Below are 121896 nucleotides of genomic sequence, written 5' to 3' on the forward strand. Positions count from 1 at the left end.
TCAGAGAATCAGGCCAGAAAGTTCTCATTCCATTCTTCTCAGCTCTTGGGAGCTGCTGGGCTTTAGTAAAGATGAAAGCCTTGACTGCTGAGCACCAAGGCCTTCTTCCTGTGCCAGCAGGTTTGGCAGAAAGGCTCAGCTCCTGTTCCTTTTGGTGAACCTGCTGAGGGTTGGATAAATCCATCTGGCTGCTTTCCACAGCCACTGGAGCCTGCAGGATGGAGCTGAGAAAAGCAGGGTCCTGGGTTTTGGGAGAGGGTAAAGGGGCAGGAGGAAACCCGATGGTGGCTGGTGGGGTTGTGTACAAATCCCCTCCAGTCCCTGCATGCAGCACCCCCTGTATGATGACATTCCCAGCACCCCTGAAGCTGTTTGGTTCCTCACCAGTTTGGTTCCTCACCTGCCTGTCCTGGGTTTTTAGGGCTAAATAGGGCTGAGAGTGGGTCAGGATCACTGTCCTTCTCCCAGGCTGTGGTGTCACCTCTCTGTGACAGTGCCTGCTGTTGGGCAGCTCACCTGGCACAGGTCTTGGGTCACCCAGTCTGCAGCAAACATTCATCCCCTGAGGGAAAGGAGAAGCTGGGGGAGCTGCTGGAGCTGGATGGGGTCAAGGTGCCCACGGGAACACCACGTGTTTCTCACCTGGCTGAGGTCTCTCTCAGGTTTCTGTGGTTAAGATGACCCCCAAGGTATTAAAAGTCTTTCTCCCAGCCCCACGACCAAAGAAGTCGTCGAGATTCCTGGGCTGTGCCTCTCAAGGCTGTTTATTTTCTCTTATCTGTTACATTCTTTCTCTGACCTGCTGAGATCTGTCCAGCAGGTTGGGCTGTGGCACACTGACCACCCTTGGGATGGTGTTAGCTTTTTATACTAAAAAATACATGTACTTTATTTACAATAATTTTCCAATACCTATTGCCTGTGTTAGACAGTCTGTCTCTACTCTAAACCAATCCAGAAGTGTCACCATCACAGCAGAAGATGGAGGGCAAGAAGAAGAAGGAGGACAGGACATACCTAGATTCCTCCTCCATCTTGCCTCTTAAACCCCCATTCTAAATCCCCAAAATTCTACTTTTTCACCCTGTGACAAATTCACTAACATTCTACTCAAACCCTTGTGGCTTGTAACTCCTCACACAAAGTTGGGAATTGTTTCCATGAGGTTAAAATCAAAGGCACAGGTGTTTGTGACTCCGTGCCAAGGGCTCTGAGCCCCCTGCCAGGTCTGGAGTCTCCAGGGCAGCCAGAGGAATGTCCTGGGTTCCAGCAATGTCTCAAGTTAGGTCTGCATGGAAGGGTCAGGCTGGAGAAGGTGGCTGCAAGTGAAGCATTTGCTGCAAGACAAACCCACAGAAAGGTGAAAGTCTGGCGTTTTCATGTGTGTTTTTAATAGGAAAAATTATTTTATAAATGCTGTTAGGTTTCTTTCTTTCTAATCTCTGCCTGATCCCCTGGTTAATACCTGCTGTACCCTCAGGCCTGAGAACCAGGGATCTGTGTAAAATTCATCTGTGGGGGTTTTAGTGCATCTTTTTCCTTCACAAGCAAATGCTTCTAGAATAAGAGGGGAAGATTTTTGTCAGAAAGACCTAAAGAACCCATTTAATGACAGAATTACAGAATCATTTTGGTTAGAAAAGAGTCACAGCTGAGAGGGACCAGGTGCTGTGTAGGAGTAGGGCACGTACAGGTCCTGCCTTGCCTCTGCATCACAGGGCTGGAGCTCTGTGACTCAACTTTCCTTCTGATTTTCCTCTCAATGTTGGAGCCCTGGTCTCAGTGGAATCCTCTGTAGCAGATCTCAGTCACCCTGAGCAGGTTCAGATGAGTAACCAGCCCTGACCTGCTGGATAGGTCTTGGAATAACAACCAGAAGGATCAGGCAAATGCTCAGGGTGATGATGATGATGCTTGGAAAACAATTGGACTGCTGCATCCCAAAGAGGAGCACAAGGGAGGAAGGTCTGGATGGCTTTTGTGGTTGTGATGCTCCAAGCCGTGCCATGGTCTGGCAGTGGCAGCGTTTGGTTTTGATGTGTCAGTGGTGGAAGTCTTGGAAAAGCAGGGTTTGAAAGGCTCAGGCCGTGCAGGGCTCGGTCACACCACGAGATGGTGCAGCCGGGCAGCGCTGCCCTTTAAAGCGCCCTGGAGGAAATGTAAATTACTTTATTATCTCAGGGAGCATCACCACAGCTGTGGGTGTCTGAGTGCCAGGATTGTGCTCCACAGGTCCATGGATAACGCCTCCCTTCAGGTTAAAAAAATCCCTTTTGGTACTTCACAAGCAATTTCTTCATTGCCCAGTTATTCCTGAGTTTCCTTTGAGAAAGGAACTGGTGGCTCCACACCTGAACACAGGTTAAGTATTCATGATAATTCTAGTCACTGATTATTTTTTCTTCCACGAAAATGCAGAAATATGTGATCAGAGCAGGAAAATTTTAAGAGGGAAATCAGTGTTTCTCGAACTGTTGATTTCTAAATTATGTCCTTACACCTCCCCTATTGTGCTAAACCATTTTTTCCTCCAAAATCTTCGCTGCTCACCTTTTTTTTTCTCAACAACATCATTTTAAATTGAGCTTTGGCTGAAGTTCACGAGGAGAACTGTTGACAAATGTTGACTCTCCAGGAGGGGGAGGGAATAAAGAAGAAACAGAAGTGGTGCCAGGCTGGCAGGTGGTGCCAGGCTGGCAGGTGTGTGACAAGGCACCTTGCCTGTGCCAGTTCCGCTCCCTGCCCGCGTCCAGGAGGGGACAGGGGCACAGGGACAGGGAACAGCCTGCACCAAAGGGGTTGGGCCTTTCCAGGGAATGGAAATGGAATCCTTTTTAGTGACTGCAGCATCTGCTTTTTGGGGTTTTTTTGGGAGAAGGGTGGGTTTTCCAGGCCATTAGCCACCCCTTTCAACAAATCTCCTTGGCTTTCTGCTCTCCTGGCAGGCTCCTTGCCACCTGGAAGCACCTGAGGAAAAACCAGAGGAGTTGGGTCCCTGCTGCCTGGGGATGAGAAGGCTCAGGGAGCTCCTCATCACAGCAGCCCAGGGCTGAAAGGTGCCACAAAGAGGATGGAGGCTCTCTCCTCCCCTCTCTCTTCCCAGAGAGCCATGGAGAGAACAAGGAATGGCTACAAGTTGCCCAAAAAGGTTTTATTTTGACACAAGACATCTTTTATTTTGACACAAGTCATGGAAAATCACAAAAAATGTTTCCATGAATCATGGAAAAAACTTCCCCAGGGATGTGGTAGAGTCCCCAAGGCTGGAGGGTTTCCAGGTGGGACTGGACAATGATGGAAAGCTCACCCAGGCTCCCTTTCCATTCCATGAGAGGCTGGAGCAGGTGATCAGGATCTCTTTCAGCCTGGGATCTTCTTTGATTCTGTGACTCCCATTTATCACCCGGCCCCTCCTGGCAGGCTGTGCCCAGCAATGGGATGACCATGGTGAAGCAGGGGGGCTCTGCAGCCCCAGCAGCTGAGGAGGAGCCACCCAACCTTGGCTGTTTCCTTCTGGCTTGGATGGGGGTAGGATGGTGGGGATGGATGGACATGAGAGATCTCTGCAGCCAGGGCTTGGAATTTGGAGTTTATTGCAAAGGGCCTGGGTGCAGGGCCCTGCTGGGAGCTGCCAGGCACAGCTCAGAGCAGCCCCAGAGAAGAGAGGGGGAGAGAGGATGAGAGAGAGAGAGAGGATGAGAGGGTAAGAGGGTAAAAGGATAAGAGAGTGAGGCTCCCATTACAATACCATAAATCTTCTTCTGTGCTGAATATCCTAATTCTCACTAACCAATCTAGTACAATATACAAATCCTACAGCATTTACATACATCCTATAAGAATCATTACATTACCATACTGTGTTACATTTTAAACCCTAAAAACCCCTCTTTGGGCCCCTTCTGCCAAGCTGGCAGGGTCTGCTCTGACCCTTGGGCCTGTCTGCAAGCAGAGGGTGTTGTTTCATCAAAAGGGGATTACCTTCAGCTGGCCACACCATTGTTTTTCAGTTTTTCAGTAACTGAGGGATCTCAAAGCTTGCTTTTATTTCAGTCTTGCTTCTAGTTTCTATATTCTCAAAATCTTTTGCCAGACAATCATATTTATAAGGCATATTTCCTGTTTCATCTTCCCCAACAGATGGCTCCTCCTCTTTTGCCTCAATTCATGAGGACAAGACTGCCCTAGAAGTTAAATCCCATCTAGGATCCCTGCCTGGGCCCAGTTCCTGGCTTTTCCAGGAGACACCTTTTGTCCAGCCACACAGGACCTAGGGCTGTTGGAGCTAAGGGGAGGGGATTGCAAGCAACTCCTGCATCTCTGTTAGCAAAACAAATACATTCTTGGCTGCAAAAATCAGATTATCTTTAAATCCATGTTCCCCATGGGATGCAGGATGAAGGGGTGTAACTCAGTGAATGTAATCCAGTCAATATGGAAAATTTAAATTAAAAGGAGAAAAATTCCTTGACAAGCATTTCTTAACCTTTGCAGTGTGCCAGGGAAAAGGTCCGGACCCAGTTAATGACTTGGTGTTAAATCTGGGTCTCTCCAAGATCCAGTTCTCCTCAAATTATTTCAGTTCCTTGGATGCTGTTGGGGCACAGGCACTTCTCACCTTCACTTGAATGAAAGGGAAGGAAATTATCTATACCTCATTGTCTTGGTTTGGAAAGACAGGAATCTGCTAAGGAAGGCAGGAGCCTCCCCTGAAATGGAGAATATAAACCCTCCCCACCCCTCCAAATTGCTAAATTTTAAATTAAGGGGCTCTCAGGCAAAAATATGGGAGCAGGAAATAACAGTTCTTTAATAGGGAAAAGAAAAAAAATAAAGGATAAAATAACCAATGCAGTACACTAGAACAACACTGACAGAGTCAGAACCCAGCCTGACACCATGTGGGTCAGGGTGTTGGTGGCAGTCCCATTGGAATTGTGGCTCAGCCCTCCTGCAGTGTCAGGGGTGGTTCTGCTGGAGCAGGGATCCTGTACAGAAGGATGGATTCTTCCTCTGAAGATCCAGTGGAAGGAGAGGCAGCTGCTGTTCCTCTGGGGAATCCAGTGGAGAAGCCGTGCTGGTGTCTCAGAACCTCTGGATTATATCTGGGTAGGAATGCTTGGCTCCTCCCTCTGGGCTCACATCTCCCAATGGGATGCTGTAGTTCTTATCAGCCATGCAGTGACATTCAATAGCTGTTATCAGCAGATGTCCCCTCCCGAGGGAGGAGTGATTGTGGTCACTCAAAGAGAGAGATAAGGCAACCTGCCCACTTGACAAAGGTAATCTGCCATACAGATGGTAATGGAAAACATCTTGCACTGCAATCTGGAACACTCATTGTCCAAGGGGTAAAACCATTCCACAAATAACATATTTTCTTTTCTGTTCTGTAAAGGTTGTGGCCTCATCTCATTTAATTCCACATCACTCTTGTTCTCCTGAAAATCTCTGAGTGCTGGGGGATAAATGTTTTTTATCTGCCTGCAATGAGTCAGCTACAAGGCAGCAAAGGGAGCCAGATTTTCTAAATTTCAACTTTAGAGAAAAAATCAAGTTCTTCTTTTAACTTTTTCATAACCAGGTTGTCAGCTGTGACACTTTGTTGTGATGTTTTTTAAAATAATGAATTTGATGTGCTTGCTGACAGGCTGGATCACACAGGCTCTGGGTTTGTGTGCTGTTACCCATTTTTAGGGATCTCACTACCAAAATAGGTTTCAGCTCCATCCTGGAGACAGCCAGAAATGCTGAAGCTGAGCCACTAATTAGTCATAATGGTGGGTTCTTTTCCCTGATATCATCTTGAGCTTTAGAGCAGGCACCTCCTGAGAACTGGTGTGTCATTATCAGTGAAGTAGAAATGGGATCATGAAGAACCTGGGCAAATGAAGAGGGCAGCAGGTCATCCTGCAGCAAGTGGAGCCCATCCTGGGCTGCATCACCAGGATTGGCTCCAGCAGGGGAAGGGAGATGATTCCCCCTCTGCTCTGCCCTGGTGAGACCCCTCCTGCAGGGCTGGAAGCAGCTCTGGGCTCCCAACACCACAAAAATGTGTTGGAGAGACTGATGGAGGGACTCCAGAGGAGGCCATGGAGATGTTCCAAGGGATGGAGCCAGGCTGGGAGGGCTGGGGGTGCTCACCTGGAGAGGAGAAGGCTCCAGTGAGAGCTCAGAGCCCCTTCCAGTGCCTTAAAGGGGCTCCAGGAGAGCTGGAGAAGACAAGGGATGGAGGGACAGGACACAGGGAATGGCTTTAAACTGAAAGAGGGAAGATTTGGATTAGATATTAGGAATAAATTGTTCCCTGTGAGGGTGGTGAGACCCTGGCACAGGTGCCCAAAGAAGCTGTGGCTGCCTCTGGATCCCTGGCAGTGCCCAAGGCCAGGTTTGGATGGGGCTTGGAGCACCCTGGGATGGTGGGAGGTGTCCCTGCCCTTGCAGGAGGTGGCAATGGATGGGCTTGAACCCAAACCCTTCTGTGAGGCTGTGACTGAAGAGGTGCCCTGTCACAGGTGAAGGACTGTCCCCACCAAACAAAATCCCCTCCTGTGACAGACCCTGCATGTTCCTGATCCTTTCACAACCACACTTTTACCAACCTCATCGTGTGGCTCACACTGATCCTTTCTCACCAATGCACAACTCAGATATTTAAAAACCTGAGGGATGTAACAAATCTTCATATCCAGATGAAATATGGAAGTCATATTTTGAGAGGGGCATATTAATTCTTAAGGGATAAATCTTAGTTTCCTACCAAGACAATTTTAGGTTGTATTTTACTGAGTTTAGGAATTGACAGAGAGGCAACCAACCCAAACCATTCTGGAATTCTAAGAGATCCCCCCTGCCATGGCCCTGCTGAGAATGACAGCAATTAGAGATGAGTCAAAGTGCTCTGAGCTGCCTCTTTAAAGGCCAACATTTTATCAAAACAAACCTCAAACGTTGTTGATTACTACAAACTTTCTGCTCCCCTCTTCTATTCTTAGACAGCTCTGGAACAATACAAAAAAAAGTCATTTTTCCAACAGCATTTTCAAGGTTCATAAAGATTCTGTGATTATTATTTTATTTCCTTTTTTTTTTCTTTAAACAAGCAGCAACTGCAGCTTTACTGCTTTATCAACCAACAGCCTTGAGGCTGTTATAAAAAAGCTGCACTGCTGTAATGAAAGAAACACAGAGATGGGAAAGCTAAGGCTGCTGCTGTAGCAGTGAGCTGTATGTGGCCTCTGAACATTCAATTTTAGCTTGCAGGTAGCCTAAACCACTATTCAAGGGAGGGAAGGGGAGAGAGAGGCTGAATTCTAAATGGTCCCAGTCCAGCTCTGTAAATTGTGTGAAATCACAGCCCTGTTTTGCTAAATGCTCAGAGCTTATCCTGATGCTCTATTTAAAATTGAACAGTGCAAGGTGGGAGGGGAGGATGACTGTGCCAGGCAGGAGGGAGGATGGGGAGCAGAAGCTGTCAGGGGCTGGAGCTGCCCTCAGATCTCCAGCAGCAGCTTCAGAGCATCAAACCTGAGCTGGGAAACATGCAGGAGTGGGGAAAATAAAAAAAAGAAAAAACAAAACCAGGTGCCTATTTCAAAGAATTCCCAGAATGACCAGGTTGGAGGAGACCTTCAAGATCATCGAGTCCAACCCAGCCCCAACCCCTCAACTAAACCCTGGCACCCAGTGCCACATCCAGGCCTTGTTAAACACACCCAGGGATGGGGACTGCACCACCTCCCCGGGCAGCCATTCCAGAACTTTATCACTCTTTCTGTAAAAAACTTTTCCCTGCTATCCAACCTGTATTTCCCTTGGTGCAGCTCGAGGCTGTGTGCTCTGGCTGTGTCAGTGCTGCTGCAGACAGAGCCCAGCCCCAGCTGAGCACAGGCACCTTTCAGGAGCTGCACAGAGTGATGGGGGCAGCCCTGAGTCTCCTTTTCTCCAGGCTGAGCACCCCCAGCTCCCTCAGGGGCTCCTCACAGGGTTTGTGTTCCCAGCCCCTCTCCAGCCTCGCTGTCCCCTCTGGATGTGCTCAGTGTCCCCAGGTCCTTCCCAAGCTGAGGGGCCAGAGCTGGGCACAGCACTCGAGGTGTGACCCCAGCAGTGCCCAGGGCAGGGGCAGAGTGAGCTCCCTGGGAAAAACAGTGCTGGGAGAATCCTCTCTGATCTCAGGTCAGACCAAGGTGGGAATGGCCAAAAAGTCATTCACAGAATCAGGGAATGGTTTGGGCTGGAAGGGACCTTAAATCCCATCCAGTCCCATGAGTAGGGACACATCCCACGAGGCAGGTGAGGTCAGTGTTTCCCTTGTGTCCTAGAGTGCAAGGCAATGTGTGATCTATTCCCACTTGTCAGAGCTGGGGCAGTTATCTCTGCCCATGGGGCAGTTTTTTCTTTCTCTCTCCCACAGCCAACCCTCCCTGCAGGAGATCTCTGCTGTCCATGGCCACTGAGTGTCCCTGCAGGGCTGATCCAATCCCAGCATCCCATGGGGAGATGCTCCGCCCAGGGGAGGAGCCAAGCATTCCTACCTGGATTTAATCTGGAGATTCTGGAACACCAGCACGGCTTCTCCACTGGATTCCCCAGAGGAACAGCAGCTGCCTCTTCTTCCACTGGATCTTCAGAGGAAGAATCCATCCTTCTGTACAGGATCCCTGCTCCAGCAGAACCACCCCTGACACTGCAGGAGGGCTGAGCCACAATTCCAATGGGACTGCCACCAACACCCTGACCCACAGGGTGTCAGGTTGGGTTCTGGCTCTGTCAGTGTTGTTTTGATTTACTGCATTGTTTATTTTATTTTTTTATTTTCTTCCCTAATAATGAACTGTTATTCATGCTCCCATATCTTTGCCTGAGAGGCCCTTAATTTCAAAATTATAACAATTCAGAGGGAGGGGGTTTTCATTTTCCAGTTCAGGGGAGGCTCCTGCCTTCCTTGGCAGACACCTGGCTTTCCAAACCAGCACACTTGCTGTTACCTGCTCCAGCTGATGTCTGTCTCCACCAGAGGTTTGTAACACAGCTTTGCTCATCCTTCAGCTCCCCCAGCCTGACCAGAAGTGCTGCTTACACAAAATCTGGGGGGAAAATTGCTTTAGCCATGCCCAAAGCCCCCTGGAAAGAGCTAAACCCTCCTGTCTCAAGCTGAGCTGGGTGGGCTTGGAGGGGTTTTCCAAGCACCATTTCTTGCAGTAGCTTCCCCAGGGAGAGCCCTTTCTGTGAGGATTTGGTGAGTGCCTTGTGTGACCTGAGCTGTGGAGCAGGAGGGAGATGAAAGCAAGGCCCTGCTGCTTTTTAGGGAAGCTCCCTGCAAAATCACCTCCTCTGTCAGTGGATCTGTGGGTACAGCCACACCTGAGTGATGCTCGCCCAGCCAAACCAGGAGGTTTGAATCCAGTCTCTGAATCCATGGAGGAACAACCTGCAGCTGAAAATGCAGGAGGAGCAGAAGAGAGTTGTCCCTGGGTGTGACAGTGTTCACAGGGGTTTTTGGATGAGGGAAGAGATGAGGATCTGACTCCATGTTTCAGAAGGCTGATTTATTATTTTATTATATATATTACATAAAACTGTACTAAAGAAATAAAAGAAAGGATTTCATCAGAAGGCTGGCTAAGAATAGAATAAGAAAGAATGATAACAAAGGTTTGTGGCTCGGCTCTCTGTGGCACTTGCTGCCATGATCTAGTGAACAGTTAGAACATCGACTGGACTTGATGATCTTATAGGTCTCTTCCAGTCTTGAACTTCTGTGATTCTGTGATTCTGTGATTCTGTGATTCTGTGACTGTGACTGGCCATTAATTAGAAACAACCACATGAGACCAATCACAGATGCACCTGTTGCATTCCACAGCAGCAGATAATCAATGTTTACATTTTGTTCCTGAGGCCTCTCAGCTTCTCAGGAGGAAAAATCCTAAGGAAAGGATTTTCCATAAAAGATGTCTGTGACACCTGGGAATGTCTGAAATCCGAGATGGGAGCAGGGAGATCTCGAGTGATAAATCCAAGCAGATCAAATACATGAATAGAGAGCAGGGGGATAAAAGGAGGGGATAATGAAGTGGGAGTTGGTCTCTTCTCCTGTGTAACAAGGCACAGGACAAGAGGAAATGTCCCCAAGTTGTGCCAGGGGAGGTTTAGTTTGGATCTTAATGAAAATTTCCTCACCACAAGGGTGGTCAGGCACTGGAACAGCCTGTCCAGGGCAGTGGTGGAGTCACTACCCCTGGAAGTGTCCAAAAAATGTGTAGATGTGGCACTTGGGGACAGGATTTAGCGGTGGGCTTGGCAGTGCTGGGTTAAAGATTGGACTCATGGATCACAGATTAAATTTTCCAAATGTAAAGACTGAATGATCCTGTGCAATGAATGACAAGGTCTGGCTGGATCACCTGTGCTGTGCTTCAGAAGGAAAAACAACCACGAATTTAGACAACAAAGCATTGCCCAAAAAATCCCCATCTCATTCAAGGAATGGCAGTTTTCAAAAGGGGAGTTACATAAAAATGGGAAATAAATGCTGCTGCTCTGCTGGGTGCCAGAGAGGCTTCCACAGAGCTGTGGTCAGTGCCAGTGGGCCCTTGGGCAGAAATCAGAGATAAAGTGGGCTGGGAGTGCCACAGAACAGAGTGTGGAAAGCACAGGGGGAGAAAAATCATCACAGAGAGAGGCTCTGCTCTCCTCTCCTCTCCTCTGGTGTCCCTGCCCATGGCAGGGGGTCGGAACTGGACAATCTTTAAGGTCCCTTCCAACCCAAACCACCCCAGGACTCTAGAAGAGGCAGAAAGTTGTTACCAGGATAAATGCCTGGCTTTCAGCAGGACGTCTGATTTGTGTCACATCAAAAAGGAGGATTAATTCTCAACACAAAAATGAGATTTCAGCAATGTGTAAGGACAAGCATGCAGCTCCATCCTTCCTGCAAGGGCATGTGCTGCAGCTGGAGTGGGTGATTTCTGTAGATCCTTTCCAACTGAAAACTTTTTCCCTTCCCTTCCCTTCCCTTCCCTTCCCTTCCCTTCCCTTCCCTTCCCTTCCCTTCCCTTCCCTTCCCTTCCCTTCCCTTCCCTTCCCTTCCCTTCCCTTCCCTTCCCTTCCCTTCCCTTCCACCTCTTCCCCGCCTCTTTTCACTCCTCTCTCCTCTATAAATGCCAAAACAAGGTACCTGCAGCACCTGTGAGCTTCTTTTAGTGAGGATATTGAGAACCAAACTCAACCACTGGGCTCCAGCATCACACAGCTCTGCAGACTCCAAACAGAGCTGGGCAGGAGCTGTGTGTCCTCTTCAGCTTCCTCCACATTTCCCATTTCACACTCCCCTGATGAGGAGCAGCACACCCCCTGTCACTGTCACCGTGCTGCATGTGAGGTTTCTGTCCCCCCTGCATCCCTGGGGCCACAGGAACATCTGCAGCTGGAATCTCCTGGCACAAATGCAGCTGGACTCATCCTCAACAGCAAATCCTGTGGGAGCTGCCAGCAGCCAGGAGGGAGTTACCTGCTGCTGCTCTGCTGCCAGGGAGTGTGAGGTGCAAAGCAGCCCAGGGAGAAGGGCTGGAGACTTTGGGAAGTGGGATCCAGCTGGGAAGGCTGATCTGGGAGAGGAGAAAGGGGATGGAAGGAAATAACTTGGAGCCTGCATCATTGGAGATTTGCAGTGGTTTGGAGTTTGGCTGGAGTAGCTGAGAGCTGGGGTGTGGGCTTTATGTAATAATCGCCATTTTCTGGGTGAAGTGCAAAAATGTTCCTGAGAAACCTCTGGGTTTTCACTTGTTCAGACCACACATTTCCTGTGTGTAAAGTGTGATCCTTCAGAAACATCAGGTCCTTTTCTCCTCAGGCAGGGTATCCAAGCAGCAATCCCCGTGTTCCCTGCAGTTGCCCAATCCCTGTGTCCTTGCAGTTCCCCAATCCCTGTGTCTCTGCAGGTCTTCAATCCCTTTGTCCCCTGATTTCACCAATCCCTATCTCCCCTGAAGTTCCCCAATCCCTGTGTTCCCTCAATTTCCCAATCCTTTTGTTCCCCAACCCCTGTGTCCCTGCAGTTCCCTAATCCCTGTCTCTACAGTTCCTCAATCTGTGTGTCCATGCAGTTCCCCAGTCCCAGCAGTTCCACAATCCCTTTGTCCCTGCAGTTCCCCAATCCCTGAAATTCCCCAATCCCTGTGTCCCTGCAGTTCCCCAATCCCTGAAATTCCCCAATCCCTGTGTTCCCTGCAGTTCCCCAATTCCTGTGTTCCCCAATCCCTGTGTCCCTGCAGTTCCCCAATTCCTGTGTTCCCCAATCCCGGTGTCCCTGCAGTTCCCTAATCCCTGTGTTCCCTGCAGTTCCCCAATCCCTTTGTTCCCAAATCCCTGTGTCCCTTTGTCCCCCAATCCCTGTGTTCCCCAATCTCTTTGTTCCCCAGTCCTTGGGTTCCCTACAGTTCCCCAATCCCTGTGTTCCCTTCAGTTCCCCAATCCCCTTGATTCCTGAAGTTCCCCAATCCCTGTATTCCCCAATTCCTTTGTTCCCCAAACCCTGCGTCCCTGCAGTTCCCTAATCCCTGTGTCTCTGCAATTCCTCAATCCCTTTGTCCCTGCAGTTCCTCAATCTGTGTCCCCGCAGTTCCCCAATCCCTGAGTTCCCCAATCCCTTTGTTCCCCAATCCCTGTGTCCCTGCAGTTCCCCAATCCCTGTGTTCCCTGCAGTTCCCCACGCCCTGTGTTCGCAAATCCCTTTGTCCCTGTGTTCCCCAATCCCTGTGTCCCTGCAGTTCCCCAATCCCCGCAGTTCCTCAATCCCCGTGTCCCTGCATTTCCTGAGAGAGCAGAGGCTGCAGCTGCTGGCACTGCAGGGCTGTGCACACACATTCCCTGCTCAGTGCTCGGTGCTCTCCCTCCCCTCCCTGAGCTGCCCGCAGCTCCCAAACCAGTCCGGCCTGTTCCAGCCCCTCCCTGGCCCGCAGTGCCCCAGAGCCGAGCTCCTTCCTTGTGGGGCTGCAGAATGATTCACCCCCAGCACGGGAATGCAGCCCTGGAGGCAGCCCTGGGGCCTCTCCCCAAATCCTCCTCTGGAGCTGCTGGGTCTCTGTGCACGAGGAATGTGGAGAGAAAGTCTGGAGAAATCCTGCCCAGGAAATCTCTCGGCAAAGAGAACTCGAGTCCCAGTCTTGTTCTGATCTTCAGCCTCACCCAGATCCTTGCTGAGGACAGAAAACCTCCCAAACCCAAACAGATCTGCCTCAAGGGCCAGCACTGCTGCTCAGGTGTGAATACCCTGCCCTTCCCTCCTCCCCTGTGTGAAAAATGCGTATTTTATGATTGGCTTTTTGCAAATATTAAAATTAATATTATATGTGTTGTGTTAGAAAGTAATGCTGTATTAATTCTCTTAAGTACTGTGTTAAATATAGTTTTAAGTTATAAAAAATATTAAAATAGAAATGACGCTATGTAGGATACTTTTTTTAAAGAAAGGACTCACAGCGAGATAGCAGCCACAGGACACCTGAATCTTTCACAGAAAGAGAATTTATTGCCCCCTTATCAGAAGAAATTAACTTCTTCCCACCTCAAAGGCGCTGTTGGATTCAGAGGAAGGAGTTGACAATGACCAGACAGAATCCTGTGTTTGAATGGAATTTATGCATCATGTATGAGATGTATGAATATGCAACAGGTTATTGTTTTTAAGGGTTAATCCTCTGTTAACATGGGTCCTTTTTCAGGCTTGTGCTGCCCAGAAAAAGGTACCCAGACATCTGTAACTCTTTGTATTTGTTGTCTCATATTGTCCTAATTCCAATTGTCCAAATTATTATTACTCTGATTGTATTACTATTTTTATAAGCATTTTATTACTATTAAACTTTTACAATTTTAAAAACAAGTGATTGGCATTTTTCTCACCAATCCTTGCTGGCACCCAAGGCTGTGCTGGCCTTTTATCTCCACATGCAGCACAGCAGGTGTGGCCCCCAGGGGACAGGGGAGACAGAGCTGGGGGTTCAGCTCTGGTCTGGACTCTGGAGGTCATTTCTGACAAGGCAGCTGAAGTATATAGACTGTGACATTGCCCAAGGAATGGCTGCTTGAGTTCTTCACTCATTGAAAAGCTGTAATAATAAAATCAGACTTGCACTTCATCTTGGGGGGTATGGTTTGGTGGTAAACGTGGCAGTGCTGGCTTAATGGTTGGACTGGATGACCTTGGAAGTCTTTTCCAGTCTTAATTGTTCTATCTTCCATTTTTTAGAAGTCATTTCCAGCCTTAACTGTTCTATCTTCCATTTTTGAAAAGTTCTGTGGTCCCAGCCCTCCCAGTTTGTGCTCCTTGGGCTGATCTACAAGAAGGAGGTGGAGACGGTGATGCAGAAGTGCACAGGGAGGTGTTTACAGCACCTGGTGGGGTTCCTGCTGCTCATCCATCAGCTGGTGCAGGCTGTGGTGGGGATCATCCCCCCTCTGGTGCTGGCAGCAGGGGTGGCAGAGCTCCTCCCTGCATCCTGATGTGACCAACACCTGACACGGGGGGTAATGGGCCAAGGAACGACATCAGGCACTGACTGCACCCCTGGGGACTGCACAAAGCAGGGAGGGGTGACAGGAGGGTGGCATTTTCCCAGCCTTTAGGGGTGGGTGGTGGATTTTTGTTGCTCCTTCCTGGTTGGCACAGGCAGGGCTGCATTCCTGCAGACAATGGCTCCACCCGGGCAGCCCCAGCCCTGGCCACCCTCTGTCCCCTGGCACAACCTCAGCTCTGCCTGCAGGTTCTGGGCTCAGGAGCTTGCAGGGTTTGTCCTCTGTTGGGGAAGATGAAACAGGAAAGCCTTATAAATATGATTGCCTGGCAAAAGATTTTGAGAATATAGAAACTATAAGCGAGATTGAAATGAAAGCAAGCTTTGAGATACCTCAGTTACTGAACAACTGGAAAACAATGGTGTGGCCAGCTGAAGGTAATCCCCTTTTGATGGAACAACACCCTCTGCTTGCAGACAGGCCCAAGAGTCAGAGCAGACCCTACAGCTTGGCAGAAGGGGCCCAAAGGGGAGTTTTTAGGGTTTAAAATGTAACACAGTATGGTAATGTAATGATTCTTATAGGATGTATGGAAATGCTATAGGATTTGTATCTTGTACTAGATTGGTTAGTGAGAATTAGAATATTCAGCACAGAAGAAGATTTATGGTATTGTAACGGGAACCTCACCCTCTTATCCTCTTTTACTCCCTCTCTTATCCTCTCTTTTACTCTCTTATCCTCTTTACCACACTCATGCCTTCACTCTCTTACTTTGGGACCTGTTCCAAGCTGTGGCTGGCAGCTCCCAGCAGGGCCCTGCACCCAGGCCCTTTGCAATAAACCACAATTCCAAGCCCTGGCTGCAGAGATCTCTCATCTCCATCCATCCCGACCATCCTACCCCCATCACTCCCACAGTCCTCACACTCCTGCCCCTCCTCAGAGCTGGATTCATGAGCTCTGCTAGCAGATGTGAACACGGGCAGTGATGAACTCAACTCAGCTGCCAAACTACCTGTCCCGGAGAAATCTCTGCTCTGTTTTGGGGAACAAACTCAAAAGTCCCTAAGAAAAATCCAGATTCTCTCCCAGGGCACAATTCCCACCTGACACAGGAAAAGGACATCCCCTATGCTCTCCACAGTGCTGTGCTCCTCACAATTTCCTGGGAGAGGCTGGTGGGCCCTGGTAAAGGCAGGGGTCAGGATTTCCCCCCATCCCATACCCAAGCACACAGTGACTTTCTGTACCCACACGTGCAGCCTGGCCACTGAAATGAGACAGGTTAAAAATTAAGTTTGCCAGGGAGGGTGAGGTTATTTTGTGGGCACTCAGGTATGGCCTCCAACAGGAGCAACCAGGTTTCCCACAGTTGTGAAAACTTCTGGTCTGCCTGAGGAAAAAGGGAAATAAGAAAAAAGGAAATTAACAGTGAGGGTGAGAGCTCCAGCTGCCTACACCAGTGAAGCCAATATGTTCCACAGCTACCTCAGCATCCAGTGATCCTGACCCATGGTAAAACCATTGGGATTAAAACCCACTTGGATTATCAGTGCTAAAGGAGCAGCCTTGTACTCTGCAGGGGAGAAAACCAGGCTACCTCTCCTGCAGGGAAACTGAGCCAACTTTCTGCTTCCTGCATGGACATCCCAGGTAATCCTGTCCAAAGGCCATAAATAACCTCTGTTTGCCTCAGCTCCCATGTCAGAACAAGGTATTAATCCCTCATCTTGCTTGCTCGTGGTGTGATTCCCATGAAAGGACAGTTCCTAGGATCCTGGACCTCAGGGGTTGTCCCTGCCCCAGCACAATGATTTCCTCCTGCCCAGGATGCCATGGGATGACCTTTGCCAGGCTCCCACACCCATTAACCAGCGCTGGGGCTGAGCCTCCCCTGCCTGTGAAATCCTTTCTGCTGGATCCAGCTGGAAATGCAGAGGCTCTGCTTCATGACCCTGACCAAAGTGTGCTGGATTTGCTGGGTTTCATAAGGTTTTCATTAGGGCTGTGAGAGATCCCCTGAGGTTTTGTGTAACTCCTAAACCATCCATACAGCGATTTGCAAAACTGTTCTCTTTGCAGGAGTGTTGGTTTTTCCTGATCCTCTCTGCTTTTTTGTCTTCCTCTCCCACTGTCTCCCTCTTCAAGGTGCACACATTGCTCAGAGGGAAACATCTAATCCACACTGGGGCTGAAAGGGTGGTCAGGCATTGGCACCCAGGGAAATGGTGCAGTCACCATCCCTAGAAATGTCCAAAAACCACCTGGATGTGGCACTTGGGGACAGGGTTTACTGCAGGACCTGGCAGTGCTGGACTCAGGGATCTGAGAGGGCTTTTCCAGCCTCATTGATTCTGTGGCTGAGGGACAGGGCAGTGACAGGATGATCAGGAGGAGGCTGGGTACCATTACCAAGTTCCCAGGCTCGTGTTTGGGTGATCTGGGGGTCACAGACATATTTCTGAAAAATCCTTTGCTAAGATTTTTTTCTCCTAAGAAGCTGAGAGGCCTCAGAAATGAAATGTAAATAATTATCTGCTGCTGTAGAATGCAACAGGTTCACCTTTAATTAATCTCATGTAGTTGTTTTTATTTAATGACCAATCACAGTCCAGCTGTCTCAGACTCTCTGCTCTGTCACAAGATTTTATTATCACTCCTTTCTATTCCTTGCTAGCCTCCTGATGAAATCCTTTCTTCTATTCTTTTAGCATAGTGTTAGTCTATAATTTTCCTTCAATATAATATATATAATAAAATAATTAATCAGCCTTCTGAAACATGGAGTCAAGATTCTCATCTCTTCCCTCGTCCTGGGATCCCTGCAAGCAACACTACAATCTGGGTTTGGTTTTTTGCTTTTATTACCCAGTTCCTGCCAGTGGTCCTGGCTGGAAAACCTCTGTGTGCATCCTGTGCTGCCTCCTTGCTGTCATCCCTGTCAGGGATGAGAATATCAAGCAATAATCCCTGCTGCCTTCTTGGGACAGGAAAACATCTCAGTGCAAAGCTCCCACAATGCCTTACCTGGGATTAAGTCCTGAATCAGGATTTAAGGTCTCTAGAAGATTGCAATTTAATATCAAGAATCAGCAGGTGATAGCCCAAATGGCTCAGCCAGCTGTGGCTTGAGTACAACTGAGGAAAACCCTCTGGACCAGGATCAGGAAGAGCCCAGCTTTGTTTTCCTGCACGTTGTTCCCCATGGTTACTCTATGAAGCTGCCATCAAACTCATCCTCTTACACTCCATCCCTTTCCCTAAAGGATCAGCTCCTGCTGAATCTTCACTGCCACCATCACTTCCCTAAAGCTTCTTGGCATTCTGGAAAAGCTGGCTCATTTTCTGCAGCAGCAAAACCAAGTTTTTCCCAGCACAAACCTCCTCCATCTTTGCAGACAGTGAGATAACCCAAAGAACAAATTGTGCCCATCAGCATTAGGAGCAGGGTTTGACAGCAACAAGGGGTGATGGGTCTTGGGGATTTGGGTGCTTCTGGAAGTTTCCTCAGATAAAACAGCGGGGTGAACACATTCAGATCTGGCCTGGGGCCCATTTGCTGCATTCCTCCTGGGGCTGGAAGGCAGCCAGGGTGTTGGGATCTTTAGCTTGTCAGAGTGACCCCAAGATGTGTTAGAAAGTCTCTTTTCCCAGCCCAGCAGTCGAAGAAGGAGTCAGAACTCTTCAGTTCTTGGTCTCAAGGTTGTTAATTGTTCCTTATCTATAAAAAATTTTCTCCTGCCCTGCCGAGGTCCGTCCAGCAGGACAGTTCCAGGACAGTCAGGGACTGCCCACAGAGCTCCAGAATAACTTAGGATCATTTAGGTTGGAAAAAGATCCAAAAATCAAGTCCAGCTGTAAACCCAGCTGTCACTGACATCTTTTATGGAAAATCCTTTCCTTAGGATTTTTTCCTCCTGAGAAGCTGAGAGACCTCAGAAACAAAATTATTATCTGCTGCTGTGGAATGCAACAGGTGCATCCTGTGATTGGCCCATGTTGGTTGTTTCTAATTAATGGCCAATCACAGTCAGCTGGCTCGGACAGAGAGCCGAGACACAAACCTTTGTTATCATTCTTTCCTATTCTATTCATAGCCAGCCTTCTGATGACATCCTTTCTTCGATTCTTTTAGTATAGTTTTAATGTAATATATATCATAAAATAATAAATCAGCCTTCTGAAACATGGAGTCAGATCCTGATCTCTTCCCTTATCCAAGAACCCCTGTGAACACGGTCACACCCAGCACTGCCAAGGCCACCACTAAACCCTGTCCCCAGGTGCCACATCTCAATCTTTTAAATCCCTTCAAGGATTGTGACTCCACCACTTCCCTGCTCAGCCTGTTCCAATGCCTGATAACCCTTGTGGGGAAGAAATTTTTCTCCTAATATCCAACTGAACCTCCTTTGGCACAACTTGGGGCCACTTCCTCTTTGCTTTTGTTAGCTGGGAGAGGAGACCAACCCCAGCTCCTGTCAGGGAGCTGCAGGGAGTGATAAGGTGTCATCTGAGAGATGATCTGGCAGTCACCACACAAGCATTTGTATTGCCTTCTCAATTTTTCCCCCACACCCAGGGGCACAGGAGGTGAAGGAGCAGAAGGTTATAACCCAATCCTACTCTTTCAGATCAGCTATTACACCTGTAAGAGGCACTGTGCAGATTTTCATGTGGACATTATGGCTTTTTAGGGCAGAGAGGAGTTTGAGTGAGGCTACATGAGGGAATTGGAGGGAAATGTCTCTTGGTTGAGTGGTAGGTCGAGGAAAGCTCTCCTGAAAGCTTCTCAGAAATTCATGCAGTGCTTTTGCTGTTACAGGTCAGGGTGTTTAACCTCTACTGATGGTGTTTTGAGCAGCTTGTGAGGTTTTTTTAACTCCTTCCTTTGCTTTCCCAAGGCAGGAGGCCCCTGCTGTGTTATCTCATCTGCAGGGCTTGGCCCTTCCCTCTTCCTCCCAGAGCTCCAACCCAGCAGCAGGCTGGAAATACCTTTGGGAGGTGTCACTTTGCAAACACATCCTTGGCAGAGCCTGTTCCCCCATGCACAAGGTCATCCTTGTGCACAGGAAGGTGGGATGGCCCGGGCTGAGGCAGATGTTGGCCCATTCTGCTGCCAGACCCTGAGCTTGCAGCTCTGCTCTCTTCCTCCCTCTGATTTACCCCAGCATGGACCTGGGACAATGCTCTCAGTGTCTTGGGCTTGCACTGGGACACTGCCAACAGCCTCATCTGCCACCTGCAAGCACAGAAAAACCCCAAACCACAAGGTCTGTGAGCTCTGGGAATAGCAGGGCCAGGATTAGGGCCAGGACACGAGAGCAGCAGGTTGAGCACAGCTGGACAGGGACATCTCAGATCATGTTTCAGTTCTGAAAGTCAGGCTAGGCTGTTTTCCACCACTACTGAGTTAAACTGCTTGGAAATAATGTTTTCTGCTCTATAACCCCATGGCATGACCAGAATTAGCAGGAAGCAAAAGTGCCTACAGCTCAGCCCTAAATGAGCCCACGTTTTATGATGAAGATCTTTATTTTTTGCCTTGGCATTGACTGTTCTAAACTGCTTTGCACATATTTCTGCAGAGCTGGGCTCCTTAAAATCTCACCAGGATAATTTAGTGCTTTTTCACTGTGGCACTAATGGAGAGGAGGAGAGGGCAGGCAGCTCAGGCATCACCTGTGTGGGAGCCTGAAGTGCATTAGCAAAGCTCTGGGTATAGCAATGAAAATTCCATCCCAGAGCTCAAATTTGTGTAGCCACAGCCATGAAAGTGCCTTGATTTACATCAGCACCAAAAATTCACCCAAATACACAACTGTTAATGAAATCCTTGGTTCTGAATGAGTCCATGAGGCAAAAAGGGAATGGGAAAACACCAGAATTGGTGCTGATCCTCCAAGATTCCAGGTGATTTCACCCCACCTTCCAACACCTCCCACCAGATCTGCTGGTGTGTGACTCTCACTACTGGGCCAGCACTGGGTGGACTCCAAAGATGAAAGCAGAGCCTGCTTCAGGTCGCCATCCTCTGTTCTCCCAAATGTAATTTCGGAAAACTTGCTGCTGTGCTTCCCTCTGCAAAACCTGCAGCCAGAGCTCACAGGGACAGAGCAAGGGACACAATACAGCCATTCCATCAGATCTGCTGGTGTGTGATCTCACTGCTGGGACAGCTCTGGGCTCAGGGTGGGCTCCAAAGATAAAAGCAGACCCTGCTTCAGGTTCCCATCCTCTGTGGACTGGAGGAAACACAAAACCTTGTTCCTCTGTCCCCTGCAACAGACAAACACTCTCAGCATGGTGAAATGAAAAGAATGACATGAAAACAATGAAAAATGAAAGGTGAAGGCTATTGCAGGTTTATGAGCTATAGCCTGCAGACATAAAGGGAGAAATCACTTGTGAAGAATTGGTTTTGCATCTTAAACTGTGAAACTGAGACCTCTGCATTGATCCTCTCAGAAATGGGCACACCCAGGCTGAACAAGCAGGTCCAGCCACACCTTGGTTTGCAGCTCTCTGTGGTCAGTGGCACACCAGGCTGCAGGCAGTGTCACTGGTATTTTGGGCACTCCTCCCACTACAGCTCCCTGAGGTCTGACAGTGGCCAGTGGATGGGACCTGTGTGGGAACTGTGGTTTAAAGCTCTTTGGCCATCTGGTTTAGCTGATTCATATTTATTTTCAGATTGTGGGGGCTAATCTAGAAAATTAAGGAAGTGACAAGGGAAAAATGTATCTGAAGGGAAGGCCTTGGACAGCTGCCAGTCCTGAGAGGTTGTGTGTAGTTTCCATCCTCAGAGATGTGCAGGACACAGCTGGACACAGACCTGAGTGCCCCAAAATTCTTCATGCTCAGAGATGTGCAGAGCACAGCTTGACACAGCCCTGGCTCCCCCAAAATTCTCCATGCTCAGAGGTGTGCAGAACACATCTGGACACAGCCCTGGGTGCCCCAAAATTCTCCATGCTCAGAGGTGTGCAGAGCACAGCTGGACACAGCCCTGGGTGTCCCAAAGGTCTCCATCCTCAGATATTTCCTGGACACAGCCCTGGGTGCCCCCAAAGCAGAGCTGGTGGCTGATGACAAGGTACCACATGGTTCCTTCTCCAGACAGGGATGTTCCTCCATCAGCAGCACCCAGCACACAGCAGGCAGGAGCAGCTGGGAATGCCAGGAGATGGTTTTTCCTCAGCTCATCCCCAGCCAGTGGCTATGATATTACAGCCGTCCTTCACAGGTAATTTTTTTCTCAGCAATGAGCTGTAAGTGTCCACACACAGAGCTTTGTGCTGCTGAAGGTGGCTCAGCAGACCCTGCTGGGGCTGCCTGGTTGATCATTACTGCTCTCCTGGGAGGGCAGCCCAGTTAAACACTCCAGTGCTCTGTTACACCCCTAAACCTGGGGGCAATCCTCACCCAGCTCGGCCTTGCAGGGAGAGAAGAGCAGAGATCTTCCCCGAGCACTTTTCCCCTTGGAACAGCTTTGCCAAAATTCGGGACTTCAGAATTCAGAATTTTGGGGACAGTCAGAACCAGAGAGTGGAGCTGGAACTCTTTGTCCCCAAGGGTTAACACTGAGCAGCACCACACCTTGCTTTGTCCTGCAGAGACTGAGAAAAGAGGAAAAAAATCCCTCCTGTGCCCTCCTAACCTGGACAAAACAGGTTTTTAATGAAAGCAGCACTTAATCACCATTCAGGGAATTCAGAGCAGGGGATATTGGATGCGAACAGAGTTGGTTGAAACTCTCCCGCACCGGCTCCCTCTTTGTCCCTCTGTGAGCCTGGGAATGGGTGTGATCTCCGGGTAGGAGTGTCTCTGCGGTTAAGTAGAGGATTGAATTTCCGAACAGTGCTGTTCCCCGGCTGACAAGGTAGCAGAACAGTGAACAAAAGTGCCCTGAAGCTCGGCGGGGAGAAGGAGGCGCTGGGCTCGGTGCAGAGGGGACACCTGCGAGGACAGCGCGCACTTTGCAGCAAGGTAAGCGAGCTCCTGCACCCTTGCTGGTTTTAATGAGGCCAGAACTGTTTGATGACTTTATCTGGGATGGTAACAAACAAAAAATTAATATGCTTCATACTTAAAAAAATAAAAAATAAAGATCCTGCCCTGTTACAAAGCAGGATGTGTCTGCTGGAAGGAGCCCACCCTGATTTACATCGTTTGGGGATGGAACAAGCAGCTCTGAGCTTGCCAAGAACCTGTCCGGGTTCCCTGTCAGCTCTGAGGACACAACTTTTCCTTCAGCCTCTGCACAGCCTGGCTTTGATTTCATGCATAACCTTTGTCTGGGCCTGGATTGTTTTGTGTTTTGCTGCCGTGGGGATTTCCAAAAGCTCTGCTGCCTTTGGGGTGCAGTTATGGGTCCAGGCAGCCAGGGAAAGTCTTTGGAAGTTCTCATGGATGGGTTTTATTGTCATCTCATCGACAGATTGCTAATGGCCAGGCTGCTGTGCTCTGCAAATAGAATGTTTTCTCATCCTGCTCGTTCCAGATGCGAGCTGCACTCAGATAAAATTGAGTTGTAATGCAGTTGAGCTGCAGGCTCACTTGCCAGTATTTTTCTTAGGCGTGCCTATTAGGAACATAAATATTTAACACAAAGGAGAGCTGATATGAATTAGCATCTGTGGGAGGTTCACGCTTATTCAAGACTGCCCTAACGCAGATGTAAACAAGTGTTAGAGCAGCTGAAGCAAACTAGCCCCGCCAGAGCAGCGCTTGGATGGTGAATCATCCAGGTGCTTTTTATACAGTGAGCGAAATGTGCTGATTAGAGCCTGCAAAGTGCAGATTAGACAATCAGAGGGCACTGGCTTCCCTCTTCCGCGGGGTTTTACCGTTCCCCCGCGATGCCAGGTGGAAGGCAATGCAAGGACAGGCAAATCAGAAAAAACCGAATTGCCTCACCTTCCTCCTGGCACAGCCAGGTGAGCCTCCCCTCCTCCTCCTCCTCCTCCCTGCGCAAACAGGATGCCTTTATCCTCCTCCAGCAGACACAGAGGTCTCATGATGTTTTTTTCCCAGGCACGACTTTGAGGCAGCACTTGCCAAAGTCTCCCAGCTGGGAGCAAAGGTTTTGTGCCATGGCTGTGAGCAGTGCCACCCTGATCTCCTGCCTCCTCCTGTATCTTCTGCTTAGGTTGAGTCAATAAATCCCTGCTCTTGCGTGGCCAGGGATGCTGAAGATGTTCACAGTGTCTTCCTGGCCTTTTCCACAGAGCTGTGCAAGTTTTTCTGCACTTTGAGCATGGAAGTTGTTGTCTCTTCTGTTATGGAGCGCCCATCCTGTGGTGATCCATCTCCAGCTGAGGAGGAGGCTGGCTTGGAGCTTGGACACCTGCCCCATGCTTGGGGCTCTGCTCTGTGTTGGGCACATCCTGCTGGACCAAAAGCCCTCCCTCAGTTTCCACAGAGTTAAATGTGTGGTGACCCACTTGGAAGCAGAGCCCTGAAATGCTCAGAGCAGTGAAGAGAGCTCAGGGCACAGCCAAAACCTTGGTGCTGCCCCAGCTGCGTTTTTGTCACCCCTGGGGAGCCCTTGTGCCACCACTGACCCTCCTCAGAGTCCCTCCTTCAGGACATTTTTGTGTCAGCCTTGTGAGGCTCTCACTGGGCTGACGTAAGGCACAGGTTGGGCTTTCCCAATGTGAAATGTCCATCTGCCAAGGAAGGACCCCAGGGTAGCCACACCACACCCAAAATATCTCTTTGTTTATTCACATACATTCTTCAGCCTCTGTTGTCCCCTCAGAGGAGCAGATCCTTCAGTCACAAAGGGAAACACTCTCCCACAGCTCAGTAAAACCTCTCCTCCCATGAGCTCTCTCGCCATACAATACAACCCTGCAAATGGGCCTAATTATGGTTTATCCTCGATGATTTTACATTTCTACTGTATTTCCACCCATTCTGGGTGTGAAAGTGTTGCAGAAAGGGGTGATATTATAATTTAAGGGGAGAATATCATTTAAAGCCTTGGCATCTTTCACCCTGAAAAGTCCAGGCACATCAGGTGATGTGCATCCAATTCAGTTGCCTTGATTTCCAAGGATCTCTGCTTGTAACAGAAACCCTCTCATTTGTTATCTGCCTTTATCTGAGCCTCTTCAGGCTTATCTGAGGCAGAGCTGGGTACAGTGACAGTGAAACTTGTTATTACCTTATATCCACGTCAGGGATGTGACACTGACCTTAAATTGCATGGTTGGGCTCCATCCTGGGCAGCTCCTGTGGAAGGAGCTATTCACATCACTTGACCTCTTCTGCCTAAAAATGTCCTGTTGCCATGCCCTGGGATGAAAGGAGAGGTTTGTGCCTGGCCCTTTATTTAAAACTGTTTTTTAAAAACAGCTGCACAGGGTAGGAAACAGGCAGGGCTGGAAATTGTGTTCTTTTTTGGGTTAGAGAGGTTGTCTGGGTACCCATCTTTCCTTTGGGAGTGTGCAGAGCCTGAATTACTGCCCTTTGTTGCTATCCCACCCATCCCAGGCTGTCAGATGCCTGGTTCCCTTCCTGCTGCTCACACAAAACTCCCCATGTCAGCTCCAGGTGAGAAAAGTTGTCCAGGATGAGTGACTCTGTGACCTTAAAGCTCAGAAAAGGCAACTCGCAGCCTGGCCCAACACCCATCCCAGTGGAATTTTGGCCTGGGTTAGTTGGTCCCCTTCTGTTCTGACACAGGTCAGCTGTCTTTAGTTAGAGCTGTGTTAGCCAGCACTCATAAGGGATGAGCTCCCCTTTGCTGCTTGAGAAACAAAACTTCCCCCTGAATAAACCTTTTCCACCTCACTGGGCCAGAGATGGAAGGGCAGAGTCACCCACAGAGCACCTGCTGAGGTCCAGGGCTTTTCATTTGCAATCCAAAATGGAAACCTGCTTGGGCTTTTGTTTTTGTTTTTTGTTTTTTAATGGAAGTCCTGGGTTTCTCTTCCCAAGCTTGATGTCATGCTTGCAGATCTGAACTGGGACAAAACAGAAACCTGCTTCCACTTTCCACTGGGAAGCCAATGCTCTGGAACCAGTTCTCCAGCTGGTCTGAGTGGAGGCAGAGCATCTCCCCTGCTCCATCACCACCAAAAAAGGTCCTAAGGGCTTATTCAAGTGCACTCATTAAACTGTGCACCAGGGAAAAGCTGCTTTTGATCTTCCACATATACACACGTGTGAATTCTTACAATAAATATAAAACTGTTACATGCAGCAGCAAAAATCCTTACTCTCAGGCTTGTTTTTTGAGAAGGATGGGCCTGGTGGGCACTGGCAGCTGGGTTTAAAGGAAATTTTATTTATGGCATTTCCCTCAGTTTATGCTGGCAGAATGTTGGGTTACAGTGGATGGGACTGAGCCCCAAACTCTGGGGGAGCAGGAGGGAGGTGTGGCAAGCTGGGCTCTCCCCCAGGGGTTTTCCTGTTAGGCCAAGGGAACAGCAAGTCCTTCCTGTCCAGGATTCACTGGATCTGCCCTAGAACAAACACCAGGATGAGGGGAACCACCCAGGGGAAGCTCTCCTCAGACTTGTGCAGCTGACACCCAGGAGAAGGTGGATAAATCCCAGTCTCTAACCCCCTCTCCTCTCCTTAGTCCCAGCTCTGCATTGGAAGCTGCTGTGGCCTTTCCCTCAGTTTCACCTGGGAAAATGTAATTTTTTGAGGTTTTCTCCTTCCTGTAAGCTTTTGAAGAGCAGGGGCTCCCCTGTGAACAGACACACTTTCTCTCCTCCCTGATGTCTCAGCTCTGGTTTTATTTAACCTGCAGCTATGGGGTTAAATAATGCTCTGTTAAAATGCTGATGTAGGAGAGGGTGGTGACTTTTTTTTGTGGAGGTGGTGAGTAAGTTAGGAGTTAGTTAGAACCTGAACCCCTTCCCTGGAAACCAGGAAGAGCAATTAAAATGGCTTTGCTTTCCTTCTGTGTCCATCTCCTGCGTGAAGCCCTGCCCCTTTGGATGCAGGGCTGGTCCTGAGCCAGGAATCTCTCCCTTTCATGAGGAGAAAGAGCTAAAAGAAAGGGGAGATTTGTTCCTGCCTGCTCACCTTTCCCTTGGGATGGCTCCGTGCTGCTGCTGACTCACAAACCCCGCGGAGAGGGGCTGGAGGTGCAATGGATACCTCTGAAGGAGGTGTGCACCAAGCTGAAATTTATTATTTGGCAAAAATGCACCTGGCAGCACACCAGCACAATGCAGAAAGGTTTTAACAGCTTCTTGTGCCTGTTTTTTTTTTTTTTTCTCTCATGGATCTTCAGAGAGGTGGGTTTGCACAGCAATGAGTTTGTTATCGGTCACAGGGTTTGATCTCAGGGAGAGCTTCCTGCAGCTGCTTGGGAATGCTTTGAGTCTTTTAGGGCTGCCCTCAGCCTGCAGAGATCCTGCCTGCCTGCCTGGAAGAGCCTCCTGCTTTCCAAGACATCCTGGGGGAGAAGGGACTTGCTGGGAAAGAATTCAACAGGAGCTGCGTGGGTGCTGTGACCTTCTGTAGGACACCAAGGGGATCCTGCCAGCCCCACCTTGGCCAGAGCTGAGCTCTGGGCTCCACAGCCAGCCTGATGAATGTGGAAACTCAGACCACATGACTTGGGAGCTGGGGCTGAAGTCAAAGTTCTGATTTAATTGTCAGTATATTGTTCCAGCATTGTGAGAAGTTTGCTGGGACAATGCAGCTCCTTAGTTCCCAGGACAAGCACTCAGCTGGTAAAATTTTAGAGGGGATACTCAGAAATAGCAGCAGTTTGAGGGGAAAAAAAAACAATCTGCTCTTAGAAATCAGTTTCCCAAGACCATCTGCTTAAAGATCAGGCTGCTGGAACTGCACCAGCAGTGAGATAAACAGAGGGGGACGAGGGAGATCATGAAGAGAGGTGTGGAGAGATGAACAGCATTTCCTGGATGGAGTGAGGTGTTGAGCTGGAATTTAGGGCAGGTGCAAATGCAGCTGCAGGGACTGGTCAAAGTCAGAGATAAATAATGAGATGCTTTCCCTTCTAAATCAGCAGGAATTCAGAGAAGGAGATGAGATCCAGACTGAGGGCTGGTGCAGCTGGGAAGGTGGCTATTTCCCAGCAGCCTGATATTTCCTTGTGCTCTTTGCTTTTATGCTAGGAACAATGGGGGGACTGGAAGATTAGTGCAAAGTCCATCCTCACAGGGAGCTGAAAGGTGAAGCTCACAGCCTCAGTGCTTTTCTGGGAATGACCAAGTATCCGCTGCTAAGTCTGAGATGCCAGAAGTGGCCAGGTGGTGAAGGCACAAGTTGTAAGAAGTCACACTGAGCCAGAGGTTTGTTTCTTGTAGGGAGTGGGTTGGTAGTTGGAGATGGGGTAAATTTCCAGGGTTCAAGGGACAGAGCAACTGGGTTCCAGAAACACAGGTCAGCTTCTTTTCAGACAGGGCAAAATAGTTATTGCTCTTTCAGAGCCTGAGGGATTCCTTGGCTAGGTGAATCCAGCTTTCTGCATCCTTTGAATTCACTGAATAGGGAATTGAAACCTCTGCTGGGCTGTAGAGCACTTACAGTTTGAGAGGCCATTATTAACATTAAACCCTCTCTTCATCCCATGCCCTTACATCCTCACTCACATTAACCTCAGCATCCCAGCCCAGGAGAAAAGAACAGAAAACACCAGTCTGCTGTGGTGTCAGGCAGCTCCTGGTGTGGGGATCCCTGGCAGCCATTCATGGAAAAAGGGGAAATCCTGCCCCACTAGAACCAGTGAAATCCCCTCTTATCTCCAGCCCTGAGGAGAGGAGCCCAATCTCGGCTCATCCCATCCAATGCCTCACCTCAGGTTTCAAACCATTTCAGGATCCATCCTGATGATCCTGTAGCATGGACAGGGGATCTGTTCTCCCCAGTGGAGATGGCTGAAGCACGAGGGCCACTCCAATATTTGTTTTATTGCCAGAGCCATGGGAAGGAGCAGCTTGCTGGAAATGCAGCACCTGAGCAGCAGCTCCTGGCCACAGAGCCTGAGGAGCTGAGCCCAGCCACTCACCCATCTCATTTCAAAGACATTAAGTAAAGCCAAGCCTGCCAGCTTCCCTAATAAGCTGTTCCAATGTTTAATTGCCCACCGTGATCAGAAATAGCATCTTATTTCAAGGCCTGCTTTACGTAATTTTAGCTGCCAGGCAACAGCTCTTTCCAAGAAGGCTGAAGTGCTCTCTGTGGTCACCCAGGCGTGTCTGGGCAGAGCCCTGGCCTTGGCTTGGGGGCCACACTGAGCTCCTGAACCTGGATCTCACAGGACTTGGAGCAGGAGGATGAGCTGAGCGGTGCTTTTTCCTCTTTTCCCATCACCACCATGCATATCCTGTTCCTTGCCCTCCCTACCAGGCTTCAGCACATCCAGCATGGCTTGGAGGAAGGTATTACAGCTTTAAATGTGACAGCGTGAGAGAACAGACAAGCCCCATAGCTGGCCCTCCCTAGCCATGATTTTCCTGTGGTATAAAAGCTGCTTTTTCTCCTCTTGCAACAGAGAAATAAAAGACAGCTTATCCAGGCTGAGTGCTGAACTTCTGCACAGTCCTGTTCCTGAGCTGGAGCTGATGAGCCACAGGATGGAACTCCAGTGTTGAATTTCACTCCTCTGGGCAAAACAAGAGTTAACCACTGTCCTCAAACAAAAAATGGCACCTACTTGGGCCCAGATGCCCAACTCTAGTGGAGACAATGAAAGCAATTCAACAGCCCCTGCTTTACCTCATCTAATGCCAGTCCAAGTATTCCCAATAATTAGGCCTTTCAGCCTGGAAAGGCTGGAGCCACAGCTGCTTCCTATTTTCTCAGAGCTGTACAGAGCATTAGTCATTTCACTGGGGCTGTTTTATTACTGTGACTACAGCCAGAACCCAGGCCAGTCTGAATTCAGAATGTGCTTCAGGAGCTGGAAATGCTCCCCTGTCCCCTTTCTGAGTCCTGGCTTTTTCCTCCCCACCCAAACAGCCCAGGACTGCCTGGAGCAATGTCCTGCAGGGCCTGGGTTGCATCATGGACCGAGCTGACCCAGGGATGGTGGCACTGCCACCCCAGCCATTATTCATTAACCAGCCTTGGGAGTGACCTTGACACTCAATTAGTCATGTAGGTGAAGCTTTTCCTCATGCTGTGCTGCTTGGAGAGGGGATGAGGGCTGGATTCAGCAAGCAGGAGTGCTGCTGTGGTTTTGTGTCACCCTGATTTTTTAAGATTTTCTAAGCCTTCTGATGTTTACATTCTTGTAGCAAACTGCCTCACATACTTTATATAAATAACTTATTGTTTTACATTCTTTTATAGAGGAAGAAAAATTTGATGGACTATTGGTTTGTCCAGCGTCATTGTAGAGGTGGCACTTTCACCCTCCAATCCACTGTCAACTTTTAGAAAACTATAAATGTTGGAGTCAAAAAATAAAATTCCCTTTTCTTCACCTTGAGAGCAGCAGTGTGTGCACTTGTGTTGTTTTGTGTCCTATAGTGACAATTTTGGCAGTGCACAAAGGCCAGTGGGTGTAAGGGGAACCCATACACCTTCACCCACCAGCTTTGCTGCCTGGGCTGTGCCAGGAAAAGCTTTGATTTTAGCTCTGGAGGCTCCAGATGCCCCTGGCTGTAGCATCTACTCAAGGGCCAGCCACTGATGTTGGGTTTCCAGGTTCTCTGCCCTCAGTCAAGAGCAGCATTTGACCTTTTGTCCTGGTTCAGGGCAAATTTGGGAGAGAACCCCCAAAGGGGCTCTGATAGGAAAGCAGATTCAATCGGCCCCTCCCCTCAACTGGTCCAGGAGAAACTACCTCCTTGGAGAAAAGTGGAAAAAACCTGTTGATTAAACAATAAAACCTAAACAATATTAACCAATCAAACCCCTTGCTGCTCCAAAAGAGATGACAAACTGAGAAAGTCCCTTCCCGGGTTGCAGCTCAGCTCACTCAGTCTCTGGTCAGTCCCTCAGTGCTGGAAATGTCGCAGGCCAGGCCCGGCCCGGTGGGCCTCAGGTGCAGCTGCCGGTGCTCTGCTGGTGTTCAGGCCAGAGCAGGTTTAAACAGGGCCAAAGAAAAGGGAAAAAACCTCAGTCCAGGGAACTTTGCCTCAGCTAGCTAAACTAACTAAAAGCAAAGGAGAGCTCTGTCCCGCTGTCTGTCCTTCCACAGACAACACAGCCCAGGAGCAGGAATGTGGAGGAGTGAGTGCAGTGTTTGAAAACAAACTGTGCTTCTTCTGTCCCCCCTTCACTCTCTGGAGCAAGTCTTAAAGGTGCAAAACTTATTATTCAGCATAACAGAACAAGATGATTGGGGATAAAAGCATCATATAGTCAACCTAGGACACCTTTGCAATTTTATTTATAGCACCTTTACAAGTGGGGATGACCCAGCAGAGCAGCTCCAAGCCAGAAGCTGCCTTTGCTCCGCAGTGACCACTCCCAGCCCACATTCAAGGGGTGAACTTTTCTCCTCTTCCCATGCAGAGAGGAAGATTTCCCTGGAAATGGTGGCAATGGGAGAGGCTGGCCCTGGAGGTGGAAATTGAGTAGTTGCATGTTATTAATGTGGGGGCAGAGAGATGAGCTAGAGCTGTTTCTCTCCTCCCCTCACAGGTAGAGCTGTGTCTGCCCGAGGAGGCAAATCCATCCCCATAACCAGTGATTTTCCCTGGTGAATTTCTGCCCCTGAGGTGGTTGACTCACACTTCTTGCCAATTTGCATTTCACCTAATGCTGGGCAAAACTGATTTGACTGAGATAAGGGCTGCCCCAGACACTGCTGTTGAAACCCCACAGTGAATGCCCCAAGGCTCTTAACATCCCTTTTTTTCTTCCTTTTTAAATTCTAAAAGTTTCTGCCCTTTATAATTCCAGCACAGATGGGAAGATTTCACTCCATAAATACCAGATTTCATGTCTGGACAGGAGTTGAATTATGAGATCATCTGATTAAAACCCCACATTAAATCATTAATGAAATGAGCTGCTTGATTATATAAGTCATATTCCTATTATTTCTAACTTGGCCACTGGCTGAAAGAAGCTGGAAATTCCAAAGAAACAGCCAACCTTGTCTATGATTCACACTCCCCCAGCTAAAGCACTTAGGAGGAAGGGAGGGACACCATTTCTCAGAAAAGTGGGGACTCAGCACTGATTGTGATGTTTCAGATGGAGAAAGGATCCCCAGGAGTGAAGGAGATCCAAGACCCTTGTTTTTAGTCAATTAAGTTTGATTTGGGATCTGTGGAGCACTGCTGGCTCTCAGAGGGCACTGCCTGTGGCCAGAGGAATCTCAGCATCCTTTGGCTTAATTTTTCCAGGAGAGGTTGGGATGCTAAGAGGAGCAGGGATCCAGCTGTGTCTCACAGCTGGCCAGCTGCTGCTTTCCTGAGCAGTGAGCAGGAGAGCAACGTGCCTGCTGCCTTCCACAGGGAGAAGTGTCAGCAGTGCTAAAAACCTCCACTGCCCTCAAATATAAACTATCTTTACTGGCTTTGGTTTCAGGTTCTTCCTGTTTTGATGCTGGAAAGAAAAACCCCTAAATAAATTAAAAAGATAGCTGAGAGAAGGAGGCTTCACTTTGGTTTTTCTTTGATAGGGAACTTTCGAATATGATATTAAAAGAAAGGAGAGGTTTTTGACTAAAGATCTGAACTAAGACCATGTTTTTTATTTAGTTCCTGATAGCCCTGTACTTCAGGGCTGTAGGTGAGTCAGGACACCATTTAGAGCAGTGTCTGTCTCCTCTGTGGACACCGAAATATCTTCTTGGATCTGGCTTTTAATCTGTGTGGGTGTCAATCACCTTTCTGGGGATTGAAGTAAAAAATATCTTATTTTGTGCTTGCTGTTTGTTTTCCTGCCTGGAAGCTCTCTGGAGGACCAGAGAGGGAGCTGAAAGTTGCTGAATGTGTTCCTGAGGCCTCATGGACTCGGTCTCCAGCGGTCCTTGTGTGTTCAGGAAGGAATGAGCACCTCTGACTCCTGCTGCTGAGCCCTGCCAGGCTGTGCCTGCTCAGGGAGCAGAGAGGTGCTGGGGCTGTGCTCAAAACACCCCAGGAAACACCTGCACCTCCCTGCTGCCTGAGCCAGGGTCTGGGATGTCTGGATGGACCAATGTTCCTGCCTGTGGCATTTTTTGTGCATTTTTTGTGCTCTTCCTGAGTGTTCAACCTCTTCAGGGTGACCAGCACTTGTTGCTCGTAACACGAGCAATAAAAACCTCTGGCAGGGATCACAGCTCCGCTCTTCCCCACCTTCAGAAGAACACTGAGCTGTGTTTTCTCTGGAGGCTGGGCCTGGATTTGTGAGCAGGACTGGCTCACAGAAAGGCTGGTGTGGGTTGTGGCCCTGCACAAACACAGCCTGTCCCGTGGCTGCTGCAGTGGAGCTGGCTCCAATAGGATCTAACTCCATGTTTTTATGGACATTACTTTGGGATTTCATTTGTTGCTGGAAGTTGCCCTGTAAACAAGCTGGGTTCTGAAGTTGTTTCTTGAGCAAAAATCTTGGCAGTAGGATCAGGGAGCATAGCTAAGAATTTTTCCCCCACAACTGGTGGGTATGGTAGAGGATGGATGGGAGACCTCCACCCATCACAAGGAAGACGACGCAAAAACCATCTCAGATATTCTCAGACACCTTTGTGTGGGCAATCTGAAACCTGGTTCTTCCCCATGGAGGCAGCAGAGCTTGGAGAAATGCTGAGATTTGTGTAAAATAGACATTCTGGTTATTAATTGGATCACTCTGTGTGCTGCTGTGCCTGCATGGACCTGGGAGCATGGTGCCCTGCCCTGAGATCCCTGTCTGAATTTACAGCTGAATATTGGCCTGAAGTAGAAGGGCTTCATTCCTTGGGCTCCCCCAAGGCCAGGAGACCTCACCTGACCTGTCCTGACGTGCAGTGACTGGCCCAGGGGGGCACAGGACTCCTGGAGGTCCTCTTGTGTCTCCTCCACCCCTCGTGCCTTGGTGGGAACAAACCAGTACTGGTGTCGGGTCCAACAGCCCAGTGGATCCTTTCCATGTGTTCAAATCCAGGGAAAATGATCCCAAATGGATCCTTTCCACCTGATCAAATCCAGGGGAAATGATCCCCAATGGATCCTTTCCATGTGTGCAAATCCAGGGAAAATGATCCCCAATGGATCCTTTCCACCTCTTCAAATCCAGGGGAAATGATCCCCAATGGATCCTTTCCACCTCTTCAAATCCAGGGAAAATGATCCCCAATGGATCCTTTCCACCTCTTCAAATCCAGGGAAAATGATCCCCAATGGATCCTTTTCATGTGTTCAAATCCAGGCAAAATAATCCCCAATGGATCCTTTCCACCTCTTCAAATCCAGGGAAAATAATGCCCCACCCAAACCACACTGTCCTATCAGTTTTTGCTGGGCTGGGATCCTGCACTTTGCTTGGCCCTTCATGAGCATGGATAGCCTGGGAATGGGGGTTCATCCCACCTAACTGTTTATAGCAGATATAGAGATACTTCAAAACATGGATTTTCTGTGTTAAACCTGCTCTGATGGCAAGAGGAGCCCAGCTGACCAGCACACTCACTGTTGCATCTAATTATATAATTATTTACTACTTTTTTTCTTCCTTTGCCTTCTAGCTCAGCCTGCAGAATGACAGAAGGTGACACAAACCTCCCAAGCATCGAGAGGAAGCTGGGACTGCAGATATGGGGCATAGAGGTAGGACAAGAGAGATGGCACATGTCCTCTGTCATAATCATGGCACATGTTCCTCTGCACATCTGTGTGTTTATGTTTCAAGGAAGATTAATTCTTGCAGTAATCTGTGTGGGAAAAGAGAGTCCTAAAGATAAGATAGAGTGGGAAACAGACTGAGTATTTCCCCATGAAATGTTCAACATGTTATTGTTTTGGTTTCCTGCTCTGTAAAACTGAGATGATAATGTTTACAAAGGAAACGGGAATGTGGTGGGACTGAAGTAATTCCTCCAGTACTGGAGGCTTTTCTCATTCCTTTTTGGAATCAGTGCAAGGCTGCTTTAACACAGAGAAATTCCTTGCTTCACCAAGATGGGTGATCCTTAGTCCACACCAGCAGATGCCATGGGGAAGACAGATTTTTGCAGCAAAGGCATTCCATGGAGTCTATTTGTACTTCTTTCTTTCTGCCTATTTATACTTCTTCCTTGCCTTTCCTACTCTGTGTCACTGCAAGGAGAGACCCTGCAGCTTGTGATTTTGCCTTTTTGCTGGTGGTGGTATCTGATTTTGGATTGGACCCAAGCTTGCTCAACTCTGCTTTTTCTGCCCCAATTCACCCAGAACATTCCCCTGCAATGAGAGTGGGTTTAGACTGAGGTGCAGAATCCCCTCAGGGGAGCAGAGGGAAGAGTCTCCAACATCTCCAAGTGATATTCAGCAGGTCACAACCATGTTCCAAATATCACAGAGCCTTCACCTTTCCATTTCTCTGCAAAGCACTGCGCTGAGCTGCTTTCAGAGGATCTGTAATTAGAGCTGTGTGGGTTCACAAGGGTCAGGCTGGTATGCTGGGAGACAAGTCAGGCCAGCAGAAGAATGCATGGCTCTAATTTCAGGGTACCTCAGAGCCAGCTCCATCCCAGGAGCTGCGTGGGGACTGCTGGGTGGCACAGCCAGGCACCTGTGCTGGGCAGGCATGGCTAATTATGCACGCTCAATTATGCACTTGTGCCAGAGGAAATCTGCAATTAGGGTCTGGAGGGGCGAGGGACCATCAGTGTCCTCAGCTCTGTTTTTTCTCAGCTGGTTGCCCTGAGCCCCTAACAGAGGGGTTATCCTCACAAAGTGCTGAAAGTTTTCCTCAAACTCACGGGCAAACTCACTGAGCAAAGAACTGCCCAAAATTAAACCTAGGCTGAGATGTGCTCACTCTCCTGGGGAATTCCCACAAATATTCCCACAAATAAAAAATTTGTAGGGAAATTAAATAAAATTTGTAAATAAAAAAAAAATTGTAGGGAAATTCCCTATAAATGCAAGCTCTGGAGCATTTCAGCCTGAGCCCCAGGTGTATATCTACAGGATTGCACAAGGGCAAGGACACTAAAATGTACTTGTCAGTCTCTCTGAGAAAAATCATCATTTTCCATTCTCACTCCTTAGTATTTTGGATATTTCCTCCAGAAGTGGCTTTTCCCAGCTCAGAAACTCAGCCCTGATTCTTCCTCCTCCAAACCCTGATTGTCACCTCAGTGCTTTGTGCAGCCCAGCCTGTCCTGTTTCATACACACCAACTTCTGGCTCTTCACTTTTAGCAGTGACCCCAACTCTGATTTCCTTACAGAACATGAAGATGGTTCCTGTACCTGAAAAAGCTTATGGGACTTTTTTTGAAGGAGACTGTTACATCATCTTGCACGTAAGTAAGACAGCAAACACTGCTCTCTGTTGGGCAACTGGTTCAACCCTTTTTATTTAGATTTGCCTTGGTGTACCTGTCCTGTGGAAAAAGCACTGTTTTGCATGTGTGCTCACCATCTAATCATGGATCTGAATTTCACGTGGCTGTTGTGACAACACTGCCTGTTTAGTAAATCAGAAGTTCAGAGGAGCAGTTAACTTAGTAATTCATTAAAAGTGTTTATCTTCCAATCAACTGAGTCATGCCCAGGCATGGCAAAATGACCAGTACATTCCTGGAAAACTCAATCAAGGCTCACATTTAAATGATTTGTGGGAGTCCTTGGGGGATGTGGGATGTGACCAGCTGGAGGGTCTCATTTTTAGCAGGTGATGTGGGCCATGAGGATGCTCCATGTCGTGTGTCACGTAAGCAGCAGAGGCTCTGCAGCCCATCCCATGTCCCCATAAGGACACTTCAGCCCCACCCAAATTTGGTGCAGAGCTACCTGAGCTGGTTGTGAAGGAGTGCTGAGAACCAGCTGTGCTCTGTGCAAACTGCCTGGTGGTCTCAGATTTCGGCAGGAGGATGATGTGTTACACTCACCTCCTAAAATCCCTTCCAAATCTCTTTATCTGCGTGGAGCAACCCAGGTCTCATTGAACCCAAACCCATCATAGGGTGGACACCAGAAGCATTTCCCACTTCCTGGGTCTGAGTGTGCCTCCTGCAAACATCTCTGTTGGTGGAGAGGCAGCAACACCTCCAGTGCCCCACAATGCCCAACTGTACATCCCCCATGTGCCAGGATGGGAAGGCAGGCTGGGATAGCAGCACAGGATGTGTCTCCTGCTCAAATGCCCCACACACATGCCTCTAGGGTCCCTTCAGATTGCTGAAAGCCTGAGTTACAGGCCCATGAACAGAACAGAATACTAGAGTCTAAACTAGAGTTTAGAACACAATACTATAGTTCTTGCAGGGAGCTGGCAGTGTAAATATGGATTTTGATGCTCAACTTCTGTTACAACAACATCCCCAGGCAGAAGAGCCCTTCATCAGCCCACTATTCTCCTTTTCCCTGGAAGACAGGAGGGTAAAAACACTCATCTGTGCATTCTGCTTCTTTATTGGAGCCTTTCCAAATAATGATTGTCCGTAGGACAATGGGACTTTGATCATCTTCAAAAGCAATGTATTAAATTGAGTGATTTTTCCACAAATTAATTATCTGTGCCTGAGGAACAGAGCTGTGTTTTATTCAACTCCTTCTGCTGTGTTTCACTGTGGTATCACTGCACAAAGCAAATAAACAGAATTTAGTGTCAAATCCAGCTTATGAAATGAGCTTTTATTACCTTTCCCAGGTGTCCACAATGGGATTTAACACAGTGGGTGCAGGAAGATAACTGGCACAACTCAAATAACACTGAGCACACCTTCTTCTCAGCCTGCTTGCCTCCTTTTTCTAGGCTGCTGGGGTTTTCTGTAATAAGATGAATCCCAGCATGCACACACTGGCTCAGCTTCATTTGGAGTTATGTCTATTTTGCAAGTCAGCAGGAATTCTGAGGCAGTTTGTGCTGCTCTGTTATGTGCTGTGAGAACAACAACAAGAAAGCAAGGGTAGCATCTCCAGGCAAATAAATAGCAGTGTGCCTTGTATTTCAAAAGATATCCTATGAGAAGAATCTCCTTTAAGTCTTAATATCAAAATGTACAACAGTAGAACAATCTGAACACATTAATTGCATGGGTGCTCAGTTTTCCTTGATAATGGGAGTTATGAAAGAATATTAAAGAGAAACATCCTTAGTTTGGTTTATAAAACCCATAAATTGCTCTGCTGAATGAGGAGAGCAGGGAGTACCTGAGGCTGTGTCCTCTCTCCTCTTGCCCAGGAGAAAGGCAGAACTGGGAAATTCCATGGTCACTCTGTTTTCCAACACAAAAACGGGCTGTGCCTTCACCTGGACCTGTCCTTCCCCTCTCTTGCAGACCAAAAGGAGCTCCCGTGGCTCGGCTGTGGATCTGCACTACTGGATTGGCCAGGACTCCTCCCAGGACGAGCAGGGCGCCGCGGCCGTGTACGTGACGCAGCTGGACGCGGCGCTCGGGGGCAGCCCCGTGCAGCACCGCGAGGTGCAGGGACACGAGTCCGAGACCTTCCAGAGCTACTTCCGACACGGCATCATGTGAGTGGCACCGAGTGACCCACAGAGAGCTGGGCTGTGGCCCCTGGGGTTCCCTCTGCTTCTCTCTAAGTCTCAGAGACATCCATATCTCAAAAATGTGGGAAATCTAGAATGCACGGAATGAGCGGGTTGGATGAGACCTTCAAGATCATCCAGTCCAACCCAGCCCCAACACCTCAACTAAACCATCTCACCACATCCAGTCTGTTTATAAACACACCCAGGGATGGGGACTCCAACACCTCCCTGGGCAGCCATTCCAGAACTTTATCACTCTTTCTATAAAAAACTTTCTGCTAATATCCAACTGGTATTTCCCTTGGTGCAGCTTGAGGCTGTGTGCTCTGGTTCTGTCAGTGCTTCCTGGAGAAAGAGCCCAACCCCAGCTGAGAACAGGCACCTTTCAGGAGCTGCAGAGAGTGATAAGGGCACCCCTTGACGAGGCCTCTGGTGTCAAGATGACCTTGAGGTGTTATAAAGTCTCTTTTCTCAGTCCCAAGACCAAAGAAGAAGACAGGATTTTCCTCAGCTCTCATTCTCAAGGCTGTTTGTTTTCTCTTATCTAATACAGTGTCTTTCTGACCTGCTGAGGTCTGAAAATTATTAACAATAATTTTCCAATACCTATCACCTATGTTAGACAGTCTGTCTCTACTCTAAACCAATCCAAAAGTGTCACCATCACATCAGAAGATGGAGGGCAAGAAGAAGAAGGACAGGACACACCCATATCCCTCCATCTTGCCTCTTGAACCACCATTCTAAATCCCCAAAATTCTACTTTTTCACCCTATGATAAATTCACTATCATTCTATTCAAACCCTTGTGGCTTTTAACTCCTCACACAAAGTTGGTAATTGTTTCCATGGGCTAAAATCGAAGGCACAGGTGTCTGACTCCATGCCAAGGTTTCTGAGCCCCCTGCCAGGATCTCCGGTCCTCCAGGACAGCCAGAGGAATGACCTGGGTTCTGACAACCCCTGAGTCTCCTTTTCTCCAGGCTGAGCACCCCCAGCTCCCTCAGGGGCTCCTCACAGGGTTTGTGTTCCCAGCCCCTCTCCAGCCTCGCTGTCCCCTCTGGATGTGCTCAGTGTCCCAAGGTCCTTCCCAAGCTGAGGGGCCAGAGCTGGGCACAGCACTCGAGGTGGGACCTCACCAATGCCAAGTAGAGGGACAGAATGACCTCCCTGGATCAGCACTGATGCTAGTTAAAATTCAGAACAAAGAATTCCCATTTTGAAGGAATTACTTATTCAGTCTGGAGCCGTGGCATTCTGTTCCACTGGTCATTTTCCCAGATTTTTGCAGTAAATTAATCTTAACCTCCCTTTTGTTCACCTCAGGGTCTTCGTTCCTCTCCTCCACAGACTTTCAAGTGCCCATTCAGAGCACTTCAGACTAATATCCACCTTGCAGTGAAGTGCTGATTTGGCTCATAGTGGGTGTAATATTCCTGAAGTGGAAGGAAAAAGTGACTGCACTTTTGTCATCTAAAAGATAATGTTGAATATATGATATGTTGATATGTTGAATCCAATCCCAGGGTCTTTGCTCACTCTGGGGTTTTTGGAAGGACTCCAGTTACTGTCCTCCAAGGAAGATCTTCATTGGCAATAAACAGCCTGAGTGCTTTGGTTTCAAACAGCTGAAGGAAACTCAGAAATCCTGGGTCAATATTCTCCATCCCAGTCTGGCTGGATATCTCTGTCTTGTGCATCTCAACAACCTCTCATGACTCTCCTCAGAACTTTTCTGAGAGAGAAAAGTGCTTTTAGCCTCATCTTGAAGATGAGTAGGCGACAGTGAAGGACTGAAAATCAGACCCTCAAAACCAGTCTGTTTGGAAACCTGTCTGAAATCAGCATGGATTAGAATTCATCTGGGTCTAAACCACATCCCTGTGGTCAGTGAGGAAGTCTGAGGCAGAATGAGAAATTAAAGGAAGCTCTTTCCACATCTTGGCAGGTGGACTCATCACCACAGCATCCTTCTGTGGGTATCTTAAGCTGGGCCAAACAAGTCTAGAGTGCTGTGAGTCACATTTCTGACCACATTAGCCAGTACCTTTCCACCTAAAATAGTGGAAAGTTTCCACCTACAATAGCCAGTACCCTTCCACCTAAAATACACTCTATTACCCACATGGCAAAAATTACAGTCAACAATTGTCCCCTTTTTCCCCCTAAATAGCATTGTGTCAGTTATTACTGCAGTGTGAACAAGGGATCTGTTTTCTAAAATGGTCTAGGATATGTAAGAGTGGATTAAACTCACCCCAAAACCATTAAAAATGCTGTGGAACTTCTGTGGGGGGTTGTGCCCTCTCATGATTGTGCAAAGTTACCCCAAGAGAGGAGATGACATTGTGGCGTGAGGTGATAACAGTGCTGAGAGTTGCTGATGCACAGTGTGTATTCAGGGATGGAAGAAAAAATTTGGGAGGTAAAACCTGAGAGAAACATAGTGTCCTGTAAGTGTTTACAGTTTTGTTCTGCTTCTGGCCACAGTTTCCTGTCTAGGCTGCTTTTAATAAAATAGCTATTTTGAAGAAAACAAAATTCTAGCAGGAAGTTTGTTTTCTGCCAAGTCTGTTTCATATTCTAATTGAATGCTTATGGAATATTTCAATTTTGGGATGCCACTGCCATGATCAGTAGGATTTTCAGTTTGGTTGTGTTACAATTCCATTTCCATCCCTGACCTGCCTGTTCATCTTCTCCCAGGGTGTTTAATGCTTGGAATCGATGATCTTGAAAGTCTTGTCCAACATAAATGATTTTATGATTCTATAATTGTGTGCACAGCAGCAACACAACGCCCATAAGAGGCAGACAGACACCTTGATAAGGACCATGAACAGCAGTAAGGAACACAGCATTTGCCACTGCAATTTTAGGATTTTGAGGTTATTTTTCCTCTAGATTTTTTAGTTGCCACCAAAATGTTGGGATGTTCTCAGAGGATAGAGGGGAAGGTATTTTCTAATGAGGTCTAACTCTTCATTCTCTGCTGCACAACAGCTACAAGAAGGGAGGAGTGGCTTCAGGATTTAAGCACGTGGAGACCAACATGTACAACATCAAGCGTCTCCTTCACGTCAAGGGCAAGAAGCACGTGTCAGCCACAGAGGTAAGAAGAAGACCTTGCTCTTCTTATGGGTCATTTCTCCTTCCCCTTCCTCCTACACTCATTTTTGAGCAGATTTACAGGTGGGTATTATTACAGCGCCCTGAGTGGGTGCGGCTGGTGAGAGAGAGACGGTGAATCTTGTATCTTGATCAGAAGGCTGAATTTATTAATATATGATATAATACATTATAGTTATACTAAAAAGAATATAGAGAGAGGTTTGCAGAGCTGCTAGCTAAGCTAAGAAGTGATAGAAAAGAAGAATCTACAACAAAGTTGTGTTCAAGGACTCAGTTCCCTAGCTTGCACTGGTGATTGGCTCTTAATTATAAACATAGAAAATGAGCCAATCAAGGTGTTCCTGTTGCATTCCCCAGCAGCTGATAATAATTGTTTACCTTCTCTTCGGGGGCCTCTGGCCTCCCGAAGACGCAGAAATCTGAAAGAAAGGATTTCTGTGGAGAAATGTCTGCGACAGGGTATCTCATTTCTGCTCAAGAACTTCTATTTCGGGACAGTTTTCAAGTCCTCACTTGAGGGTTTGGTGTTAGCACTGTGCTCAGTGAGGAGCTGAGTGCCAGCAGAATGAGGAGTCACTGCAAACCTGTTTTTACATCCCCAGGGACAGGTTTGCCATGGCTGGCACTTGTCACCTGCAGCTTTCCTTGTCCAAACTCTCTCATTTCCCTGTGACAGGTAGCACTCTCCTGGGACAGCTTCAACAAGGGAGATGTGTTCTTGCTGGACCTTGGTAAAGTGCTGATCCAGTGGAATGGACCCAGCTGCAGCATTGCTGAGAAATCCAGGGTGAGTACAGGCAAAAGACACTTGGCCTTAAGTGGCATATTTGATGCTTGGGGAAAAAAAATTTCACAGTGTTTTCACAGTGAAAATCTTATGACCAACAACATAGATATGACCAAATAATAATAAATTTTATACTTGCCCATCTGTTGGTTTTAGAGGCCCATGGAATTGCTTTGCTCCACTTCAGACCTGGCCTCAGGTTGCATTTCACAGGCAGCCAAGGGCACATCACTAGTTCCAGCCCCAGAAAGTCATCCAGCTCCCTCTGGAGCTCATCTCCATCCCTCTGTGCCCTGTTGTTTGCATGGCATAGGATTAGAAAGTCAGCAGCTCCAGTAGGTTTAGCTGCAGTAGCCACCCCAGGGTAGATTAATTTTAATTTTTTGTTTACAGCATCAACAGGGAATTCTGGCTTGGTCAGTATGAGACAAGCAGGAATACATAACCCAAGTGCTGATAGGTCACATCTATAGCTCTTAATGCACTTTGCAAAGGGATCATTACCCTTATTTTACTAATACAGGAACCAAGATACAGAGATCTAATAAAGCAAGATACAGCAACAGGTCATCAGCAAAGCTGGTGGCCAACTTGTGGTCATTATAGTATTAAAAGGCAGATGGGTCTGCTCTGTGTGTGGTGTCCCCTGATGAACTGGGAGAGGCGGAATCTCCCCAGGGAATGCCATTTTTGGGGCACAGTGGAGATCCTGTGGATGCTGAAGAAGGTACAAAGCAATCCTCAACACGGGAGGGGGATCAGGTTTGTGGCTGCTGGGTTCATCTCAGGCCTCAAGCAGGTCATCTCCCATGTCTGATAAAGAGACAGGAGATAAAGAGAGGAGTCTTTCAAAGCTATTGCAGTAGGAGTCATGGGAACAAAAAAAAAATCAATTGAAGATGGAGATTTCAGCCTAATTAGCTGCTTGACATTTCATGCTGCTTTTTTCACAGAAGACATCCACGTTTTTTGAACACTTAAAACATTTAAATGTAAAATGCCACCGTGGGGTGGCCGGCGTCCTGCAGCTCTGTACATCCTGCCTCGTTGGCCTCAGCATGTGTTCATCTGTCCCCCAGACCATCCCAGAGGACCACTGGACCTGCTGGTGCACAGTCCCATGCAGGCAGTGCCTGTTGTGGCTCCCACACGCCTGTGGCTCCCACATGCCTCCTCCCATGTGCCCTGTGGGAGCAGCATCAACAGCGACTGCAATTAGCAGTATTTTCCTACAAGTTAGTTAATAATCAGGCATTACAAACATATCTGCTTCTTTAATAGCTAAATTTGGAAGGCACTAGGAGCTTCAGGGAGCTGTGGTAACCTGGCTGGGGCTGTTGGTTCTCAGTCACTGCTTGGAGCTCGCTGGGTGTGGGCTGTGTGTCAGGACTTACCCCTGTGGGTCCTTGTGCAGGGTCTTGCTCTGGCTCGGAGCATCAGGGACAGCGAGAGGGGCGGCCGTGCTCAGATTGGCATCATTGACAACGAGAGGGATTCGCCAGACCTGATGCAGATCATGAGGATGGTGCTGGGCGAGAGGCGCGGGGAGCTCCGCGACGCCGTCCCCGACACCAAAGCCGACGAGCTGCAGAAAGCCAACGTCAGGCTCTACCAGTGAGTCCTGTGCTCCCAACCCTGTCCCTTGTCCCAGGGGCTCTGTGGGTTCTAACTCAGCTCGGTGGCTCTGTCTTGCAGTGTCTATGAGAAGGACAATGACCTGGTGGTGCAGGAGATCGCCACCCGGCCCCTGACGCAGGATCTGCTCCAGCACGAGGTGAGACAAAGCCAGAGTGGCCTTTGCAGCCAGAAAAGGAGGCTGTGGCTCACTTTGTTTTCAGCTGAGCACCTGTTTCCTGAAAATTATCAGGCCTTCCATCACTAGGAGAGCTTTGCCCTGCTGTTAGGTTAGGACAGCTTAGCCCTGCTACAATCTCAGCAGCCGGAGGTAGGTGGTGTGCTGAAGCTGTTCCAAGAAGAGATGGCAAATTGGTGCTCTGAGCCAAGGATTATATTAGCTTGGCAATCACAGTGAGGGAGAGCTGCATACCAGGAATAAATTCCAGATGGAATGAAGGCTTCTTAATACCTGATGTTCAAGGATAGCCTTCCCTCTGCTGACTCCAGAGCAAATAAATATTCTGCTCACGAAACCAGGGAGATTTGTTTTCCTGCCATAGCAAGTGGCTGGTCTCAGTGACCCACCCTGGAAGGAGATTTCCTGACAGACCCTCTGTGCGGAGTTTTTCAGAAAACAGAGGCTTTTCCTCTGACTGAAATTTGGCAGAGAATTGCTCATCCTTAATTCTCTGCAGTGCAGAGCAGCCTATTCCAGCACAGCACTGTGCCACAAGGCTCCCACTCCCCTTTGCATCCTGATGTCAGCCTTGTTAAAATCTCAGCCTCCCTTTGCAGACATGTGAAGCCCTTTTTCTTCTTTCATAGTTCAGTTTGAAAAAGGAGCAGCCTTTGGTCCCACAGTGTGTTTGGAGCTGTCTGCGGTGGGGATGGGCTCAGCACACCCCTCATCCCCTTTGGGTTTGGGATCCTGCTGCATTCACAGCAATGCAACACTGAGCTCCAGATCAGGGATATCAATGAGGACAAAATATTCATGCAGAACATGTCTAACTCGGACCTTTCCTCCTCCTTTAGAAGCAGATTTGGGCATAAATGCAGGGAGCAGCAGGGTAGGGTAGATATTTCAGTGTACACTTCTCCTGGCCCCTTTTGGAGCTTTTGGTTTGAGAACACATCCTCTGAGGCGGTAATAGGCAGTTTTGAGCAATGCCTAAGAAAAATACATACTTTAGCTAGTTAAAATTATAAATCAACAGCCTGGGCCAGGTGTGCCCACACCTGTGAACCTCTACCCTGTGGGGTTGGTGGTAGTTGCACTCCATTTATAAACTATGGAAATGAATTAATTAATAGTTGTACTCCATGTATATACCAAGAAATTATTTCTCTGTCACCTCTGATAATGGCTGCACCAGGATTAGAGCTCTGCAAAGCAGAGAAATGAGCTGGATATGCATCTGACTTAAATCTACAACAAGGATCCACCTGATTGGGCTACAAATGATGAGCTTTTCCTGCACAGAGTTTTTCACTTTTGTTTTTTTTTCTGTTTCCTGTTTTTTTGGTTTAACCTCAGGACTGCTACATTTTAGACCAAGGTGGCTTCAAAATTTATGTCTGGAGAGGAAAGGCCTCCAGCCCAGAAGAGAAAAAAGCAGCATTCACTCGAGCTGTGGTGAGTTGTAATAGAGTGCAAATGATGTCGTGGGCGGTTGATATGTGCTGATCTAGATCTGACCACTAATTACAATTAAGTGTAGCTCTTGGGGAGCTGGCCTGTGTAATAACAGAGAAGTTGAGTGTCTAGGGGAAGCATGATGACATAAATACAAAATTGTTAGTCATCAAATTGTGCTAGGACTAAGACCTGCCACTAAAACGAAGAAAAAAACAGATAAAGAAAATCAAGTATAAAAGAAAATACTTTTCTAAGTGGTAAATAGTGAACTTCTGGGAACTGTTGGTTCAAGGGATGGTGGAATCAGAGAGGATCAGCAGGGTCAATAATTTGACCAAAAAAGGTGCATAAACAGATAATAAAGGGGCTCTGACATCCATGTGTTATTTTCAGAGCATTCACCAGCTCTTCCTCTCAGAAAAAAATTAGCCTCAAGGGAGCCTGAGCAAGTAAGGAATTTGGTATTTTTTTACAAGTTAGCATGTTGAAGTGAAGACTATGAGGGAACACGGCTTTTATTTAGACATTTACTTATGGGAAGACCATAAATGGCTTCATCTTCCATGAGACCTAACTAGGACATACTGAACTTCAGTGGGTCCACCTTCAGTAAGGTCCTACCTGGGGACTCCAGCCTCAATAGGATTGCATCTATTGTCTCAGAGAAGAAAAGCTTAAAAATGCCTTAAAACTTATCTCACTGTCCTCTGTGCTCCTTTCAAGAGCTTGACTCAGACTCATTTCAGTAGGCAATCATCTCTGCAAATTCTGGCCCTGAGCTACACATGTAGAACAAAAGATATGTCTGTCTTTCAGTGTGGCAGGTGGGAGGGACGGGAGAACCATCTGCTCTGCTTTTCCCTGAGGGCAGTGTGTGGCTGCAGCTTTTACAGCACAAGTTGGATGCTCAGAAAGCCACAATCAGGCTCCTTCCCACAGCTGCCAGCACTGCACCTCGGGTCATCCTGGAGCCTTCTGAGATAAACACAGGAGCAGTTCCCAAAACTGAACGAGGATTTTGGCATTGTGGCTGAACACAGAACATTTTCTTCCCACTCATATTGTATCAAGCACCTCTGTTGAAATAATCTTTTAACTTGATGGTAGCACTATTACAAAGAAATAATACAGGTTTAAGGAAAGAAATAGAAAAAAAGAAGAAAAAATGTTTGTGAGTCCCTTCAAAACAGACTTCATGCTCTGGGCGTGCTGAGCTGCCTCCACCCCTTCACTCCCATGCTCTCTACCAGGAAGAACAGTTTTCCTGACTTAGAGAGGGACAAAACGTTTGGAGAAAAGAGATAGGAGTAGGGTTCAGTCCCCTAAAGACAGAAGTAAACATCGTACTACAGCAAGAGTCTTCAGTTACTTCTGATTAGTGCAAATGCAAATCTTGGACTGAATCCCACCCTGTGTTCAGTGAGGGACACTCTTTAGGCTGGTCCAGGTCCACACCCCTCTTATCATGTCTGTAAAAAGCAAAAAGCTCACTAATGACCTTTGTGAACCCCACCAGGGTTTTATCCAAGCCAAAGGCTATCCTTCATCCACCAACGTGGAGGTGATCAATGATGGAGCAGAGTCAGCCATGTTCAAACAGCTCTTCCAGAGGTGGACAGAAAAGAACGAAACACAAGGGCTGGGCAAGGTCTACACTACAGGCAAAATTGGTGAGCATGTTGGTCCTGGGTTTGTCTTTCCTACCTGTGCTAAGCAATAGCTGAGGGAACATCATTCACATCAACTGTCTCCTGCCTTCAGGATCTCAAAAATCTAATGTACACTCTCCTGGTGCCTTCTATTTTCCATCTTCTTCAGTTGATGGAAAGGATTCATGAACTGAAGGACATTCAGCTCTGCTGAATTTTCTTCTATGAACCAAATTGCCACTTTGAATATAAATGTCAGAGAATCACTCCTCTCTGAAGAATTGTATGCAAAATTTCCATCTTGCAAATCTCCCAAATTTCCTTTATAAAGGGCTAATGCTGAGCCTGATAAGGAGCTCTGCTTTCATTTACACTGGCATCCATCCAGTCCCCTCCTGACGTCAGTGGAATGATGCTGTATTTACACAGGGTGTAAATGGTGTATTTATCACACTGCTGAAGGGAATATTACAATGCATTAACCCCAAAGACTAAACAATTCCAAATAGAGAGAATTTGTTGATGAATGATGGGAAGGTGACAGAGATGCTGAACATCTCCATCAATAACAGCCTGAGAGCCACGAATCTCTTTCCCTTGGAAGTTCTTTTCTCTCCATCTCTGTTTCTCTCTGTGCTGTCTGTAAATGCTCTCTTTCTTTGGCATGAACTGGAGAAATGTAGGCATTTTATTTCTGAAATCAGCATTTTAAAAGGAGGAAGATATTTATAGATTTGGAAAAAAATTGAGATTTTTCAGTCAGGAGACTAGTAATATTTTTACCAGCTAGCTGTCACTGGAACATGCTGTGTGGCCAATTCCAGCCTGTCATAGGTCAACACTGAAGTGGGTTTGCTCTTGCATATTCCAAAATCAGCATTGGTTTACTGGGGGCAGGAGTGGCTTTTTGCAAACCTGGACTGGGTTTTGCTTGCTGTACAGTGGTTGTGGGTGAGGATGGGAAGGGTTTGTGTGGTGCAGTCACTGGATTCTTGTTTTATTCTGTTTTTGTTCTTGTTTTTGTTTTGTCTGACGCAGCCAAGGTGGAGCAGGTGAAGTTTGACACCACCCAGCTCCACGCCAGGCCTGAGCTTGCGGCTGAGCAGAGGATGGTCGATGATGCCTCTGGGGAGATCGAGGTGAGACAGCTCCTTTGGCTGGCAGAGGGTGCAGTGATCAGCCTCTTTCCAAGCATTTCTTGGTTTGTTCAGCTTGGGAGAGGCTGAGGATGGAGCTCATGGCTCTTCACAGCTTCCTCATGAGGGGCAGGTGTCACAAACATCTTTTATGAAAAATCTTTTCTTTAAGATTTTTCCTTCTGGGAAGCTGAGAGGCTTCAAGAACAAAATGTAAACAATGATTATCTGCTGCTGTGGAATGCAACAGGGGCATCTGTGATTGGCCCATGTTAAATGTTTGTGGTTAGTGGCCAATCACAGCCCAGCTGGCTCAGACAGAGAGCCGAGCCACAAACCTTTGTTATCATTCTTTCCTATTCTATTCATAGCCAGCCTTTTGATGAAATCCTTTCTTCTATTCTTTTAGTATAGTTTTGATGTAATATATATATATATAATAAAATAATAAATCAAACCTTCTGAAATATGGAGTCAGATTCTCATCTCTTCCCTCAACCTGAGACCCCTGTGAACACGGTCACAGACAGGCACTGATCTCTTCCCTCCAATGGTGGGACCTGAGGGAACACCTGAAGCTTCAGTGGTGTGGTAGCCAAAAGGTTGTGCTCTGTCCTCACCTTGACTCCACAGCTGCTCACCAAGATGTTTTTTGTTCCCTAGGTGTGGAGGATTGAGAACTTGGAAATGCAGCCAGTGAATCCCAAGATGTATGGGCAGTTCTATGGGGGTGATTGCTACCTGGTCCTGTACACCTACCTGAGGTCAGGCAGACCCCACTACATCATCTACATGTGGCAGGTAGGTCAAAGCAGAGCAGAGGGCACTGTGCTGTGCCTGCTGTACAAGCCTAAAGCTGAAGGAAGCAATTGCACACAAAAATCCCAACCCAAGCACCCAGAAGAACTCAGATACACTTTGCTCATCAATTTCAAACATCCCAAGCTGTCCTTTGTAGGTAGCATGGACACTGATCCCAAAGTGGCATCAGCCTGAGCATCAGCAAAATCAGACAGAAAGAGTGGAGAATGGTGGGGCTTACAGTGCTGAGGTCAAAGTTTGGAGTGGGATTGTCCCTTAAAGCCTCAGTTCTTAGAGTTCTGTAGTTATATGGATATCTCTGCTTCCCTTTTTGAAGTATATCTTCATGCAGAGAGAAGCTTCAAAATGGGACTCTCAAGTCTGCAAAACCAGAATGCCAGTGAAATCTAAATATCTGGAGGTTTTAACTCTGATCTCATGGTATTACACACTTTGGGACTGGCAGGTGTTGAATTGTGAAGAGGTTTGTAGGTTTGTACCCTTGCTCTCATCACGCTGTGTGTGTCACCCCCTGTCCCCCAGGGCCGCCACGCCTCCGTGGATGAGATCACTGCCTGTGCCCTCAATGCCATCGAGCTGGACAGGAAATACGGGGACGAGGCCGTGCAGGTGCGGGTGACCATGGGCAAGGAGCCCAGGCACTTCCTGGCCATCTTCAAGGGCAAGCTGGTCATCTACGAGGTAACCTGCTCTCAGGTTTGGTGTTGCTGAAATGGCTCCTGAGGTGTTAAAGAGTCTTTTTTCCCAGACCTGTGACCAAAGAAGTCAGGATTCCTCAGCTCTGGTTTTCAAGGTTGTTTATTTTCTCTTATCTAATATATTCTTTCTCTGACCTGCTGAGATCTGTCCAGCAGGTTGGGCTGTGGCACACTGACTGCCCTTGGGATGGTGTTAGTTTTTTATACTAAAACCTACGTGCACTTTATTTACAATAATTTTCCAGTACCTATCACCTATGTTAGACAGTCTGTCTCTACTTTAAACCAATCCTAAAATGTCACCATCACAGCAGAAGATGGAGGACAAAAAGAAGAAGAAGGACAGGATACACCCATATCCCTCCATCTTGCCTCTTGAACCCACATTCTAAAACCCCAAAATTCTACTTTTTCACCCTGTGACAAATTAACTATCATTCTACTCAAACTCTTGTGGCTTGTAACTCTGCACATAAATTTGCTAATTGTTTCCATGGGCTAAAATCAAGGTCACAGGTGTCTTTGACTCCATGCCCAGGTCTCTGAGCCCCCTGCCAGGGTCTGAGTCCTCCAGGGCAGCCAGAGGAATGTCCTGGGCTCCAACAACCTGGCTTTGGGGGGTGGGAGCACCAATGGTGGCTTGGCCCCTGCAGTGGAAATAGCCCAATAAAAATGGGCTGATATTCAGGAAAGGAGCCTGCCAGCCCTGCCCAGACTGGCAGACTGGACATTCTAGTACTCCTCAAGCAGTCTGAGCACTGTTGGAGTAAACACAGACCTGGACTGACCCAACTCAACTGAGCTCTCCACCCCTGAGCTTCAGCAGTGATGTATGGAGTTCATTACGACTCTGTCCCAAAATATTTTGCAGAGTTAGAATAAGGCAGTCATCCTGTGAATTACCAGTGCTGCTATCCAGAGAGGGTCCTTCAAATTATCCTACAAACAAGATTTGCATTGTCCTTGCCTCAATCACATCACATAACTACCAACCCACTTCACTTGCTGCCTTGCCTGCTGACATATGTGGTGGAGAAATTCCACCTGTGGCTGTGGGAGAGGGGAATTGCCCTCAGCTCTCGGTGTTGGTCCCACCATTTGGTTTCCATGGCAGGTGTTCAGTTAAGATGAGCACAGCTGGAAATCAGGGTACAGATGCCCTGCCCAGTTTGCATGGCACATCCTCTACAGACACCAAGATCTGGTCACATGGACCTTGAGCATCTTGATGGGAGCTGGTCAGGACTCCATAATCAGGGAGAAATGTGGGAGTTGTGCCATGTAGGTTTCATTCTGACCTGGAATCAGAAGATACTTGTATTTCCTTACCTGCTCAGTGCAGAACCATGCTTCATTATTGTTGAATTTGTAAGCAACTCTGACGAGGGGAGGAATGATGAATCTGACTCCATGTTCTTAGAAGGCTAATTTATTATGATATATTATATTATATTATAATTAGAGTATAGTATAGTATATTATATTATATTACATTATATTATAATTAGAGTATAGTATAGTATAGTATAGTATAGTATAGAATGCTATACTAAAACTATACTATAGAATAGAGAAAAGATACAGACAGAAGGCTTGAAAAAGAGTGAATAAGGAAAACTCGTGACTCCCTCTTCCAAAGTCCCGACACAGCTGGCTGTGATTGGTTATTAAGTAAAAACAATTCACATGAAACCAATCAAACAATCACCTTTTTGATAAACAACCTCCAGACTACTTTCCAAAGCAACAAAATACAGGAGAAGCAAATCAGATAGTTACTGTTTTCATTTTTCTCTGAGGCTTCTCATCTTCCCAGGAGAGGAAATCCTGGTGAAGGGATTTTTCAGTAAATATGACAGTAACACATAATTGCAAGTGGGCAGGGTTGCCCAGAGCCTTCCTCAGATCAGTCACATCCTGGATCTGTGTGTCCTCCTCACCTCTCAGTGCTACCTATTGGAATAATCCCAATATAGCTGGACAGGATGAGCCTGAGTTTGTCTGGCCCTTGGTGCTGAACCCAAATAGCAGCAACTGTGGTATTTTACCCCAGAGACACCTTTGGCTGGCTGGATGCTGCAGGTGGGGGCTTGGGGGCAAGTCCAGGCTTGCAGGAGCTCAGATTTACCTCTGGTGGAGAAGCTTTAAGATGATGGTGAAGGAAAGGAGTCGGTTCTGATGGAGGGTTTTGATCCAGAGGTTTATACTGGCCCACAGGCCTCTGAATCCAGCAATAGCTCCAACAGAACTCCTGAACCACAGCATGGTTGCTGTTCCTTTAACCTGGGGAAGACGGGGAGGGAAGGGGTAGGGAGCCACCAACCAGGTACAGGAGAGGAGGTCTCAAGGGACAAAGGACACTTGGATGGCCCAATGCCCCCTCGGGTGGAGGGCATTCTTTGAATCTGCAAATCACTCCATGCCCTTCTGGAATGCCAGGATGGACAGACAGTGCTCGGCAGGGAGCAAGGGAGGGGGAAGGAGAGGTGACTGACACACTTGGCAAGGAATTATCAGGGAGGGTAAACTCAGGTAAACCTGAGGTTCTGGGGTAAACCCTGAAATCACAACACAACGGCTGCCCTTCCCTCTCTCCTTGCAGGGCGGCACCAGCCGGGCTCAGCAGAGCAGCCCCGAGCCGGCGATCCGCCTCTTCCAGGTGAGGGGCACAGATGAGGTGAACACCAAGGCCACAGAGGTGCCAGCCCGAGCCTCCTCCCTCAACTCCAACGATGTCTTCCTGCTGAGCACCAGCCAGGTCTGCTACCTGTGGTGTGGGAAGGTGAGTCTGCAGAGACACACGAGGGGGCAGCCAAAAGGATCTGAAAATGGTGAGGTGGGGCTTGAGTCTCCTGCCTCTGCTAGGTCATGGAGATGAATCCTTGGGCAGGTGGCCCGTTAATTCAGTGGAGAAATGGCTTCAGGTTGTGCCAGGGGAGGTTAATAGTACATACTAAAAAAATTTTCATCACAGAAGGGGATGTCAAGCACTGGAACAGGCTGCCCAGGGCAATGGTGGAGTCAAAAGTATTCAAAAATGTGTGGATGCGGCACTTGATGACCATCACTTGATGATTTTGTGATGGGCTGATGGTTTGACTTCATGATACTAAAGGTCTTTTTCACCCTTAATGATTCAATGATTCTGTGAGGAAACTGCACCCAGGAAAGGGCTCTGTCTGTGGAGGGTCAGCAGTAAAAGCCTTCTCTACAAATGTAACCCATGTTGGGGTTCACCTCACCTCATTGTAGGTGTTCATACAACTTTCATTCAGATCAATAAATCATCCCAGATTTTCCGGCTGTAAGAAATCAGGGTGAGAGCAAATTCATTTATCTTGTGTCAGTTGTGTGTCAGGATGAGATGGCACATCAAACCAAAGCAGAGAATTTGTCAATGTTCCATCCCTGGAAGTGTTCAGAGCCATGTTGGATATGGCTTGGAGCATCCTGTTTGATAAAGATTATCAGGTGTTCCTGATAATCTTTAAAGTCCCTCCTAACCCAAATCATTTTGTCATTCTGTCAGTTTTGCTCTAGGTGCCATTGGCTGCACTAAATGTCCCTTCAAGGACTAGAAATTATTCTGATCATGAGTGATCAGCTCAAGAGCACTCAAGCAGGTCTGAAGCTCTCCAGAGGACCAAGTCAGCTTTTCCCCATGGATAATTTTTGCCAGTCTGCCCCTAACTGCACCTGTATCTTTTATCCTGGGCACAGGGATGCAGCGGAGATGAGCGGGAGATGGCAAAAATGGTGGCTGACATCGTTTCCAGAAGGGACAAACACACCATCCTGGAAGGACAGGAACCTGCAGAGTTCTGGGAAGCTCTGGGAGGCAAAGCACCTTATGCCAGTGAAAAGAGGTAATAGTGGCCTGCTTGTTCCTCTGGCCAGGGGACATTAGGCAAGGGGTCAAAACTTTGCAGGAAAGTGAATACTTTGTGTCCTCAATAAAGGGAGCACGAGGCCAGAATATCAGCAAGGCCTTGGTCAGAAACCACACCAAGGTGTTTCTTTCCTGGCTTTTGGGCCAGGGGTTCTCCTGAAGTGGGAGCTACAGGTCCAAAGCCTGCAGACAAGGGTGTGCTACATCCTCCTTTCTGCCCAGTAAAACTATCCCGTATCTTGTCCTGAGGGCTGCAGGAACCACATGCTCCATTTCCAGTTCCATTACCAGCCGCAGCCCCAGGAGAATCATGAGACCAAATCTGCTTCTGGACAACATGGATTTCTCCAGCCCTCTGGGTTGGTGGTGGTTTCCTCCGCAAAAAGTGATCTGGTGTGGCTTTCACCTGACATGAAACTCATTGCCACAATGAGGGAAGGGTTCTGCTTTTGCCTTTTTGGGTGGAGAAAAAAAAATTACCTTTGAAAAGCATTAAAATGGTCCGAGAATCCCCTGATACCTGACATTGCTGGCTTCCAGGCCTTTAGATGGGTGTTGCCATGTTCCACCTCTCCCCTCAAGGCCGCAACAAGCACCTTCAGGGCCCTGCAGTAAGCCAGGAGGGAAAGATTTCCACATTTCTTGCTTTTCCCTGCCCTGCCATGCACGAGGCAGGTTCCAGGAGCAGGTCACACACTACCAGCCTCGCCTCTTTGAGTGCTCCAACCAGACAGGTCGCTTCATCATGACGGAGGTGGTCGGGTTCTGCCAGGAGGACCTGGATGAAGATGATGTCATGCTGCTGGACACATGGGAAGAGGTCAGAAAAAGCCTCCTCCCTTTCTCCTCAGACATGTTTTAAAGCAGGTTATGGCTTTTGTTGGTGGTTATTGAGTTGGGTCTTGGCCTGTGACTGGGTTCAGCTTCCTTGAAATGTACAAGAGCTGTCACCTTTCGGAGTTTACCCCAGAAATATTTATGCTCCATTCCAAAAAACCATTTCAGGTTTTACCCCAGAAATATTTATGCTCCATGCCTGTCTCAAAAGCAAAATCTTCCTTGTTTGGGGGTAAATTTGGGCTCAGAATCACAGGGGACTGTTGGGAAAACACATTTCCAGTCTTGTCTTTGCTTCCACTGGAGGGGAGAAAAAACAGCTGTGTCTGCACAGGTTCTGATGCCTCACTGACCTTCAACTCCTCCCCTTGCAGATTTTCCTTTGGGTTGGCAAAGCCTCCAACACACAGGAGAGGAACGAGGCCATTGCCTCAGCCAAGGAGTATCTCAAGACCCATCCAGCTGGGAGGGACCTGGCAACTCCCATCATCCTAGTGAAGCAGGGCTATGAACCCCTCAACTTCACAGGGTGGTTCAACGCCTGGGACCCCTACAAATGGAGTGTAAGTTGCTGGAAAAGCCCTGAGGCTACTCAGGGGGGCCTGGAGGGTGTTATTGTCAGTGAATATAGGGTGCATGGAGTGAAACCTCACTAGGAAATGTCCTGAGCTTCACAAAATCATGGAATGGTTTAGGTTGGAAGGAGCCTTAAAGATCATCCAGTTCCGACCCCCTGCCATGTGCAAGGTCCTTCAAAATATGAGGACATGAGTTCCTGGTGCTGACTGAAGCTCCTTCACCAATAAAAAAACCCCTGTTTGGTGAAGCAGAGGCTTTTGCAAATGTGCTTAAATTCACAATGTTCATATTTTCATAAATATTACGTTCCAAATCAAGTTTTTGATTTCAGCCAGACAGAGGTGGGGACTGTGAGTAGTAAAAATCAAGTTCAGAGGGAAAAAAGACCCACCCACATCATAAAGGAAAAAAAGAAAACAAACCAAAGCAACAGAAGTTCTTTGTTGAAAGTGCAGGCACAGAGGCAAATTTATGAGCCAGCTTTAAGGGCAAACTGTGGTGAAAAGAAATATGTGAGCAGACAGGTCTCATGTTCAGGTTTGTGGAAAGCCCATCAGGGCTCAGGAGCTCCTGAGCAAGGTCACCCTTGGTCCCTGCACACCAGCCTTCAAAACCAGAGTTGCAAATACCATCTCCTCCCTATGTAGAAATGGAAACCTGCTCCCAGAGATGACTGGGAAGGAAAAATTCCTTTCTCCCCTCTTTCCCCAGGACTCCACACTGCAGGAAAACTATTACAGAGATATTTTATTTCCTGTATCTGGGTTTGCATTGTCTTTCTTCCCAATCCATGTGGTGGTGGATGCAGTCTTGACAGCTGGATCTGCAGAGATAAGACAGCAACTCACAGTGACCCTTAAAATATGTTGATGCTTAGAACAAAGGTCAAAACTTGTGGGTTTGTTTTATTTTTTTTTCCCGGGGAACTGCTGAAAAACAAGGATACAGCTCATAAAATATGTGCCTCTAAAAATATCCCCTGTAGGCAGCTTCAGCAACTACAGACAAGCCATCCAAACTGTTGACATCCCAGAAACATCTGGTGTGTGTTCTTCGCTCAGTTTTGGGTCTAAATCTGTTTTCTCTGCAGTCCATGTGTTTATGTTGCTTGTTCTTGTTGGGAAACTTTGTTGGGTGTTTCTGTTAAGAACTGACATCTCCTGGCTGCTTAGGAAAACACAGTCATGAGCTTTGCCAATTTATCTAGCATCTTCCATTTATTTTTTAATAGAAAATAAGAGGTATCTGGTAATACATGGCACCTAATTACAAGAAGTAAGGACTCGAGGCTTTGAAAAAATATGTTATTTTAGCTAAATGAAGTAGGAAAGTTGGAAAAAAGGAGTACTTTCAGGCATTGCAAGATTCAACAAAATGTAAAAATTTAAATCCAGCAGTAAATATTATTTCTCTCCATTTTCCTTCTGCTCCAAAGTCTTTAAATTTCCTAGTTCCACCTGTTATTGTACAACTGCAAAGGCTGAAGTCCAGTTGTTTTTTTTTCTTTGTTTTCAAGTGAAAGCTCAAATTTTTCTGACTGCAGGGGCTGAGGTTTGCAGGAGCTGCCACATCAGTGGCCATCACTGGGCTTTAAAATTCGGGATCTCCTGACCCAGGAGTGTGGGCTAAAGGCAGCCCATGGCTCTCACAGCTCTCTCTTTCCCTTTAGGATGGCAAATCCTACGAGGAAATGAAGAACAGCTTGGGAGATGTGTCGGCCATATCCGAGATCAAAGTGGTGAGTTGTGTCTTGGCCATGCAAGTAGGAAACACCTGGGTTCACACACCTCCACATCCCCCAGCCTGTTTGCACCAAGGAGGGGACACCAGGATCAGGATTAGGGCAGGGATGGGAACCTCAGGCTGCCAGCATCAGAGCTGTGCTGCTCTGTGGGAGCAGAGGGAGATGTGATGAATTACCCATAAATACACCCAGGCCTTCTGGACTTTTTCCAGTCCTGCCCAGAGGCATCTGTGAGCAGGACACAGCTGCTCTAATGCAGAACAAATTAAGGTGTGTGCAGCTCTAAGAGGGTGTAGTTAAGTGTTTTGTGAATAGTTTACAGCAGTGGAGTCCCTGAGAACTCAAACATGAGTCCCCTGGTCAAGAGGGGCATGGTCCAGTGGGGGATCCTCCAAAGTTAATGATGTCCCAACATTCCCAAATGCCATTGTCACAGGGTCAGTTCTGCCCTGGGCAGGGTCAGGATGAGGGCTGGAAGGAAGTGGAAGGTTTGGGTGAGGAGAGATGGCTCATCAAGGAGGGGTGTGCAGGTAATTTAGATGTTTTAGACATGGTAGACATCTAACCTCACCTTCTGTCGTCCCACATGTGCCTTCCCCTGATGTTATCTTGAGAAGAATGAGACTGCTGTAAGTATCTTCAGTTCTTTGTAAGAGCTCTCACTAGTGTGTGCTTTTAGCAGTCCTAACACCAAGGTGTAGCATTTATGGAGGCACTGCACTAACACTTCATTTGGGACTTTCCCCTTGCTGCTTTGGAGCTACAGATAGCCTGTGCCAGAAATAGTCCCCCACAACCCCAGCAGAAAGATCCTGGCATCATCCCCAACTTGCTCTGCCAGAGCATCTCATCATGACATGTTTTCCTCCATTTGGCAGGACCTGAACAACCTCAGCCTGAACAAGAGAACCCTCAGCACCACCAACCTGGCTGGTTCAGCTGCAGCCAATGCCTCCTCGGAGTACAAATCTCACTTCAGCCACAGTGACAGCAACAGCAACAGCTACAGCAACAACTACAACAGCAACAGCAACAACTACAACAGCAACAACAGCCACAGCAGCCCTGCCATGGTGCCCAACGGGGAAGGGATTTACTCCCGAGAGGTGCTGATGCACAGGACCGTGGATGAGCTTCCCGAAGGCGTGGATCCCACTAAAAAAGAGGTGACAGCATTGATGCCTTTCTAACTTGACCTGCAGCTGGCTAAGTGGGCTTTAGACCACCAAGTCCTGCTCAGACTCAAGGGGACACTGGCAGGACACACAGGTGTGACAGTGTTCGCAGGGGTTCTTGGATGAGGCAAGAGACGAGAATCTGACTCCATGTTTCAGAAGGCTGATTTATTATTTTATGATATATATTATATTAAAACTATACTAAAAGAATAGAAGAAAAGGTTTCATCAGAAGGCCAGTTAATTATAGCAAAGAATGATAACAAAGCTTCTGTCTACGACAGAGTCCAAGCCAGCTGACTGTGGTTGGCCATTAATTACAAACAAACCAACATGGACCAATCACAGATCCACCTGTTGCATTCCACAGCAGCAGATAATCATTGTTTACATTTTGTTCCTGAGGCCTCTCAGCTTCTCAGGAGGAAAAATCCTAAGGAAAGGATTTTTCATGAAAAGATGTGTGCGACAACCAGGTGTCACCAAAAGCAAGAGCTTTGTGTGAGGAAGTTCATAGGACCATAGAATGGTTGGGTTGGAAGGGAGCTCAAAGGTGGTCTAGTTCCAACCCTCTGCTGTGGACAGGGACGCCTTGTGGTGCTTTTAGCCTAGTTGAAGTAATTATGGGGTTTCTAGGGCAGAAAAAATAAAAGTAGTAATTTTTAAAAAATGTTTTCTTCTGGTGGAATTGTTTTGCTCTGCCATCCAACTTCTGTCCTCAGAGGGAAAGGGGGACAAGGTGACACAGCTGAGAACTAAGCCAGAATTTGCATTTTACTCAAGCTTAGGTGAATGTTTTCATTTGAAACTCCTCCCAGAAGGGATGGTTTGGGGTTTTTTTTTATTGTCAGAAAGTTTGCATTTCAGCAATTTTCAATTTCAGAAGAAATTTCATATCCCGGATTTCCAGTCAGCCCAAGGATTTTGGCAGTGTCTGCAGCTGAATCCAAGCAAGCTGATGGAAGGGACAGAGGATTGATTCCCTCTACCCTCTGTAATCCTTGTTTGACCAATGTCTTGCCCAACAGATCTGGCAAAGGCCAGCACCCATGGCCAGAGCCATGACCCACAGCTGGGCTCTACATGGGTTCTTCTACCCAAAATACCAGGAAAAAACTCAACCTCCCATTCCCACAGGACCTTTGTCAGCATCTCTGATGAGCCCTCTTTCTGCAAACCCTTCTTTCCAGCAATGGGAGTGAACAATTCCAGTGAATATTTTAGGGGAAGGGACTGAGCAGGGGGAGATGCTTTCACTGTGAATCACTGCCCATAACTCTGGCCAGCAGAGCTTCCCTGGTGGGCCATAAAGTGTCCTGGCCACAGTGTGATCAGCAGGGGCTAAATTCCAGCCAGAGCATGCTAACTCCTCAAAACTGGAACACCTCTTTGGGCTGGGGGGCTTTTATTCCCTGGTGCTTTGGGAAGTGGGATGAGGAGCAGTGGGCTGGGATGTTGCATTTCCCAGCACGAGGACAGGGAGCTGAGCAGGAGCTGTTGGTCTGGAGTCAGAGGTCAGCTCTGGCACAGTGGGGAGGGGATGCAGCCATGGGGGTGTCCCAGGCTCTGCAAAAGCCAAAGCTGACCTGTCCTTTCTCTCTCCTCACTGCAGTGCTATCTCTCCGATGCTGATTTCCACGATATCTTTGGGAAGTCCAAGGACGAGTTCTACCAGATGCCCAAATGGAAGCAGCAGAACGAGAAGAAGCAATTTGGACTCTTCTGAGACTGCAGGGGGCATCTGATGACTCTGGGACCAACCCCTGCTCCCTTAGGAGCGGCAGGAAAGAAGTGCAGGCATTTCCTCAGTGATCCCAACCCAGCAGCCCAGTCCAGCTCAGTTATTCCAGCAGCCACTGTTCAGGGGATGGCTCCTTTCTCCCTGCAGACCCAGAACCCCAGGAGGAAAAATCTTTTTCAGGAACAGCTTCTTGACAAGATGTTTTTTGCCTCTTCCTGAAACACTTTATTTCTGATAGCCATGAAGACAAGTGTGTGCCACATCTGCATTGTAGCCTCATCTTTCCTCTCCCTTTTGCAAATTGCCACGTGCACCAGGCCATGATCTTCCTTCATTTGTACAAGTTTAAAATTAGTCAAGACAAAGGCCATTTGCAGCTGCTGTGTGAATTCTGGGTGGGGAGAGGAGGGGGAAGCCCTCAGAGGATGGAGGGGGAGCCTTGAGGTCAGGAACAAGCCAGATGCCTGATGAGATACTCTGGGGAGTGACACCAGACAGTTCTGCCCCTTCTCACAAAAAAACCAGCAAGAATCATGTCCAGATTGACATGCATAGCCCAGGGCAGGTAAAACACATGAGAACCTGGTTTGGGGGATAAAAGCACTTATTATGAGCATATTTATTAGCTGATGTTTCCAGAGGATGATGACACTGAAGGCTAGACACAAATATTGATTTTTCACTGCCAGATAAGACTCTATTTTTTTCCTCATTCAGACAGCATCTGCAATCTCACCTGGCCTCCCTGACTGTGGCCAGGTGAATGTCAGAGTCCACCTGGCCACAGACCAGAGTCTTGAGGAAGCCAAGGGGGGTTTGGGTGTGACCTGAGGCAGAGGGTGTCCTACCGAAGCTTTTACCAGGACTCCATCCCTGTGATGTCCATGAGAGTGCTGGTTCCACACTGTGGGATCAGTCTGACTGGGGAGGGCAGTCGGAAATGTGAGCAATCAGTGACTACAGGACAAAACTGTAAACTAAAGGAAGAAACACCACCTTTAAAAACTCAGACAGTGTGGGTTTGCAGCTTTACTCCATTTCCAACCTGATCAGTGATTCCAAATAAACATCCAGCAGCAGCACTGTAAGTGTCCTTCATCAGCATGGGGGGGTAGGATGGCAGCAGATAAAAGCTCTGCAGGGCCACAGATCCTTCAAACACCTGGTCATCAATGGAATTTTGGATTTTTTTAAAAAGAAAGGAACAAACTGAGGAAGTGGGGCCCCTTCTCTTCCCAAGCTCCACATAGCTCAGGCCATTTGTCCCCCAAGCCCATGTACCCTGCTCCTGGAGCCCCAGTGGCAGTGAGCAGCAGTACCTCGCCTGACTGCCCTGCCCTGATGTGGGATGGAGCTGGGGAGCTCCAGGCTGTGGATTGAGGGGCAAAGAGTTTTCATTCACATCCAGGACCACATCATTCTGCAGAAGTGTCACAGTCTGGCTGGGCTGCAGAACTTTGTGTTTAAGAATTGGTAGTTAACTCAAATAAACCCCAACCCCATTGTTTTCTCCCTGTTCCTACCACCACTTCATCCCATTTCTGCTTGAGGGCACAGCCCAAAACCCACTGGAATGCCCTGTGCAGAGTAAGTTAAGCATCAAGCAGAGACACAAATCAGCTGAATTACCTGTGTGATTGCTCCTGTTGTGTTCACAAGAGATGCAATCAGTGCACATTACCCACATTTCAACCTTTGTTGGCCCTGCTGGAATCAGCAATATTTGCCTTGCCTTGCTGAGGAGTGCTGCTGCCAGCTCCCAAATGGAAGAATTGTATGTGCTCCTCAGTAAGATGCAGGAATGCCACCTACCTGTGGGCCTGACCAGCTCCACACAGTCAGATGAAGACCAGCCAAAATACAGAGAAATTACAGAGATTAGGTCAGTTTGCTGCAATTTGCTTTAATTCCTGTGGCCACCACGCTCACCAGCATAAGTGGAGTGCTCCTGCCAGCACTCAGGAACCAGCCTGGGATTTCACAGCCCATAGAGCCTTCTGATACCTGGGCCTGATGGAAATTACTGCTGCACTCCTCATGGGGGAGTTGCTTTTACTCCCCACCTCTGATTTCTGAAAGAAAGTTCCTCTCCCACTCCTCCTTTGGTGCCTTTTGCTGTGATGTCAGTGGCCATGTCCTGTTTCTGCTGCTCTTCCCTCCTGTGGGGCTGCAGCACTTCCCGATCTGTTCAGAGATAAGCTCAAGTGGTAACAACATGGACATGTCTCTTCCTTTGGGGAGAGAGACCTTGCAGCATTGTCATCATGCTCTGCCCACCCCATCTCCATCTCAGCTCCTTTCCCACCTGGCTATAGCAGCTTTCCCCAGCTGTTTCTGTTTGATAAAGGATGTTTTTTCATCCCATGGATCTTGCCTACCTTTAAGTGCAAAACAGGCAGAGGAAACCCCAGCCTCTCTGTGCAGTGCTCCAAGCCCACCCTGACCTTGGCCACCTGGTCCCCCACTTCTCTGGTGCTGGCCACAGCAGGCAGGTGAGGGCTTTAGCTCAATAATCCAACTGAAATCTAATCCTGCCGCCCAAAAAATGCAAGTAATAAGTTCACAGCCAACCCAGCAGGCTGATCTGACTCACAGAGGAACAGAATCACAGAATGGTTTGCATTGGGAGGGACCTTAAAGATCATCCAGTTCCAACCTCCTGCCATGGACAGGGACACCTTCCACTGTCCCAGGCTGCTCAGAGCCCCAAAAGTGGCCTTGGACATTCCCACCAATGGGGAATCCACAGCTTCTCTGGGAAACCTCTTCCAGTGCCTCACTGCCCTCACAGGGAAGAATTTCTTTCTAATTTGCCCCACATGAGCTGGTGGTGGTACAAGTGAGGGGGCAGGAGCACTTCTTATCACCCTCACCTCTGCTTTTCATCCCATGGCTCCCTAAAACAAAGTGCTGAGAGCAGGGACCAAACTCAGGCTGTCCCTGGGTAGGAGTCCAGGATGTTCCATCCTTGGCCTTCAAATGTGTCCCCAACAATGTGCCCCATCCCAGAGGTGACCTGGAGAGACTGTGTCACTGCTCTGCCTCGCTGGCCACTCCTGAGCTCTTCCAGCTGGCTGGTGGTTAATGCAATATCAGCCCTTGAGGTGTGGGTTTAATTCACATTTAATCTGGCAGTGGTTTACAACATCACACAGTACTGTAGTCAAGAGGAAAAATCAATGTGTCCAATGTTTACTGCAGCATAACAAACTCCAGGGAGGGCTAAAAGAGTCCCAGCTTTGCAGAGGGCCTAAAAATCACTAAATCCAGGCTATTTTGGACTAAAAATTAAGATGACCAGAGTATGTTTAAAAGGACATTAACATCTTTGGTATCAGCCCCTTGTCTTCACCACCAGGGATCAGAACCCCCAGGAATCCTGATAATTTAAGAAATCAAGCAGGTCTATCTCCAGATTCATGCATGTTGCATTCAAGTAGGACAAAGAAGCAAATAGTGACAAGTACTTGAACGCTTCCAGAACTTGTTTTAAACTTTTAATAGTCTAACATACTGTTAGCAACACAGTTGGCACTTCAAAATATATATTATTTTATTTCAACAATATTCCCTTAACTCTGTAGCTCTACTTGAAGACAAGTCACTCGTTGCCATAAATACTGTGTTGTTCTCAAAACATTCTCATGCTGGGTTACCTCTACAGTGCAACTGGGACCAACATCTACTTCCTGTCTGTTAGAAAATGACATTTTTCTGTAAAAACACAAAGTTTTACTGTATTTAAAAAACAAAACAAAAAAGCCCTGCTGGCAGTTGAGCCTGCTCCCTCTGTCTTTGGCACAAGACCTTCTCTGAAGTCCCTTTGAGTGGGTTTCACTTTGGGTCAGAGGGAAATCTGCTGTTCAGCAGCTTCTTTCTCCTTCACAGGATGAGAGCTAGGCTTTGAATGCAAAGTGGCCTGGCTGGGAGCCAGGCACACAGGCAGAGTAGTGCTCATGTATTTTTTATTACAACACAAAAGGAAACTCAGGTTACATAACACGGGGCTTTGTAGTGCAGCTTTCTTTTTTAATCAGTAACAGAAAGGAGGGGAATGGTGTCCCCGTTTAGGGCTTCATATGGTGAAAGATGGGTGACACCTGCAGCTGCAAGGAGCCATCTGGCCACTGATTGCAGTGCTGAGGGAGACTTTTCCTTGCACAGATGTTGGGTGCTTTGCCCAGATGCCTGACCGAGCCCAACCCAAGAGCTGTACTTCGCTAAAAAAGGAGTCCCTGTCCTCTCGCTAAAAGCAACGTTAAAAAAATAAAAATAAAAGTGAAATAAAGTGAACTAAAACCACAGCTGGATCGGTTGAACAGGTACAAAAGGATTAATCTCATCAGCAGCATCAGGATGTTTCCAGCAGCAGGGAGAAGGTCGATGGCTGTCTCACACCAGGGATCCTATGGAGCACCGAGTGCTGCTCCAGGGCAGGTGCTGGGGACTGACCCTGGCACTGGCAGGGCTCTCACACACTGAATTCCTTCCAGGTCCGTAGGGAGGCTCTCTGTGGCCTGGGGGAGCCAGGCTGCTACTCACAGTCCTGGATGTTGACGAAGACAAAGAGGGTGGAGGAGGAGTAGGGGTCTCCGTTCTTGGTCAGGAGATGGATGTGGCGATAACCTGGGAGCAGAGACACAGATGGAAAATGGCCTTTAGTCCATCTGGAAAAGTGTTTGCTGATGTTTGCCAAGACCCTGCAGAAACATCTCCCTGTCTCAGAGCATTCTGTCCCCATTTCCCACAGGGTGCTGAACAGGCAGGTCCAGAGGCACAGCTCTGAGCTTGGGTAACACAGCGTGCCCAAGGCCTTGGTGACCACAGGTGACCAAAAATCCACTCTGACCCCAACTCTGATGGATCTGGACCACTCATCCAGGACACTGGAGCTTCCCAAAGGGCTCAGTGGCTGTGAGGAGCTGGCAGCAGGGCCTTACCTTGCTTCAGACTCGTGAAGGGAAGGGTGTACTGCCCAATGAAGTCATTCTTGGTCGACATGTCAAAGTCCTCCACCACAAACCGGACCAGGGCGAGTGCAGGGATCTCTATGTCAAATGTAAACTCTTCATTCCAGTTTGGGTTAAAGCCTGGGCAACACAGACAAGGATGGAGGTCAGAGATGTCAGCAGTAATGGTAGTCTGAGGTGTTTGCACATGGATGGAGACTTTTCCTGCCTGTCAATCTAATGTGACCTAGACCAAGGCTCTGAGGAGGTGCCAAGAGCCTTGTTCCCAGCTTTGATACTGTGATTTGCCACCGCCTGGAATTAATAAATCCTTCAGCCTGGGCTGTTCACTGCAGACCTTGGTCCTAGCAAGGAGGGAGGAGCAGGAGAGGAACTCAGCTCTGCTCCACAGGCTCTTGCTGGGTGGTGCATGGATGTCTTTGGTTGCCACTGGACCAGATGCAAACTTTTATAGCCCTAAACCAAGAGAGGGAAGAGGAAAGCTGTGCTTTTGTGCTGAGACAGCCTTCTGGGGCCTTAAGCCTCTTCAACTGCTTGAGATAATCCATCTAAGCACCACTCTGTGCCCCAATTTCCCTGTCTGCAAGAAAAGTTAATGAGGAGTGTCTGATTACAAAAAGCATAATCAAGTCTGGATAAGGGTCACGTGGTCCAGAATCACAAAGCAAACAAAGCTGAGACCGACACACATGAAATGCAGAGCAAGCTCAGCGCCCTCTCTCCAGGCCACGGCAGTGCAGTGTCAATAAACCACTCCCCAGGAGCAAACAGGAGAGGAGATCCTGTTAAAAACCCTACTGCCTGTGCAGAGCAGGGACCAAGGACAGCAAAATGTCACCTGGGGCCTGCTGGTCCTGCAGGGTTTGTGAGGAATTCAGCAGGAGAAAGGGATCTTTCATCTGGAGGTGCTGAGATGGGCCTGGGGTGTCTTTATTGTTTGATCTGCTTTCCACAAGGCAGCACTTATAATTTCAGCATCATTCCAGTATTGTTCCAGCTAGGGAAGGGCTGGCCAAGGGGCTGGGAGTGCTCAGCAGCCCTGAGGAAAAGGCCTGGCAGGGCTGAAATGTTCCCTACACAACTTTCACTTGACAGGCCGTAAAAATTATTGTAGGTGACGGAAATGGCCACGAGCTTTAGGAGCCAGGCCAGATTTATTCAAACAGGAAAGAGGAAAAGGAAAACATTGTTAGCAGGCAGGAAAATATGCACCAGCTTTGCAGTGCTTGGCTCTTACTCCACACAGAAAAGCAGAGTGTGTTTGTGCAGAAGGCCATGATATCAAACCCTCAGTGCACAGAGGGAAGTCACAGCCATGTCTGACTGGTAAGAAATGGTTCTTCAGCTTCTGAGATACTCAAAATTCATCTGGGCAATACCCTGAGCAGCTTGAATAAACTTTGTGTGGCCCTACTTTAGGCAGAGGCTGGAACAGACACCTCTGAACTTCCTTGCATCAATCTTTTGTGAGTTTGTCACACTTTTGGAGTACAATCAGCCCCACAAGAAGCTTCCTCTGGGAAGATCCTGGTGAGAACCCCTACACATCAGCTCAAACCCAACTGCATGGAGGTAAAGAGCACTTCCAAAGCTCTAGCTCTGCAAATTTGGCAGCCAGCCCCAAACAACCCACATGGTTGATGTTGTTTTAAAGGGAATTTCTGTCTCCAAACAGAAGAATAGCAACACCTCAAGTATCTGCTTAGTGTGGGCAGGATTGGATGCCCTGGGTGGGTCTGTCCACAGGGCAGCAGCCTTGCCAAGGACCAGAAAAGGTTCCTGCTCATGGGAGCAGAGCTGGGAGGAAAGCCCCTCACCGTTGTTCTCGATGACTTTGGTCTGCTTCTTGTTGTTGTCCTGCTGGACCCCGTGGATCTCTATCGTCACCTTGGGATCCACAATGGAGTTCTTGCTTTTGTTCACCTTTGGCAGCTGCTGGCCAGAGATTATCTGTGGAGGGAACAGGGGAGGAGGTCAGGACATCACTGGGACAGGGGGCTCCCTGGAGGATTTCCTCTCCGTCCCCAGGGGTGCAGGATCTGCTGTGAGAGGCTGGTGCTGCCCTTTCAGAGCTGCTGCTGTGACATCCTCCAGAGGAAGCTGTCATGATGCACCAAAGGAACCTTGCTTCAGCCCAGCCAGCTGCCTTTGGGACAGACAACTTTTCTGAGTGTCCCCAGAGTGCTCAGCTGGTGCTTGGGAACACCAGAGATGGCTGCATGTCTGCCTGCACAGTTCTGGAAGGACAGCAAATATTGTCATTAACCTGTTACCCAACTGTCACAGACATCTTTTATGAAAAATCCTTTCCTCAGGATTTTTCCTCCTGAGAAGCTGAGAGGCCTCAGGAACAAAATGTAAACATTGATTATCTGCTGCTGTGGAATGCAACAGGTGCATCTGAGATTGGCCCATGTTGGATGTTTGTAATTAATGGCCAATCACAGCCCAGCTGGCTCGGACAGAGAGCTGAGCCACAAACCTTTGTTATCATTCTTTCTTTTTCTATTCTTAGCTAGCCTTCTGATGAAATCCTATCTTCTACTCTCTTAGTATAGTTTTAATATAATATATATAATAAAATAATAAATCAAGCCTTCTGAAACAGGGAGTCAGATCCTCTTCTCTTCCCTCATCCTGGGACCCCTGTGAACACCGTCACACTCAACATTAAACATGTGAGCAGGTCCCTGGAGGATCCAAGTCCATGAGAGCCCCCAGATGTGAGAAATCAGTAGGGTTAGACAACATTGAAGGCAGGAGCAGAAGAAGGAGAAGGTACAACCTCCACACCCCCCAAGAAGTGGATGTTACTGAGATGTTTCCCAATTTCTATTCTTACTCTAAGCAGCAGCTTCTTCTTTGTCCCCCAAGTTCCTTCTGTGATGGATTTTGGATTGAATTTGGTTTGTTCATCCCGAAGGAATTCTGGCTTTAGGACATAGCCAGAAAACCCATTGTCCTGGAAGCGGCCCTGGTACACATCCATTTCTGTGCCTGCTGTCTGGAAATTCAGGGCAACTGCAACATAAATAAATAACTTCAGTCACTCAGAGAAATCAATAGGAATCTTTTCATGCTAATTCTGTTCACATGAAACTGCACTTCATGGACATAAACATTGGCTTTTCCACGCTTCAAAGAGCAGTGGTAAACTCTGACCCTCACAGCCTGCTAGCCCTGAGGATTTCTTGCATTCAGAGATGACAGAGACAGGAGGAGCCATTGCAGCCGTTCTGCTCTTCCCATGATCAAAAATTGTCCTGCAAGGAATTTATGCCACCTAGAACAAGTGCAGCTTTTAGATAAACCTCTTCATTTCTATGCTGAAGGAGCTCTCTCCTGCAGTGAGGCCAGCAAATCCATCTCAGATCATTTCTCTGGCTACTTAGCCTCATTATAAAATCTCCTTTCCAGCCCAGAGCTGCCTGTTTTCATTTGCCATCCTGAGGGGCATTGATGCCTCTGCTGTTTGGACTGCAGAGCTCCTCACTGTCTGAACTCCTCAGGTGGCAGCACAGAAGCTGTGATTAAATCACCTCTTTACTGTCTACTGCCCAAAAGAGATTAAGCCTCACTGCTGTCCTAACACCAGGCACATTCCTTGTATTTTTCCCAATTTGTCAATACCTTTTTTTAAAGGCATTGATGTAAAACCTGGAACAGCCTCACTGAAACCTCAGGGAGTGCACATGGACCCAGCAGCTCCTCAGTGATCCCTTGATTTCCTCAAGGATGATTTTAAACTCTTTAGCAACACCTAAGACATCTCTTAAGACACAGAAATTTATCCTGGTTGCATGTCCTTCATATCTGGTCATGCTTGAAGGCTGAGAACATTTTAAGGCCCTCCCCTATTTTTCCACCTGCAGCCAAGACTTTGATAACTGCAGCATGCTGGTTTTCCTGGGAGCTGGAGGTACTCAGGGCTTCTAGAAAATCTTATTTTGAGTGCCCAAATAGTGGATTCAGGTCTGGCCTTGTGTACACCAAGGGAACTGATGGTGCCTCCCAAGGACTGTCCTGAGGCCAGACAGGACAAGGGGTGCTACCTGTGTCCCCATGGGGCTGAAGGACCCAAGGAGCTCATACTCCCTCCTCCTTTGTTACATGGCAATAACTCTGCTGACAGTGAAACTGCAGTGATTTGCACATTAATGTGCAGAAAAACTTCTCCTGATGGATTTGTGAGACAGAAGATGGTCCATGGGAAGTCACTGTGTCACTGCGATATTTTATGAAAACTCCCTCGGCCAGGATTTCTTCTCCTGGGAAGGTGGGAAGCTTCAGCTTCTCCCCATTTTGCTGCTTTGAAATGTGATCTGGAGAATTGTTTACCCAGCATGTGAATTGCTTTAATTTAATGATCAATCACAGTCCAGCTGTGTCAGACTCTCTAAGTCATGAGTTTTCATTATAATTTTTTTTAGTCTTCTGTCTGTACCCTTTCTCTATAGTTTAGTACAGTTTTAGTATATAATTTTCTTTTAATATCATATAATAATAAATCAGCCTTCTGAGAGGCAAAATGGAGTCAAATCCTCATCTCTCACCTCATCCTGGGGACCTCACAACACCACAACACTGGGCATTATTTGGAAAACTGGTGTCTCCCAGTGGCTGCTGAGCCTCTGGCTGCAAAGGGCTGAGATTCTGCCTCAGCTGGAGCCCCTCCCCAGCCAGGTGACCCCCTCCAGCCCCAGAGACACCCACCAATCTGGCAGCCAACATTCCACAGGTCCACGGGGCTGTAGTTGGAAGAATCCGTCCTCCAGCCTGCGGGGTAGATACGGCTCAGGTGCCTGATGTTGTGATGGATAAAACTGGTTCCTACAGAGACAGGGAAAAAAATCAGGATTTTTTTCCCCCATCCCTTTCAGTGGTGGGGCTGCTTTTATCTCTTCTTGCTGCTGCTGTGTGTTCTCCTCTGCCTGGCAAGTCTGGCTGAATGGGAACCACCTGCAAAAATGCCTTTCCTGAGGATATTAAGTTCTTCCCACTTTTCTCAGTGATATGCTTGACCAAAGAGATCATAACCCATGTCTTTGGGCTGCCTTTTCCACCAGCAGCTGTCCCTTTCTGGGGAGCAGGGACAGAGGAGGGCAGGACACACTCACCAGACTCCTGGGCCAGTTTCAGAGCTTTGCTCTCCGAGAACGACGACATCTCGTAGAAAGCCCGAGGATGGCTGGGGTCATCAAAGCCCTCAAAGTGGACACTCTTGCAGTAGACAACTGTGTCTGACAGCTCCTTGGCCAGCTTCAAGGTGTCACTCTAAAAACAGGACAGCGAGAGGTTTGTGGGGAGGTTTTGCTGTCGTGCTCAAAAGTGGCAATTGTGTTTTCCCTATAGGACCCCTGGGACTTCTCTTTTCCATCACTTCCACCAGGAAAAGATGCAAACTCTCAGTGGCTGCTGGTGTGCCCTCTGTGTCACCCTGTGCAGGAAAGGCTGGAAAAGAATTCCCCCTTTGTTGGTGGGACACCATTCCTTGCTGCTCCCTGCAAGATCATTTCTATTTCAGCACCCACGTCTGTCTCCAGGTGCTAAACTTTACAGCAGAGCCTTAGCAATGACTTTTCCATACTGTCCTGGTCCCAGGCATGCAAACCTGGAAATAAAGGGAATAAAAGGGTGTTTTGGCCTCCACAAGCTTGGGCTTTTTTTCCCCTTGAATTAGGAAGTTGTCACAATGCTTTGATGACTCTAACTCCACAGCCACATTCATTGGTGCAAGTGAGAGTCCCCAGCTCCCATCAAGGGCAAGAAAAGAAAGTCAAAAGATGTCAGAATGTCAAAATCATGTACACATTACTGACAAGAGATCAGAGAAATAAATAAGAACTGCAAAGAGTCAGCAGCTCATCAAAGGGAAATGTAGGTCAGTCCTGATACAGAGGTAACACCAAACATCTTTGCCTTCAGTGGGGCTGAATGTCTGTGTCACCTGTGAAGCCACCCTGTGACAGATATGGTCTTCACAAGGACCTGCACGCTGGAAAAATCCATTTCCTCACATGAAGGGGCAGAACACTTGTGTAAAGGTCAGCCTTTTCCTTCCAGCAATCATCATACAAATTGCTTTAGTAACTGGCCACCCCTTCCCCATAGATCCTCCCTCCCTCCCTGCCTCCTCCATGTCAGAAACAAACAGCCAGAGAGGCTGCAGGCATATCCCAAAATGTGACTGGAAAAGCCAAAGTCATGACTGTCCCATGACAAACAGATTTCTGGAAATAAGACAGAGAATGAACATGTGCCTTTCCACTGCTTCCACAGTCTGCCCTTGCTGCAAGGTCATCCAGTCTCATTTTAGAGAAAGAAGCCAAGCTTTGTGCTTGGCTGGCTCTGCAAGATCTCTGTTTGTGCTTGGGACAGAGATCATTAAGCTGGGCAAGCACCAGGATCCTCAGCCCCAGCAATTTCAACAATTCACCCTTACATATCCCCAGCTGAGTAGCTGAAACCACACTGAGACCTGTCTTGGCTGGGAGCACATGAAAATTTGTATTTCAACTGCTTTTCTTTATTTATTTTTTTAGGTGTGGTACAAAACCCACCTAAAAAAAGTGATTTCTCAGTGATTTCTTCTTTCACTCACCTTTCCCTTCTGCTCTACCTTGGTCTTCACAGATTCATCTTCAATTTCAGCTGCTTCATCTTCATCAGAGACATCCTCAGCCTCCAGGTTGTTGTTCCCATTGGTGGGGTCCTCCTGCCTGCTCAGCTTCTTGCCTTTCACCAGGATCTTCCCTTTCAATTGCTGCACAAGGAAAATGGGACAAAATACCTGATTAGAGAAGGTTCTGGCCCATCCTGAAAAAGTCCCTCAGTAACCAGTGCTTTGACAGTTGCATCAGTGACTGGTTATTACACAAAGGTAATAATAAAGTGATAATAAGTCAGGTAAAAATAAGTCTATTTTTACACTGGGGCCCTGCCCAGCCTCTGAGACCACAAGCCATGAAAACCCCAGAGAGCTCAGTGATTCCCCTCTGCTATAGACCTGACCATCCCCTCAACCAGACAACCCAAACAGTTGCGCTGTTAAAGACAATTAAAATAGACTTTTCCCCCCCGCCATGACTGAAATGTTGCTCAGCAAACAAGGCTGAGCCTGGAGGTCTGGGCTGCTGGAAGAAATTTGTGGCACCATTTTTACCCCTCTGTGTAGCCTGTTATTTAATACATTTATTAATTATAATTTATTTAATAAAATTATATATATTATATATTAAAAAAAATTATTAATAAATTTATGAATCACCGCTCACTCTGCAGTGTGTGGTTATAAACCTGTGCACTGGAACTCTGGAATCTGGATCTCAAACTCTGGAAACTGTTTGAGATCCAACAGGGACTGAGGCACTGCAGCCTCTGCTCCACAGACATTTTAATGTGGATGGAGCTCCAGTAAGTTCTGCACAGCAGACACGGAATTTTATTACATTTGGCATTTTGTAGGCGAAGCCTTAGGGTGCTGACAGTCTCAGGAGGATTTCCCAGACCCTCTCCAAAGCTGCCTCCTCTTCAGGAACAGCTTGTCCTGCCCCTGCTCTGATGGTAGAACACTGAGCACAGCCAGCAGCATGGGCCAGTGCACCACAGCTGGGTGCACAGCGAGTCCAGGGAGCTGAATTAATTCTCTCCAGCCTCTTTCAAGGTGCACATGAAAGCCCTTGTTGTAGCCCTGGCTGGTGAGAATTTCAGATTTCTGTGCTGCCAGGCACTGGCCCCCAGGAGAACACTGCATTGACCTGAGGCTGTGGAGAAGCTTCCAAAATAGAATGATAGAACTGGGATTGTGGGTGTGGAGTTTGGATAGAAGTGTGTGATATCACAGGGTGGGAAACTTTGAGTTTCAGGGTTTAGAACACAGTAATAGATATAAAGCAAGATGGAGGTTTGGGGTGGAGGCTGGTTCTTCTTCTTCTTCTTCTTCTTCTTCTTCTTCTTCTTCTTCTTCTTCTTCTTCTTCTTCTTCTTCTCCTTCTTCTCCTTCATCATCTTCTTCTTCTCCTTCCTCTTCTTCTTCTCCTCCTTCGTCTTCTCCTCCTCCTCTGTCTCCTTCTTCGTCTTCACCTTCTTCATCTTCTTCGTCTTCTTCATCTTCTCCTTCACCTTCTTCTCCACGGGTTTGGGTGGTTTTGTGTAATTGGATAAAAAAGTCCCCATTGCAGCCATGTGTGGTTGGTTATTGGGTTAAAAGTAAAAATAATTTAGGTGTCATTTCTTAATTGGACAGTTTATCCTTCAAAGGCCTTGTAGAGAGAGATGGGGCTCCATTTTTAGTTTGTTGGAGTGCAGTGCTGCAGAACTCGGGGTTTGTGAGACTGTGACACAGATAAGAACTGATAAACATCTGAATCTGAACAAGAAATACCATCTCACACATTTAATCCTGACCTTGGCAAAAAAAGAAGCAAAGAATCCACAACCCCTGACCACTGGTGTATCCTTTGCACAAGCCCTGGCTGTGGGAGGAAGGCTGGAGCCTGGGCAGGGATGACAGAGCCCAGACAAGGCAACAGCAATGTTTGGAGCAGGGAGAAGTATTGGGAAAGGTGACTGGGGGTGATCTCCAGGTGTGTGGGTTATGCCTCAAAATCAAGAGCACCACCACGCCTGGCAGCTTCCAGGAACAGGAGATTTGCTGCCACCTGGATGTGTTTGGTACTCCTGGCTTTGGAGGGTATGAGTTATTCCAGAAAAATGCTATCTTGGAATTAGGCAGTACAGCCCCTCAGTCTGTGTAGCACGTTCCCCTTTCCTCAGCAACCCTATATTTACCCTTTCTGCAGCAGTAAAAGCAACAAAACCCCACCACATTCAAATGAGAGGACTGTGAAAAACCAAGAATCTTTTATGAAAGAACACAGGGGAAATTTGAATCTTTTTCAAAGGACACAATTCCCCCTTTTGCACCCTTTGTGGGTTCAGGCAAATTGCATCATGTCCTTACAGAGAGCAGCCCCACTCCTCACCACCTGGCCAAGCTGTGAGTGAAGCTGGGCTTGAGCAGAAATCCAACCCTGGCCCCTGAGGCAGCAGCTGAGAGCATTTTTATTCAGCTATAAATGGGCTGTTCACAGTGGGGCACTTTCCCTGTCACTCAAAAGGAGCACTCAGAGCACAGCAATGTCCTCCTCCCCGTCCCCACCGCCCCCTCCCAGGCAGGGCTGTGCTCTGCTTTTCCACATCCATGGCTGGGAGATGAGCTGGCTCAGCTTCAGAGCCTGACTTCAGCCTGCTGCTCTCATGTTCCACCCTCCTGCCTCAACACCCAGCTCTGCTCTGTTCTTCCACCACAAAATCCAGTTCTGGGTGAGCTTTTGGGCTCAGCTCAGCACTTGGGATGGAGAAGCCTGGAAGGATTGCATTGGGGACAGTAAGGAGTGATGCCTAAAAGTTTTAGCTTTTCTATTTTTCAGATTCTGTGCTGCTTTAGTGTGCAGTTCTGAGCTTCACATCAGGGCATGGTGAGCTCTGTGCACAGAGCAGGGAGACAAAACAATTCCTGCTCCAGCTGGGCACCAAGGACAAATGACCCAAATCTCAGCCCAGGAGCACAAACACCGTGGGCTGGAGAGAGAAAAACAAGCAGGGTGGGACTGCCTGGGCTAAAGCTGGAATGGGACAATGAACTGCAAGGTGCAAATGGAGCAGAGCTGATCCCAGGGAGAGACCCCGGGAGCGCTCGTGCATTTTGGGGCCATTTTGGTTCATCTTGGGTGCAGCCCTGGCTGGGCTCTGGTGCTACCCAAGGTGCATCCATGGGGGCCTTTTTAGAAATCCCTATTTTATAATTTAACTCTATCTAGTCTCTGTTCTAGGTCAGCCTTGGCAAAGCATCAGGAGAAGCTGAGAGCAGCCCCTCTTGTCCCCTGCAGGCTGCAGATACCATCCTGGTATTTAGTATATTATCCATCCTGGTGTTTAATGTTTTATCTTCCTCTGCTTTCTAATGCCCCGCAAGAAATGTTACTGCCTCCCCAAACAGCTCAGCAGTGGAGAAGTAGGGATAAGGTATTTGGGTCAGCCCACTTGATTCTTAATTACCAGCAGGTAATTAACCTTTTTAAATCTTGTCAAGCCCCTGAAGGGGGAAAATGATGCCTTAAGTTTTAGCTTCCATGTTTTCCAGATTCTGTGCTGCTTTAGTGTGTAGTTCTGAGCTTCATTTTAGGGGATGGTGGGCTCTCTGCATAGAGTAGGGAGACAAAACAATTCCTGCTCTTGGTGGGAACCAAGGACAACCAATACAAGTTTCAGGCCCAAGAGCACCAACAACGTGAACTGAAGACAGAAAACAAGGATGGGACTTCATGGGCTAAAGCTGGAATGGGACAATGAACTGCAAGGTGCAAATGGAGCAGAACTGATCCCAGGGAGAGAGCCCGGGAGCGCTCGTGCATTTTGGGACCATTTTGGTTCACTTTGGGCTGGGCTCTTGTGCTGCCCAGGGTGGATCCATTGAGGCCATTTAATAAATACCTAACTTACTCTTTAGCTCTGTGTAGGCTCTGTTCTAGGCCAGCCTTCTCAAGGCATCACTCCCATTCAGCCTGCACACAAGTGGGAGGTGCAATTCCTGGCACAGACCAACCCTACAGGGCTGAAGAACATCACGAGGGAAGGCACAGCAATACATCCTCCTCTGTGTCTCCTCACCACAACCCATTCCAGGGCTGCAGCAGCAGGTCCTCAGTGCTGCTGTTTATCCTATCCAGCCTCTGGTTCCTCTGGGAAACCTTGGATATGGGGCAGATGCTCCCCATGGGCACTGCTCCTATGCCTACAAGGGAGAGCAGGCCATGTGCCACCTAACTCAGAGGAGATCCATTTGCTTATTTGTCAAAAAAAAGGGTGAGTCTCACCCCAAAGAGAGGCATTTTCATCCCAATTTCCTGCAAAAGCTGCTATCCTGTAGCAGCACTGCAGTGAATTCCCCCTGCAGAGGAAGTAAAATCCTAAATCTGCAAGTTTATCTTCTTTACTGAGGTTTTCAATAAGCTGATATAGACAGTCACAAATACACAGTGCCTTTGCTCCATCTCTCCTGGTTCCCCTTCATGTGATATTAAGTATTTCTGGCCTGAGGCAAAACACACTCAGCTCATCAATTCAGCTCTGCTGAGCAGATCCCTTGTCTTAGGAGGAAGCAATAGCTGAAATACCCAATAAACATTCTCCAAGTGGACCATAAAGCCATTCCAGCTGTCTGTGGGAAGCCCAAGGTGAAGTACAACCTCAGGAAGGGCTACAAGGACATTGGACTGCACTGAGAACACACAGTGGAGGGGCTGCTGGAGCAGATGCAGCTCTTGCCCTATGAATGGCATTCCTTGGTCCCCCTGAAGTGGAGCTCATCTGCTCTCCCACCTCTTCCAGTGCACACTGAACAAGCTCAGCTCTGCAGGTGAAACGGTTCTGACAACACTGGGATATGGAAACCATCTTAAAGGAAACACTGACTTTATCAGAAGCAGCAGAGCTGTAATGAGCAGAGGATTTTAAAAGTCATGCATACAGAGATTTATCCCACCTGAAAGCTTCCTGCCCCTAGGAGCACCCTGAGAGCTGCAGTTTTCACCTCAGTGGGAATGGAGGATTTGTAAAGTGATCCATCTCAGCAAACTTTCTGTGGCTTCAGCACCTCCTTTAGAGTCAACAGAGAAAACCAAACAGTCCCAGGGTGTGATTCCTCCTCTGGACAAACACTGAGGAGGAGGAGGCTGACCACACCTCCAACTCCTCAGACTGTTTCTCCAAAGGAGCCCTAAGTGAGGTACATGGATACACAGGGTCAGCACTGACATCCCACCCTCAGGATGAGGATGAGAAGAATCATGGATTTGTCTTTACAAACAAGCTGTGGTAGATAAAACTAGCACTAGGAGATAAAAAAAAAAATGGGAAGGATTCCACTGATTGACGAATGGAAAAAGATATTTGCTTTTACAAATAACCTTTAGGTTTGCTGATAAATGAAATTAGACATTGAAAGATGAAAGAAACAATGGAGAAGAAAAATCCCTAAATTCCATAAGAATTAAAAATTAAAAGGGAGGGTTTTACATTAGAGGGGAATCTCTGGTATCAGGTGTATTGGGAAGTCTGTACCTCTCAAGTACCTCAGAAATGAGGAAAGAGAGAAGGGAAATGCTGCCAGGAAATCGGGATTAGAAGGGATCTCCAAAAATTTGAGAGATCCCAGAGGAATGCCCCATGGCCTCTCCCTTTATTCAAATAAAGTAAAAGGACTCCTCTGTCTCCTTTTTGGACATAAACTTCTGGTGTTTGTGGATTAATTTTCCTCACCAGGATATCCACCTCTGCAGACTTCTGGAAGCTGTGAGGAATAACATGTTCACATTCCTGAGGAGAATCAGATGCACTAACTGGTGTCACATCTCCATCTGTGCTTGTCCTTCAGCTGCAAACTGAGGTGTTGCACCAGCACTGAGTGACACCAGAGGATGAAGAGAGACTCCAGGAAAAGGGGAACAAACACATTACTGAAGGAGGTTTTGGAGGATTGAAGGAAACTCAGCTCAAGAACTTCAGGCAAGAAGATGCACCACAGACAAACTGGGCTAAGGATGGAGAAACAGAGATGTGCAGATGGACCTGAAGCCACATTGACACAAAATGTGTGGGTAATGCCCAAAGCCACTGCCCTCATAAACAAGGAATTCCAGGAACACAGAACTGCAGGGGTTTCAGACACGTGGATACACTGAATAGTTCCAGCACTGGGAGCAGTTTTAGTCTCATTCTAGGACTGTGACTTTGCAGCATTTCTAGCTGGAATGTAGGGACAGGGCCAAGGGGCCCTGGCACACCCCTGTGAAGATCAGGGATGGGACAGAAGGACAAGAACCCACCAGCAGCTCCTCCCTCCAACCCTGGTGCTGCCTGTCTGTGGTTTTTCACATAATTCACTACTGGGACCCAAAGACAGCAGCCTGGGGGAGGTATTTAGATAATCTGTGTAGCCCAACGCTGCTCCTGAATGGAGCTGAATAAATCAGATTCCTGCCCCGGGCTGTGGTGTGAATCGTTAGCACCAATCCAAACCGTGTCAATCTTGCTTTAATTACTAACCTTGCCCTGCTGACACAATCGGCAGCAATCCTTCGACTGTTTGTGTTTACAACCTCCAGCCCTTTGCCCAGTGGCAGATCCCACCCTTTTCCTGATATAAAAAATACCCTTGTTGTCCCTGGTTTCCTCCTGTCAACAAGGGAGGGAAAAGCCAAGAGGTTCCTGGTTTGTTTGTTTGTTTTTTCCCTCATATTTCAGTTTCAATGTATTTTACACCCCCAAATAATCAGCATTTCAGCCCTTCGCACTGTCCTACTTCACACAGCATGAAGGCAGAGGAAAAGTACCAGAAGGAAAAGGATAGGTGTTGCAACATTGGCAATTTTTCTGTGTTTAAACTAAATGGATCAATCCCTGCAATGGAGCAGATCAGCCCCAATCCATCCCCTAGGGTGGATCTGGGCACTGTGTTCAGCTGGGGCCAAGTGTCTTTTTGGCAATCACAATCAGGTTAGATGAGCACAGGCATGGAAAAAACATCTTTGGGAAGCTGGGGTCATCCCCTTCCACTCACAAATCACACATTGCTTCACTTGGTGTTTCTCCTTTCTCTCATCCTATCAGTGCCATCAGCTGAAAAGCCATCAGCACTTTTCCTGATCCTGCACCAGGATAAATAACAAGTCAGAAGGGGACACTCAAGACGTGCTTTTCCAGCTCAGTGAGAGCCCGCAAAGATTGATCTCTGTGCTGGGAGAGTCCTCACCCTGGCAGAGTCACTTCTCCCATGGAGGCACCTTGTCTGTGCCAGAGCCAAGGTCCTGCTGAAGCAGCAGCAGTAAAAACTACAATTCATCCTAATTTATTGCCCTGGTGCTTAGGGACCAGCCCAGAGCAGCTTCCCTCTGTGCCAGGCATTGCATCAAACGAGGCATGACACTCCTAAAGAAAAGGGGAAAGTCAGAAAGAGAAAGGAGATAAAGGAAGGAGAAATAATATAGAAAATATTCTGGGTGGATTGTTTTCCTCTCCTTTCTCCCCTGCTGACTGCCAGCTTTATCTCACCCACAAACTCCTTCCAAGTCTGACTAGGCATGTTCATCCAAGTTTTGGGGAACGAGCAAAGAAATGCAATTTAAAGGGAACTAACCTACAGCTAACCCTACAGGAGTCTGTTTCTGCTAAGTGCTAAGGAAAACAGACAGACAGACAGAAAGAAAGACAGAAGGAAAGGAAGAAAGACAGAAAGACTTGACAAGAAAGAGAGAAAGACAGAGAGAAAGACAGAGAGAAAGAAAGAAAGACAGAGAGAAAGAAAGACGAAAGAAAGAAAGAAAGAAAGAAAGAAAGAAAGAAAGAAAGAAAGAAAGAAAGAAAGAAAGAAAGAAAGAAAGAAAGAAAGAAAGAAAGAAAGAAAGAAAGAAAGAAAGAAAGAAAGAAAGAAAGAAAGAAAGAAAGAAAGAAAGAAAGAAAGAAAGAAAGAAAGAAAGAAAGAAAGAAAGAAAGAAAGAAAGAAAGAAAGAAAGAAAGAAAGAAAGAAAGAAAGAAAGAAAGAAAGAAAGAAAGAAAGAAGAAAGAAAAGCAAGCACAAACCACATGGGTGGAAATAGATTAGTGTTTCCTTTTGGCTCCTGTTTTGGAGACATATTTTCCATATCAAGATTCCATTTCCAGTTTTTTCTGTCAGCTAATGATTTCTAATGATTTATACTGGTGAACCACTGTTGAGTGTGTGTATCTCTTTCCTCTTGCAAGGCCAGGTCTCAGCTCCCAGCCTGTCAGCTGCCAGGGAATATTTTATTCCTGGGAATAAAAGGGGCATCTCTAGGCAGATTCCTGCTTCCCTTTTTCGTCCATGGACAACTCCATCCCCACCAACCCAGGCCATTCCCAGTAACTCCCCCAGGACACTCTCAATGGCAGGACACTTTGTTTTTAGTACACCTTCAGGCTCCTTGCAGTGGTTTTCCCCTTGAGTTTTGAGCTTTGCACTCAGCAAGAAGAAAAACTTCCCCTCTTGCCCAACCCTCAGAAGGCAGAAAGTGCTGGAGTGGCCTTGCTTACCTCTGGGGAGGGGAACTGGGACTTGTTTCCATCGACCGGGGCGACCAAGAGCATGTCCTGCAGGATGGTGGTCATGTGCTGGGCCATGACCTTCTGCTGCTCCACGCTGCAGTGGTTCTCCAGGGAGATGATGACAGGGTATGGGGAGGTCTGGAACAGCAAGAGAGCAACACACACCATCAGTGAACCCTGTGCTTTCACCAGTCTACAGCAACAGGTTTGAACCCCAGTGCTGCTGTCTCTGGGATGTCAACAGGAGGGTCTGATATTCTCCTAAAGCAAGGATTTGTTAAAAATGGAATTTGTTAAAGTAGTTACTCAGATCTGTACTGATGCCTTCCAGAGATGATGGTCCAATGGAGAAGGCACCAGGATGGGTCAGGATTGCCTCTCACAGCCCCTGTGCCTCCATTTTCCACTATGGGCCAGAGCACCTTCCTACTCACCTTCAGAGGAAGAACTGGGAAGGGGGTTTGAAATCACAGGGTTTGCTCAAACCCTTAAATGATATCAATCTTTCATTCCTGCATAGGCCTGGTCTAGTTCCCTGTGCTCCCCAGGTCATTCTGTGTGCTGAAGGCATTGTCATTATTGTCACTGTCACTCCTTTATGGCCCAAACAAAACTTGGCACCAGCTCCCCAGTGCACTGAAGGAAAACAGCAGAGTCCAGTGAGTCTGGACAGACCTAAGATTTTCTGAAGCCTGCTGCCATACAAGAATCCAGCCCTGTTCATCCCTTTTAAAGCAGAATAAAAGCAGCCCTTCACATCTAAAACATGCACAAGGGTTCCTCTAAACAAGAAACAGACCCTTAGACATCAAAGCCACACAAATCATGGGCTTGCTGGCGTTTCCCACCAGGTATGCTCAAGATTATGAGCATAATTTTCATTGTAGTGAAAATGCACAGGACGGTCCAGGATGAAGCTGTGCTGGCACAGGTTCAAACTCATCCTTGGATGGGGCTCTCCCTGTCCAAAAACCCCAGGGATGGATCTCTGCAGGAAGCAGAGCATGGATGCTCAGACAGAAGGAGCAGGAATTTCTCTTGTCCCCATGAGGTGAAGCTGTCATTGCTTCTGCTCTCTGCTGGGAGGAAAGAGCTCTACTGCTTGTGCAACATGAGACAAAGTCCCTCCTCCTTACTTGGAATGCATAGTTCTTGATGGCCTTAATGACATCACTGAAGAGGATCTTGGAGGTGAGGGTGTAGCCGTGATAAATGACCGGCTCCGAGTTGGGGCCGTCCCAGCAATCCAGCTCCACACAGCGACAGCCTTTGGTCAGGGCTCTGGAAACAAAGAAGGGACTGGTTGGGTTCCACACCTTCTGCTCCATCTCCAGGTGAGGCTACATCAGGCACAGGCACTGCCTGGGAACACTGGAGGGAAGTTCAGGAGCAAGGGAGAAGAAAGGAGATTGGAAAAGCAGGAAAGAGATAAAGGATGGGATCAGGTGGAATTGGTGTCAGCAAGGAGAGCTCAAGCCTGAGCAAGGAAAGCACAGAAGGATCTGAGAAATAAGGTAGTGAAAGTCCAAGGTAGAATTATCCAAAGAGTAAGATAGAGTGAGTGTCAGATGAGAAAGGACACTGATGACTGTGCCCCAAGCCTTTCCCCAAAGATGGTGAAGAGAAGAGAAAATCCAGAGAGGCTGCAGTGGAAGAATGACAGTCAGCCTTAGAAGCCAGGTCACAAAGTTTAGGTGATGTGATTTCTTCATCTAGATCTGATATGACATCAATCCTCAGAGCTGGGAGAGAGGCAAGGAGGGAGTTTTGGGAACTCCACCATGGATGAGGAGACTGCTGAGGGCCAGTTTCCTAAACCAAGTCTACAGACTAAATTTCCATGTGAAATTCCTCCCTCTACATATCCATACTTCCATTTAAACTTATTTTCAAATGTAGATTCCCTCACATCTATCTAGGAGGTGATCTTGTCTCTCTTACAGTAATTCCCTAAACATTTCAGATCACACAATTCCTTTAACTCATTGCAATAGAATCACAGAATGGTTTGGGTTGGAAGGGACCTTAAAGATCATCCAGTTCCAACCCCCTGCCATGGGAAGGGACAGAGCCCTGCCCAACCTGGCCTTGAACACTTCCAGGGATGGAGCATCCACAGCATCTCTGGGAAACCTGTTCCAGAATAATGGGATTTTTTTTTTTCTACAATCCATACATTTATAATTTTAAGACTGTGTAGGATGAATTCAAAGAGTTACTGAGAAGTAACCTGTGCCAGATTTCACTCTCAACACTTTTGACCTTGTGACTCCAGTCAGGTTGCTCCTGAGAATAAGTCATAAACAAAGGCAGAACTGCAGCCATTGACTGGCTCATGAGGAAACACTGTCTCACCTGATAAAAACAGGCAGTAATGTATTGTGGGTGTGCAAATTACTAAAGGTCACTGCACCCCTCTGGCCGTGAGACATCAGATGCTGTTAAAGGCAGACACAGGCAACACCTAAAGCTCTAAACAACACCTAAAGTGCAAGGGTGCTGTGGGAATATCTGAGATGATAAAAAGGCATCAGGTGTAAATTCTGTTGATCACTCCCCCTGCTCATATTCCACCTCCAATGAGGACTCTCCAAAATAAACCCCAGCATGGTTGTGGGGACAGTCCCTGCCATGGGCCTCTCCCAAAAGGCAGCACAGAGCACAAGCACCATGGCACTATGCATCATTTTGGCTTCTCCCAGACCTGCAGCCCTATCCCAGGAGGAATCTTTCCATCTTGTAAGCTCCTTGCACTCTCTTGTGCCATATTTTGGGGAATGCAACACCCCCTCAGCATCATGCTTAGAAAACACCAGGCCAGGGAGCTGTACTCCAGCCTCCAGTGACTGCAGATATTTTATTCTGCTTCCAAATGCAGTAATTATACATCTACACTCAGGTGGACACCAGATGAGACTCAGGTCAAAGAGCTGTGACAAGGAGCTGGTTTGGAAACAGCTCACCCTGGAAACATGGGCCAGTCCATATTACCTGGTCTGGTGGGAATTTTCTTGATCCTTGCATCCATCAGCACAGACACTTATGTCTTCTGAAAGAAAGAGATTAACTCCCAAACACACAGAAACACCCACTCTCTTTACCTGATATAGGCCTCGGTGCTGCTTGGCCCTGTGATCTGGTCTTCCATGAGATAGGTGTTGTGTGAGGATGACACCAGGTAGTGGCTGAGAGGTTGGGTCATGTCCTGGTAAACTTTCCTGTGGGAGGGGTTGAAGATGTTCCCCTCATCTGACAGCAGGTACATCAGGAAGCCATCCTTGGTCATGGCATTGCCCCTCTTGGCTGTCAGACAAACAGACAGAACACCCCACAGTGAAAATGAGATGCCACCAGGTTGTGCTGCCACCTTCACCATGCTGCCCTCCAGGAGACCCCAGAGGCAAAATGTGATCCCCAGGAATTCAGTGCAAGCAAAGACCTCAATGTTCTCCAGACAAGGATGACACCTTCAGCTGCCTGAAAATGCTTTCAAAGCCCTTCCCAAGCACAGATTTTTATGACACTTACGTGGCTTTTCATTACACTTTCCTTGTCCTTGATAACATCTTAAAAGTGTCAAAGACAGACCTTACCTCATCTGTCTCCAGAGATTTACAGCATGAAAATCTCTGCTTGAGCATTTCAAGGTTTCTTTGCACCAACCCAGAGAAGCTGTCAGATGTCTAAACACAGCCAGATAAATCCTGTCTAGATTATCCAACTAAATACATGATTTGCAAAGAGGAATTACAAAATTACTCCCCATTTTGAGGGACTGAACTAGATCTCAGCCTAATCCTAAAGCCTGACAGTTGCAAAGCCTTGTCCCCCTCCTGAAGGAATATCAGGATAGTGGAAAACCAGCCCAAGATTCTGAGTTGGCTCTTGGAACCCATCCTCCAAGGTGCTCCAGACTGATGATTCACCCACAATCTGAGCAGACAGACAGCTCAGTGTCTGCCTCCTGAACAGCTGTCACCCCTTTGGCCTCTGCTCAGAGATCCCATCTGCAGATGGCTTCACAGGTGCCCACCATCAAGGACATCTGCCTCCACCCCAGCTTCTGGAGAACATAAATATTGCTCCATTCTCAGCCTTGAAAAGCCATAGGAGGTCTGGGCACCTGAATAACCCATGTGAGTCTTTCCCTCGGGGTTTTCATCATCCTCTTGTCAAACGTGTATCAATCCCCCTTCTGCTGTTCAGTGCACCCAAAATAAAATTGAAGAGAGAGATTTCCCAGCCTCTCCTCTGCCCTCCCCTCCTAGAGATGCTAGGAGAGGAGAGCAGAGGAGAGGCTAGGAAATCTCTCTCTTCAATTTTATTTTAATAAATAAATATGTTAATGCTCCCCTAGGAGAGTGGTTTTTCAGAAGCAGCTGTGGGGAGAAAATAATGCACACAACTGCAGGGAAAAAAGCAACAGCAATGCAATTCATAGTTCATCAATAAAAGCAAGATTTTGAGGCAAACCAGCCAGGGTTTTCAACTTACCTCTTTCATTGGGCTCATATCTCTGAATTAAGGCAGGCGCAGCAACAACAGCATCTTCTTCCTGCTGCACCTCATAGAGAAACCTCACCAGGTTCTGGCAGGACATGAACCCCTCTGGGTCCGAGTACACTTGGAAGATGCTGTCTATTTCCTTCCTCTCTGTCAGTATCTTGTAAAATTCCTCTATCTCATCATCCTCCAGAGCCTCTGTTTTGGACTTGTCACAGTGCTGTAAACGTAGAGGGGAGAAGGAGTGAAAACCTTCTTTCCTTCTGGCATAGGCCAGCCGTAATCTGCACCAGGGCTACACAACGCAGAACACAAAATAATTGCAGAGAGTTACTGGCCAGCACGTGGTCAATGACAATGGTTCTCATTGACAAGGCCAATAGTCATAAAAATTACAGTTATTGGTATTTATACATTGTCAGTGTTATTGGTATTTATACATTGTCAGTGAGCTCAAAAGCAACAGCCTCGAGTTCCATCATCTGGTGGGCTTCAGTCAGGACAGCTCAAAATAATCCAAGCACAAATAAAGGGTCAAAAGAATCTTAATCTCAGGGGGAACAAAGGGAAACAATTAATTCCATTCAATAATGATAGAGAGTATAGCCAAAAATGCAGGAAGTGAAAAGAACTCTGACTTTAGTGGCTCAGAGCTCAAGACGCTGTCAAGACTCACAGTAGGGCTGTTTGCAAAGATGGCATCAAAAAGAACTAAAACCCCCCACAACTGATAAACATGTGCATGTTTAGGTATGAAAAAATCCAGTTACTGGCAAGCCATTGAGGGGTACGTGGTCAATGACAATGGTTCTCATTGGCAAGGCCAATAGTCATAAAAATCACAGTTATTTATACATTGGCAATGTGCTCAAAAGAACCAGCTTCGAGTTCCATAATTTGGTGGGCTTCAGTCAGGACAGCTCAAAATAATCCAAGCACAAATCAAGGGTCAAAAGAATCTTAATCTTAGGGGAAACAAATGGTTCTATTAAATAATGACAGAGAGTATAGCCAAAAATGCAGGAAGTGAAAAGAACCCTTCCTTTGACCTTAGTGGCTCAGGCCTCAAGAGGCTGTCGAGATTCACAGTAGGGCTGTTTGCAAAGATGGCATCAAAAACAACCAAAAACCCTCACAACTGCTAAACATGTGCATGTTTAGGTATGAAAAAATCCAGTTACTGGCCAGCCAGTGAGGGGTACGTGGTCAATGACAATGGTTCTCACTGGCAAGGCCAATAGTCATAAAAATTGCAGTTATTAGTATTTATACATTGTCAGTGAGCTCAAAAGCAACAGCCTCGAGTTCCATCATCTGGTGGGCTTCAGTCAGGACAGCTCAAAATAATCCAAGCACAAATAAAGGGTCAAAAGAATCTTAATCTTAGGGGAAACAAAGGTAAACAATTAATTCTATTAAATAATGACAGAGAGTATAGCCAAAAATGCAGGAAGTGAAAAGAACCCTTCCTTTGACCTTAGTGGCTCAGGCCTCAAGAGGCTGTCGAGACTCACAGTAGGGCTGCTTGCAAAGATGGCATCAAAAACAACTTAAAACCCCCAAATGTGCATGTTTAGGTATGAAAAAATCCAGCTCTGCATGGAAATTTTCCATTCTCATCCAAAACCTGCCAGGTAACAAAATCCCCACAGATTTCAAATCAGATATAATCTTCTCACAAGGAGCTGTAATTCAGGTTCTCCATCTTCCTCTGGGGTTTGAACTTTTCCAGTAGATACCATCTGTGACAGAGCACCACAGCCAAGGACTTGATTGACCATGAAAGATGGGGAGCTTGAGATAGACATGTTAGTGTCTCCATCAAGGACACAGCTTTTCCAATAACAAGCTGTTCTAGTTTATTTTAAATACTCCCAGGTTCAATTTTTCATCAGAAACAGCTTTTTTTTTTTTTTTTTTTCCTGTGGCAAATCCCGATATTAATTTTGTTGTTTGTTCCTAGCAGAATTCTTCAGCTTGTCAAACCAGAGGAGTTAAATTGCTTTCCATCTTTGATCCCCTGTGACAGAGCTATTTTCCTGGCTTTTATGATGAAAATGCCTGTCTCAGTTTAACCAGTAATCACACTAATCTCAGCCTAGCCCTGCCAGTGATCTCAGCAATGGTCACAGTGGCTTTGGCAGTGTCCCAAGATGATAAGAAGGGACTTTCATCCCCTGCAAATCTTTCACTATCTGTTTAAGGAGCACATACAAAACCAAAGAACATTATCATGATGCCTAGCATTTCACAAATTGAAGTGACAGAGTTCAACTTGTCCTGACTTCAGAACCTGCTGGGCAGAAGCTACAGGCTCATCTCAGGGATGGGACAACCTGTGACACGCTCAGTACTACAAGCACCTCCAAAATAGGTTTGAGAGTTCAAGAACTGCCTTTCCCTCACTGCCTCCCATGTCTGTGATCCTGCTCTGTGGCTCTGGCAGATCCCCCAAGCTGAGCTGAGCATGATGCTTAGCAACTGCAAAAGGAATATAAAGAGGGAAAGCAGCTGGTGGAGACAGCAGGGATGTTGTGAATTACAAATGTTCTTTTCTTTAAGACATGACAGGGAAAATGACAAGATATTCGTCCTAGAAAACTGGCATTTTAAGTGGTGTGTGCCTGGGGAAGTTTATTCATTAGTTGCCATTAAAGGCTGTGATGAAAACAGGGCAACAGCACCAGAGTCAAACTCCAGGACAGATCAGATGCTCAGTAAAAAAGTGGGTTATTTCTGCTTTGGCTACAAGAGGTCCAAATTAGAGAATCTCAACCCAAAATAGTGTGTTTTACCTCCCATGTATGCATCACAAGCCATGAGCCCTGCATGACCCTTGGCCTGGCAGCAAAAACACCTTTCTGATGCATCAGAATGAATGTACAGGTTGAAATGAAGTGAGCAATGGCAGCAGCTTTGCATCATTTCTGGTTGCATTGCAATATGTTTTACTCCAGTGTCCCAAACCTGGATGTGGACACAGAGTCACGAGAGGAAAGGCAAAAATAATGTGAGAACATGCCCTGCAGCCCCCACTTGAGCCCCTGCTCACCCTTCCTTCCTGTGACTAAATGAAGAAAAACTCTGTGAGACAGAAAAGATCACCCTTTAATGGGCTGTAATGCCCTGGTCCATCCAGGCTGAGGCAGGATGCAAACTGAAAATGTAATTGCTTTAAGAGCAGGACAGACCCTTCCTGGAGGCAAATCAGCCCTCAGGAGATCTGAATTAACCTCCAAAGTGCCTCTCTTTCCAGGGGCTATACAGGAAACTTTAAATTACTTGCTTAATGATGGTACTTCAACTAATTCCCTGCATTTCCACGGGCTGAATCAAGGTTTAGCAATTACTTGGAGTCTTTAAGCAAAAAGGATTAATTTAATCAAGTTTCCTCTCCTGGAGCTCCCTTGTAACTATTGGGACAGCAGAAGAGGTTCATTAAATAAGAGGAGACTGTGCCTCTAAAACAAAAAAAAAGGAAAATTTAAAAAAAAACCCAAAACAATGGTGATTTTTTTTCAGGTTGTTGATGTGTGAAGATGTGGGAATTTTTCATCTCCTATATGTGAGATGTATCCTTCGGGGTGAGGAGATTCACACCCTGCTCCCCACTGGCTTCACCTGCACAGACTGCAAAGGAAGTGTTGGCAACTCCTTCCAGTGGACACATGCAGCTCAACCAGGGGATTCCCAGCCTTATTTCCACTCTTCCAGAACCTTCCTGAGAATAAAGGATGGGATGGAATCCACCAGCCAAAGAAGGCAACAACTGGAATATTTTGTGAGCTGAAATTCTTTAAGATGTGCTGATGACCTTCCCCCTGATTCCTGAAGAGTAGAGAGATGTCTAAAAAGCAAAGACAAGGAAATTTGGACCTCCTTTGGGGAAGGCTGCCTGCCCACATGGAGGAGCAGGAGAACTCCTGCCTGGTGCCCAAAACCACCCACGTGTTTACCACTGATCAGAAAAAAAACATTTCTGAAACTGCACACACATTAATTCAAATCCTGCTTCAGACAGGATGGAAGTTTGGAAATTATCCAGATGTTTTATCTCACCTCAGCAGGATGGATTCTCTAGAGAGAAACCCAAAGCTTAACAACTGAGAAATTTTCATCCCTTTCTTATCTTCTGATAGGCTCAGCCAACACGCTGAATCTTGAGAATTTAGAAGTGTACATCCCTGACCAGATTAAATGTGCCTTGGGAGTATTAAATCAATCAGACTAGTCCAGGCTTGGGTGCAATGTTGTGTATCTATCATGAATCTGGAAAGGTTTTTTTTCTTAATTTGTACTGTATTTTTTGTTTGTTTGTTTATACCTGATATTTTGCAACCCTCTCCTCTGAGAAGGTGAGGATCTGGGTTCACAATTGTAACCAAACAAAATTCTGCCAGACTTAGGCACTGACATGCAGCTGTGGCACACAAAACTCCTGAGACCCCTGAGACTTCAATTTTGTTTCCCTTTTTCTTGCATTATCCATGTTTGCATCTTATTTTCTGCTTCATGGCAGAATTAGTCATTGATTATGAATAAAGATCTTAACACACCCTCATCAAAAGCATTGTGCTGGCCTAACTCAGTGGGAATCAATTATTCTGGGCAATAAATTACTGAGCACCAAAACCTGAGAGCCCTTCCTTGGTACAGGAAAAGAAACCAGGAGTTCACTTTAGGTGAGGTCTCCAAGCCAAGCTGAAAGCTGTGGGACACCCTGACCTCACCAATGAGCAAACCCTTCTTCTGCTTGCTCCCATTACCTGGAAAATCTTCTTGGCATGGTAGTCATCCACTTCAATGTTCACTTCTTTCAGGAAGTCTTTGAGCTCCTTCAGGCTCATCTTGTTGTCCTTGTTTTTGTCAGCTTTGCGCAGGCAGGTGCGAATCCAGCTGCAGGGCGATGTAAGGAAACCTGTCCAGGTCACTGCCTAGCCTGAACACCCAAACACCTTCTGCTGCACGTGGCAGGGGGGAAATCCTCTCCTAAAGGCTCTGAGCCACCTCTCCAGCTGCTGCAAATCACCCTGAGCAGCTGCCACCACCTCACCTCCTGCTCCCACAGAGCACAATGGAGCCTTGGCAGGAGAAAAATGTGCTGGGATACAACTGATGGTGACCTGGGAGAAGCTTTTCACCATCTGGCCAAGGCTGGAGCAGCTCTCTTTACCCTGTAGGAGTTCCTGGCCACAGCCAGAAACAGTTTGATTTCTCTTTTATGACAGAAAGTACATTCTGCTCCAGATGGTTAAAAAGGGGATAAAGGAAAGAATGAAAAAAGCTCCCAAGAGAAGCTTGGTAAACTCATTGTCATGGATTTGCTCAATATTCAGTGTGTCATGGTGAACACTGAACTCCAGAAGAAGTATCAATAATAATTTTTGAACTCATCATCAGCATATTTTTAGGGATTTCTACCAATATCTCCTAAGAATTTCTTGTGAGTAGAATCAAACCAAACTTTGTGGGTCTTGCCTTCTTCCCCTGATGAAATGCACAGGGTCTGTTACTATGCTGCACTGTGATAATATTTCATAACAGCTTGGGTTTTAATCACTTCAGCGTATCTGGATCAGGAGTAGCTGCTACAAGAATGATCTTAATGTGATGTCAGATATTTTGAACTGAGACTTCTATTTTCTTTCAGTCTCTAAAATCATGTTAGACAGTTGGGACACACTGCAGTTTTAAACACCAAAAAAAAAAAACCCCGCTTTTTGCATCATGGAACTGTCTGTCTAATTTGTTTTACTGTCAAATAAGAAAGGTCATCCAGAAAAATATCTGCTTTTCAACAGGAAAAATAATGATCAAAGTGAGAATTTGATCTCCAATAATAACCTTCCATGTCTCACATAGGAAACAATGCTTCCAAATTCCAGAAAAACTTCCAAAAAAATGCCCAATATGAATGCTAATCAGAGTAAAGCTCAGGATCAGCCAAACCAGCTGAGGCATATAGTGCTATAACATTTAAACAGGGCCTTTCAAAATGACCCCAGAAAAGGGCATTAACAGCCTTAGGGGCTGTAAACATAGCCCTGAAACAGTGTTTGCCAGAGCTACCCTGCACTGAAGTATTTCCCAGTGATGGAGATATCTGTAAACTGTTAGTGAGAATTGTTTGTCTCATGGAAAGTTGAACTTTCTGACTTTAAAAATCTTGGCAGGTGCTGAGCAATGACCTCACCCCACATCCGTCTCAGCCTGGTAATATTAATATTCCTCTTCTTTAGACATGGAAACCAAAATAAAGAGAGGCTGCATTTCCCAAGGACACTCCAGAGCCATGAACCAGGGTCTGGCTTGGCCTGAATCTTCCCAGAAAACCCAGTTTGAATCATGAAGCTCCCGAGAGGAGAGGATGCTGTGCTGGCACCACACCTACCCCGGGGTGCGGAACAACCTCTTGGTGAAGATTGCAATGCAAGTTGTTTTCCATTACCATCTGTATGGCAGATTACCTTTGTCAAGTGGGCAGTTTGCCTTATCTCTCTCTTTGAGTGACCACAATCACTCCTCCCTCGGGAGGGGACATCTGCTGATAACAGCTATTGAATGTCACTGCATGGCTGATAAGAACTACAGCATCCCATTGGGAGATGTGAGCCCAGAGGGAGGAGCCAAGCATTCCTACCCAGATATAATCCAGAGGTTTTTGAGACACCAGCACGGCTTCTGCACTGGATTCCCCAGAGGAACAGCAGCTGCCTCTCCTTCCCCTGGATCTTCAGAGGAAGAATCCATCCTTCTCTACAGGATCCCTGCTCCAGCAGAACCACCCCTGACACTGCAGGAGGGCTGAGCCACAATTCCAATGGGACTGCTGCCAACACCCTGACCCACAGGGTGTCAGGCTGGGTTCTGGCTCTGTCAGTGTTGTTCTAGTGTACTGCATTGGTTATTTTATCCTTTTATTTTTTTTTTTCTTTTCCCTATTAAAGAACTGTTATTTCCTGCTTCCATATTTTTGCCTGAGAGCCCCTTTATTTAAAATTTATAGCAATTTGGAGGGGTGGGGAGGGTTTACATTCTCCATTTCAGGGGGGGCTCCTGCCTTCCTTAGCAGACTCCCGTCTTTCCAAACCAAGACAAGCCTCCACAAGCTCTGCTCCAGACAAGGTCTGTCACACTGTCACCAGACTGTCACCAGACTGTCAGAATGTCACCCTCGTGCCACCCACTCACACCTGACCCTGCACCTCAGGTCCCCTTCCCAGCCTTCCCTAAAAACAACAAGCAGGAGGAAAACCCAACTGTGGTGAGCCAAAAGGAAATCCAGCCTGCCACAGCCAGAGGTGAGCAGTAAGGGTGGATAGAAACTACTCTTGAGCATTGAAACTACTGCTTTTGTGCTGACCACTACAAAAAAACCACATTTCTTTAAAAGTCTGCATAATTTCCTCTGATAATGGGCACCCAGAGGTCATGCACACACCCAAACTCCTCTCTGGAAGGCAAAATGTGGGCAGTAAATGCATCTGCAAGAGAGTATGCCCAGGTCCTACCTGTTAATGGAGGATGTTTTTCTCTTAGATGCCTTCCCAGGAGGCTGAGAAATGCAGGACGGAAATCAGAGAGCCCAGGAAAAGTCCAGGCACACACAGTGGGTCCTCTTGCTGCAAGGGCAAGCAGCAAAGAGATAAAAAGGAGGGTACAGACAACTGGAATCTCAGTGAACAGCAGCATTCTGCCCCCAAAACACCCAAGCTCCCCGTGCATCTGCATCCCCTCAGCTTTGGGAGAGGTTGGAGGAGCTGGATGAACAAAACACTCCAACTGGAAGTCCTCTCATCTGGTACAAACACCATTTTCCAGCCCTGGCTGTGGGCATTCCTTTCACCTTGTGCCCCTCTGTGGGCCTGAGTGCACTGAGCAGCAGCTGCTCCCATTTCTCTGGGAAAGCTTCTCCCATTTCTGTGCATCCAGGGAGAGCCTCTGGCTTTTAAAGGCTGTGCCAGCTCCAGGGCTACCAGCTTTCTCTCAGTTTCAGTCATCCCCCTCTGGTTTCTATCTGGCAGATATCCCATGAGTGTGCTCAGAACAGAAATGCTGCAGAACTTCTGGTAATTGCTTTCAAACCAGAAGAAAAGCTCACACATAAACCCCAGAACCAAAGCAGACAGTGCCACCCTGCTCAAATGAAAAGTCCTCTGTGTTTTCTGGTCTGAAGCCTTCCCTGCACACATACCTGCAATATTTGCTAAACTACACATGCCAGCCTGCTGCAAGGTTGAATCTGAGGCTTAATAAAACAGAGCTCTGTGTGTAAGAACATTAGACATGCTCATAAAGCATGTGGGAGTTTTATCTGTGTAGAAATATAGGACTGGAAAAATACATAAGACACTGATCCCAGTCCCTTTCTATCACAGGCAACTCCACTGAATTCCAAACTGAACGAGCCCCATCTGAAACTAGCAGAGTTTTTTGCTTTCAATCTTTGTTTTCAAAAACTTGCACATTCCTTACTTGTTTTGCAAGGGTTTGGGAGGCTGAAAAAGATACCCTGCAAGGCAACTCTCCAGTCATGGGGGACAGGCAGGGGACACAACACTTCTCATGCCCTGACTCTTCCCCCTCTGTGCTCACAGATGCTGAGAACACTCCTGAGGTTTAAGGAAGATCTGAGCAAGCCCACGCTGCCAAGCAAACCCAGTGAAGGCAGACTAAATTTAAAATCCCAGGCTTTAATTAAACATCATCAAATTTCAAATGAGAAATCATGCTGTTCTGTAATTCCAGGTTACGTTAAATGGCCTGAGACAAGCCCAGATTGGACGCCAGCACTGCACAGTAATTATTCTTCCAGAAATATGGTTTGCCTACCCACCCTATTTAGCTTCAATTCTGCTTTCCAAAGACAGAAAGGCACTTTTCCATGCTGGAAATTTACAGCTTTCTTCCTTTGCAAATGTCATTGTTATTTTCCCCCCCTTAAAAAATCTTGTCTCTTCTTACAGGCAAGTTTTTCAGCAATATATTTAACTTGATATGCTCCTGGGACAACTTTCTGTAGCCCAGATTTTCCCCTACACACTGTGGGGTGGCTGAGGAGTGACCTTACAGCCCAGAGCTTGAAAAATCCTCCAAAAAAAGACATTCATAATGCAGGAGATAAACAGGACATCCCAAGCACAACAGAACTAATGGAGTCTGATTCCTTTAAGGGAACAGCACTGTGGCTGTGAAAATGCTTCTCAAGCTTCAGAGAATCCACAGAGGAGTAAAGCCTGATAAAAGTTCAGCATTTATGCACCATCTCCTTCTCCATCAGTGCATTATTACCCAGCAGAGAACCCACTTAACTGAGGGCAACATTCCTGATGCCTTCTCAGATTTGAGCTCCCGCTTTGTGGTTTTTCCCAGCTGAGGATTTTGCATCTCCCCTCCTCTCTGATGTTTGGTGTCACACAGGCCATGAAGCCCAAGCAGCTTTCTCTCCCCAAGAGTGGTATCTGTTTTCCTCTCTGATAGCTGAATATCTCCCTTTGGGAAGCTTAAAGGAACCTAATATTTTACCATTACTGTGGCTTTGTCAAATCAGGGTGAAATCAGCCAACAGCTTCAGATGTCATGGTCAGAGTCTCCACAGGGACTGAAGAAAATCCACCCAAAAATTCCACCCACAGATATCTTCTCTTTATACATGAGACCTCTGCTTGCAAAGCAACTTATTGAGTGAAATGCAGCCTCAGGGAGAATTCCCTGTGAATTCAACAGAGCCAGGATTTCACCCAATAACCACCCTCTCTCCATTTCATAATGAATTCACTCTCCTTTCCTGCTCTGTGCCTTTTCCTTTCTGCTCTCTGCATTGTCACTAGAGCAACTAGTTTTTCAGGGCAAAACTTCCTCTCATGCTGAGGCTAATAAGGAGTAATTTCACTCAAGTCAGTGGAGCTACCCTGGAGTAAATTTGGCAGTGAGAAGAGGAGAATCAGTTCCCTCTCCTTGTATTACTGAGAATCACGGTAAACAGTGAGGGCTTTTCATGCCTTGCCAAGAAGTGCCTGTCCTGGAGTTTACTGCATTGCAAGTGAAACAGACCCCTGAAGAACACAAAAAAATAATGATTGTTTTATCTGGAGCTCCATGAAAGAGGGAATTCTTCGCTTAAGGAGCCACACTAAGCCTGACTCCACTCTTGCTGGTATCATTGTAAAACAGGGGGGAAAAGCACTGGAAACCAGGGAGCTTGCCTGGGTGCAAAATGAATGCAAGAGAAAACCCAGAACAGGGAAAAAAGGAGGTTAGTCTACTATCCCCACCCACATGGAAAGACAAGTGCATCTTTGTCCGTGATTAATCACTTTATAAGGCAAAGGATACTGTTGGAGTTTCTGTTTCTGGTTCATGGAGTTGCTGTGGGCTATGATTTTCCCAAGGCCAGCAATCCAGTGGTTGGCATCATCCTCTGAGCTCGCAATGAGGTCCAGGTTTTTCCTCTGGTCTTTGAAGATGATGGAAAAGCAGCGATACTCTGGGACATCCTTGGCGTATTTTTCCATCCCTTCTGTTTTATGGCCTGACCTCACATCCCGGATATCTTCAATGGAGACTGTGGAAAGAAAGCAGAGCCTGCTGTCAGCAGGGGTTCACTCAGCCTTATCTCTCCTTGGTGAGGGGTATTAAAAAATTACTCTTTTTCCTTTTCCTGAAGCCTCTGGAGGTTCCCTTCCTCTCCCTCTCTTCTCCAGGCTTTGGTACTAAAGAAAACTCAACTCAAAAGGGCTAGAAAGAGCAAGAAATATTAAAATCTCTTTCCCTATGTTCTTTATTTAATAAAGACACAGAATATGCCATAGGTGCCATGCTGTGATGTCCTCTTTATGAGCCAGAAATCATGACCAAGATTTGGCTCCAAGTCCTTGGAGCATCCCTGACTTGAACATCCCTTGACTCATTCCCCCTGAGAATGGGGACGGTGGAGCTGTGCCTCCCTGTGAGCATCACCCACGGGAAAATCCTAAAAGCACTGAATGCTTTGGGTTGGAAGGGACCTTAAAGACCAACCCCCGAAATGGACAGAGATGCCTTCCATGATATCAGGTTGCTCCAAGCCCCATCCAGCTGGCCCTGAACAATTCCAGGGATGAGAAGTCCACAGTCCCTCTGGGCAAAATAAGAGGCGACTTCAATAAGAGGAGGGTAAGGGAAAAAACTGTCCTTCTTTAGGTTGCAAAAACAGTGAGAAGGAAAAATTTAAGATCCCATCCGTTCCTCTCAGCCACAGCAGTGCAAATTAAGGAGGCAAAGACCAAAGTTTCACAGCAGTCTGGTGTCACCCATACTCAGTCCTAACCCCTGTCAAGGGTAGAATTTATTGTCCTTGCTGTAAGAAATCAAAACACTGTCTTCAAGATCATCCTTCCCCACTTCCATCTCTGCCCTTCAGCTGGTGGAAATGAACCCTGAAGTTGCTCCAAGTTTGCAAAGTGCACACACAAGGCAATCCAGAAGGAGCAGTGCATGAAGAGACTTTTATTAAACAAATGCAAGTAACAGAGACGGTCCTAAAAATGCTCTTGAGAGCAGAGCCCTCAAACTGGGCTGAAATCAGATGAGCTCCCAGCAGCACCCACAGCCTCTTTTTGTCTTTCATGGGTCACTTAATACATTTACACAACACTGCCACAGGTTGCCCTGAGTTGTGGGTGCCCCATCCCTGGAAGTGTTCAAGGCCTTGTTAGATGGGGCTTGGAGCAACCTGGTCTGGAGCTTTGTTAAAAAACAGTGCATGAGTATGAAATACCCCCAAAGTTTAGCTGAATAGGAGAAAATTGCCTTTAAACATCCATCTCACCATTAAAATGCCCAGTTTATTCAAAGTCAACACTGTAGAAAGACCCAACTCAGCATCCACCTGCACATTTTTGGCTTGGCTTGGGATTATTCAAAATTCATCAGATGCTCATTAGAGGTTTGAAAACTTTCCTTGTTTTCCCAGAGCAGTCATGATAATGCTCAGCTGCTGGGAAAAAAAAAAAAAAAAACAAACTGCAAAAAAACCACCCAAAATTTCAGTCTTCAAAAATCAGTGACTTTCCAAAAGCAACACTTCACATTTGCTTCAAGTTCTCACCAGATGCTGGGGTGGTCAAACACCCTCCACAGCACTTTGCTGGTTTGGTTCCTATACAAGAACACACCAGGAGCTCCCTGGAGCTGGCAAAGCTCTTCCCTGACAATAATGAGCTGTTAGCTCTGTGTGGTCTTTGATTATCACTTTGCAAAGGCCAACATTTGATCGGCTGAGGGGAGGGGAGGAAAAGGTTGGGTTGGGATGGGCTGCTGTGGAATTATGATATCTGGCCAATTTACCTCTGAGTGAAAGTTTATGGGTTTGAGTACTAAAATCAGATTAAAAAGGGCTGCAATTCCCCCACAGCTGAACCTTCCTGGTGATCTTGCCCTTTAACCAGGACATTAATCAAATTATAGTGGTTGTGCCTAAGGTGGAACTTCACCTTTAATGTAAAGCATCTTACTATGTTTGGCCAGATTCAGTTCAATCAAAAAGTCTAAAGTTTATTTAGGTTTCTTTTATAGCCAGTGGGAAATAAAACAGCTTTTGGAACACAGCTGTTCTGTCCTATTCAAACAAAAGATTCAGGATAAGTTATACCCTTAACCCATGGCTACAGTGGACCCTTGACCAGAAGGGAAGTGCAATCTGAGCATCTCATATGCAGACTGTCCTTAAATGTGGGACTCTCCTCCTCTCCAGATCTCTTCTGCTTATGGCAGTGAAGTGGAAGGATCATCTCATCCTGTTATTCCTCTCCACCTGCCAGCTGCTCACCACTGCTTGGCTCACAAGAGTTATTGTCCTGCAGAATGGCTCCTCAGTCTGCTTGTGCAATCAGCCCCTAAACTTGGGGCTGGCAACAGCCTCCTGTTTCCAAGACCAGAAAATCTGATGTTAAATATTGGAAATTTAGAATGGATTCTTTGGAAACCATGACGTGGCTGCATGAATCCACTGGAAAAGAGAGCTGTGTGGGAGGAAAAAAAAGATTGAAAACCTGTGTCTGGAAGGGCTGCCTTGATCTTTTCAGAGGATGATGGAGATAAAAGAGCTGCTCAGTACACAAAGGGTACAAGGAAGGCTGAAGAGCACAACTGGTGTCTATTGCAGTCACACAAGAGAGGAGAGAAACTATCACCACAGGAACTGTTAAAAAGCAGGGTAAGGAAGGACACTTTTTATAGCTTTCCATAGCTTGGTTGTGTGTACTGTTTTCATCTATCAATAAAAAAGCTGAAGCCAAAGTACTCAGCCCAAGCCATCTGCACAAGTTATCTCTTTTCTGGAAAATCTTAACCCAGCATGAGTACTTTATCAGCTGCTCCCAGGCAGCGACTGTACTCTATTAGGAGTCCCAAACTGTGTGTATCTGCAAGGAGAAATCAAAAATAACTGGGGCACAGAGATGTTTCACAGCAGAGGAGCACTCCCAGCAAACAGCCATCAATCACAGCTCCCTGCAGCCTCCCTGCTCCTTCTCCATCACGCCACAGCGAGGAGATAACCACAAGCAGAAGAGAATTTGGAAAGTTTGCATCTCCTTTGGAGTGTTTGCGTCTGCTGAGGAGGTGGTTTGTAGAGAGCCCAAAAGATGACGCACAGCACAAGGCAGCCTGTGTTCCTCCTGACCTCCAGACACCAACTCACACAGGTTACATCCTGGTCAGCCTTCCTGGCTGCTCTGGATGCTGCTCACACAGCCAGAGGCTCCCCACTGACACGGACACACAGCAGCCTTCCCTGGAGCCAGTGGAATTCCTCCTGTCTGAACCACTCTCAGGGAGATGTTGAGAACTTTCTTTCTAGCCCTCTTTTCAGTTTTCATCACTGGCTCCTGCTCTTGTGCTTCTCCCTTGCTGATTTTCAGCCCAGCACCCTTCTCCTCTTTTACTCCTGGCAGGGATGACTCAGGCCCTCAGGATTCTTTTGACAGCCCATGGTATTTTCAAGCAACCAACGTGTAAATTTTGGGTATCTCTCTTGATTTGGATTTCTCTCCGCATGGCTTTCAAGAAGCTTGGTGTTACATTTGCAAACTCATCTCTTCATGCAGAAGGAACACCTCTTAAAGGAAATCAGCTGGAGGATCTTTAAGGTGCCTTCCAACCCAAGCAACTCTATGATTCTGGGTGAGCCTGACAACATTCCTAATGATGAAAGCACTTGTCAGAGAGGAGCCCTGGCCTCTCCATCTCTTCTCTCATCACTGCTCCACAACTGAAATGTCCAGACTGTGCTGGGAGCATGAGCAGTAAAATTAAACTCTTTGCTAATCCTGAGGAATAGAGGGAAAGGAGGAACAAAGGTAGACAACAACCCCTTTGTTTTCCTCCTGCTTGATAGGCCTTTGAGATGAGACATTTTGCCAAGAGTATTTGTCAAGAGAGAAAGTATGAAATTGAACCTGCACCTCCTGCAAACTACTTAGCATGTAAAGGACAAGGAGTGGCAGGTGTCTCTCCTTTCTTGTGCCTTTGCTGATGAAGGGGAGAGGAGGGTCACTGTGTGGGCACTGCCAAAACAGCCTCCCTTGAAGAACAGCTCCTCAGATCCCTTCCTTATCCCACCCCTCTCAGTGACAGGCGGTCTGTGCCATGTGGCACTCAGTCACATTGAATTAATCCATCCCACTCTAATTAGCTCAGTAAGTCACTTCTGTTTACTGTCAAGAAATGCAGATGAGAAACGTGCTCAGCCCTGCAGAGCCTGCACACCATCCTGCACATCTGCAGAGAGGTCAGACACCTGCACATCTCATCCTGCACATCTACAGAGAGGCCAGACCCTCACCAGCTGCACCTCAGCTCAGCTTCTTGTGAGGAGCAGATGAAAGCTGACCCCAGGACCATCCTGCAGAGACACCCCATGGATTTCACAGCACCTGAGTGTGCCCTGTGTGCTGCTCCTCGCTCTGGTTTCACCCCAGGAATAGCCTCTCAGATCTCTGCTGCTCAGAGTGACTCTGAGATATGTACAAACTTCTTTTTCCCAGCCCGGCAGTGAAAGAAGGAATCAGGACTTTTCTGTTCTCGCCCTCAAGGTTGTTTATTGTATCTTATTTATAAAATTCTTTCTCTGACCCACCGAGGTCTGTCTCGCAGGTTGGGTTGATGCACTCTGCCTGCCCTCGGGGCAGTGTTAACTTTTTATACTAAAAACTACATGTACATTATTTACCATAACTTCCCAATACCCATCACCTATGTTAGACAGTGAGCTTCTACTCTAAACCAATCTAAAAGTGCCAACATCACACAGAAGATGGAGGCTAGGAAGAAGAAGGAAAAAGGACAAGGCACACCCAAATTCCTCCATCTTGGGACCCCAATCCCCCATTCTAAAAACCTCAAAAATCTATTTTTCACCCTGTGATAAATTCACTATCATTCTACCTAAACTCTCCTGACTTGTAATTCTTCTTATAAAGGTTGGTAATTGTTTTTTCCAAGGGCTAAATCAAAGGCACAGGGGTCTGGGGCTCTGTGCCAAGGTCTCTGAGCCCCCTGGGAAGGGTCTCAAGTCCTCCAGGGCAGCCAGAGGAATTTCCTGGGTTCTGACAAGTGCCATTCAGCTCATTTTGGTTTCACCAGAGGTGGCTGATGCTAATGGCCACACACAGCGGGGATCAGGGCCTGCAGCTGGGATCAGGACCTTTGGAAGCAGCAGGAGCTGGAGCACTGTCAGTCCCCCAGGCTGGGAATACCAAAGGCTATCCATCACCCTCATCCCTGAGGGATACTTTAACACCATGGCTCAGGGTGGGCTCAGCATGAGCCCTGCTGTGGCAATGTTCCTCACTCAGGGCTCACCAAATGTGGCGGTGTTCACAGGGGTCCCAGGATGAGGGAAGAGATGAGAATCTTGACTCCATGTTTCAGAAAGCCGATTTATTATTTTATGATATATATTATATTAAAAGAAAAATATATATTAGAACTATACTAAAGGAATAGAATAAAGGATTTCATCAGAAGGCTAGCAAGGAATGGAAAGAATGGAATGATGATCAAATCCTGGGACTACTCACAGCCTCGACACAGGTGGCTGTCATTGGTCATCAAGTAAAAACAATTTCACATGCTGGGTAAACAATTCTCCAAATCACATTCCAAAGCAGCAAAACATGGAGAAGCTGAAGCTTCTCAGCTTCTCAGAAGAAAAGATCCTAATGAAAGGATTTTTCATAAAATATGTCTGTGACAATGCCCTCCCAGCCATTGCCCTTTCATCTCCCTGTGTGTGAGTTGTGGCAGGTCCCAGCTGCTGATTCCTCACCCATTCCCTTCTCCCCTCCACAGACACGCTCAGCAGGTTGTTCTGACTCGAGATCTGCAGCACAGCAGCCTGCCCTCACTGCTGGAGTGTGTTTACCAGCTGACAACCAGTGATGCAATGCACATGCAATTTTACAGGTTGTTTGGAAATACCCTTTCATATAAGGACTTCACCCAGCCTTTCAGTCTGCCCATCATGACTTGGGGCACTGAAGCAAAGAGAATGATCTCTATTTACATTCCTTCCACACAACCAGGGCCCCACAAACTATTTTGGTGACTGGTTCCTACTTGCCCTGCCATCACAGCACTGCTAAATTTGGATCTGAGGCTCTCAACACTTCTGCCTTTGCATTTAACATATGCAAGGGAGAATAAGGTCAATATTTGTCAGCCTGTGATGAAAACTGTCCCAGCAATGCCCATGGTGGCCTGATTGAAAATTCAGTCGAAGAGACAGCAGCTCTGCATCTGAAATGGTGTGGGTGATGGCTTGAGTGATTCTGATAAAAACTGATGGGACCCACAGACAGTTTTTTTTTCACAGCTGATGGCTGCCTTGCATAACTGATTGGCATCAGCAAATATTTTTCCAGGGATAAATACCTGTCTGACCATGAAAGCAATGATTCCTCAAGGAGCTGCAGAAGGAAGCTGTTGGTGCAGCCAGCTACCTGCTGTGTGCACACAGGTTGCTGAGAGTTTCTGTTGACTTTAGACACTTACCAGGAACAATTTCAAGCTTTTGCTGTGTGACTCCAGCAAACACAAAGCAATATTACATCCTTCCTGTTCTTCTGCAATCGAGTTCAGGACATTAATTCAATGGAGACAATAATTTATTCTTCTACAAAAGTGGTATGATATGTTCACTGCATGATATTTTAAGGATATTCATAGATTTCCCAGCAAGCCAAAAGCAAAGGAGGAAGTTTTCTGCTGAACACTGGTACTAGGCTATAAACATAAACCTTTTGTACTATGTTTAAACCAAGCAAAAAATATCCTATAACTGTGCCAGAAAGCAGAGGAACAGAAGCAAATGCTGTGCATTTTTAATAGTGAGACTAACTAATCATCAGATCAAAAGATTTATTTCATGACTTTAAGCAATAACATAGTCATCACTTGCAACAAGCAGTCCAACCGAGTTTAGCTCACCTCCCAAAACCGATTATTTTAATCAAAAAACAGAAAAAGAAATAACCCAACAATAGAAGTTCTTACGTAAAGCTTTTGGCCAGAAAGGGAAACATTTCATCTACAACTCTTGACGTTCTCTCCTGACTTCACTGCTCGTGACTCAACAGCACAGCCCCAGTGAATCATCCCTGCTCCAGTGTGTGAAGCTTTTCATGGAAAACATCACCTCCTGGGCCTCCAGGAGAGACACAGTGCAGGAGGTACCAAAGCACCACCCCTGGGGCCCCACTGCAGCACCCCTAAGCCTAACAGACTCATTCAGCCTTTTCCTTCTGCCTTTGAACCGTCTGTTTCTCCACCAGCTGCTCAAAAGGATGATTCACTGGAAAGTTTTCAACCATTCCCACAAATCCCCAAGTTGAGAGAGTTTTTAAAGGGATTGAGTCTGGCTTAAATGAGCTCACACTAGGGATTACAGCTGGTTTAAGAAAATACTTTCAAAAATCAATTTCACTGAAAGCAGCAAGTGCCTTTTTGCTCTTTTTTTTTTTTTTTTTTTTTTTTTTCACCTACATGAGTTCTGGTATTTGACCACAGTTAAATTAGACAGTGCTAGTGACAGGCTATCCTCCCTCACACCACAGTGATCTGCCCCAGAATGAACTGTTTTCCAGCTCCCTCACATAAATCTTTTCTTTGCCCCCAAAACTGTTAATCCAGCCACTTTAACTCTGTTTCTGGAGGCCAGGGAGAAAGCACTGTGAAAGCCTCATGGGCCAAAGAAGCCTCCACCCTCCCATGGCCCTACACATCAGCCAGGATAACAAGAGCAGCAGTGTGTTTGTGGGTCTGCTGCAGCTCAGCCACAGAAAGAACAACCTGTGGTGAAAAATGGATTTTTAAAGGTGCTTTTGAGCTGCCCTTGGTGCCCAGCACTGCTGGAGGCAACCAGAGAGTACACACAGGGCACAACATGCTAGCTGGAAAACTGGCTTAAGATGCTTCAAGGGCTTTTGAGGGTGAGGGAAAAAAAACTGCCCTGGGGCCTAAGTGGAACATACTGAAAAATAAGGAATTATTGACAATAAGGAAAAAATTGATTATTCTACCAGAGGAGAAACCATTTTGGAAGGACAGCTTATCCCCAAAGGGGGATGCAGCTATGAAGACAGTATCTAATTTAAATTCCCAGTTGTTTAAAATAAAGACAACAGAGGAAGGTACTGCTTGTACCCCATGTATCTGATCCAGGCAACATCTGTTCCCGTCACAACCCTGATAAGTGGGGTTTTTTGAACTTCAAACATCTGAGATTCTCCTGTCTAACCCTGGCAGTTCCCCAGCTTTATCTACTGTACTCCATCACATAATGGTTTACAAATAGCTTTTCCACATGGTCATAAGAATAACAACAGGAATAACAAGAAATTATCCAAACAAAAAAAAAAAAAACCCATAACCCTTAGATTACCCAGACTTCCCTCCTCTGAGGTGCATCCACTGCTGTCAGCAATGCTGCAGATAAGATTAAACCTGCTGCTAAATCTCCCAGTTTCCATTCTGCTCATCCTTTTTTCCATCCTGAAAAGGGAATTTATCTGCAGCTTTGGAAAGGCTTTGTCCTGGAGAGCAAAGTCAGTGTTTGTAAGCAAGGAAGGGCGACCCTCTGCAGAGACTCACCCTGATTTTGGGTCTCAAACCATGACCCTGCACTCCTCCTCCGCTGTGACAGCCTTCACTGGACCAAGGGAGAAGAAAAATGGGGTGACAGAGCCTGCCAGAGGCCACAGCACGAGCCAGGGGTAACCCACCCTGCACCTGGACCCAGAGCAGCCTGGTAAAGTCAAAAGCTCCAGAATGAAACTCAAGCACAGCAATCACTCTGAAAGCTCATGAATGGAAGGTCTCAGAGGATCAATAAAAGAGAAAGGCAAGGAGAAACATGACCAGAAGGTTGAGGGAAGTGATTTTGTCCCTCTCCTCTGCTCTCATGATCAGCACCTGCAGCACAGCAGCTCCAGTGCCTCCAAGGATGTGAATCTGCTGGAGCAAGCCCAGAGGACACCACAAATGAAGATATTCCACAAAGCTGCTCCAAGGGCTGGAGCCCTCTGTTCTGGGGACAGGCTGGGGGAGCTGGGGGTGCTCAAGCTGAAGAGAAGCTCCAGGAGACATCAGAGCTCCTCCCAGGGCCTTCAGGAGATCTGGGGAGGGACTTTTGTCAAAGGGCCTGGAGTGACGTGACACAGGGGAAGGTTTCACACTGCCAGAAGGCAGGTTTAGATTAGCTACAAGGCAGGGATTCCTTACAGTGAGGGTGGTGAGGCCCTGGCACAGGCTGCCCACAGAAACCATGGCTGCCCCATCCCTGGAAATGGTCAAGTCCCTTCCAACCCAAACCATTCGATGATTTTATGGAAATGGACCTCTTTGATGTCATGGGTTAGGACTTTTTAGGAGTACTTTTTACTCATCTCTCTCATTGACTTCCAGGTCAGATGTGTTCAGAGCACCTACAGGTATCCCTCCACCCCTGCCAAGAGCTTGGCACCACAGTGTGGCAATGCTGGCTGCATCCAGCTACCGAAGTGCATCAGAGTGCTGTAAATCCACACCCACTCAGGCACAGCCCCAGCCTGTGCTCAGAGCCTCTGGGAACCCAGGAAACTCCTCTGGCTGCCCTGGAGGATGTGAGACCCTCTCAGGGGGCTCAGAGACCTTGGCACAGACCCTGAGACCCCCCTGTGCCTTTGATTTAGCCCTTGGAAAAAACAATTACCAACTTTTATATGAAGAATTACAACCCACGAAAGTTTAAGTAGAATGATAGTGAATTTATCACGGGGTGGAAAAATAGATTTTTTGGGGTTTTTAGAATGGGGGTTTAGGGGGCAAGATGGAGGAATCTGGGTGTGTCCAGCCTTTCTCCTTCTTCTTCTTGGCCTCCATCTTCTGCTGTGATGGTGGCACTTTTAGATTGGTTTAGAGTAGAAGCTCACTGTCTAACATAGGTGATAGGTATTGGAAAGTAACTGTAAATATTGTACAGGTAGTTTTTAGTATAAAAAGATAACACTGCCCCGGGGGCAGGGAGAGTGCCTGGAACTGTCCTGCTGGACGGACCTCAGCTGGACAGGAGAAAGAATTTTATAGATAAGAAATAAAAAACAACCTTAAGACTGAGAAATTAAGAGCTCTGACTCCTTCTTTGACCACCAGACTGGGAAAAGAGACTTTCTAAACTATATCAGGGTCACTCAAAGGATTTATCTCACTCTTCTTCATAAAACAACCCCTCATGGAGCTGCAGCTCTTCTCCCTGCCAGCTCCACAGCCATGGATCCTCCAGGGCTCCTCCAGACAAACATCAGAATACCTGGAGCCACAAGGATCCTTCCCATTCACTTCCAAGGACTGGGTGGGGTCAGGACTGTTCCTGTAGGGGCTCTCAGACCCCATAATTTGGAAACTGCTGGCTCAGAGCACAGGAAAGTGAGCTCTGAAAGTCATTCTTCTCAATTCACACCTTTATTTGATTTAGAGTGAGATATATTAGCAAGATAAATTATATAGAGAAAGATATATATTATGTGGCAAAGGACTTTGGTTTTATATGGGACAGAGCTCAGCAGAGCAGGAGCAAACATCCACTGAGGACTTTCTGTTTGCTGTTGTTATGATGGGTTATTGGCCTGGGGGACCTGAAGAGCCCAGCTGAGCTCAGGACCCCACCAGGCTGAGACCCAAACACCAAGGAGGGGACAGCCTCCAGCCCAAAGCCTCAGGAGAGGTCTCACTGCAGCCTTCCCCTTTTGTAAAAAAGGAGCCACAGGGACTTTTTACAAGGGCAGATAGTGATGGACAAGGGGGAACTATCTTAAACTAAAAAAGGAGAAATTTAGATGAGATGTTAATATGAAATTCTTTTCTCAGAGTGTGACAAGACACTGGCACAGGTTGCTCAAGGAAGCTGTGGATGCCCCATTCCTGGAAATGTCCATGGCCAGGCTGGATGGGACTTGGAGCAACCTGGTCCAGGTGTCCTTGCCCATGGCAGGGAGTTGGAACTCCCTGATCCATGATCTTTAATGTCCCTTTCAGCCCAAACCTTTCTGATTCTATGATCCAAAGCCTTTTACAGTTAGAGGAATGTCATGGTTTGACCCGGAAACAGGATTTCTGGGATGCTGTGGATGGGGCCAATGAGTGCTCAGATTTGAATATTGCCATCTGGCCCAACCACTGGGCATTGGATCCACCTCCAAGAACACAGGGTGAAAGCAGGGCTCTCCCCCTGGCAGTTTCTCTTTGGATTTCTGGCGGGAAGGAGTTGGGTCTCTCTCCCGGCCCAGTTGCTGGCTGGGCGGGGGCAGGGGAAAAGCCATGCGGCCCGGCCCGGGAGAGATAGGCCTGGCCCCCCCAAGGGTGGAAGGAAGAAGTAAAGAAATGCCAGGAAGCAATGGGCAGCCTGTTCCCCCCCCCCTTGGAGACAGACAGACAGAGAGAGAGTGCAGCCTGTGTTTGTGGCCGTTACCTTGAAATTTAGTAAACATGTGCTGGCAGCAGGCAGCCTGGCTGAGGAGATGGGGGGGGTGCAGCCAGGAGTCCGGCCGCTTGGAGTTTTAACCCTTCTTGGACAATGAAAACCTTACAGAACATTAACCCTTCCTAGACGAGTGATGAAGGTCTGGACCAGAGGGAGAGAGAGTGAGAGATGTTGGGAAAATGGAGAAGATGGAGTGGCATTTTATGCTGGACTCTTTTGTGTAGCCATGGACAGAGCCATGTTTCCGTGTGATACAGAGACTGAGTCCAGGGGGAGAAATGTCCCAGAGCCAAAGAAGATTCAGTGTGGGTACCCCTTGGCCCCAGGGGGTATATAAAATATGGGGGGGACAGATGTCCCAAAGGTGACATGCTGTGCTTTTCTGGAACTGGGCAAAGCATCCTTAAAAAGACAACCCTGGAAGCAGCCCTGATTCTTGTTCAGTGGTGAGAGCACCAGAACAAGGATGGAAAAGGCCACCCCGACACATGGAAGGACTCCCTCTCCTCTTGAGGAACTGAAAGTTGAGCATTCTAAAGGGTGGTGCTGGACCCAGAACTGGTGATTTTGGAAGATGTATTGTATTGGGAATTTAGGGGGGAGGAGGAGGCGAGTGTTTTTTGTGAGGTTTTCATTTTCCTTGTGTTTTCTTTTTTTTTTCTTTTGTGTGTAGTTTAGTAATTGTTTTTGTAGTTTAGTTAATAAACTTTTCTTTTTTTCAAGTGAGAGCCTGCTTTGTTTATTCCTGGTCAAAATCTCACAGCAGACACCAGAGAAGGTGTATTTTCATAGGGGCTCTGGCTTTGCCAGGCCTAAACCATGACAAGGGAAGAGAAAGAAACTGTGTGGAGAAGGATGCACAAAAAGATTAAATGAGGTGCCCAAGGTCATGTGAGAAAACTTTGGTTACAAACCAAACATATTTTACCCTGTTACTTTACTCCTCCTACTGGAAATCTTATCACTGCTTGAGGGAGGAAGGGAGGTACTTTCAAAGACCCACCCTTCATTTAGTTAATTGTGATCATTACAAAAAAAAAAACCTGTGTAATTAGCACATTTCAACATGCCATAAAGCATCTTCCATGTTGCTAATTTATCTCCTGGATTTACAACATCACAATGATTAGTGAAATAAGAGAGAAAAAAAGTCAGAAAATATAGAGAAATGTGTCAGAAAAACATGGAATGAGAAGGGAAAAAAAAAGATATAAACAGACACACCCTGCCTGATTCCACTTTGACTGCACAATTGGGTTCAACTGGGGTCCCAGTTATGGTGCCAAGCTGGGTGCTGCTGGAACAGAATGGTTCTTCCTGTGCCATACAATGGTGATTGTAGTATCTGGACTTTTTATAATAGGGCAGATCCTTGGTTTCCAAGATAAGGATGAGAATAGGCTGTCCTTCCCAGAGACATCTCCTGTCAGCCCTTGGATTTCCACATCTCTGCAGTTCCCTTGTGAGGCTGAAATGCCAATTTTTCCCTGGGGCTGCAGGCAGGAAAGGAGCAGCAGCCACACACCACACCACAAGTGCTCACACTGAGCATCAGGGCTCAGGCACCTGAGTGACCTGAACAATTTGGGGAGGAAACAAGGCAGGCAGGGCTGCTGAGACCAGCACAACCCACCCCACAACCACCTGAGGCAGCAGCTCCTGAGCTTGGGCAATGTGACCATTCCTGACACGGCAGATTCCTCCTGGCTGTCCCAGGGGTGACGGCATCACTCAGTGTGTGTGTCACAGGAGGAAAGAAGGACCTGCTCCCATTGCTCCTGTGGCAGGACCAGTTCTGGGTTTCTCTGGGTCTGAATTGAAGGCACTTGTGACAATAGGTCATGTTCAGACTCAAGTGTTTATTATTCCTTATCAGTAAAACAGTCTCACAACCATGAGCTTGGCAGCAAGGCACAAAATGGCCAACAATCTTTTCTTACAAGGTCTTTTCAGACTAAACTATCCCATTAAGAACTGACACCTGGATTATTTTCCCTTTTAACCCAATAACTGATCCCACAGAGCTGCAATGGGGACTTTTCTGCCCAATTACAAAATGCCACCCAAACCCATGGAGAAGGAGGAAGAAGAAGCATGAAGAAGAAACCCAGGATGACACCCTGTGCCCTCCATCTTGCTGCCATCCACAACACACTAAAAATCCCAAAACCTCTCAGCAAGTGATGCATCTACACTACTCTCTATAATCTATTTCACACTTTTGTGGATTCCAGTCTGTCTTGAAGTCTGGGAGACTTTCTCCATGGATGAGGGTCAGAGTAAGTGCTGCCCTGGGGGTCAGGGCATCCCAGAGCAGACACAGAAACATTCCCAGTGCCCTGGGTTTCCACATGCTCCAAACCCTCCCTCCACAACACATAATGGTTCTGGTTCACCCCAGGCACCTCTGACAAAGCAAACTTTACTCACAGATCTGTGACTCTGGGGACCTCAGCACCTTCTTTGATTCCTGCCATATGGTTTTGCAGTCCTCCTGGAGCTTGTAGAACCGCTCCTTTCTCCAGGAGCTTGACTTCACTTTTAGCAGCTGGCTGCCTTTCAGGAGGAACTTCAGGTCCTTGTCATCTTTGAGGCCTGTGGAGAAACAGAAGTGGGAATGTTTTAAGAGACAGCTCAAGAAATGATGCTCAAAGAGTTTTCCCTTCCACAAGGGCAGCGAGGTCTGGGGAGGAGAGCAGAGCAGAGACCCAGAAATCCTCCACACCATTTCATGATCACAAAAGAGGTTGAAGCCTTGTGTGCTTCTCAGACTGAGTCTGAATACTTTGTGTTGTAATTCTCAGGTGTTTTACAAAGGTAAAATACTGTTAGGATGCAAAAAAATTACAACAAAACCAACAACAGAGAAGTAAAAGCAGAGAAAGGAAAATTGCATAACTTGTAACTGGAATGCTGTCAGGAACTTTCAAGTGATTTCAAATCTCTTCTGCAACAAAATTTCCTTTGCGGAAACAGGAATACACAAAGATATCTCTCATCCTCCTCCGGCAAGCAGTGCCTTCCTATCCATGTAGGAATTCTGCAGATCAGATGAAGCCTGATTTGGTGGCAGGCAGCAGCAGATCACTAAGACAGCAGCAAGGATCAGCCAGTTGCTCATCCTCATTGCTCAACCATCCAAAGGGTCTTTGTCTTTGTTACACTACGAGGCCAATGCAATGTCAAGAAATAGCAACCAAACCTTCTGGTTGTGGGAACTTCAGATTTCACAACTTAGCCTAGATTTAGGAAGGCACTTGAGACATCTAGAGAGGAAACAGACACCTACTGAGACTCTGAAAACAGATTTGACACTCTACATGGTTTTAAGTGTCCTAGCAGTGCATGACTTCCACATACCTAAATACCTTGGAGAATCTGTCCCCCAAACCAACCATTAATTACAGCTCTGAAGCATGCAGGCTGAGAAGGGAGAGAGCAGGAAACACAAGAAACACATCCTGGGCTGTCTGTAACAGGCACCTTGCAGCTCTGTGGCACTGCACGAGAGGCTGGCTCAGAGCTGGTGAAGCAGCATTTCACTCTGCAGAGCTGACCATGCACTTCTCAACTCAGGAAAAACTTCTCTTACCTCACCTTGACAGCGCAGGGAGCCACTTGGCCACCTGACACTCAACTCCAGGGACATTCCTCATTACACAAATATAATGTGGAGTCTCACAAATAACATTTTTTCAGTGCAGTGCCCCCTGTGACGTTGGGCTGGTTCTTCTCTGGGAGACACAGTTGCTTTGAATCACTGGATCTTAAGACAAGACAAGAAACTACCAGGTATCGCTTCAGTCCTGCTTGGAAAACAAAATCCAATTGAGATCCAAGTGGCCAAATTCCCAGTCTCCTGACATTCCACACAGGAAACTGAAGTGCCAGGTGCTGCAAAGCACCAGTGTGGGTCATGGTGGCAGCAGCAAAAACCAGCACTGAGAGTTTGTAACTGGGATACACTGGCCTAAAGAGAGCATTTTACACTGTGAGTTTGTAACTGGGATACACTGGCCTAAAGAGAGCACTTTAGGCTGCCAAAGCCTAAGATTTACACCAGAGAAAAATATTAGGGGTGTCCATTGTCCACTTTGTGAGCAGGTCACACTGTTTATTGGTTTTGCAGAGCTCAAGAAATATGCCCACAGCGGAGCCAGGCTGAAACATCCAGAGTTGAAAGCATCAGAGTAGAAGCTGGAGATCCTGCAAAGGTGGTTTTAGCTTCTATCTCTCCTCAAAGTTAAAATAGGTATCTCATTAATTGTCTTCCCTGCTACAGCACTGCTTGGCTCCCCAGCTCAGGAGTGGTCTGGAGGTTCCTAAGAGGGGAATTTTAATGATTCCCCCACAGAAAACCTCAGAAAAAAATTAATGGAGAGAAGAAAAAAATCTGAATCCTGCAAAGCACAGAAGGGTGACAAGGTGAGGCCAGCTATGGGACCTGGGACAGCATTCCCAGGGGCTGATGAGAGGCCAGATCATCTGGAAGAAGGAGACACACCACAAGAGCTTCACAGGTTCTTGGTCTCCTGAGCTGGCTTAGAGCTCTGCTCTAAGGCAAATGTCCTCCAAGTGCACAGACTGCAGCCTCACTAACATCCCTGGAGAGGAAACCAACTTCTCCCTTCTCCATATTCACCCACATTTCTATCCCAGCTCCCAGCTCAATTCCTTCTTTTCCTTCAGATCCCAGCCACTGTCAGTCATTACAGGACTAGGAGGAGGACAAGTCATCCTGGGGTGGAATGACCAGGAGAGCAGGAAACCCACCAAATCCTTTGGATGCTGATGTTTGTAAGTGTGGAATGAGGACTCCATTTAACCAGGGCATGTTTTGTTCCACAGACCCTGTGTGCAGCATCTGTAATGTGTCCTGCTACCAGGACATCCCAAAAAGCTGCACCAATGCAATAAACACAAATCTGGATGGGCACAGGTGGAGGCCAAGGGTAGATTCCTCTCCTCCAGGCTTGAACTACAGAGTTCAGACACAAGCTGGAGCTCAGAGCCCTTCATCCTGTTCAGCAGCACAGCCCAGTCAGTGTAACAGCATGGTCAAAACTCCCCTTCTTCTTCCTCAGTGCTTCAGGCTCTGCCTCCCATGCCCAAGCAAGCACTGGCACTGACTCTTTCCTTGGGTGAGTCACTTAACTTCTGTGTTCCTACCTGCTTTTTGTTGGGCCATAGTGCAGCATAAGACACTCTGATCTGCTGATACCACAAACACACCCTGATGTGTCAGTGGGACATTACTCTCTCAGCTGGTTATTTAAACTGCTTTCCAGTAGAAAAAAAAACAAACAAACCGCCTTTTCCCAGCAGAAACCTGAACATTTCTTCCTAACAACCCCATGGAGAATCATGGAATGTTTTGGGTTGGAATGAAGCTTACAGGTCATCCCATTCCACCCTCCTGCCATGGGCAGGGACACTTCCACTAGACCAGACTGCTCAAAGCCTGAAGCTGAGGAGGTTTGTGGTCCAGAGCTCCATCTCACAGCAATGAAAACCAGACTCATACATACTATACACATGCATCATGTAAATGTTAAAAACACTGTGCAGCAGGACAGGGATATTGACTCCCAACTATATAACAATACTTAGCATAAGAAGCACAATCTCTGCACTAAAATAGACATGCAAATCCTGCCTGAAGCATGTGGCAAGACTGTGTCTTGCTTAGCATCCTCTGTAAAATACCAAATACACACTTAGCATGCAAAATTCCAGAGTGCCTTTCAAGGGTCAGGACCCCCCCTACTTACAAAACATCAATCAAACACTTTCTGAACAGAATATATTCAGCACACAGTGATGTTCACAGCAAAAATCATGTTTGGCCAAGGTAGGAGTGCCTTGAGCACACACAGCACCACAATAACCATCGTGTTGATACACTGCACTAGGAAGCTTCAGCCACTGAGATATCAGAAATGTTAACCTTTGGTTTATGTAGCTCAGGCTTACAGCAAGCAGGAAGCCCAATAAAACAATAGCTGTCATGCTAGGAGCTCACTGAGGAGCTCGTTAGGATGGCAGTGTTAATCTGTATTGTTGCACCGTTCTCACAAATCTGCTGATCTGATAGAACTTAATTACAGTTGCTATAAAACAAGTCTCCTCCTGCCTGCTTACAGACCAGACTTAACTCAAGCTTGCTGGTTTAAAAGGGCAGAAAGCCCTTCTTGTAAAATCTAAGGAACTCGGGTGAGTAAATGGCTATTTCCCACTTGCATCCACCCTGTACGTCCCACTGGCATCCACTCGGGCTGCGCCTCCGGAGAGCAGGAACCAGCAGTGAGTTCATAGCCAGGCACACAAGTTATGAAACTCCCCGGGTTTCCTCTTTCATCGGCAGCCTCTGCCTGCTTCCCTGGGCTCTTACAGCAACGAGGGCTGAAACCGGGCAGGAGAATGGCACTGCCCGCCCCAAACACCCTCAATCAGAGGCAGGGCAGAAACCCAGCAAGAGATTTGGGAACCAAGCCTTTGCCCACATTTTGATGCCTCCAACGAAGCTGTTCACACATCTGGCGTGTGATTACAAGCAAACGAAAACAAAGGAAACCTTGGGAATTTAAAAATAACGCTGGATTCAGGGCGGAGCACTCAACTGCGCAGGGAAGAGAGAAGGGAAGCGGCTGCCGGGTGTGCCCACGCTGTCCTGTCCCTGTCCCTGTCCCTTACCCAGCCTGATGCCGTTCAGCGCGGCCACTCTGCGGCTCTGCTCCAGCAGGATGTTCTCCTGGGACGCGGTGCGCTTGGGCTGCCTGCAGATGCACTGCATGATCCAGCCTGGGGCTCGGCGGCCGTCGGGAGGGCTGGGGGGGCCGTGCCACCCCTGCGGGGGTCCCTGCTCATCCAGGAGCTCCGGCGGTGTCACACGGGGCTCCGAGGAGCGGCCAGCGGGACAGCGGCAGCGCGGGCGGGCAGGGCAGGGCAGAGTCCGGCTGGGGGTGGGACCGGGCGAGTCTCTCCTCCTGCTGCACACGCTGGACGCAAACTCAAGCCGAGGAGCCTGCCGGCAGCTGCCCAGGTATCGGGAACAAGTTTTCCACCAGCGGGATTTTACGCATCTTTTCCAGAGGGTGGAGAAATCGCGGATATTGTTTGCGGCTCCTAATCAGTGTCCTGGGCTTGTCAGCGTGTGCTGCCCGCAGCGAGCCTGGCTCCACCTTTCTCTTCTGAGCAGCTGCCCAGCACTGAATGGGTGCCTAAAACACCTCCTAGCCAGGGCACACGGGACCCAAACGATGCTCGGAAACTCAGTTTTAATCCTCTTCCTTTTCCACCAACGAAAGAGTGGTTTCCTAAGAGTGCGGAGAGCGGCTTCTCTGCCACCGATTTCCTGTGTGTGACTTGGGTGAATCACTGACCCCACATTTCTGCATAGCTTTGGGTGTATTATTGTCATTCAGATTTGCCCTGCACTCTAGTATAAGAACAAGACTCTTCAGGGATTTAACAAGTGACTGATTACACAGAATCACGGAATAATTCAGGTTGGAATGAACCTCTGGGGCTCTCTTGTTCAACCACCCATTCAAAGTGAAGTCACCTTCAAAGGTAGATCTGGTTGCTTGCAGCCTTGTCCAGGTGAGTTTGGATATCTCTAGGGACAGAGACTCCAAAACCAATTCGCATACCCACACAAGAGCTCAGATGTTTTCAGAAGAATTTCTATGTTATGACCAATATACATTTCCTTTGCTGAAACTGACAGCCATTCCCCATTGTCCTGGCAATGGCTGGGGCTAAAATCCATTGCTTCCCTAGCCATGACCTTTTCTGAAGAGAAAAACAGCAGCTATACACACACACTTTGTCACATACTGGTTTTTTTTCTTTTTGGTCTTTTTTTTTTTTTTTTTTGTCATTGCCTTTGCAAGCTGCTGTTGTAAAGGTGAAGGTACTGCAGGGACATGGGTCAAACAGGGGTGAATGTCCCTTACTGCAGAATCAGCACATATCCAATAAACTTGATATCAAACCACACTGTTTTAGCCACTGTTTTCAACCTAAATGAAGGCTGTCCATCACCAGCCCCTCATCACAGTCAATATAGGTTTTATAAACATTATCTCTGTTTCTGGTGTCTATCAATCCAGACATCTTCCCCTTCTTTCTCAGCAGTTTGAAGGAAGCCCTACCAGCCCTCAGAGAGCACTGGGTTGTTTGACCAGCACAAGGACAGGGTCAGAGTCATTAATCACTGCCATACACCACAGGTGAGAGACTCTCAGGGGACAAGAGAGTGCCATTGCATGGCCTTGAACAGCAGTGCATCTAATAACTCTTTAGACACAGCCATTGCAGATCACAGACAGCAAAGGAGAATAAAGGCAGTTTCTGGATGGGACATTGCTGAACATGTTAGCCAGATTGTCAGTGGGTGTTTGGGAAACACCTCCAGCCTCTCTGGGCCCCCTGCACAGACAGGCATCGGGAACAAGAACAACATCCAGGGACTGGATTCAGAGCTGTAATCTCCATAGCACTCCCCTGGGAGCTGGGAGCTTTGTTTTGCCCTGGCAAGTAGGTGAGCACCATGATGTAATGGCTAGATGATATTTATTAGCTATCAGTCTCTGAGCACATCCATATTTCACATTGTGCACTTTGGAGAGGACTGATCTAATTAAAGGAGTGGGGAAGTCTCCTGTAATTGCCTTAGCAAAACAATTTTCTTCTATGCACCAGCTCTCCTGTCCAGCAGCAACCAGCATCCCATAGGGACTGATCTGGGAACACACAGAGGCCCTGTGCTTCACTTTCTCATTAATTTCTAATTGCAGTGCCAGTGACAGCTCTGCTCAAAGCCTTCCATGCCCTTGGGAGAGCATTTTAGCCCTGAAGTTTGCTCACAGACTAAGCACAGGGTCAGCATGCAATGAGTTTAGCTACCTCTCCAGAACAGCAATGTGCAAGTTCTGCTGTTGTGAAGGCTTCAGAGATGCAAAGCAGTTCAAATCACTTTGTTTTTAAAATGAAGATGAGATTATCGGGACAGAAATTCCCTGCTTTGGGAAATGACTGAGCTGGATTTATTGTAGTCTTGAGGTAATTTAAAGACAATGTCACATCTCACAAAAGAAGCCTGATGGGCAAGGATGACATGGGTATTGTGACACCATGCTGCTGTCACACTCTGGCATGGGAGGAAGTGATTCCTGTAAATGGCTCGTGGAAAAATTCTTCAAGCCTTATTCACTGCAGGTAACTGCACCTCAGTGGGTCGTGCAATTTTACCCATGTGACCAATCCCAATTAAATAAATGGCCCTGGTCACATGAGTGAAGTTATCCACGTCCCCATGCCCAGGATTTGCTGTGCTCATCCCCCTATTGATTCCAGCTGGATTACTCACAGAGCAAATGGAAATCAGTGGGAATGAGGATGGCAGAACATGGTCCCAAAGTTAGCAAAGGGTTTGAGTGAATGTGAATATCCAGGAAAGGGAATATCCAGGAAACAGGCACTTACAGATGGAGTGGCTGCAGTGTCTGGTAGGAAATGGGCTGTGTGAGAACACTACAGTCCACAGGCTGCTCTTCAGATGATTTTCCAAAATTAATTAATCTCCATCACATTATTTTACATGGGAGCTAAGGAAACACTATTACCACTTCACACTGGGGGAAGCAGGTTGGCTTTTGAGTTCTTTATTAGGGCTGCACTTGTTCTCTCACCACCATCATATTTAGGCAACACCAAAAGTGATGCAACCCTAATTCTGATCACAGTCTCTTTAGGGCACATTGACAAAAATGACATGACAAAAGTCAGCTGCTGATTTGCCCAGACTTGTGATAATTTAGAATAAAAATACCTGTGCTGGTGATGACCTCACCATTTCCCCATCACATCATGCACATGATGCAAACTAGAACTAGTAATGCCTATGGGAACTACATATCAATAAATGTTATGTTTAGGGAAGATTTTCCCTTTAAAGAGGTTAAAGGCTGTGTCTTGCCCTGTATTTGTTACCAAGAGGAGAAAAAAATGGTCCATTTTACATAATGTCATTCTTCTTACTAAAGAATGTGACAGAAAGCTGCCTTCCACATCTGCAGGGTCCCACCTGCCCTGTGCTTCCCTCTGGAATCCATTCCTCACTTCATCCATGCCCTGACAAATTCCACCTGCAGAAACCTCTTTCCTCCTTCTCCTCCAGGACACCACTCACTGCTCTTAGCTTACTCTCCCCAGTGACCCCTCACATCCTCTGGGAACCAAGCCCTGCTGTTGGCACAGCTTCTCACCTCCAGCAAAAAAAATGCCTGTGGATCCTCTACACCAGCATTTTCCCTCTTTCCCCCTGTGGGGAAGTGAGGTCAGGGAGTGGGGGCTGAGTCCAGATGCATCCCTGGGCAAGGATGCTGCTGCTGGTTCCCAGCGGGTGCCTCTGCAGAGCATGTGGTATGTACCAAGTTCCACCTTGTGGTCACACTGAGAACGGGATTCTCCAGCAGCAAACCTTACACTGGCTTTTCTGGCCCTCTCCCTTTGAGTGCTGAGAGGTCCTGCTCAGCTGGGGCAGAAACCATACACATTAAACCTTAAATTTCATACAGGAGGAGTTCTCCCAAGTCTTGCTGTCCTCCAGATCGCTGCCTAAAGCCTCCCCCCCACTGCCTGCAGTCTGGCCAGGAGCTGTGGGATGGGATCAGCACTGCCCAGCATTTCTCAGCCCATTTTGTATCCTTTGGCTGTCTCATTTTGTCTCTACAGTCTCTGGGAGGAGAATGGTCCCACCTCCATCTCTGACATGTCCATCCAGCCCATCTTTCCCCAAAACAGGGTTCCCAGTTCAGAAACAAACCAACTTCATGAGGCAAGAGAAAGAGTATTAATGTGGTTATATCACAGTGCCCACTGGGAAGGGCTGCAAGCCCATCACCCAGGCCATGCCATCTGCCAGCTTGCTGTGGATCAAAACCAGGCTGGGGAATGTGCTGGAAATTAAACAGTGCAGAGCCCTGGCCCTGTGTGGTGTAAACAAAGCCAGGCTGCCTGCTCAGACACTTCACAGACAGACAAATCTTGACCTTTATTAGTGAAAACCTTCATACATCTTCCTGCCAGTCCAGGTCCCTCCCAGGGAGCTTGGATCAGTGCAGGGAACAGGCTGTGACCCATCAAAAGCTGCTGCCCCGAGCTCTTGATGAAATCCAGGTAAAACAGAACACCCAGCTAAAACTGGAAACACAAAACCAGACTGAAGGTTTGGTTTGCTGCTTCCACTGGCCCCTTCATCACAGTGCACAGAGAGATTTGGCTGCAAAGAAAGTGTAAAAAAAAATACTGGGTTGCAATAAATTACAGCTTTTCCAGTAGCTGGTGTGGAAATAAAATAATTGAAAAGAAGGATATCAACTTGATGGATAGGACCAGGACCAGCAGCCAGGAGCACTCGAGCAGCTCAGCTGCCCAACTCCCAGGTCACATTTCTGGGAACATGCAGATGAAGATGTTCTCTTCATAAACCCAAAGTCAGTTGTAGGTGGGTCCCAACCTCAATTTTTAAAAGCCACTTAACAGCTTTTCCTCCACATTTTCTTCAGGAGCTGAAATTTCTTCCATAGACAAAACACAGGTCATTCTCAACATTCTGCAGCAGGGCAAAATTTGTGCAATAATTAAATTGCACAACTGAATTATGCAAAACTAGGGAATTTTTTTTTTCCCCTAAGAGATTTATCTGGAATTTCTATAACTCTAGCCAAAACCAGCCATTGAGACTTGTTGTGTGGCCTTTAAAAGGCACCATGGTACAGGGCTTTAAAATGTACCATGTGAGGGAAAGCCTGAGGTGTGAGAATTTCCCCACACACAGTGTTTAGGCTGGCTCATTTAAGGTGTGGAAGTATTTCAGTTTAGAAGAAACTATGTCAAAATCTTTTCCTGCACAAAGGAAAAAAGAAACCTCTGTGTCTGACCAAGGTCTGCAGCCTTCTGGTGTGGTGGCTTGGCTGGTGAGGACTCAGTCCTTCCACCCACTCAGAGACACATGGCTGAGGGTCAGTCTGCAGGATTTCATTATCTACAGTGCCAGCAAGGGGCCAGGAGAAGAGATTGTTTGTGTAGGATACAATCCTCCTGCCTAGATCCCTACAAACCTAAAATTTCTTAAGATACTGGTGCTGACGCAGCTGAATCCCACCCTGTGTGATCACCAAGTGTTTATCTGCAGCTTTCCTTCCAAAATACCTTTTTTAATTGATGTCCCTGTACAGGAAACTCTACCCTGCTCACAAATTATTGGTAACTTTGGCTCCCAGTGCCTATCCAGGCAGCTGAGTTTCCATTCCTACACAAACCATCTCTTCCCCACACACCTCTCTCTCCTGCTTTTCTCTGTGGTTGGTTGAATCCTTTCATCTCTGCTACCTGCAGCACTTTTCCAAGTGACTGCATTTCCCTCTTCTTTCTTTCTCATTTCCCCATTAAAATCTATTTTTCCTCAAGCATCCTCTGGCCCTGTCTTAGTTACTTTTGGGCCTGATGGGGCTTTACACACTGGCAACAATCTCAGAACCAACTGTGGGCTTTAGTTTTACTAAAATACATAGCTCAGATGGAAAATTTAGCAGCTTTTGTGTAAAAAAAAATGATCCAGAGTGAATTTTACTTGTCCTGTCTGAGAAAGGGACGTGTTCAATGTTCAGTGCAATGGGATGTGCAGTATCCCAAATTTCCCTGGACTATGGGGAGCTGTGGCTCACAAAACTCCCACATGGTGGATCAAGCACAGCCTGCATCAAAGATCAAAGGTGCGCGCTGGGAGCATTTTGTTCCTAGGAAAGGAGATCAAAGTCACCAAGTGCTCCAGAGCAGATCCCAGCTGTGTTAGCTCCTAGCATGAAGTGCAGAAGGAGCCTCCTCAGTGCTCACAAGGGCAGGTGGAGATGATTCATTTGGAAATTTCAATATAGATGTTAATCCTGAGGACTTTCTGGCAGAGCAAACAAGGAAATGGACTGTCTTGTGGGATTTTACAAGCTGATTCTCCCCCTGGACTGTGGCAGAGAGCATTCCTCTCACAATGCACACAGTGTCTTGGGTGAAAAGTCAGTGTATAAGAATAAGGCATAGTACAAATCAGCTATTCTACAATCTATGAGCACAAGGGCTCCCAGTTCAGAAACAAACCAAGAGGCAAGAGAAAGAGTATTAATAGCCCACATTAGTTCTGACATGGAAAACACAGCTGTTGTTTTATGTGGGGTTTCTTTTTGGCGGGGGGAAGAGAGAACCTGAAAGAAAGGTTTCAACCTCAAGAAAGCTGAGTTTCAACACAGAGCCAGGGACAAAGCATATCCACAACTCACAGTATCAGAAATTTCTGACAAACTACATAGCAAACTCTGCTCCACATATGAACAACCCCTCTTATCTAAGTAGTCTGGCATTTGCAGTGACCCTGGCATTTGTGTGTGTGTTACATGTCAAGGAATTTCAGTAAATACTTTTTACAATTCTTGGCTCATTCAACATTTGTGTGTTTTTCAGCTTCAGACAAAATAATAGATTACCAGCCACTGAATTCTTCTTGGTTCCTAAACCCAGAGGACTAAATAATATTCACTGAAAAATAACCCACAGGCCAAAATGGGAAATGTTTTAACAGTTCCAGATGTGTTTCTTAGCTTTCTTTTCCCAGTGGCTGTATAATGAATGAGATACCTACAAAAAGTAGAACATTAACCTCTGGTTCACCCTCCTGTCAGATTTCTACCATCTGGGAAAATCAGAGTGAAGATTTCATCAGCCTGGGGGAATCTTTTCACATTTCTGCTGCTAACACTAAAATGATTTTTGTTCATGGGTAATCACTTATTGCTCTATTCATTTATTTTTGTTTATAGCTTATCTGTAGTAAGAAAGCACCCATTTAACGGAATAAAAGAAATATTGGAGGCTTTTCCCATTTCTTGGGGATCAAAATATTCTATTTCAACCTGTAGCTGTCACAGCCCTGAGGTGTTTCTGCTCCTCCGAGTAAGTAAAATACAACAAAGCGGTAAAAAAGTAATACATAAAGTCAGATGAGGGAGTAAAGGGGGATATTTTATTACCGTGCCTATCAGACAAGCCTCCCAGACTTGGCACCAACAGAACCTTCCTAAATCTCACTTGTTGCAAGGGCAGAGAGAACTTCTTTTTTTAGAAACATTACTTATTTTGTACTTAATAATAATTTTGTAATAATCCTTTTAGAAACATACTTATTTTGTGCTTATTTTGTACTTTTGTGCTCGGGGACAGCCCCTGAGCCCAGGTGTTCAACCTGTAGCTGTCACAGCCCTGAGTTGTTTCTGCTCCTCAAAGTAAAATACAATGAAGTGGTAAGAAAGTAATACATAAAGTCAGGTGAGGGAATAAAGGGGGATATTTTATTACCCCATCAGACAAGCCTCCCCAGCTTGGCATCAACAGAACCTTCCTAAATCTCACTTGTTGCAAGGGCAGAGAGAACTTCTTTTTTTAGAAACAGTACTTATTTTGTACTTAATAATAATTTTGCAATAATATTTTAGATAATAATTTTTTAGAAACACACTTATTTTGTACTTATTTTGTACTTTTGTGCTTGGGGACAGCCCCTGAGCCCAGGTGTTTATCCAGGCTCTGCTGGCTCCACCAGAGTTTATCCAGCAGAGCACCCATCCCGCTCTCGGCTTCCCATAAAGGGGAGGAGATCTGGATCCACTTTTCTGAACTTGCAGATGCTTATCCAGCCAAGACACCACAGATTACCAGAGAAAAATCACAGAATCACAGAATTTCTAGGTTGGAAGAGACCTCTGAGATCATCGAGTCCAACCCATGTTCTAACACCTCAACTAGATCATGGCACCAAGTGCCACATCCAGTCTTTTTTTAAACACATCGAGGCATGGTGACTCCGCCACCTCTCTCTGCACCAGCGCTGAAATGCCCCATTACATCCAAACGAGAGAATGGGGAAGCGGAGAAGGGAGGAGAAGAGAGGAGGGAAAATAAAGCTTTTGGACAAGATAAGAGAGCTGAAACACAAGAAGGCTCGTCCAAACTTACTGTTGCAGGCGAGGAAAGTGCCATTGGATGCCATGGCTGCAGCGGGAGCCGCCAGCAGCAGGAGCAGCAGCAGGAGCAGCAGCGGGGCCGGGGCAGCGCCGTGCCCGGGATCGGGGCCGGGGCAGCGCCGTGCCCGGGATCGGGGCCGGGGCAGCGCCGTGCCCGGGATCAGGGCTGGGGCAGCGCCGTGCCCGGGATCAGGGCTGGGGCAGCGCCGTGCCCGGGATCAGGGCTGGGGCAGCGCCGTGCCCGGGATCAGGGCTGGGGCAGCGCCGTGCCCGGGATCGGGGCCGGGGCAGCGCCGTGCCCGGGATCGGGGCTGGGGCAGCGCCGTGCCCGGGATCGGGGCTGGGGCAGCAGCCGTGCCCGGGATCAGCGCTGCTGCGGGGCCGGAGCCGCCCGGCTGCCCCCGCTCCTCGCCGCAGCGGTGCCCGCCAGGGGAGGCAGCTCCCTCGGCAGGGGCAGCTCCGTGCCCGTGGCTGGAATCCCGTCCCGGCTGTGCCTCCTCATTTATCGCAGCCGCCGCCGCTGCCTGCCCCGCGCCCCGAGCGCGGCCGAGCGCTCCTGGCTCCTCCCTGCTCGGGTTTGGCGTCTCCGCCGCTGGCCCGGCCTCCTCCTGCCCCTGGAGCTTCCCGGCGATGCTGCTTTTCCTGTGGCTGCCGCATTTTTCTGCTCTGAGTCCGTCCTCGGTGGTCCGCAAATCAAGGAA

At 47.3% G+C, this 121896-nt stretch overlaps 2 protein-coding genes across 3 annotated transcripts; one reads left to right on the forward strand and one right to left on the reverse strand.

The window, feature by feature from the left end:
* The first annotated feature begins 22269 nt into the window (after positions 1–22269).
* Positions 22270–61254, forward strand: VILL (villin like). Its single transcript, XM_058800414.1, has 20 exons — positions 22270–22509; positions 34121–34202; positions 35809–35883; positions 37864–38060; positions 41082–41190; positions 41887–41997; positions 43412–43611; positions 43693–43771; positions 45152–45250; positions 46770–46923; positions 47941–48041; positions 48702–48839; positions 49383–49541; positions 52161–52340; positions 53279–53424; positions 54123–54267; positions 54659–54847; positions 56533–56601; positions 57486–57773; positions 59397–61254. Exons 2-20 carry the CDS (start codon positions 34134–34136, stop codon positions 59508–59510), a joined length of 2622 nt encoding a protein of 873 aa, XP_058656397.1. The 5' UTR covers positions 22270–22509; positions 34121–34133; the 3' UTR covers positions 59511–61254.
* Positions 61255–62931: 1677 nt separating this feature from the next.
* Positions 62932–121432, reverse strand: PLCD1 (phospholipase C delta 1). Of its 2 annotated transcripts, none has more exons than XM_058801237.1 (15): positions 121188–121432; positions 108549–108713; positions 94457–94685; positions 88888–89017; positions 84113–84341; positions 82720–82921; positions 80755–80899; positions 79607–79756; positions 71097–71258; positions 69613–69769; positions 69209–69325; positions 67338–67516; positions 66313–66445; positions 64466–64615; positions 62932–64151 (listed from the first exon to the last, which is right to left on the reverse strand). In XM_058801237.1, the coding sequence occupies exons 1-15, from the start codon at positions 121219–121221 to the stop codon at positions 64060–64062; spliced, it is 2274 nt and encodes a 757-aa protein (XP_058657220.1). In that variant the 5' UTR covers positions 121222–121432; the 3' UTR covers positions 62932–64059. The 2 variants fall into 2 exon arrangements, with proteins under 2 accessions (XP_058657220.1, XP_058657210.1); XM_058801227.1 differs by lacking the exon at positions 121188–121432 and adding an exon at positions 112812–113014.
* Positions 121433–121896: the final 464 nt, after the last annotated feature.

This window comes from Ammospiza caudacuta, chromosome 1 (genome assembly GCF_027887145.1).
Source record: "Ammospiza caudacuta isolate bAmmCau1 chromosome 1, bAmmCau1.pri, whole genome shotgun sequence".
NCBI lineage: Eukaryota > Metazoa > Chordata > Aves > Passeriformes > Passerellidae > Ammospiza > Ammospiza caudacuta.

What these genes read in the sequence shown, in the direction of transcription:
- VILL (XM_058800414.1), top strand. Translation starts at nt 34,134, where the DNA reads ATGACAGAAGGTGACACAAACCTCCCAAGCATCGAGAGGAAGCTGGGA. An exon ending in CAGCATTCACTCGAGCTGTG is followed by an intron (nt 45,251 to 46,769) that starts GTGAGTTGTAAT and finishes GAACCCCACCAG; the next exon opens with GGTTTTATCCAAGCCAAAGG. An exon ending in GGGACCCCTACAAATGGAGT is followed by an intron (nt 54,848 to 56,532) that starts GTAAGTTGCTGG and finishes CTTTCCCTTTAG; the next exon opens with GATGGCAAATCCTACGAGGA.
- PLCD1 (XM_058801227.1), bottom strand. Translation starts at nt 112,911, where the DNA reads ATGCAGTGCATCTGCAGGCAGCCCAAGCGCACCGCGTCCCAGGAGAAC. An exon ending in TCAAGAACTATGCATTCCAA is followed by an intron (nt 79,757 to 80,754) that starts GTAAGGAGGAGG and finishes TTGCTGTTCCAG; the next exon opens with ACCTCCCCATACCCTGTCAT. An exon ending in CAAAGTCATCGAGAACAACG is followed by an intron (nt 64,616 to 66,312) that starts GTGAGGGGCTTT and finishes TGTGTTGCCCAG; the next exon opens with GCTTTAACCCAAACTGGAAT.